The sequence below is a fragment of the Lithobates pipiens genome, unplaced genomic scaffold, assembly GCF_037356315.1.
Source record: "Lithobates pipiens isolate NorthernLeopardFrog02 unplaced genomic scaffold, aLitPip1_a1.2 Scaffold_8, whole genome shotgun sequence".
Classification (NCBI taxonomy): Eukaryota; Metazoa; Chordata; class Amphibia; order Anura; family Ranidae; genus Lithobates; species Lithobates pipiens.
The window spans coordinates 564,625,681-564,769,859 of NW_027507903.1; the positions used below are offsets into that span (position 1 = coordinate 564,625,681).

A 144,179-nucleotide genomic window follows, 5' to 3' on the forward strand; every position below is an offset into this window, starting at 1 on the left:
TGTGCCTAACCTTAGCTCTATTAGTCCAAGATTATTCTACATAGAGAGAAAAGATTTGACATAGAAAGAAAAGATTCGACATAGAGAGAAAAGATTCGACATTATAGAGACAATAGCAAAAAAGGTTGAATATGCCTAACCTTAGCTCTATTAGTCCAAGACTATTCTACATAGAGAGAAAAGATTCAACATAGAAAGAAAAGATTCGACATAGAGAGAAAAGATTCAACATTATAGAGACAATAGCAAAAAAGGTTGAAAGTGGATAACCTAACTCTATTAGTCCAAGATTGTTCGACATAGAGAGAAAAGATTTTACATGAAGATTTGACAAAGCAGTCACTGCGAGTGGACATTTATGGTCAAATGCTCCACTCATAGGTTATAGAAGAATTCTAATGTTGGTTGACTAGTAATAATAATTAATAAATATAATTATTACTAGTGTCATCCAACATTAGAATATCATAGGTTGTAGGTGGAACATTCAACCGGAAATGTACGATTACGGCGTCGTACCGTTTAGCTGCTCCGTCGAATCTTCTTAGAACATTCGACAGACACCATAAGCCTTCAATGACAGATTCGACCTTAATTATTTTGGATTTTCGGACGAATGCAACAAAATAGATAAAAACGAATTTCGGGAGTAACTAAATAAATGTATTTTTGGAAACTAAATTCGGAAACTAAATATTTCAGTGTCTACTTAACAGTGAGGTTGATTTACTAAAACCGGAGAGTGCAAAATCTGGTGCAGCTCTGCATAGAAACCAATCAGGTTTTATTGACAAAACTTCATGCAGGAATACTCTGCGGAACAAACGAGTCAGGCAACATGGAAGGTTGGAAACCATAATTCGCCATAAATGGAGACAATCGGGAGGCAGAATTCAAGGCACTGTTGTGAGCAAACTCTGCCCAAGGTAATAGGTCAGATTCCCAACTGTGCACAAAAGGCTCGCCAGAACCGGGAGACAAACTGACGGCCCCTATCCAAGACAATCACCTTGGGTGAGTCCAGGGCCTCTCTCCATTGGGTATGGGTTGTAGGAGGCCCACTGGAAGGTGTCGTGGAGTCTTACTCTGAGCACACACGGGACAGGCAGCTACGAAGGCAGTAACATCAGCCCGTAGACTAGGCCACCAGAATTGTTGGGAGATGGCCCAAATGAGTTGATTCTTCCCAGGATGACTAGCTGCCTTGGGAGAATGATAAGTCTAGAGCAAAGCAGTACGGAGACTCTCTGGGACAAAGCAGCGGTCACAAGGTTTATCAGGAGGAGCATGGACCTGAGCAGCAAGAATTTTGTCACCCAAAGGAGAAGTAAGACTGGTGCGAACCGTAGCCAAGATACGATCAAGAGGAATCATAGGAACCGGAACCGACTCCGACTTGGAAGTGGAGGAAAATGGTCATGACAAGGCATCAGCCCTTACATTCTTAGTACCGGGTAAGAATGAGACAATGTAATTAAAGCTCCCCAAGAAAAGAGCCCATCGCGCCCTTCTGGGAGAGAGTCACTTAGCCTCAGACAAGAATGTAAGATTCTTATGGTCAGTAAGAATAAGAACGCACACAGTGGTACCTTCAAGGAGATGTCTCCATTCTTTCAGGGCTAAAATGATCGCCAACAGCTCTCTGTCACCAATCTCATAATTGCACTCAGCAGGTGACAATTTCTTGGAAAAGTATCCACACGGATGCATAGCGCTCTCAAAGTTAGGACGTTGAGACAGAAGGGTGCCAACTCCAATCTCAGAAGCATCAACTTCTAGGATAAAAGGCAACATAGGATCAGGATGTGCCAACACAGGAGCAGAAACAAAGGCAGCCTTGAGAGTCTCAAAGGCCTTAATGGACTCCGGAGACCAACTCTGTCCTTTCTGGTCATATCAGTCAGAGGCTTGACCAGAGACGAGAAGTTACGAATAAACTTCCGATAGTAGTTGGCAAAGCCCAGGAAACGCTGCAGAGGACGTAAACCCACTGGTCGAGGCCACTGTAGGACTGCCAACAGTTTCTCTGGGTCCATCGAAAAACCAGCAGTGGAAATGACATAGCCCAGGAATGTAACCTGTTCACGATGGAACTCGCACTTCTCCAGTTTACAATAGAGATTGTTCTCTCTTAGTTTCTGAAGTACACGACAGACATCTGTGTGGTGGCTCTCCAGGGACTTGGAAAATATGAGGATATCATCGAGATAAACCACTACACACAATTGCAACAAATCTCGGAGGAAATCGTTAATAAATTCCTGGAAAACTGCCGGGGTGTTACAAAGGCCAAAAGGCATTACCAGGTATTCATAATGGCCTGTTCTGGTATTAAACGCAGGTTTTCCACTCGTCGCCCTCCTTAATGCACACAAGATTATATGCCCCTCTCAGGTCAAGCTTTGTGAAAACCTTTGCTCCCTTGAGGCGGTCAAATAACTCTGTAATCAATGGAATCGGGTAGGCATTCTTAATCGTGACACGATTGAGACCCCTATAATCTACACAAGGTCTCAGTTCACTGCACAAAGAAGAAACCAGCACCAGCAGGAGACAAGGACTTGCGGATGAAACCTCGAGAAAGTGCGTCAGCAACATACTCCTCCGTGGCCTTATCCTCCAAGACTGACAAAGGGTAAACCCGGCCACGAGGAGGTATGGCATCAGGTTGAAGGTCAATTGCACAATCATAAGGCCTGTGGGGAGACAAACTACTGGCTTGACCTTTATCATAGACATCGCTAAAATCACGGTACTCCTCCGGCAGGGAGGGGAGTGAAGCAGTGCACAGGACCTTGGATACCTTCAGGAAGCATGTCTCACTGCATTGTGGTGACCAGGAGAGAACCTCAGCACGGAGCCAATCAAAAGAGGGGTTGTGCCTCTGTAACCAAGGATAACCAATAACCAGCAGAAATCTGGGTGAGGAAATGACTTGGAATTGGATTATCTCATGGTGAAGAGCCCCTACGGCCATGGACAACGGAACCGTCTCATGAGTCACATGGGCAGGCTGTAAAGGTCTCCCGTCAAGAGCCTCAATGGCAAGTGGAGTGTTATGCAACTGCAGCGGAATCGAGTGCTGCGAAACAAATGCAGCATCAATGAACAGGCCTGTAGCCCCAGAGTCGATTAGAGCCTGTATTTCGTTGGACAACTCAGCCCAAGAAAGGGTGACCAAAACCAGGCGCTTATCCTTCTGGATAACTGGGGACCAAACAACGCCACCTAAGGTCTGTCCATGACAGGACCTCAAGGTTCGGGCGTTCCCTGGACGGGTAGGACAAGACTTCAAAAAGTGACCTGCCTGGCCACAATAAATGCACAATCTGTCCCTCCTCCTAAAGGCTCTCTCTTCTTCACTGACCAACTCAGTACCAGGAGGCAAACGTACAGGAGGCTTTCGCAAGCGCTCCTTAAGAGAAAGTCTTTTTCTGAGTCTGGAGTCAATGAGGATGGCAAACGAGATCAAGCTCTCCAGCTCAGTGGGTATATCTCGGGCTGCTATCTCATCCTTGATGGAATCCGAGAGACCATGAGAAAAAGCAGCCATGAGGGCCTCATTGTTCCAAGCAACCTCTGCTGCCAGAGTACGGAATTCAATGGCGTAGTCGGGAACAGTTCTCATACTCTGTTTGATGGACATGAGGCACTTGGCAGCAGAAGCGGAGCATGCGGGAACGTCAAAAACCCTTTTAAAGGAGGCCACAAACTGAGGGAAACTCAAGACAACAGGTTTTTGCGTCTCCCATAGAGGGTTAGCCCAGGCCAAGGCTCTCTCAGAAAGCAAAGATATCACAAAACCTACTTTGCTTCTGTCCGTGGAAAACGCCTGGGGCAGCATTTTGAAGTATATCTCAACCCGATTGAGAAACCCTCTGCATTGAACTGGATCGCCCCCAAATCGCTGGGGAAGCGGAGCAGAACCAGACATACCTCTTATAGAGGTAATACTCAAGGCGGGTGCCTGCACAGAGACTGGCGCAGCAGCAGGGACGGCCTGCGACTTAGATTGTACCAGAGCAGCCACCGTGGGGGATTCCAGGTGAGCTGTGCAATTCAGGAGCATTTGTAACGCCAAGGCAAACTGATCCATGCGGTGATCTTGCTCATCCAATCTGGAAAAAATATTACTAACAAGTGGATTGACTGTCTCTTCTGAATTCATGGCCTTCACGTACTGTCAGAAACCATGAAACAGACTGAGACAGAAGTACAATCAAATCACACTTGTTTATTAATAAAAAATAAAAGGTAAATAGAAAAAAAGCATAGTCAAGCATAGCCAGAGTCCAGTAGCCAGATCGGGTAGTCAGCCAGTCCAAAGTTCATTAACCAGATCGGGAAATCAGCCAGGCCAGAAGTCAGGGATCCAAGGAGAGCAACCGCAAGCAGGATAAGAAGCCAGGAGGGATGTCAGCAAGCCAGTCTTTGAAACAAACAGCAGGAGATGGTTCCTTGAGATGTGACCAACGCGAAGGCAAAGTGAAAAGGGAGCTGGAAGGCTTTAAATACGCAGGTCAGACGAGCATCAGCGGGAACAGCTGGTAACTGTGGAAAGAGAAGAGAGCTGTCAACTAGCCGACAGCTGAGTGGCCAGCCCAGAGGAGGAAGGGCTAAGCCAGCCCTGACAGTAGGTTTGCCCACTGACAAAGAAATGATCAGTCTATAATTTTAATGGCAGGTTTATTTTAACAGTTAGACAAAATAACAACAAAAAAATCCAGAAAAACGCATTTAAAAAAAGTTATAAATTGATTTGCATTTTTATGAGTGAAATAATTATTTGACCCCTTTGCAAAACATGACTTAGTACTTGGTGGCAAAACCCTTGTTGGCAATCACAGAGGTCAGACGTTTCCTGTAGTTGGCCCCCAGGTTTGCACAAATCTCAAGAGGGATTTTGTCCCACTCCTCTTTGCAGATCCTCTCCAAGTTATTAAGGATTTGAGGTTGATGTTTGGTAACTCCAATCTACAGTTCCATCTGCATATTTTCTATGGAATTAAGGTCTGGAGACTGGCTAGGCCCCACCAGGACATTAATGTGCTTGTTCTTGAGCCCTTTGTTGCCTTGGCTGTGTGTTTTGGGTCATTGTCATGCTGAAATACCCATCCACGACCCATTTTAAATGCCCTGGCTGAGGGAAGGAGGTTCTCACTCACAATTTGATGGTACTTGGCCCTGTCCATCGTCCCTTTGATGCGGTAAAGTTGTCCTGTCCCTTAGCAGAAAAACACCCCCAAAGCATAATGTTTCCACCTCTATGTTTGATGGTGGAGAGGGTGTTCTTGGGGTCATAGGCAACATTACTCATATTCCAAACACGGTAAATTGATGCCAATGAGCTTGATTTTGGTCTCTTCTGACCACAACACTTTCACCCAGTTCTCCTCTGAATCATTCAGATGTTCATTAGCAAACATCAGACAGGCCTCTATACATGCTTTCTTGAGCAGGGGGACCTTGCGAGCGCTGCAGGATTTTAGTCCTTCACAGCATAGTGTGTTACCAATTGTTTTCTTGGTGACCATGGACCCAGCTGCCATGATATAATTGACAAGATTTTCCCATGTAGTTCTGGGCTGATTCCTCAACGTTCTCAGGATCATTCCCAGACCGAGGGAAATTGACAGTTATTTTGTGTTTCTTCCATTTGCAAATAATCACACCAACAGTTGTCACCCTCTCATCAAGCTGCTTTGCAATGGTCTTGTAACCCATTCCAGCCTTGTGTAGACCTACAATCTTGTCCCTGACATCCTTGGACAGTGCTTTGGTCTTGGCCATGGTGGAGAGATTGGAATCTGATTGATTGCTTCTGTGGACAGGTGCCTATTATACAGGTAACAAGCTGAGATTAGGAGCACTCCCTTCTCAGCTCGTTACTTGTATAGAAGATACCTGGGAGCCAGAAATCTTGCTGATTGATAGGGGATCAAATACTTATGTCAATTATGAAAATGCAAATCAATTTGATAACTTTTTGAAATGTGTTTTTTCGGATATTTTTGTTGTTATTCTGTCTCTCACTGTTAAAATAAACCTACCATTAAAATGACAAACTCATAATTTCTTTGTCAGTGGGCAAATGTACAAAATCATTTTTTTTTAGTATTCTTAACTCAAAAATGTACCTTTGTTTTTATCTTGGTGCCTCCTACTAATACCCTTTTTATTTTTGTTTGTTCTCCATGGTCCCACTGAATGTAGGAACATAGCCACCCTTTCCTACTTGCTTTTGAGATATATGGGATTTGTAGCGTGCATAGAGCAGTATACATGACTGCAACTGTGGGCTGTGCTTGTTCCCAACAAACACAAGTGAAGGGGGGAAAGTAGAGGTTCTGGGGATCAAGAAAATGGAGGAAAAGAGGCAGAAAAATGAAGTCAGAAATACTTAATGAAAAATAGGTTGTAAAGCCATTATGTAGTGGATGTGGATGGATTATTTTTGAAAAATAAGAACATCACTGAGTGTCACTTTAACGTCTATGATCCCGGGGATCAAACATGCTGACCACAAACATTCACATACCACGTAACACATTCTTTCTTTTTTAGTTTTGCATATGTTCATTTCCTGAACAGTTTAGGATGTTTTTGATGGTTTTACGTGCATTTTAATGGATTAAAGGAATTCTATTATAGTCAATAAAGGAGGGAGAGATGAGGGCACTCTGGTGAGGCTGGGTATCTGGTCCTTCGTAGCAGAGAGATGACACTGAAGGCAGCACTTTGTAGAGAAGTAGCAATTCTGGAGTGTCATAAAGGAAAGAGAAAGGCATCTCTAAGTGCAGTGGTTAAAAGATTTATTACAGGCACAAAGGGATTAAAAACACTTACAAGATAGTAAGAGGTCATAGGCATATAATGATTTGTGCTCATGCAGATCGCTCTAATCTTTGTCTGTCTGGGGGAGAGAGAGAGCCGTCCTGAAGCTCTCAGAGTCCCTGGTGACATGGATTGGCTTGGAGGTGTTGATGCGATGAGGCGGCCCGGGTTCTGGAACCAAGCTGAAATGCACGTGGCTAATGTGGCATCAGGTGAAGGTGATGGGCGATGGGCGATAACGTGTTTCGAGGCATGCACAGCTCCTTCGTCAGAGCCCCTACTATCTTGTAAGTGGTTTTAATGGCAATGTGCCTGTAATAAAACTGCATTTAGAGGCGCATTTCTTTAATCCTTTTTCTAAGGCTTACCCACTGCGTTGATTTTGCTATACAGTAAAAATGCTGTAAATTAAGAATGCTTTCACAAATAGAAGTGTTAATAGTTTATTTTTAACAAACAACAAAATGGAAAGTAAATGAACATTTGGTGTGACCACCTTTTGCCTTCAAAACAGCCTCAATTCGTCAATTCTTCTTCTTGACATGACTACAGTACTAAAGAAAGGGAAACCAACCCAATGGTATACATGCATACAGCAAAGAAAAGGAAAAAATAATTAATTGTAATTTTTTTTTTTTTTTTTTAAGTGTTTTGGTTCAGATATACTTTTGTCCCTGTTCCCTGTCTACTCCAATCATTCACTAAAATTCTAGGACTGCTCCTCAACTCAGGTCTCGTGTTAGCTTATTCTTGACCAACTGGAATACATCTAAAGTTTCTTGGTTATTTTCTACAATACGTGAAAATGGTTAATTTGTCCACAATATTGTACCTCCCAAACACAGTAATAAAATCTCTATATCATTTTATACTTGATATGGTCCTACAAGAAGTAACACATCTCTAGACAAGCAATGCATTTGTCTAAAAGATTTGGGGGACTTTCCTATTAAAGTGTTTGTTACCCCAACACTTCAGTACCTGGTGTACCATGTACTTGTATAAAAAAGTATCCTGTTCTCTTTGCATTACTTCCTTTGTGTGAAATCCCAGATGTTCCTACTAGTCCCCTTGCTTTCCTATTAAAAGCTGGCTCCAAACATTCTTTACTACTATGGAGAAAATTCCAAATGAAGATCAAACTAATCTTCTTCACTGAAATATTTCCTATCTCTAACTTTAAAGAGATACTAAAGGTTAATTTTTTTTTTTTTTAAATAATAAAACATATCATTCTTACCTCCACTGTGCAGCTCATTTTGCAAAAATGTGGCACCAAACCTGCTCTTCTGGGGTCCCTTGGCGGCTCTCTCGGCTCCTCCCCACAACAGATAACCCCCTGGGAGAAGCGCTCTCCCAGGGGGTTACCTTGCAGGCACGCTCCCGAGTCCAGCATTCGGCGTCTATAGACGCCGAATGCAGGACTCAGCCCTGCCCCCCGGCAGCCGCATCATTGGATTTGATTAACAGCAGCATCAGCCAATGGCTGTGCTGCTATCAATCTATCCAATCAACACCAGAGAACCCCCTAACAGAAAGACGGTGCGTCCCTGTGGGACAAGTTCGAGGGTTCGGGTAAGTAGAAAGGGTGGGCTGGGGGGCGGTCACTGGCAGGTGTTTTTTCACCTTAATGCATTAAGGTGAAAAACACAAACCTTTACAACCCCTTTAATCCTGGAATGTAAACAAAAGTTGTGACTTTCTAAAAAATTAACTAATTTTCAATCCCAAATGTTAGGGGACAATGTCATCTCTCGGGACCAATATCAGTCCAAATATAACCTTCTATGCTGGGAAATGGTCAAATCTGCATATCCAATACACTTTTTTTAGGTTTCTAAGAAGTGGGAGATGGAGATCTATATCCAGATGTCCATTATTAGATTATATTATTGCTGTGAGAGGCTAAGGGAAGTTGCAAAACTATGATGACTAAAACTCTATTACTCCTGGATGTACTTTGTGCCATTGAGATGGAAACGAAATCTACCACATTCTTGCTTCAGAGGCTGTAAATAACCAGGATTTCTAGCAGATATATGGTGGACGTGTCCAATTGTGTCCGTTTTCCTGCAGCTAATTAATTTCCTTTCCCAGCCTGTAACCATTTGTACGTAGTAAACATTACCTAACCTAAAAGATATTGTAGTAGTATTCCAAATTGTCAGGTTGAAGTTAGATTGGGATCATAATTGCATTTAAATGAATTCATAGGAGTTGTTGATTTGATGGCTGGAACAGAACAGAATTCTTTAACTGCAAAAAAGGTAGTGTCAATCAGACATACTGTGAATTGAAAAAGTATTCATACCACTTGAAATTTTCCACATTTTGTCATGTTACAACCAAAAACGTAAATGTATTTTATTGGGATTTTATGTGCTAGACCAACACAAAGTGGCACATATTTGTGAAGTGGAGGGAAAATTATAAATGGTTTTCCAAACTTTGTACAAATAAATAAAATCTAGTGGAACCAATTGCCTTCAGAAGTCACCTAATTAGCAAATAGAGTCCACCTGTGTGTAATTTAATCTCAGTATAAATACAGCTATTCTGTCAAGCCCTCATAGGTTTGTTAGAGAACATTAGTGAACAAACAGCATCATAAAGTATAAGTAATGCACCAGACAGGTCAGGGATAACAGCGTGGAGAAGTTTAAAGCAGGGTTAGGTTATAAAGAAAAATACCAAGCTTTGAACAATTTATGGAGCACTGTTCAATCCATTTTCCGAAAATGGGAAAAGTATGACACAACTCCAAACCTACCAAGACATGGCTGTCCACCTAAACTGACAAGCCGGGGATGGAGAGCATTAATCAGACAAGCAGCCAAGAGGCCCGTGGTAACTCTGGAGTAGGGATGGGCCGAACATCCCCAGTTTGGTTTGCATCAGAACTTACCGAACAGGCAAAGAATTTATCAGAACACACGAACACTGTTAAAGTCTATAGGACACAAACATCAAAAATCAAAAGTGCTAATTTTAAAGGCTTATATGCAAGTTATTGTCATAAAAACCGTTTGAGGACTCGAGTCCTGTCCCAGGGGACATGTATCAATGCAAACATTTTTTTTAAAAGCGTCTGTTTTTTGGGAGCAATGATTTTTTTAATGATTAAAGTGAAACAATAAATATGAACTATTCCTTTAAATATTGTGCCTGGGGGTGTCTATACTATGCCTGTAAAGTGACGCATTTTTCCCATGTTTAGAACAGTAACACAGCAAAATTAATTTTCTGAAGGAAAAATTTTAAACTAATCGTGGCTGTAATGAATTGTCAGGTCCCCCTCAGTCCATTACCAGGCTCTTTGGGTCTGGTATGAATAGTAAGTGGAACCCCAAACCAAATGTTTTTTTTAAAAATTGTGTGGGGGTCCTCCTAAAATCCATACCAGGCCCTTTGGGGTCTAATATGGAAATTAAGGGGAACCCTGCATCAATTTTCTTAAAACTTTTCTTAAAAATGGAGTGCGATCCCCCCCAAAATCCATATCGGACCTTTCATGTCCGGTATGGATTTTAAGGGGAACCCTGCACAAATTTGTTAAAAAAATGGCATAGGGGTTCCCCCAAAATCCATACCAGACCCTTATTCGAGCATGCAACCTGGCAGGCCGCAGGAAAAGGGGGGGGGGCAAGAGAGCACCCCCTGAAACGTACCAGGCCACATGCCCTCAACATGGGGAGAGTGCTTGTCCCCATGTTGATGGGGTCAAGGGCCTCATCCCCACAACCCTTGCCCGGTGGTTGTGGGGGTCTGCAGGCGGGGGGGCTTATCGGAATCTGGAAGCCCCCTTTAACAAGGGGACCCCCAGATCCCGGCCTCCCCCCGTGTGAAATGGTAATGGGGTACAAGTACCCCTACCATTTCACAAAAAAGTGTCAAAATATTAAAAACGACAAAACACAGCTTGGGGACAAGTCCTTTATTAAAAAATAAAAAAATAAAAATGTCCCACAATGTCCATTCATCTTCTTCTTCACACCACGATGGACCGAAAAAGAAAAAAAAAACAATCCTCCTCTATGCAGGCTCCCACCGTGTGACGCTTCATCGGCTTTGACAGTTCTTATATAACTGAGGGCGGGCCACCCAGGGACGTACCCGGGTGACCCCGCCCCCTCTGACGAACAGCGATTTCCCCATAGCTTCCACATGGCATCAGAGGGGGTGGGGTCACCCGTTTACGTAACCGGAGTTACGTAAAAATCACTGCTCCCAAAAAAAAATCAGTTTAAAAAAAAAAAATTGCATTGATACATGTTCCCTGGTGCAGGACCCGGGTCCCCAAACACTTTTTATGACAATAACTTGCATATAAGCCTTTTGATTTTTCATGTTAGTGTCCCATAGACTTTAACGGTGTTCCGGCGGCTTTCGAATTTTCCCTGAACTGTTACTTGTTTGCAGAACATCTGAACAGCCATAGTTCGGCTCAAACCATTTGCCCATCCCTACTCTGGAGGAGTAGCTCCACAGCTCAGGTTAGAGAATCTGTCCATAGGCCTTTATGGAACAGTGGCAAAAAGAAAGCCATTGTTGAAAGAAAGCCATAAGAAGTCTTGTTTGCAGTTTGCGAGAAGCCATATGGGGGACACAGCAAACATGTGGAAGAAGGTGCTCTGGTCAAATGAGACCAAAATTTTACTTTTTGGCCTAAAAGAAAAACGCTATGTGTGGCAGAAAACTAACATCACCCTGTACACACCATCCCCACTGTGAAACATGGTGGTGGCAGCAAGGACAGGGAATCTGGTCAGAGTTGATGGGAAGATGGATGGAGCCAAATACAGACAAATCTTAGAAGAAAACCTGTTAGAGTCTGCAAAAGACTTGAGACTGGGGTGGAGGTTCACCTTCCAGAAGGACAAAGACCCTAAACATACAGCCAGAGCTACAATTGAATGGTTTTGATCAAAGCATATTCATGTATTAGAATGGCCCAGTCAAAGTTCAGACCTAAATCCAATTAAGAATCTGAGGCAAGACTTGAAAATCGCTGTTCACAGACGCTCTCCATCCAATCTGACAAAGCTTGAGCTATTTTGCAAAGAAGAATGGGCAAAAATTTTACTCTCTAGATGTGCAAAGCTGGTAGACACATACCTAAAAAGACGGTATCAAAGCTTTGATAAAGCGCATGCATGCAAAACATGTAAGTTACGCAACCTTTTCAGTTTGCGGTCCACCACTACACCCAAGGTTCCTGCTTCCGGAATAGCACTGACATCATCTCGCACTCCCGGCTCAAGTGGCTACACTCGGCTTCCCCGGCTCCATCCTCCAGCGGTGGCAAACACTACATCCTAAACAGCTTGGCACAACGCTGTTGGATTACAGAGGTCAGTTCCAGCCATCATCGTAGTCAGCCAGTGTCTCCCAGCTCACACGACAGTATTCCTCTGGATTCTGACAGTACCTGACCTCACATCAGAAACAAGTGGCAGTCCATCACCCCACTTTCTTCCATCAAGACAATACTGTTCCCTACATGCTTTGGAATGATCTCTCTCCACATGTGACCGGTGAGCCTCCTGAAAGCATTTAACCCCTTGTCATCCAGACATCATGGTGGTACCGTTTGTAATTTTAACCACTTAAGGACCGCCGCATGGCAATGTACGTAGGCAGAATGCCACCGACAGGAACAAGCACGTACATGTACGTGCTTGCCTTCCAGCGGGTGGGGGGATGGAGCGATCCCGGATGAGGGGATGGTTGTTGGTTTTTGGCCATCCCCTCTCGATCGCTCCTGGCGAATGAGAAGCTTCCCCCGCCTGTGTAGTGTAAACACAGTCAGGGAGGAAGTGATGTCATTCTCCTCTGGGCGGTCTTTTTGACCAGACTGCGAGGAGAACACAATAGTAAGTGCACCAACACTACACTGACATGTAGGTACACATAGGCACACAAACAAAAAACACTAAGCAATCGTTTTTCTGATCGCTGCATTAGTGTCACTGGTCCCGCTAGGTAGCCAGTTATTTTTTTAGGTTCACTGCCAGGTTTTTATAGCGCTAGGTACCCCCATATACTATCCAATAATGGTTTTAACCCCCTGATTGCCCCTAGTTAACCCTTTCACCAGCGATCACCGTATAAGTGCCACTGGTGATGCTGGTTAGCCAGTTAGTTATTTAGGTTCCCCGTCAGGTTTTTATATAGCGTCAGGGACCCCCATATACTACCTAATAAAGATTTTAACCCCCTGATTGCCCCTAGTTAACCCTTTCACCAGTGATCACCGTATAGGTGTTACGGGTGACTCTGGTTAGTTAGTTTGCTTTTTATAGCATCAGGGCACCCACCATTTATTACCCAATAAAGGTTTAACCCCCTGATCACCCGGCGGGTGATATCAATTAGGTTTTAGGGTCAGGGTCTGCGTCGCCCCAGGCAGTGCTAGGTTAGTGCCAGTACTGCTAAAACCCATGAGCAAAGCATACACCTCCCGTAGTGGTATAGTATCTGAACAGATCAATATCTGATCTAATCAGATCTATACTAGCGTCCCCAGCAGTTTAGGGTTCCAAAAAAACGCATTGTTAGCGGGATCAGCCCAGATACCTGCTAGCACCTGTGTTTTGCCCCTCCGCCCAGCCCACCCAAGTGCAGTATCGATCGATCACTGTCACTTACAAAACACTAAACACATAACTGCAGCGTTCGCAGAGTCAGGCCTGATCCCTGCGTTCGCTAACAGTTATTTTTTGGTAGAGTTTTATATTTAAATCCTGAAGGCAGTGCTTTGTTTTCGGGGTCCCGTACGTGGCTAGGCTCCCAAAAAGTCCCCCACATGTGGTATCCCCGTACTTGGGAGAAGCAGCAGAATTTATTTTGGGGTGTAATTTCACTTATGCCCATAGCATGTGTGAGCAATATATCATTTAGTGACAACTTTGTGCAAAAAAATAAATAAATTGTAATATTCCTGCAACTTGTGGCAAAATATAAAATATTTCATGGACTCACCATGCCTCTCAGTAAATAGCTTGGGGTGTCTACTTTCCAAAATGGGGTCATTTGGGGGAGGGGTTGTGCTATTTTGGCATTTTATGGCCTTCGAAACTGTGATAGGTAGTGAGGAGCGAAATCAAAAATTTGCACCCTTAGAAATCCTGAAGGCAGTGATTGGTTTTCAGGGTGCCGTACGCGGCTAGACTCCCAAAAAGTCCCACATATGTGGTATCCCTGTACTCAGGAGAAGCAGCAAAATATATTTTGGGGTGCAATTCCACATATAACTATGGCATGTGTGAGCAATATATCATTTAGTGACAACTTTTTGTAAACTTTTTTTTTTTTGTGTCATTATTCAATCACTTGGGACAAAAAAAATATTCAATGGGCTCAACATGCCCCTCAGCAATTTCCTTGGGGTGTCTACTTTCCAAAATGGGGTCATTGGGGGGGGGGGGTTGTACTACCCTGCCATTTTAGCACCACAAGAAATGAGATAGGCAGTCATAAATTAAAAGCTGTGTAAATTCCAGAAAATGTACTCTAGTTTGTAGACGCTATAACTTTGCGCAAACCAATAAATATACGCTTATTGACATTTTTTTTACTAAAGACATGTGGCTGAATACATTTTGGCCTAAATGTATGACTAAAATTTAGTTAATTCGATTTTTCTTATAAGAAAAAGTAGAAAATATATATTTTTAAAAAAAAATTCAGTCTTTTTCCTTTTATATCGTAAAAAATAAATATTGCAGAGGCAATCAAATACCATCAAAAGAAAGCTCTATTTGTGGGAAGAAAAGGACGCAAATTCCGTTTGGGTACAACATTGCATGACCGCGCAATTACCAGTTAAAGCAGTGCAGTGCGAAATTGTAAAAAGACTTCTGGTCCTTAGGCTGACAATTGGTCTGGGGCTGAAGTGGTTAATATAATACAGTTACATAGCTATATGCTTTTTATTATCTGTTGAAGTTTTGTACCAGTACCAACGGCCTTTGTAATTTGCTGGGTAACTGTCTACAGTGCAATAAACTAAGTTTGCATCCAGTCCATGGTTAATATACATATCTATCTATATATATATATACACCGTAGATCTATATAGATTAGATATATATAATTTTGGCTCCTACCCATAGAGCGCTGCATTTTTGTCTTTTGATTGTATTTATACTAGCTATATACTATACTATATTTAGTACTAGCTATATACTATACTATATTTAGTACTAGATATATACTATGCTATATTTAGACATTTATAGTATTCTTGACAAGCCTCACATAATAATTTTCCCACAAATGGACCAACTAAACTTACATCCAAAGTGGCCTGGATATATACAGAAAAAAAGAGAGGCTGTTTGTCGAGACTATTAAAATATAATTGATGCTGTCGGAAGTGGCAAGGTTGAGCTGTGTGAAAACAATTGGTTATCTTGAATTAAATATAGCTTCAATGTAGAGCTAAACTCTGCCGAATTAGCTTTATAGAATTCACCCTAGAATATTGATGTAATCCCCAGCACTATGTTGTAGTTTTGCAACAACTCAAAAATGTACATAATGGCTATTTTGGATGTAGGTTGGTATTATATAATCTTGTTCATTTGGTTACTTCCTGCTTGCTGTTCTAACTTTTGAACCTCCTATGTGGTTCTTACTCATGGCCTTTTACCAATATCATCTGAATACATTTTTTGAAGCTAAACAGAAGGCATTTACATGCCACTACCATCTTAAATACAAAGAAGTCAATTCTTTATTTTTAGGGTAGCAGGTGAACAATTCTAATCATAACTTAATGAACCTGTAGTTACCTGTGTACAGCACCATCAATTTATTTCAACCAGCATTCACCTATTTCAAACTTTGAAACAAACACCAGCAAGTTATAGAAAACATGGCTCTACAGTACGTGTTTTAAATACAAGGCCCATGGGTCGAGTTAAAATCCACCAGGCCATTTCATGTGGTCCTTGCACCTCTCCTGCAGCTGTGGCACCCCCTAGGCTCCGCCTCCCCACCTTATCTCAGCAGTCGGCAGCAGTGAGGACAGAATTCCTCCTACAGATCCTGTGCCTCTGTGCAGCCACATCATCCCTCATCTTCGCCTCCCCTGATTTCAGCATTCAGCAGACTCAAGCCCTCCTCTGGCGCTCCTCCAGACATTGCACTTTCTGCTTTCCAGCTGCTTTCTGACAGCAGCACAAGATAAGGGAGTGCACTGTGATGAGAGGGTGAGTGACTCTTGACTTCTGATGGTGGGGGGCTCTTGACATCTGATGTAAGGGGGAGTTGCTCTGGACATCTTGTCTTACAGATACAGCCGACCCTTTGAGGGCAAATATTAATGCTGATACGGTCTGTCAAGAAATTGAGTGCGACACCCCTGCTCTACGGAAAGGGTCTAACAAAGTACCAAAATAAAATACACAGCCAAGTTTGCAGACATCAGCCTAAGACACCTATACAAGATTGTTGGACAACCCATTCCAACCCCATTGTCATTATTATGGAGTTGTCCCCTCCCCTTCCCCCACCCTTAGTGGCTTTAACAGCCTGGGAATGGTTTACTAAAGATTTTGGAGTGTGTATGGGCAAACTTGGACCAAAGGAGCATTTGTGAGCTGAAGTAGAGATATTGGATGAGAAGACCAGGCTCATAATTTGAATCCAGTTCATCATAAAATGTTTAGTAAGACTGAGGCCAGTTACCAATTCCTCCACACCAACTATGTTATTATGGAGCTGGCTTTGTGCAGAAAAGAAAAGGGCCTGTAAGCCCTCAATTATTTAAAAAGGATTTGCAAGTTGTAGCACATTACTCTTCCGTGGAAATACCTGATCTCAAAAACTTGGAGGGGTGTCCTCATACTTTTTGGCCATGTAATGTAGCATAGCTGGTCTGTCTATGGAGCGGAAAGCCCAAGGGAGAGAAAAGCCTTCCACTGAAGCACTGTGAAATAAAATGCAATATATTGCCTTCTTAAAACAGGAGACGTTAGTCATCGAAAAATATGGTATGTTATGTAAGAGAGACTGGCTGCGCAGTAACAACAAAGCGGGGCGTGCGGACAAGGCAGTGGCAGATCACAGTGATAAATGCATGTTGATGGCTGTACACAGAGTAACAATAACAGCCTTTGATGATCCAAGGCCTCTCGCTTTATGACGCGCTGCGCCTCTGAGCACAGCACCGTGTCAATGACACAGTAGGTGACCCTGGTCTTACAGCTAAGTCCTTCTGATGGAGATTTGACAAAGTGCAGGCGCCACCAGCAAAGGAAGGGTTAATGGAGCAATGTTCTGTGGGTCTCTAGGGATTTGAGGGCTCTCACTGTTTAGGGAACTGCTAATCTTCTCACAGAGGCTGCGGATAAATTCCCACACATAACAACATGTCTCTAAATGCATACATATATAGAGGTATGCAGACACAAAACAGAATGTAGAATGAATTCACAGAAGAGCTCACATTAATCCTGTGTGGTGTCGCTTTTTTCAATGACGCATCCTGTAGGTTTGCTATATATATCCCATATATCCAGTCAGAAGATATCACTGGTTGGCCACAGTCATTGCAGTCACCAAATGGTTTCTATCTGTCTATACATATCGCTCACATGCTTGGCTCCTTCCTGTAACGATGGGTGGTAATAGCCTGCGAGTGATTACTGTTTACAGATGGCTCCTTCGGGATATGAATTAATAATGAAGGCAGATCTTAGCAAACTGTGTGCGAATACAACCAGCTCCCTATAGATGAGGGAAGTAGCTGCATCCAAAATAAAGAAGCACAGACCTGGGGACATCTGGGCAGGGGGAGGAACTCCACTCAAATGTGTTATAGGACCCTAATTATTACATTCAGGTCTGTAGAGTGAAGCCAGGAAGAGTGCAATATAAATTGTTGGCGATCTGCATTCAAAAAGACAGTCCAAAATCCGGGAGACGATTCTGTGTTTCTGCTGTGCTACATGACCACATTGCATAGAAAGACACATTTTCAGAAATCTGCCACATCTATGGTCAGTGCTCTGCCTCCTACCCACCCTAGTAGTAAGTAAATATTTCCATTCTGAGCACTCTGTATCCTATATGCAGGGGCATGTCGGACCTCTACAGAGAGAATACTGCTTCCCTACAGAGAGAGCAAGGACCCTTCTTAACAGCATGTTAGCAAGGGAAAAAAGTATTTGACCCTCTGCTGATTTTGTATGCATGCCCACTGACAAACTACTTAAGGACCGCCTCACACTGATATACGTCGGCAGAATGGCACGGCTGGGCACAATCACGTACCGGTATGTGATTCTTTAAGTGCCCATGCTTGGGTCAGGAGCGTGCCGCTGTCCTGTTCTCCGTGGCCGCGGGACCAGTGGACCTGATCGCTGCTGGTGTCCCATGATCGGGTCACAGAGCTGAAGAACGAGGAGAGGTTTGTGTAAACAAACCTCCTGCCACTCCTTTGTTGCCTTGGCCGTGTGTTTCAGGTCATTGTCATGCTGGAATAACTATCCACGACCCATTTTCAATGCTTTGGCTGGGGAAAGGAGGTTCTCGTCCAAGATTTGATGGTACATGGCCCCATCCATCGTCCCTTTGATGCAGTGAAGTTGTCCTGTCCCCTTAGCAGAAAAACACCCCCAAAGCATAATGTTTCCACCTCCATGTTTGACGGTGGAGATGGTGTTCTTGGGGTCATAGGCAGCATTCCTCCTCTCCCAAACACGGCAAGTTGAGTTGATGTCAAAGAGCTTGATTCTCATCTCACCACAACACTTTCACCCAGTTCTCTGAATCATTCAGATCTTCATTAGCAAGCTTTAAACAGGCCTAGTTTTGGGCTAATTCCTCACCATTCTCATGATCATTGAAACTCCACAAGGTGAGATCTTGCATTGAGCTCCAGACCAAAGGAGAATGACAGTTATTTTGTGTTTCTTCCATTTGTGAATAATTGCACCAACTGTTGTCATCCTCTCACCAAGCTGCTGTGAAAATGGATAGTGTCCTTGGTATGAGAGGGGAGTTCTTTAACCAATGGCCTTAACTTTTCCTTGAGTTCTTGTGCACTTTTGGTAAGGCATAGAAAGTAGCCTCTCTGGGCTGACTGATCCTTACATGTTCCCATGTGTTTTTATCCAGTAATCCACAATAATATGCACCATCAACCAATTCACATAACTCTTCTGTAAAACCGTCAATTAAAGATCAAGGTATTAGGCGGTACCATTCAGGATTATCCAGAATGTTTTTACACATTCGTATATATTATATGTTGTCTTGAATAATGATGTTTCCTCCCTTATCAGCAGGTTTAATTGTTATGTCTACATTTTGCATCAAGGATTTTAGTGCTTTTAATTAGTCTTTTGTGAAATTTCCTACGACATGGGATGGAACTTTGATTTCTTGAACATCATTAGAAACTGCTTTAAGAAAAGTGGCAGCATTCGGATTTGAACTAGGAGCTGGATAGAAACTTGATTCTTTTTCAAGCTCTTAAAGGAGGTAGTAGGGGAGAGGAGGGGTTGAGATGGTGACATCAACTTCAGCTAATATTGTCTCAAGATCAATCGCGTTGGCGGCGCAGTGACATGGGACGTGACCCCGCCCTCTACTGGTGGGCTTGTGGCAGGCGTCAACTCCCCCAGGGGTCTTATGGGTGGAGTCTGGCGGCAATTCTGATGTGCTTCTCCACCCATCCACTGTGGCCAGCTGACGGCCATCTCAATTAACAATGTAATTGGCTTGATGCTTTGATATAGGCCTTTATATACCAGCACTCCCAGCATTTATTTTATATGCTGAAGGATTTCATGTTTGAAAAGCAGCACAGCTCGATACATCTAGTATTTTCCAGGTATGCTTAACACTTTTATTACTATTAAATCCAGACCTTATCCTATGCAGCCTTTTTGATGCTGTCAGGCGTCTATGTTTAGTGGTTTGTTGAATGCACTTAATACCCTTGTTAGTGACCTTGTTATGCTTTATATTTTTAACACAGTGATACTGGCCCAGTTCAAGTGGAAGCTTTTGCTCCCCAGTCTTGAGGCCTTGCAGTGAAGCATTAGTTGTCTTCTGTTTTTCTGAACTTCTGGAGGGGATCTCAGTTGCTATCCATGAATAGAATGACCATCTTCTATTCCTCAGACTTATCCCATGTGGATTATTTTACTATGTAAGTAGTCCACACCCATGGCTGAACACACATGATTAGAAATATTCTGTATGTTGTTTTGCAATTGCTAGAACGTTGATACTAATTATTGTATACTAATATTGTACTATTTGCATATTTTCTCTGTTGTAGAAAATCTGTACCCATCTGAACCAACTTAACCTCTGAAGAAGGACATTTAGACCGTAACATGTAAGGTGTGTTACATCTGTTTTGATCATCACTAGTCCGTCTCGTACCAGGACAGGAATTTTTACTGACTGGAATGGTACCAGGTGATTGGAGAAAAATGTAGCACCAATATTTAAAAAGGGCCCAAAATATATCCCTGAGAATTACAGACCAGTTAGCCTAACATCAATAGTATGCAAGCTCTTGTAGGGGATGATAAGGGTCTATATACAAGATTTTAGTAATGAGAACGGTACCATTAGCAGTAATCATGAAGAATCGTCCATCTAGGATGGAAAAGGACCTGGCCCTAGTAGATGATAGCAGCAGGTTGGCATTGCATGCCATTGCTGAGCCTACCAAACCACACAGACCATTGGCATGCATTAAAAAGGGGATCAACTCCATAGATAAAAACTCTCCCACTACAAGACTCTGGTCTGGCCACACCTAGAGTATACTGTCCAGTTCTGAGCACCAGTTCTGAGGAAGGAGTACAAAGAAGGACAACTAAGCTAATAAATGGTCTGGAAGATATTAGTTATGAAGAAAGGTTGCGAGTACTGAACTTATTCTCTCTGGAGAAGAGATGCTTGAGAGGGGATATGATTTAAATTTATAAATACCGTACTGATGACCCCACAATAGGGATAAAACTTTTTTGCGGAAGAGAGTTTAACAAGACACGTGGCCACGCATTAAAATTAGAAGAAAAGAGGTTTAACCTTAAACTACGTAGAGGGTTCTTTACTGTAAGGGTGGCAAGGATGTGGAATTCCCATCCACAGGCGATGGTCTCAGCGGGGAGCATCGATAGTTAAAAAAAACCATTAGATAAGCACCTGAACGACTGCAACATACAGGGATATACAATGTAATACCGACATATAATCACACACATAGGTTGGACTTGATGGACTTGTGTCTTTTTACAATTTCACCTACTATGTACCTAAGCAAGGGCAGGGGTCAGCTCATACAATTATACAAATTGAGTATCACATACTGTTTTTATGTATTGATTTACATGTCTATTATTGTTATATGAAAATAAATGTATACCTTTTATACTAAATTTTTTGGTCCGTCTATAATAGACCCTTAGGGGTTCCAACCGTGCATTTGGGCACTATGTATTCTTTATTTGGTCTTGTATGAGAGAGCCGTCAGCTCTGACACTCCACTTGCTCAGGTGATAGTAACCAAATAAGCCACCTTCCGAGTCAAGGACTAACAATTGTTTCAAAAGGTGCAAAAAGGTGGTCTCTGCAAGGAAAGTCAAGAGCAAATTCAAGTCCCAAGGATACAAGAGTGGCCTGGCAGGCGGAACTGTCTGCGTTACACCCTGTATGAAGTATGAACCAAGGAGTGAGAAACAACGGCCTCTGGAAAAAAATGGATAGGGGCGAATCTGACCCCTAATGGTACTTAAGGCCAATCTCCTTTCCCCTACCGATTGGAGAAAGGAAAAAGACTCCTACTCACATATATCTGCGGAAGCCTCTACCTGGCTTTACCCCAGGCATAAAATATTTCTAAGTCCTGTAATTGAAGCTCCCTGAAGCCGGCTTCCAGGCGCTCAACAGTGCGGAGAAAACAGGAACAAAGACCATTAGGTCCAGCTAGACTGGAAGTTTCCAAGGCTATGTCAGTGGACCAAGCCCTCCTGGGCTTGTTTAGCTAACACTATTATCGGTGTTACCACCTCCCAGATTCAAATATGCTGCAGTAGTTGAAACAGAGGGAAGGCGTCAATAAGGGAATGAAAAGATAGGGGAGGGGTAAATGGAGCTGCCGGCAGTGAAAAAATGTGTATAGTGACTCAAATAAAAGTGACTCAAATGAACATTCTTAGTCTAATCCTTATAATAAATATTCACGCAAAATCATCAGTGTGATTCATAAAAAGTGCAATGTGCTTGAAAGTGCAAAGGAACAAAAAAGTGACCAATTAATTCATAAGGTAAAGATAAAAATAATTTCATAAACTAAATTGTGTGTAATATTACTATATATACACATACATATATATATATAAACATACACACACACACACACACACACACACACACACACACACACACACACACACACACCCTGTTGTGCTCATAAGTTTGCATACCCTGGCAGAATTTATGATATCTTGGCCATTTTTCAGAGAATATGAATGACAAAAACTTTTCTTTCACTCATGGTTAGTGTTTGGCTGAAGCCATTTATTAGCAATCAACTGTGTTTATTCTTTTTAAATCATAATGACAGCAGAAATTACCCAAATTACCCAGTTCTTAATACCATGTAGTGCTCCCTTTAACATCAATGACAGCTTGAAGTCTTTTGTGGTATTTGTGGATGAGGCTCTTTATCTTCTCAGATAGTAAAGCTGCCCATTCCACTTGGCAAAAAGCCTCCAGTTCCTGTAAATTATTGGGCTGTCTTGCATGAACTGCACATTGAGCCACTCTGGGGAGATCTCAAATGTGCAGTTTTATTCAATCAAACGTATCTTTAAAAACATGCACTATCTATAGTGCGGAGGAAACAGTAACAGTGTTACAACCGTAGATCTGGGACAGTGTGCGTTCCACAGACTGAGATTACAAAAAACGTAAGTGATGTGATTGCACGCCATGAGTCAGTTTATGTGCTTCGTCATCAGACATCATTAGAAGCACTGCCATTTTGATGCACCTTATGTCTTATATAGTGTGCAGGATTGCCATGAAAACAAATCCTGCTATACAGACATAATTTTTTGCCATTTTGGCTGTGTTTTTTCTTGGAATGTGAATGATTTGCGCCAGCACTATATATTATATATATATAATATATATATATATATCTATACACACACAAACTTTTAATTTATGAAATTATTTTTATCTTTACCTTATGAATTAAATGATAGTCACTTTTGTTCCTTTGCACGTTTTATAAATCACACTTTTTTCAGCGCTGGCAGAGTCATTTACTTCTCCCCTATCTTTTCATTACCTTACTTCACCTAGTGGAGCTTTTTTGGTAGGCAGCAATCACTTTTTATCTCTGTATACCACCTAAGTGTGGAATGAATGATTTTTTTATAATTTATAGATCACCTCAGTGTGTGATAATTTCTGCAGCTACGGACATCTTTAACCAAGACCAAGTTAATAATAGACAGGATATATATAGTCTATCCAAACAATTAAAGCATATCATAGAGAAACAACTTAGAGTTTGGTTAGATATAGCAAACCTAGAGATGTATATTAGCGAGAAAATAACACCTAGGAGATTAAGGTGGGATATACATCCAAATGACAGTATAAAGGACATATCTCTTATGGATGATTGGTACTCTTAACAAATGTGAGAATGATTTGGAAACAATTGTCACAGAAATAAAAAATCTCCTGATGCCCTTTGTGAATCATAAAGAGTACAAACAATAAAGAAAGGGAATTACAGGAGACTATAAAGAAATATATTGAGATTCAAGCCAAAAAACTGAAAAAATGTAAGAGATGTTTTGGATTTTTTAAAATAAGGTTTATAAATGGCAAGTAGAAATTTAGGAAATTACTGACGAAATGGATGACATATCAATGGACGAAGACTCTGGAGAAGTGTTAGAAGGAGGAGGAGGAGGACAGAGGCCCCCTGGGACATCTCATATGAGACCATATCATACTCCTGTACACAGACCACCTAGAATACTTAACTATCAAAACAAGAGATTTTGAGAGGACAAGAGAGAGGACCAATATGGACCCCCGTACGATCCCCAGCAACAGATTCGTCATCCCTACCAACAATAGATTTTCCCTTCTTAGATGTGGTGGACAGTATACCCCACACCAAAAACTTTGAGAATGGATGAAAATTTGTAGATAGAAGGGATTTTTTTTCCAGGGAGGACAACGAGGAAGATCCCCAGGAAGATGGAACGAATACAGCCCATCCAGGGCAGAAGGATGGAGGGGATATCGTGGAAACATAGGCAGACTGCAGGGATGGTGGGGCCCTCCCAGGAATATAGAAGGGATAAATCAAGGGTCCTATGGGAGCCAGAGACATTCACATCCCCAGAGAACAGGGGCTCATATACGGAATGGATGGGTCAACTATCAAGAGAATCGGGACAAATAAATATGGAAAGAGGAAACAGACAAGAGGTAAACGAGAACAAGTAGAGAATATTAGGGACGAGGATTTTTAATCTTAGTGATGTTAATTTTTTTGAAGATGAATTAAGGGTTTTAGATGTGGGCCTCAAGTTTGCTCCAGATAAGGATATGGGCAAATAGAATTACATTGATTTACAGAAATTTAGGAGAAAACTTAATTTGAAACAAACATTTTGCAATGAATGGTGGACATAGACAAACAGTTTATAGAATTCACACAAACTACATTAAGAAACAATTCTGTTTTAATGCCGAGGTACCTGGTAGTGCATGTCTGGGTGCCTTTAAGAAGATTGTGGAAAGTGAATTAAAGAAACTGGAAAGGAAAGAATTCAAGAATAAGAACATATGAAAACTATTAAAGATATAGGGAAGAAAAAGGAAAGTTGTGATACATACGGCAGATAAGGGCAGATGACTGGTTATATTGAATACGAAAGACTATGAAGAGGAAAATGGAAAATTTGTTGAAAGTGGAAAAAACCTATAAAAAATTAAAAAGTAATCGAAACAAACAATACGAGAAGAAATTGAAAGTCTTTGTGAAGGTTGAGAGAGATAAAAGGTATATTAAAATAAGAGAAGATACCTTTTATCAGACTCTACAAAAATTCCAGTGATACTGTATATTACCTACCAAAGATACACAAAAGGATTGAAAAATCTCCAGGAAGGCCTATTAGTAGAATAAACTTTTTTTTCCAAGGCTAGGGGAATACCTTGACCAATATCTGAAGCCACTGGTACCAGAAAAAAAGTCGTACCTCAGAGATAGTACACAATTACTGAATTACAAAATATTACAGAAGTTGAGAATTGTCTTCTGGCTACTATTGACGTTAACTCATTATATACCAGCAAAGTAAAAAAAGAGGGTCTGAAGGGTGTAGAAAAGGTGACAATACAGATTTAAAACAAGAACAGATTAAATTCATCCTTAAAGGTCTTGAGATGGCCATGGAAAGTAATTATTTCTGGTATCAAACAAATGGGGTGGTGATGGGAGCTCGAAATGCTCCTTGCGTCGCCAACCTATTTATGAACATGTTGGGGGGAAGGCTATATCTACAAAAATAATCAACTAAAATTCTACTGAAGATATATAGATGACATTATTATCCTATGGGAAGGGACAGTAGAGTCTTTGGAAGCCTTTTTTGGAGAAATCAACCATAACAAATACGGTATTTCTTTCACCGGAACCTGGGATTATCAACAGATAGATTATTTGGATCTTCAAAGATATAGAAGAGAGGATGGATTACACACTAGAACTTTCTTCAAACCAATGGATCGGAACAGATGCATACCAACCTCGAGTTGTCCTCATCCAAAATGGAAGGCCAACTAACGGTGTTGCAAAGAAATTGCTGTACTTTGGAAGACTTTGAAGCACAAGCTGACACGATGATAAAGAAATTTGAAGAAAAAGTATATCAAAAGAGGAACTTAGAAAAACTGAAGATTGAAATAAAGAATATGAACAGAAATACATCACTGGTGAAGGATGATAAGAACACAGAACTGTATACAGATGTGGCTTTCATTACTGGTTTTAACAAACCATATCAATCAGTTGAGCATATCATGAAAAAATATTGACCAGTTTTAAAAAAGGATAGGATTCTATCCAAGATCCTTCCTAAAAAAAAAAAACTAGAGTTGTGTACAAGAAAGACCCTACCCTCAGAAACCATCTAGTTCATAACATTATTGACCCTCCGAAAAATATAAAATTATTCTCAGATATGAAAGAGTTTTACAGATGTCAAAAGTGTTTACCGTATAGAGTAAGCAAGAAACAACCAAGAAAAAAGGAATCTTTTAGATCTGGAGTAACGGATGGATGGATGCTTTCCGATCCATATGTGAAAGCACCACATGATCCAACACCCCGTGGAAGAGGATATCCTATTCGAATCAAGATGCAACTCTGAATGCGATTCATCCCTGCAGGGGTACAGCATTATTTTGAGTGTGGAACGCATCCTTTTTTGCACAGAAGCTATGGTTGATATATGCACAGGTCACTTTCGAAGCTACACTATAGAGACATTATTTTTTGCCATTTTGGCTGTGGTTTTACTTGGACTGTGAATCATTTGCACTAGCAATATATATATATACACACACACATATACACAGTTGTTTCAAATTTCTCTTTATTTTATATTTTAAAAACTTACATTCAACAATTACCCCATTACAAATTTCATTACAGATAAGAAAAGAAAAGAAAAAAAAATCCCTACAACATACAACAAATCCACCTCATCCACCCCCCCACTCCCTCACTTACATAAATTCTTAGAAGTTCCCCGAGGTACCCAATTCCTCCCATTTTTTCCAATACTTTGAAATTTGTTTCTCTACATATCCCTCTTGTCTTATTTGTTTCTCCATAGAAAGCATTTCGCTCATCTCACATTTTCACTCCGTTATTGTTGGGGACTCTCCTTTTTTCCACTTAGGTGCTATTACAGCTTTAGCTACTGAAGTCATCTGATGCAGAAATTCTATCTCCTTCTGTTTTAATTTATTAAATGTATGGGAGAATAATACTGTCTTTATATCTGTTTTTATTCTTATACCTGCCACCTTCTGATATAATTCTATTATCTTACCCCAAAATACTCTTATATTCCAGCAACTATACCAGATATGCTCTAAAGTACCTTTTTCTATCTTACACCTCCAACAGGTTGGATGGATGCTTTCCCATCCATATGTGAAAGCACCACATGATCCAACACCCCGTGGTAGAGGATATCCTATTCCAGTGATGGCGAACCTTGGCACTCCAGATGTTTTGGAACTACATTTCCCATGATGCTCCTGTACTCTGCAGTGTAGTGGAGCATCATGGGAAATGTAGTTCCGAAACATCTGGGGTGCCAAGGTTCACCATCACTGTCCTATTCGAATCAAGAGGCAACTCTGAATGCGATTTATCCCTGCAGGGGTACAGCATTATTTTGAGTGTGGAACGCATGCTTTTTTGCACAGAAGCTATGGTTGATGTATGCACAGGTCACTTTCGAAGCTACACTATAGAGACATTATTTTTTGCCATTTTGGCCATGGTTTTACTTGGACTGTGAATTTGCATTAGCAATATATATATATATATATATATTATATACACACACACACATATACACAGTTGTATGCAAAAGTTTAGGAACCCCTGACAATTTGCATGATTGTTTTAAATATTTTGGTTTGGATCAGCAATTTAATTTTGATCTATCAAATAACTGAATGACACAGTAATATTTCAGTAGTGAAATGAGGTTTATTGGATTAACAGAAAATGAGAAATATGCATCAAAACAAAATTAGACAGGTGCATAAATTTGGGCACCCCAACAAAAAAATTACATCAAAATTTAGTAGAGCCTCCTTTAGCAGAAATAACAGCCTCTAGACGCTTCCTATAGCCCGTAATGAGTGTCTGGATTCTGGATGAATATATTTTGGACCATTCCTCCTTACAAAACATCTCTAGTTCAGTTAGGTTTGATGGTTGCCGAGCATGGACAGCCCACTTCAAATCACCCCACAGATGTTCAATGATATTTAGGTTTGGGGACTGGGATGGCCATTCCAGAATATTGTACTTGTTCCTCTGCATAAATGCCCGAGTAGATTTTGAGCAGTGTTTTGGGTCGTTGTCTTGTTGAAATCTCCAGCCTCGGCATAACTTCGACTTTGTGACTGATTCCTCAACATTATTCTCAAGACTCTGCTGATATTGAGTGGAATCCATGCGACCCTCAACTTTAACCAGATTTCCAGTACTGGCACTGGCCACGCAGCCCCACAGCATGATGAAACCTCCACCAAATTTTACTGTGGGTTCCAAATGTTTTTCTTGGAAGGCTGTGTTCTTTTGCCGCCATGCATAATGCCCCTTGTTATAACCAAATAACTCAAATCTTTGTTTCATCAGTCCACAGCACCTTATTCCAAAATGAAGCTGGCTTGTCCAAATGTGCGTTTGTATACCTCAAGCGACTGCGTTTGTGGCGGGCGTGCAGAAAAGGCTTCTTTCGCATCACTCTCCCATATGGCTTCTCCCTGTGCAAAGTGCGCTAAATTGTTGAAGGATGTACAGTGACACCATCTGCAGCAAGTTGATGTTGTAGGCCTTTGGAGGTGGTCTGTGGGCCATTTTTGACCATTATCACCATCCTTCGCCTTTGCCTCTCCAATATTTTATGTGGCCTGTCACTTCTGGCCTTAACAAGAACTGTGCCTGTGGTCTTCCATTTCCTTGTCAAAAAGATTTTATTGAACATACAATAGAGTATTTGACAATAGGTTAAGTACATAATATACAACCAAAGTAATGAAGCCCTGAGTTGTATATTCAATACAATGTAAATTATATATTCAACTATAATTACTACTATAACAATAACGCATATTAATGGTATGGTTTATTAGAGGAATTAGCTTCTTAGGTAGGAAGGAGCTTCAAAATTATAATAGGAATAGATAGAAAAGAAAGGAAAGATAGGAAGAGAAGAAACTAGGAAGGGAAGAAGAGAGGTCCGCAGGGTCGAGTCGCGGGCCGCCATATCACTCAGAATCCATATACTGTAATCACGTACCCATCGGGTCAGCTACCATGGTAATAGAACTTCTTTGTTAAAATTTGATGGTAAATAATGTTTTTATCCACGGATGCCATACTTTTTCAAATTTGATAAGCGTGTGAGCTTCAAGAGCTGCCATTTTGGCTTGCGTCATAGTGTTGTTCATCCTATTCACTACCGCATCCACAATCAATGAAGGGGCTTTCCAGGCTCTTGCAAGTGTTTGTTTTGCTGCGGTGAATAAATTAACAATTTAAATTGTGTGTTAGAAAGTCTGGCTTTCAATTGATGAGTGCCATTGAGGGATCTGGGGTAATGGATATTCCTAACATATTAGATGCTATAGTAAAGATCTCATTACAATAAATTTGAGCTTTGGGACATGACCCCCAAATGTGGAAATGTGTTCCTAACTCAGCGCATCCACGGTAACAATCTGATGAGTAGTTATGCACATATTTCGCTATTATAGCCGATACAAGGTACTATCTTATTAGTACTTTATAATTCGCCTCTACCGCTAATAAATTTGGAGAGGCTGTTTTGGTTGTTAACCAGACTTGATTCCATTCTGTGGTTTCCAGTGTTTGTTCTAAGTCTACCTCCCATTTCTGGACATAATGTCACGTACCTAGTAGTTGAGCCTGGAATGCAGGGAGCGGCCCCTCGTATCCCCTGGTTAAAGAACCCCTGGAGGTGGAGACAGGTATTCAATAGCTCAGGGGGCACAAGTGCCTGGCAGGTAGTACTGGTCCGGAGAATCAGCTGGGCACCGACAGCAAGTTGGCAGAGCAGGAGGTGCTTGACTGTAGCGGGCAGGCACAAGTGCGGAGACTGGCTGGTGAGCAGACGTCCGGTAACACAGGAACTCAGACAGGCAACAGGAACAGCGGAGTCGGGTACAGGCCGGGTCAGCAGGAATCGGTCAGCAAGGTACAGAGGATGAGGCAGAGACGTGGTCAGACAAGCAGAGGTCGTAGGCAGGCAGCAACGGATCAGGGTCAAGGAACAAGCCGGATATCAGGAACCAAGGTAACGGGTACAGATACTGGAAGCAAGATCACGGACACGCTGTAGACTGGACAGCACGGGTAGGAGGGAGCCAGTGACTAAAGAAGGCCTTAGGGCGCCAAACGGACGTACGACGGGTCAGCGCGCCCTTGCACGTACACGTGCACCCGTTCGTGACCTGCGTGCGTGTGTGTGCGCGTTCGCGTCGACGCGAAAGCGTTCGTTCGCTTTAGCGCGCGTCCAAGGGGAACGACGGACTCTCCACGACGGGTTCCGACGGGTAAGACTCCTGTGTTTGGCCGAAACGTCAGAGTGGTCGTGACATTGCCCCCCCCCCAAGGGGCAGCCCCCGGATGCCCAACCGAGCCCACTTGTCCGGGTGGGAATTCTCGAAGGCACGGATGAGTCTCTTGGCATGGATATTAGCCTCTGGCTCCCAGGAATTCTCTTCGGGTCCGTACCCCTTCCACTTGACTAAGAATTGGACCTGGTTTCTTCTCTTCCTACAGTCCAGGATGGCCTCAATTTCGAACTCCATCTCCCCATCGACCAACACAGGTTCCGGAGGACGGGAAATCCTGTCATAGAAGGGGTCCTTGACTGCAGGCTTGAGAAGCGATACGTGGAAGACCGGATGAATTCGGAAGGACTCAGGGAGTTCTAGCTCAAAAGCCACGTCATTTAGCTTCCTTTTGACCGGAAAGGGACCCAGGAATCTTGGGCCCAATTTCTTGGAGGGACAGGATAGTCTGAGGTTTACGGTGGACAACCAGACCCGATCCCCGGCCTTAAGGTCCAGCTCCCCTCTTCTCCTTCTGTCGAAGACTTCCTTGTTATGTTCTTGCGACCTAGCCAAGGTTTCCTGTAAGAGCTTATTATTCTCTTCAAAGAAATTAAGTCTCTTCTGAACCGCTGGTACCGAACATTCGGGAAGATTGCCAGACAAAAACAACGGGTGGTACCCGAAGTTCGCATAGAAAGGAGACTGCTTGGTAGCTGAATGGGCTGTGTTATTATAGGCGAACTCGGCCATGGGTAGCAGGGAGACCCAATCGTCTTGTGAGAAGGACGAGAAGCAGCAAAGATACTGTTCTAAGGTCTGATTCGTCCTCTCGGTCTGACCGTTGGTCTGCGGGTGGTAGGCCGAGGACATGCAGAGGTCGATCTTCAGAGTTCCACAGAGTGCCTTCCAGAATCTGGAGGTAAACTGCACCCCCCTATCAGATGTGATGTTGGCGGGGATGCCATGAAGTCTTACTATTTCCTTTATGAAAGCGTTAGCTGTCTCCGTGGCTGAGGGGGTGCCCTTCATGGGCAAGAAATGAGCCATTTTAGTGAGCCTATCGACTACGACAAAGATCGTTGTATGGTTCTCTGAAGGGGGAAGTTCAACAATAAAATCCATGGAGATCATTCTCCATGGTCTATCAGGAACAGGTAGTGGTCTTAGTAAGCCCCAGGCTCTTGACTTGTCGCCCTTACTCCGAATGCAGGTAGCGCAGGCCTGTATGTAACTCTTGCAGTCTTCCTTCATCCGCGGCCACCAGAAATTGCGCCTGAGCAATTCTAGTGTCTTGAATATTCCGAAGTGGCCAGCCATGGGATGGTCATGACAGGAGGCCAGAACCAGGGTCCGAACTGCCTGGGGGATAAAGATCCTGTTCCCATGCCACATAAGGTCATCGTTGGAAGACAGCGGGATGCCGGGTGGAGGTAAGGCGCCCATGGAGGCTTGCTTGACTTGAGAGATCACATCTCCTTGGAGTAAGAGAAAGTTTCCAGCAGGAAGAATGGTGTCGATGGGAGACGAATCTTCCGGCTGGCTAAACATGCGAGACAACGCGTCAGGCTTCGTATTCTTGGATCCGGGACGGTAAGTTATATGGAATACGAACCTCGAGAAAAAGAGTGCCCACCTGGCTTGACGAGGTTTCAACCTTTTAGCTGTCTTCAGGTATTCTAAGTTTTTGTGGTCCGTATAGACCAGAATTGGATGGATAGCCCCCTCTAGCAGATAGCGCCACTCCTCAAGTGCAGACTTAATTGCTAAAAGCTCGCGATCACCAACGTCGTAATTTCTTTCGGCTTCAGCTAATTTGCGGGAAAAAAAGGCGACTGGGTGAAGTAAGGACTTGGGTCCCTGCCTCTGGGAGAGTATAGCTCCGACTGCTACTTCCGAAGCGTCAACTTCAAGGGTATACGGTAGAGTGGGATCAGGGTGCTTCAGGATTGAAGCTGAGACGAACAATTTCTTCAGGGTCTTGAAGGCCTCTTGTGCCTCAGGGGTCCAGCGGAACTTTGAGCCCTGCTTGGTCAGCCCGGTAATGGGGGCGATGATAGAGGAGAATCCTTTTATGAACATGCGATAAAAGTTCGCGAAGCCCACGAATCGCTGAACTCCCTTCCTATCGGAGGGGGCAGGCCAGTCCTGGATTGCAGAGATCTTCTGGGGATCCATCTCTACCCCTCGAACTGAGATAATCAGGCCGAGGAACTGAATACTCTCTTTTTCAAAAACGCATTTTTCGGGCTTGGCGTACAGGCCGTGGAAACGGAGGCGGGTCAGAACCTTCTTGACATGTTCTCTGTGGATGGCTAAAGTGGAGGAAAAAATTAGTATGTCATCCAAGTAAATAATCACAAACAAATCAAGAAAGTCTCTAAAAATGTCGTTGACAAAATGCTGGAACGTAGCCGGGGCGTTACACAGCCCGAATGGCATCACTAAGTATTCGTAGTGTCCGAAGCGGGTACGAAAGGCTGTTTTCCACTCATCGCCCTTTCTGATACGGACGAGGTTGTAGGCACCCCGAAGATCCAGTTTTGTGAACAGCTTAGCGGAACCCAGTCTCTGGAAAAGTTCAGGTACTAATGGCAGAGGGTAGCGATTTTTAACGGTGATCTTGTTTAGCGCCCGATAATCCACGCATGGGCGCAGAGAATGGTCCTTCTTTTCCACGAAGAAGATCCCAACGCCGGCTGGGGAGGTAGAAGGTCGGATGAACCCCTTTTCGAGATTATCGTCCAAATAGGTCTTTAGGGTACTCAGCTCGGATTCGGATAGGGGGAAGATCCTTCCGAAGGGGATTTCCGCCCCCGGGAGCAGTTCAATAGGGCAATCATAGGGCCTATGAGGCGGGAGAGTTTCTGCCCCCTTCTTACTGAAGACGTCCAGAAAAGCGTGGTATTGCTCAGGCACGGCTTGTCGGGTTTCCTCATCAGAATCCAAACAGAGAAGGACAGAAGAGTCCCCGTTGGGGGTCGGGCAACAATGCCGGTGGCAGTAGTCCGAGGAAAATTCAATTACTCCGGTGGCCCAATCAATGCGTGGGTTGTGTGCCTTCAACCAGGGCATGCCTAGGATGATGGGGAACAGAGGAGACTGGATGACATCTAGGCAAAGGAGTTCTTGGTGAGTCCCGGCGATGACAACAGGTAGAGGACTGGTCTCCTGGGTTACTGGTCCTGATTCCAAGGTAGACCCGTCGGCCAGGTATACCGAGAGCCCCTTCTCCCTTGGTCTAAGAGGGATCCTGTTCTTTCGGGCGAAGGACGAATCTACAAAGCCACTGCATGCCCCGGAATCAATAACCGCGTGGGTTGAGACAGTCCTTCCTGGAAGCTGTAAGAGAACAGGAACAGCTAGATGGGAGATGTTATCAGGCAACACAGGTGAGGGAACAGGTGGGACAAGGAGGCACTTACGCGTCTTGGCTGGGCAGGAACGAACAAAGTGCCCTGGTTCTCCGCAGTATAGGCAGAGGTTGTTGACCCGACGACGCTGGCGTTCTTCTGGAGTCAAAGATGGGCGGAGTAGCCCCAGCTGCATGGGCTCCGGGGTGTCCAATGTGGATGCGACTGGAGCAGGCGGAGTTGGGTGACTAGGCACCCGTGGTAACATCCAAATCGGACGGGAAGTTGCGGAAGATCGTTCTTGGCGGCGCTCCCTCAAACGCCTGTCAATCTGGATAGAAGCGTCTATCAGGGCCTCCAGGGTCTCGGGAACACCCACACGTGCCAGCTCGTCCTTCAGAGCCTCGGAGAGACCCGTGCGGAACTGGTACCGCAAGGCCGCGTTGTTCCAATCTGTGTCTGCACTCCATTGTCGGAACTCTGAGACGTAGTCCTCCACAGGTCTGCGACCTTGTTTCAGGGCATGTAGGGCTGCTTCTGCAGTTGCGGCTAACTGGGGGTCCTCATAGAGCCTGGACATTGCCTGGAAGAAGATGTCCATGGAGTCTAAAGATGAGTCCTTCCGTTCCAACAGACGGTGTGCCCAGGCCTGGGGTTCGTTGCTTAGCAGGGAGATGACAAATCCCACTTTCGTCGCCTCAAGAGAGAATGTCCTGGGTTGTAGGGCGAAATAGAGTTCGCAAGAGTTGCGGAACGCCCTGAACTTGCTCCGGTCTCCTGCGAATCGTTCCAGAGTTGGGACCCTGGGTTCAGGTGGGAGCATCACGACTGACGGTGGGGCATGGACCCCAGGAGCCACTGGTGCAGAGGCGGATAGCGCCTGGATTTGTTCCTCCAGTCTACCGTAGCCCTCTTGAAGGTTCTTAACTGCCTGGGTAAGGCCGGCCAGATGGTGGCAGAGCTCGTCCATGGGGGAGGCTCCCTGCGCAGGCTCGGACATGGCTGTCCAGTACTGTCACGTACCTAGTAGTTAAGCCTGGAATGCAGGGAGCGGCCGCTCGTATCCCCTGGTTAAAGAACCCCTGGAGGTGGAGACAGGTATTCAATAGCTCAGGGGGCACAAGTGCCTGGCAGGTAGTACTGGTCCGGAGAATCAGCTGGGCACCGACAGCAAGTTGGCAGAGCAGGAGGTGCTTGACTGTAGCGGGCAGGCACAAGTGCGGAGACTGGCTGGTGAGCAGACGTCCGGTAACACAGGAACTCAGACAGGCAACAGGAACAGCGGAGTCGGGTACAGGCCGGGTCAGCAGGAATCGGTCAGCAAGGTACAGAGGATGAGGCAGAGACGTGGTCAGACAAGCAGAGGTCGTAGGCAGGCAGCAACGGATCAGGGTCAAGGAACAAGCCGGATATCAGGAACCAAGGTAACGGGTACAGATACTGGAAGCAAGATCACGGACACGCTGTAGACTGGACAGCACGGGTAGGAGGGAGCCAGTGACTAAAGAAGGCCTTAGGGCGCCAAACGGACGTACGACGGGTCAGCGCGCCCTTGCACGTACACGTGCACCCGTTCGTGACCTGCGTGCGTGTGTGTGCGCGTTCGCGTCGACGCGAAAGCGTTCGTTCGCTTTAGCGCGCGTCCAAGGGGAACGACGGACTCTCCACGACGGGTTCCGACGGGTAAGACTCCTGTGTTTGGCCGAAACGTCAGAGTGGTCGTGACACATAAGCTGGTTTTACTGTTTCAGGTTTAGCTAACAATTGAACAGATAAGGTCGAGATTATGCCCCTAGCATGAGGGTCGTTTTTACAATATATTTCAAAGTTAGTTAAATTAGTTAGTTAACTGTCTGTGGTTAAAAGAGGCATAAAGACATTTTTGATCTGGAGTTACCTAAATTGTTCTGATTGCGGTATTCCATAATTATCATAGGAGGGTTGGGAAAGGGATAAAGGACGAGGAATTCACAAAATTTGTGCATCTGCAGCATATCACTTCTAGCCCATGCTCTGAAAGATCTAGGAGATACCCATGCTGGGTAAAATGCAGGGTTTTTGTAAAAAGATAGTAGAGGATAATGTAGTGATTGCAACCGATTTTTGAATTTGTATCTGTCCCATAGGGAAACAAAATGTTTTGTAATTGGATTACGCAACCCTCTACGATCTCTCGGCGAGAGTCAAATCAGGTTTGCCATTGACAAGGAATCACATTCAGCAGCTTCAATCGATACCCATAGACGGAATTCTTGTAGTGCATGATATTTAGTTAATGATGCTATATGTGCTGCTCTATAATACGATGCAAAATTAGGACAACCTAGACCTCCATTTAATTTAGGGAGGTAAAGTGTGTGTTGCTGTGTACGTGGTCTAGAAGACCCCCATATAAATGCATTTGCCTTTTTCTGTATAATTCTCAGGTAATAGGCAGGAATTGGAATTGGTAAGACTCTGATAAGGTACAATAATTTGGGTAAGACTGTCACTTTTAATGTGTTGATTCTTCCGAACCATGATAAAGGAAGGTGGTTCCAAGATTTCAACATATTTGTTATATTTTTTAACATTGGAGGGTAATTAGCTGAAAAAAGATCCAAGAGTGATGCAGTAAGGTGTATTCCTAGATATGGAATTCATTTATCTGCCCAGGTAAAGGGGAGACCTACCTTAGCTGAACTTGATTCTAAATTTGAAAGAGATATATTTAGTACTACACATTTCTTGGGTTTAATGAAAAGGCCAGAGATGATAGCAAGTCATCAAGTATTGGCATTAGGTTAGGGCCTGATACTTGTGGCGATGAAAGAAATAGGAGGATATCATCCGCGAATAGACAAATTTTGTGTTGAAATCCCCCTACTTCAATACCCGTTATGGTGGGATCTGATCTGATCCATTGGGCAAGTGGTTCTATAAGAAGTGCAAATAACAGGGGTGAAAGCAGACACCCCTGCCTAGTGCCCCTTTCAATATTAAAGGTATCAGATTTATAACCTGCATATTTAACATATGCTTTAGGTTTATTATATAGTGCCCTGATCCAGTTAGTAAAATTTGGGCCAAAACCCCACTTCTGTGATGTGTAATGCAGGTAGGACTAGGATATAGAATCAAAAGCCTTTTGAATATCAAGTGAGAGAAAGCAGGAGAGAATGCAACGTGTTTTGGCAATTTGTGCTAAAAGAACTGCTCAGCGTACATTATCACCTGCTTGTCGTGTTGGCATAAAGCCAACTTGATCATGATTTATAAGTGTGCCAATGAATCCAGTACAAGAATTATCATCGGAATGGGGTTTGGGAAAATATACATATGATCGGCAATAAGGATTCATGTCTAAATGATTTATTTTCGAGTAAATCATTGCATGCCTCTGCCAATATAGGGGAAATAGAGTCTGAAAAGGTGCGGTAGTATAATGCAGCCTAACCATCTGGTCCTGGTCTTTTATTAATTTTCAACTCTTTGATGACCTTTTCTACTTCCTCTGCTGTGATAGGTATCTCAAGCTGTGTTTTTTGTGAAACAGTTAGTTCAGGTAGGTTAATTTGTGAGAAGAAGGAATCTGCTTTGTTTGAATTGAACGTATTTGATTCCGTGTATAGTTTTAATCTAATTGGTTTAAATGAGTTATTTGTTGATCTGAGTGCCCTCGCCAGATATGTGCCTGGTTTGTTAGATTTCATGAAGAAAGCATGTCTGGAACGACGCAGTAATTTATCAGATGATTCTGTAAGGAAAAGATCATATGCCTTCTCTAAATTATTTTTAGTAGTTGGATTAGGATTGCTTTTGAAATCTTAGAAAAAGGAGTTAAATTGTGTTTCTAATTTACGTGCAAGATTTCTGCGTTCTCTATTGAGTATTCCATACTGCTGCTGAAGTGTTCCCCTCAAGACCGGTTTATGTGCTTCCCACAATGTTATTGGGGAAATTTCTGGGCTTTTGTTGAATGGTAAATATTCTTTCAGAGCATTTTCAATTTTGTGATAATATAAAGGGTTTTTAAGTAATATCTCTGGTAAATACCATGTTTTATCTTGTGCTTTAGGTATGGTTGATGCAATAGTTGTCTCATCGAGACCCCCCATATTAAGGGAGTGGATCCGAGGAAGACTAGGTGAGGCACACGGAACTTCCGTGAATAGGAGAACCGCTTTGTTAAACAAGAAACAAAAAAATATATTAAAAAAAAAACTTTTTGCATCGCTAGGATGCATGTTTATAGCCCTTATGGCTTAATGAAAGTATTATTGATTTCCTATAATAGGTTTTCCAATAAAAATAAAAATAATTAAGAATATTGAATTCCTGCAATACTTGAAAGAGTGGTCTATCTAAAAAAGATAAATTGGATATTTCTTTTATCAAGAACTTAGACTTCTCTAAAACTTTGTGTCTAAAGCCTATATAAATACAAAAACCCTAGAAATAAATTATATCTTTTCAGTCATGAATGAGTCTCCTTATTTGTTTAATGATAATATTATGCAACTCTAGGTGGCAAGTAGTAAAGGAGGAGAGCTCTTAACCATTCTATTTAGGTAAAGAGAAAAATAAACTTTGTTTCATATATTGGAGATAGCTGATGAAAATGATGTTCCCATATGATTGTGCTCAGCATATTCAGGTTTAACCTTAGTAGGGGATTTCCCCTGACCCATAATGTATTCTATTCATAGGATACAGGCACAGGCTGCAATTTTGGGTCAAATAAGCATAGTTAAGGAGTTCAGTATGTTATTGTTCCTCTGGGAACATATCTCCCATATTAGCTTATAACTGTATTTCTTAAGGAATAGCCTGTCAGTCCTTTGGATCTTCTTGGCCCTGTGGGGGGGAAACATAGCGACCCTTTTTATGTGTGTGATGAACCCCATTTTTCCCGGTTGCATGGGATGAGTTGGGTAGGAAAGAGGTAGATGCTGTTCTTCTACGTGAGGTTGTAGCTGCAGATGTTCCATCAATCAATTTAAGGTCAAGTAAGGCTTATTGAAGTTCGTTCGGTGATCTACAGATGTGTTTGGTACCTTTGTAGCTGAAGCGTATGGAGAATGGAAAACCCCATTGGTATGTGATGTTATGACGTTGTAATTCCATCAAATGTGGTTTCATGGCACGTCTTTTAGAAATGGTTACTTGATAGAGATCAGCGAAAATCTGAAAATTGTGACCCTGGAAGGTAAGGTTGTCTTTCTATCTTGCTGCAATTAAGAGTTGTTCCTTTGTGCGATAAAAATGGAACTTTGCTATGATGTCACGTGGGGGTCCATCTGCTTTTTTTAGGCATGAGAGCTCTGTGCACCCTGTCCATTTCCAGCCTTTCAATCGGTATTCCTGGTTGCAATTCTTGGCATAATGCTGTTATTGTGACAGATAAGTCAGTGATCGATTCAGGTATGCCTCTGAATTGCAAATTGGACCTTCTTGCACGGTTCTTATAATCTTCCAGTTTATTTTGTAGTGTAATGTTTTCTTCTTTAAGAAGATCTATTTCATTCAAGTATTCAAGTGTTGTTTTCTACTTCTTCAATTTTAATTTCCAGCGCAGCTGTGCGATTTCCCAATTCTCTGATTTCTTTAGTCAGGTTACTGGTTATTTGTTCTGAGGTAATCTTTAATGCTTTGTTCAGCATCTTCTCAAACTGTTTCATAAGGCTTTGGGATGCAGTAAATTCATGTGAAGATTTCTGTGACAGAAATAATTCAGTGTCAGATTCTTCTGAGAAGACTTGCTGAGACCACTGTGTTTTTATCCTGTATGCTGAGGTGATTGTGCCTGTAGCTGAGGAGACTGGCGCCATTTTCACTGCAGTCTTTGCCTGAGCGCCTCCTCTGGGGGCATTTTTAAACTTATTCCGGGCTCCCCCCAATACCATTTTTAGTCCAAATGATTCTCTCACCTCACAGGAATGTTCAGACAGAGTTTCTGTAAGAAATAATTTGTCTGGCTGTCTTTGTTTAGAGGTTCTCCTTCACAGAGCAGAGCTCTAGTAGGACATGTCCATTGAGCTAGACTCCGCCTTCCATTTCCTCACTATGTTCCTCACAGTGGAAACTGACAGCTTATATCTCTGCCTTCCCCTAAACCATAATGTAGAACAATCTTTGTTTATTAGGTAATTTAAGAGTAGTTTTGAGGCCCCCATGTTGTCACTCTTCAGAGGAGAGTCAAAGAGAACAACTTGCAATTGGTCACCTTAAATACCCTTTTCTCATGATTGGATGCACCTGTCTATGAAGTTCAAAGCTTAATGAGCTCACCAAACCAATTGTGTGCTCCAATTAATCAGTGCCAAGTAGTTACAGGTATTCAAAATCAACAAAATGACAAGGGTGCCCACATTTAGACCCCTTTCACACCAGGGCGTTTTGCAGGCGCTATAGCGTTAGACATAGCGCCTGCAATCCGCCCTAAAAAAGCTGCACCATTGTTTGTAATGTGAAAGCCCGAGGGCATTCACACTACAGCGGTGCGCTGGCAGGACGTCAGGGAAAAGTCCTGCCAGCAGCTTCTTTGGAGCGGTGTGTTTACCGCTCTTCCACCGCTGCTCCTTATTGAAATCAATGGGGCAGCGCTGTAATACCGCCGGCAAAACGCTGATATTGCGGCGTATTGCCGGCGGTTTTAACCCTTTCTCGGTCGCTAGCGGGGGGAAAAAGCGCCCCGCTAGCAGCCGAAAATGCGCCACAAATCCACCAGTAAAACGCAGCTATGGGCGGGGTGGTGTGAAAGGGGTCTTATGCACCTGTCTAATTTTGTTTTGATGCATATTGTGCATTTTCTGTTAATCCAATAAACCTCATCATTTCACTAATGAAATATTACTGTGTCCTTCAGTTATTTGATAGATCAAAATGAAATTGTTGATTCAAACACCCAAATATTTATAAATGATCTGGAAATTGTATTATATGTGTGTGTGTGTGTGTGTGTGTATGTATATGTATATATATATATATATATATATATACACACACACACATACAGTGCCTTGCGAAAGTATTCGGCCCCCTTGAACTTTTCAACCTTTTGCCACATTTCAGGCTTCAAACATAGATATAAAAATTTTATTTTTTGTGAAGAATCACCAACAAGTGGGACACAATTGTGAAGTGGAACGAAATCTATTGGATTCTTGAAACTTTTTTAACTAATAAAAAAATGAAAAGTGGGGCGTGCGAAATTATTCGGCCCCCTTGCATTAATACTTTGTAGAGCCACCTTTTGCTGCGATTACAGCTGCAAGTCGCTTGGGGTATGTCTCTATCAGTTTTGCACATCGAGAGACTAAAAATTCTTGCCCATTCTTCCTTGCAAAACAGCTCGAGCTCAGTGAGGTTGGATGGAGAGCATTTGTGAACAGCAGTTTTCAGCTCTTTCTACAGATTCTCGATTGGATTCAGGTCTGGACTTTGACTTGGCCATTCTAACACCTGGATACGTTTATTTGTGAACCATTCCTTTGTAGATTTTGCTGTATGTTTGGGATCATTGTCTTGTCGGAAGATAAATCTCTGTCCCAGTTTCAGGCCTTTTGCAGACTCCAACAGGTTTTCATCCAGAATGGTCCTGTATTTGGCTGCATCCATCTTCCCCTCAATTTTAACCATCTTCCCTGTCCCTGCTGAAGAAAAGCAGGCCCAAACCATGATGCTGCCACCACCATGTTTGACAGTGGGGATGGTGTGTTGAGGGTGATGAGCTGTGTTGCTTTTACACCAAACATATCGTTTTGCATTGTGGGCAAAAAGTTTGATTTTGGTTTCATCTGACCAGAGCACCTTCTTCCACATGTTTGGTGTGTCTCCCAGGTGGCTTGTGGCAAACTTTAGACGAGACTTTCTATGGATATCTTTGAGAAATGGCTTTCTTCTTGCCACTCTTCCATAAAGGCCAGATTTGTGCAGTGTACGACTGATTGTTGTCCTATGGACAGACTCTCCCACCTCAACTGTAGTTCACTGCAGTTCATCCAGAGTGATCATGGGCCTCTTGGCTACATCTCTGATCAGTCATCTCCTTGTCTGAGCTGAAAGTTTAGAGGGACGGTCAGGTCTTGGTAGATTTGCAGTGGTCTGATACTCCTTCCATTTCAAAATGATCGCTTGCACAGTGCTCTTTGGGATGTTTAAAGCTTGGGAAATCTTTTTGTATCCAAATCCGACTTTAAACTTCTCCACAACAGTATTACGGACCTGCCTGGTGTGTTCCTTGGTCTTCATGATGCTCTCTGCGCTTTCAACAGAACCCTGAGACTATCACAGAGCAGGTGCATTTATACAGAGACTTGATTACACACAGGTGGATTCTATTGATCACCATCAGTCATTTAGGACAACATTGGATCATTCAGAGATCCTCGCTGAACTTCTGGAGTGAGTTTGCTGCACTGAAAGTAAAGGGGCCGAATAATTTTGCACGCACCACTTTTCAGTTTTTTATTTGCTAAAAAAGTTTAAAATATCCAATAGATTTCGTTCCACTTCCCAATTGTGTCCCACTTGTTGGTGATTCTTCACAAAAAATTAAAATTTTATATCTTTATGTTTGAAGCCTGAAATGTGGCAAGAGGTTGAAAAGTTCAAGGGGGCCGAATACTTTCGCAAGGCACTGTATGTACGTATTCCAATGCAAGTAAGCACTAATGTATACAGTTTAAGCACTTCAGCCCCCGGAAGGATTTGCCCCCTTAATGACCAGGCCATTTTTTGCGATACGTCACTGCATCACTTTAACTGACAATTGCATTTGATCAACTCTGTGTTTTTTTTTTTTTTGCTCTATCAAGAAAAAAAGAGCAACAATTTTGTAAAGAAAACCATATTTTTTTTACTTTTGGCTATAACATCCAAAAAATAATAATAATTCATTCATCAGTTTAGGCCAATGTGTATTCTTCTACATATTTTTGGTAAAAATCTCAATAAGATCCCCGTTCTGGCTCTCATGCCCGTGATCATGGGTGGCCGGTGGGCATCGTGATCGCTGGCCACGCCCTGCCGTGCAGCAGGTGCGCGCCTGCTGAGGCTCTTAAAGGAGCCAACCTACCTGTACTGTGGTTCCCGCAGGGCTGCCAACCTGCCACAATATATGTACGTGAGCCGGTCGGAAAGTGGTTTATGCAACTAAGCACATATGTATGCAGTTCAAACTAAGCATATACGTATGCAGTACAAATGAAAACATGCCAGCATGCATTTAAGCAGTATGCATTTATGAAAGTATGCATTTATGGAAGCATGTGCATATGCAAATATGCGTTTAGGAAAAACACAAAAGCGCGTCTATGCAAAGACGCGCTTATGCAACACGTGCCCATGGAAACATGCATTTACGCAAAAAGCAAGCATGCGTTTATAAAAACGTGTTTATGCAACGCTTATCTGTGCAAACGTGTCTATGCAATGTGTTTATGCAAACATGTGCTTACACAAAACCTGCATCTATGCACCACGCAAACATACGCCATTTCGGCCAGCCTGTTGGCCGCAGGGCCTTCAGCAAACATGTACCTATGCAAGCTTGTGTTTATTAAAGCAAGCACATGTCTATGCAATTATGTGCCTATGCAAGCAAGCATTATGAAACATGTATACTATATTGCACCTGGGCCCATACTAGTTTTGCAGGATTAGCAAAGTGCATAGGCATCCAATGCAGCCTCTATGCCGCTTCAGCAGCCTGAAACTAAGCTCCTGCAGACCAAATACAAGCTATTCTGGAAACACAACCCCTTAAAGTGCACCAATGCCCATGTTCTTTCAAACATGTGCTTATAGGGAAGGACCACATGAGTAGACATTCTCGGGGGTTCCGGTCCAGAAGTATGTTCTGACTCCATGGTCCTGGTCCTGCTGACCAGCCCCCAGGAAGGCTATGGCCTGGGGTGCGGATCCACCCGACTATGTCTCGGGGCTGGCTAGCCCGAGGCAAGGAAACTAAAGAAAGGAGTCAGAGATCCTATACCAAGAGACTGTTCGTTAATGTTTTTTTTAAAATAAAAATCCCTTTAAGCAGATCTGTCGTCAGTCTCTAAAGTTTCTGGGCCACCTACCACGTTAACCCATAGACGCAAATCGAGGTGAAGAAGGTAACGTTAAGCCCAATTAAACCAGCAGCTCCGTTGGGGGTTAGTGCTACATATACTATGCTGCACCTGCCCAACTGCACTTGGCCCCATACTAGTTTTGCAGGAATAGCCAAGCACATATGCATCTCATGCAGCCTTTTTTTCTGCTTCAGAGCAGCCTAAAAGTAGGCTCCTGCAGACCAAATGAACATGATTCTGGAGACACACCACCGATACCCGTATAGGGGTTTATCGACTTACAGCAGCAAGTATGCAGTATATAATCATGACTTGTCTGGCCACACATTTTTCCTATAGTAAGAACTCACACGTCAGAATCCATGGGCTACCGTTATGTCTCAAGAGGCCCTGCTGAACCTGCTGTCCACCTGGTAAACATGGCTGCCCCTCCATTTCCTGCCTATATAGAAATAGGCCAGACTGAGCGAGCCTGCGCCCTCAAATGGCCGGAGGAGAGACAGCAGCCCACTCTCCCAAGAAGTACACAGAGCATGATTAAATTGCACACTGCCCCCACACTGCAGGACTCTGAACATAACAGGAGTCCAACCTTCATCCATCACGGCGAGCTTTGTCATAGAAGACCTTCAGGGACTGGGTCCTCCTTAATGTGGGGTCCACTCCCCTGGGCCTGTATAGCACCTTGGTCAGAACAAACACTGCACAGGGTTCCAGGGTCTACCGCCATAAGGCTGAATTACAGGCAAACCTCGAGGAATCTTCTCGACTATCCAATGAGGCTCGGGTACCATCCATTTTAGCTGACAGCTTTTTCAAATGGATCAGATTGAAGTCCATGATTCTTAATAGAAAACGGCCAGACCTGCCCAATCACTACAACTATGGTCCCTATACAAGAAATCATATGCCCTGGGCCCACTTTGCCCCGGCCTGGCCTCATTCCTGGGAGACCCCAGGTTCCCAGCGGCTTTCAACACTCCCAATAGATTTGAATATTGGATACACAAAAACTTAACCACCTTAGAGGCACTGTCTCAAGAGCCCCCCTTTAGCTCTTTTACCTTCCTGCAGGAGCAGCATGGTTGACCCAGGGAGGAATTCTATAAATACCGGCAGGTCCGGCATTTTTATGCTTCCCATTATCAGAGAGGGGCCATTTACACCAAGCTCATTTGAACTTTTAGGTCGATCCTCCTCTAGGGACAAATGTACTATTTCTACAGTGTATCGACTTCTCAGTGAGTTAGATCTCCCTGTGAAGTCACAAGCTATGCTTGGTTGGGAGACAGAAACAGGCCTGGATATAGCTCCTGATGTGTGGTTGGATATATCAAATATGAGAAAATGCACAAAATCCCTGGCAGTTAGGGAAACTGTTATACTCCACACTAGGTGGTATTATACCCCCCTCAAGATTGAACAAATCAAATCCTTTGATCCCGAGGTTCTGGTTCTGAGGATGTCCAGACAGGGATACCGTCGTCCTCACTTTTTGGAGTTGCAGGGTCCTCCTGCCCATATGGCAAAAAGTAGCTGATAAATTGGCCCAAATCACAGGAATACAAGAAACAATTACCCACCAGATGGGCCTTCTGTTTGTGGACCTCCCGGGGGCCGCCCCCCCGGCTCAGAAGCTGGCCCATATGCTCTTCAGTGCGGTGCACTGGACAATTGCCCTGCACTGGAGATCGTCAACGGTTCTTTGGGACAAGATAATAAGATGCATGGAGGCGATCAGGCTTATGGAGAGAATACACCACACTTTAAAGTGGGGTACCCCCTAAAAAAAAAAAATTAAAAGTCAGCAGCTACAAATACTGCAGCTGCTGGCTTTTAATAATCGGACACTTACCAGCCCCAGGGTCCAGCAATGCGGGGGAACGAAGCCCCCCCTCGTTTCCGCTCCACTCACGGCGCCGTCATGCATACTGTGGGCACCCGGCCGTGACTTCACAGCCGGGCACCCACTGCGCGAGTGGCGCGGGGCGCCGTGATACGCCGTACAGTCACCTGGGACACGTGACAGGTCCCAGGTGAATGTGCGGCACGAGGGGAAGTGATGTCACCAGCCCGGGAAAGGAACAAGGCAGACTACGAGGGACCCCCTAACAACAGGTATTTAGAGCTGAGTAAAAAAAATTTTTTTTGCCAATTATTTTTTTTTTTTTTTTTTTTTACAAATTTTAAGCAGCTTTTAATTTTTTGGTGGCAACACCACTTTAATGGATATTGTGCCAATATTTGAAAGAAAATGGCCCTCCTGCTCATCCTTTGATCAGTAAGATTCAAGGTCAATGGTTGTTGTTATGAATAGCGCACATCCGTCGGTGCGCCAGAGCACGACCTTATTCACCCCTCTTCTCCCCTCTCCCCCCCCCCTTCTCCCTTTCTTTTTTGTGTTGTTTTTCCCTTCTTAGGTATGTAGCATCAAGCTAGAGACGCCCCTAAGATATTCTCATTTCAAGAATAACGGAAGTTTTGATTCCAAAATTTGGGCAGTCAAAATTAATACTGATAATGTTATTTTTACTGTGGAGGAGGGGTTAAATAGGGGAGGACTTCCTGTTTGATTGATCTGCCAGTTCCATTCACCTATAGGTGGTGTATAACCCACAATTGTTATGGTTGCTTTGTGTCCCGTGATGTATAATAAAGAAATACTGTTTTTTTTTTTGTTTTTTTTTAAATGTTCAGTCTTTTTTAATTGAGATCGCAAAAAATAAATAAAAAAAAACCCAGGAGGTGATCAAATACCACCAAAAGAAAAAACTCTATAAAATGGCCAGTTTATAATACATAAAGGGGGCAAAATCTTCTGGAGGTAAAGTGGTTAATAATAATTGAATAAAACAATCCTATCCAGAAAATAAATGCAGACAGTAAAAATTGTAGTACTTCCTCACATTCAGTGAAAAGTGACCCAAAGATGGGTAGTGGAGAGGTCTTATCCTGCAGTGGGAAGAATGCTCCTTACACTGGAGGTCCGGGGTAAATGCAAATTCCTAGCAATCTCTGGAGAAACCCTAGGGTTCCACACAACCCTGGCTGAGAAAGACTTATTAACGTGTGTGCAAAGCAGGCAGCCACCAGGTACCTTTACATAGGATCATGAGCACCCTGGGCGTGCCACAGCTTAAATGCGAACTTCAGCTCTGGATGCTCAGCTCTAGTCAACCCCTCTCTCCCAAGCTTCACAAGCCAATCACTGTGATAATCAGTCTTTCTGACCAATAGAAGGAACTACGGAACTTCGTTATCCTGGAGTGTGCAAGTCATTGACAAGCATCCACATTTGGCGATCTAACTCTGCTCTTCCTTATTTGCTTACTGGTCAGTATCTCAATGTAGAGAGCACCCAGGCAAATAGCATTTTTAGCCGGTGGTGTGTTTGCATTACTTTCAGGGCCTGTTTCTTTTTACGTTAGCATTTGCCTACTTAACCTATAAGGTTTCCAGGGTGTTCAGGAAGTGGTACCTGCAACCATTTCCAAATCCTAAGGCCTGGTTCACACTTGCGGTGCGGTTCCAGCTGCGGGTCTACACACATTCCCACAGCCACTTGCACAGGAAAAGCAGGAGATGTGTGTGGGTACCTCTAATCCTAATGGCTCCAGCATACACTGGAAATCACAACAGCCGCTTCCTGCACTGCACTTATGGTTTCCCTGCGGGCTGCGATTTAAAAATCTGAGCAGGGACGTTTCCCTGTGTTTTCCGGAGGCATAGCAGCCACTCTCAAATGAATAGGCTTGCCCTGGCCACACAAAACAAGGCTTGCAGAGCAGCATCAGTGTGAACAAGGCATAACATAAGTTTACTTTCAGTCAACTAAGCCTTAAAAAAACAACCAAATGATACACATGGTCTACAAAAAAACCCCCAAAAAAACACTTCTCTAAACCACGGTAATTCCCTTAAAGTGGACATAAACCCACTCTCATCCTTTCTAAACGAAAGGAACATTGGTTATCTAGAAGGATATACATGCCTCCTGCATGTATACTTATCTGTCAAATGTCTCCCCTCTGTCTGCTATGAGATCCGCAAAACTGCAGATTTTGTGGGTGGGTCTGTTTTCCAGGGCTCAGTGGGTGGAGTCGTGATGTCAGTAGACTCCCCGCCCACCTCTACACTCCCCTTATCAACATGCATTTTCTCCTGTGTATTTCTTACACTGAACTTCTGCTATGATCTCTAACATCCAGTCAAAACCCAGTCCCCACATGACTTCAGCATGCCAAATCCTGGCAGAGCAGCAGAAGAAAGGAGTGGGGGAGGGAATTAAAAAATAATGCATGTCTCTTAGGCTAGTGCATGAGATATGTAAATCACCTGTCACTCACAGCAAGGGGGAGGATTTGACAACGTTTTTCTTGGTTTGTCAAGATTTATCTCTTTGAATAATAAAAGAGGATTGCTCAGAGCTGGATTAACGCTTGATAGGAAATATTATACTCTACATTATAACAGCAAAAAAATAAATAAATAATAATTTTCAGGTTTACATCAACTTTAAAGGAAGCAGAAAATAATTCACTGAAAACAGCATTGTGTATAAAATCTTTTAATAACCTTAGTTACTGTTCTCTATTACAGTCAGGATGGGGTACACAGAAAAACAAACAGATCGAGTTAACAAAACAGCTAGGTCACTGACCTTTTTCAGTCCTCTGAGTAAACCAGAGACGTGAACTATTATTGCAACATCATGTCCCACCACAGGGTGGAGCTAAAGACCAAAATCTCATCAAAGAAAGGGCCTGTAACATATTTTATTAAGTGTTAAACATCCTCTTGTAAGAACGAAATATTGGTTTATATTATACTATACATTTTCACCGAGCTGAATCCTATAAGATGTCCTCTTAAGGAAGGGAATTCCTTCTTACTCTCATTAGCTTAGTTAAAACCCATTTCACTAGATAATCTCTGAATCCATTGACCTCAATGGCATTCATTCATCCATGGTGAGAGGAATCCAAGGAATGTAGTGGAGAATTACTTGAAGTTGTGCAGTTATGTGCATGGGATTGCATTGTCAACACAAGGAGCTGACCCCAGTGTACAGCAGAAGAAATCATGAGCCCTGCAATGTGGAGATGCTGGCCGATGTGATCTGAAAACGAAGGTTTACTACCACATCACCAATAACAGCCAGGATTTAGGAAAGTCACCCATTGGCAATTCAGTGCCAGGCTCCTCCTCTTCCTTCAGACATCCTTAGTATAAGGACTTCGCCACTTCAGAAGTGTGAGGAGCAGTTCTGGTGGAAGACCTAAAGGCAGAGTGAGCAGAACGAAATTCAAGCAGGGCAGGATCTCCAGGAAAGTCTACAGTGGTTTTAGCCCTTGTGACGTCGTCCCACCCCAGCGCTGCAATTACAGGAGCATCTCCTGATACTGGGTAGCTGGAAGTGGATGGGGCAGCAGCAGATTAATCCCCTTTGGGGGAGATTAAGGAGTTAAAGTAGTTTAGTATCGTCCAGCCTTGGCATCACCTATGGCTCCCCAAACATCAAATACAAACTCGTCTGGAAAGGCAAAGTCCCCTAGTGTGCGGTCCAGTGCCTTTGAGAAGTCATCTGGGTTTTGTTTGTCGATGCCCAACTCCACCATGGTGCCAGCTGTGTAAAACAAAAAAGAGACAATGTCATCATCCAACCAATACATATTTTCTACCCTGCCTGCATTCATAGGAATACTTGGAATAGGAGAAGGAGATAAGGGTGTGATGTTTGTGCAATATGAAACATGATCTGAAAGCTGAACTAAGCCTTTAACTGACCAGTCAAATTGTGCGATAATCTGGTATGCAAAATATATATATATATATATATATATATATATATATATATATAGCTCAACAAATCCTAGGTGCCAGGTCTCTATGGCTACCAGAAACTGCGTCCTGGCGCCTGGGCTTCCGCCAGCCTACTCACCACCAGCACTCCCATTGCTATCGCGTATGCTGTTAAAGTTTGCCATCTGCCCCATATGCCTTGCAGACTGACAGTGGAGTGCCAAGTGATGGATGCTCTCTACGATCATGCACCTAGCACAAGAAGTCTGAAAGTGACACTACTTGTCAGGCCGAGTTATCTCCACCAGACGGTTGAAAATCAGTACTGGCCCGTCCCTCTAGGATGATTTAATTCCCGGGCCAGGGAGAGATAGCGGTGTGGCATGCTGACTGTGCACTCTGTGCGATCCGGCACAAGAAGAAGCCTGAAAGCCATACTAATTGTCAGGCAGAGTTATCTCCACCCAACAGGTGAAAGTCCTTTCTGGCCCACCCCTGTAAGATGGCCAGGGAGAAAGAGCAGCGTGGTGTGGGAGTGGATTGTATTGGATGTAAGGTAGTTAAAAGTAAAGTAGTTGCTATGTTTACTGTTTCATGCAAAAATGCTCAGCTGGTATAATGGGTGGACACTTGCTGCAAAATCTTCAAGTCATAAAACCTAGAGTTCTGTTTTGTTCCCAATGAAGCCCTGGTCAGGCTGAGCAAGATGCTAAAACTGCAGAATGTAGGATTTTTTTGGGGATGCCTTTGAAACATAAACCCAAATGGTCTGGATTTTAGGAATATTTTGGCATTTTTGCCCTGGGCACCAAATTACTACTACTCTTCCTCTCCACACACCGACACCCCTGGCCTCTCCTCCAGCAGACTGGCAGAAAAACTTCCACAAACTCCTCTCCCTTAGCACCAGCCAATCCATGTGCACTGTGGGCCACCCCTCCTCCTCTCCGTCAGTCCACGCGCGTGGTGCTGGAGAAGAGCAGGGAGGTGAGCAGAGTCCAGTCCACATAGCGTGCCACACACCACAACACACTCACATCAAAAATCTCAGCGAACAACCTCAAGTGTCAAATTCCCACACCTAGAGGGCCCCAAAGGGACACACATTCCCTGAAACCACCCAGGGAGAAAGCCGCCACACCCAGCAGCATGCCTGGCCCCTGTCCCCTCCATGTGCAAATTCAAAATCTGCACCTCCGTAATCAAAAAAAAAACGGCCAGTCAAAAAAAAAAAAAAAAACTGGCCCCTAGATTCAAAGCAAAATTTTCTAGAATATTATATTAGATATAGATAGTGATGAGATTTAAGTAATTTTTAAATTACATTTTATGCAAGATTTATGTAAATTGAATTCTTAAGGGGACACCGCACATATATTTGGTCTAAATAAAATGCCCCTACCTTCCTGCTCAGTCTTCTCTGACAGTGAAAACTGAGATGTGCAGCTTAGCTTAGAGCAACCCTGTGTGCCAGGACAACTGGCTCCTTCACATGTGCAGGAGTAGCGTCATCCTGCGCCAGCCAATGAAAATGTCAAAAGACTGGTACACAGGGGAAGATGTCTGGGACAGCAAGGGACTGCTGGAAAATTATTAACCCGTTTAGTTATGATTTAAGGGCCCATTCACACTAATACACAGTATGTTGTAGTGCAGGCATTTTTGTGCATTGAAAAGTGTTGTGTTACACGCTTCTTTCATTTTGATTGGGCTGTCAGCAAACCCAGGGACATGAAAAAATACTCTGCAATGCAGTGGGGAATTGCATATGCAATTGTGTTGCAATTTCCTATAACGAAGGTGTGCTGCAGTGCATTATAAGGAAGCATTGCTGAGCAACTAGCTTTGAATGGGATTGCACATCTACAGTGCTTTACTGTGTATTGTGCTGAAGTGCACATTAGCATGATGCTCATTATGGAAGTCTTTAATCCTATAGACTGTTTCAGTTATTAGCCTTGATTGTTAGACAAAAATATTTTTTAAAATCCATGGTTTAAAGCGGAACCCCACTTAAAAGGGGAGGTTCCACCCATTTAAAAGTCAGCAGCTACAAAAAAGTGTAGATGCTGACATAATAATCAGACACTTACCTGTCCCATGGTCCAGTGATGCGGGCACATGAAGCCCCGCTCCTCTCCCCCCTCCTCTCCATGGCGCCGGCATACTAACTGTGAGTGCCCGGCTGTGACTTCAAAGCCAGGTGTGCACTGCGCATGCACGAGCCTCGCTGTGAATGGCCGGGCAATCTTCTGGGACCTGTGAAATCCCAGAAGATTGTAGGGAGGGAGAGGGGGGAGAGGTGATCTTCTTTCCGGCGCCGCTGCACCAAGGGAGAAAGTGGGAGCTGGGTGCCTCTAAAAACAGGGTACCTGCTCCCCCCCCCCCCCCAAAAAATGGCATGCCAAATGTGGCATGTCAGGAGGTCACCAACACTTAAAGCGGAAGTTCCTCTTTTGGATGGAACTCCGCTTTAAGGTCTCCTCCCCCCGCTCCTCTGACATTTGTCATTTTTAATTTCTATGAGGGAGCAGGTACCCAATTTCTCCCTCCCTCCTCTCAGCTGAGAGCCAATCGCTCTCACACAGCATACCATGTGATCAAAAAACAGGAAAATTTGCTACAGTAGCCTTAGTATCTTCCATTCTCACCAAGTTCACGGTCTCTGATTCCCATATAACTTTCCAGCAGGTCGTCCACTTTCTGGATTGCTTTCTCCTCAATGACAGACACCTGGACAGCAAGAATGGACAAGATGTCAACAGAAAACATCCAGTTCTTTCACTCAGTATACTAACATTAGGACTTTACCGCAAATGTTACTCCACTGCTCCTGATATACACACCCCAACTGTTACTATTCCCATCTTACCCTGTACACACAATGGCGACTCCACCCCCAAATATTACTATATTCACCTTTAGCTACCACGACGACTCCACCCCAAATGTTTCTCTACCCCCCCACTTACATACTTTAGCAACTCTTCTCCAAATTATATACTGGGGAAAATTTTATCCCCTGCAGATTTTGTAAGTTTGCTCACATTTGTCTTTCTCCAAACACGGCGAGTCAAGTTAATGCCAAAGAGCTCAATTTTGGTCTCATCTGACCACAGCACTTTCTCTCAATCCTTCACTGAAGCATTTAGATGCTCATTGGCAAACTTAAGATGGCCTGTACATGTGCCTTCTTGAGGAGGGGGGCCTTGTGGTGCAGGATTTCAATCCATGGCAGCGTATTGTGTTACCAATGGTTTGTTTGGCGACTGTGGTCCCAACTGCCTTGAGATCATTCACAAGCTCCTCCTGTGTAGTTCTGGGCTAATCCCTCACTTTTCTCATGGTCATCCATACCCCATGAGCCAAAATCTTGCACGGTGCTCCAGACAGAGGGCATCTGATGGTTATTTTGTATTTCTTCCATTTGCGAAAAATCGCTCCAACAGTTACCTCCTTCTCACCAATGTTCTTGCTGATGGTCCTGTAACCCATTCCTGCTTTGTGCGGGTCTACAATCTTGTCCCCGACCTCCTTTGGCAGCCGCTTGGTCTTGACCATGATGGTGGGTTTGAATGGAAGAAAGATTCTGTGGACAGGTGTTTTTTATACACATAACGAGTTGCCGTTAGGAGCACCTTCTTAAATTGACAGGACTAATCTGTGTACCACATACTGTAGCCAGTCTGTAGGAGCCAGAAAAATTGTTGGTTGGTAGGAAATCAAATACTTATTTCAGGGAAGGCCTTGTATATTTCAGCAGGACAATGCTAAACTGCATATTGCATCTATGACAACAGCATGGTTTCATAGTAGGAGTCCGGGTGCTTAACTGGCCTACCTGCAGTCCAGACCTTTCACTAATGGAAAAAATATTTGGCACATCTTGAAATAAAAAATATGAAAAATAAAAAAAAGACCCAGGTCTTGAGCAGTTAGAATCCTATATCAGGCAAGAATGGGACAACATCCCTCTTCCCAAACTCTAGCAACTGGTCTCCTCAGTTCCCAGACTTTCCAGAGTGTTGTTAAAGTGGAACTTTAGGTAATAATTGAAAACAGACAAACAGGCAGGATTTTTAATGCAGGAGAGATATGCTGTGTCTCTTCTGCATTAAAATTACCTGCCTGCTTGTCTGCCCCTCTACAATGAGCTGCGCACACACAGTTTATTGTAGAAATCTGGAAACATTGAAGCCAACGGAACTCCTGTGCATGTGTGGGAGTGGCGTTATCCTTGCCCAGCCAGTGAACGAGTTGTTGCCAGCAACTGCAAAATTACCTTTTTTCTTGAAATAGCAAATTTTCTCAGTTTAAAACATTTGATGTTTTTTTTTCTATTGTGAATAAAATATGGGTTTATGAGATTGGCATTTGGTTTTATGTTGATTTTACACTGCGTCCCAACTTTTTTGGAATTGGGGTTGTAGTACTTTCACAATAATAATTTCACTATTTGCACCTAGATTCTTCATCATACGCCCTCCAATCTACGCTACCATCCATACCATTACCAGTTCCTCCACAGTGGGTGGCCCTTTGGCTCTGAGACGCAAGGTTCCCTTTCCTGATGATATTCCGGAACTGTTAGCAGAAGAGCTGGAGCGCTGGCCAATCATATCTGGAAGACAATAAATCACAAAACACGTTGGATCTGTGTACACCAAAGCCTAGTGATAATCCTTCAACTGGCAATGTAATTATACTCAATCAATTTATGGCTCTCTTGCGTAATTTATACCCAGGTTTATCAACTCAGATTGACTACTGTCCTACACACATGGCTCCATAAGAACAGACTACACTGTCTGCTTTATGTGACAGATAGAAGGGATTGGCCATTGCTTGTCTGACAAACTGTGTTTATTCCAGCCAGTCTACTGCAGTATGGAAGTACAGGGATATTTAACTAGAGGTCGTCCGATATGGGTTTTTCTCTGGCCGATGCCGATATTTAGAAATCATGGCGGCTTGAAGTCTTTTGAGGAGCTGAGGAGGGAGTATGGTGTTCCTAACCACTTGTTTTTCCGATACCTTCAGATAAGACATGCCCTACAAACACATTTTAGAAATCAAATGGTAGTATGGTGTAAAACCCCTCTTATTCAAAAAGTGGTGAATAGGGAGTCATCTAAGGGATTGATATCTGAGATATGTGCACAGCTCTGCAGTAAATGTATTACTAGGGACGGATTGGTTAGAAATAGAAAGAGGTGGGAAGAGGATCTTGGAGTAAAGATAACAGAAGCACAGTGGAGAAAGATATCAGAAGGTAGTGCCCTGGTCTCAGCGTCCCCTGCACAAAAAACGTCCCAGCTATTTTTTTTACATAGGGCTTATTATACCCCGAAAAAACTTTTTGGATTTGGTTATAGAGTGGACGCTAAATGTCCAAGGTGTCAAGAAACTGGGGATTTGATACATATGATGTGGAAGTGCCCAAAATTATTTAGGTACTGGACAGGAATAGTGGAAGTTATTAACAATACTTTTGGGACCATGCTTAAACCGGGGGAGGAGATATGCTTATTGGGAAAAATAGAAGACAAGAAGATATCGGAAAAAGTTAAAATAGCAGTGATAAGGGGCCTATTTCAGGCACGAAAGTTAATAGCCCAGAACTGGCAATCGGTAAGATCTTCCACGTGTGCAGAATGGATAAAGGCGATGAATGATACTGTATGGAGGGAAAAAGTGGTATACAAGGAACTTTGGTGGTTTTTTAAAGTTGTGGACACCATGGTTGGATAAAATGGGTTGTCCACCATAAAGTGTATCAATGGGCACATGGTAAGAGAGAATTAAACACTGAGGGGATGATATAAGGAAGGGAGAATAGATTAGAAGAGTGACAAAGTAATCTATGTGAGGGAAAGTAGGATAATGGTAATATATTTATTGTTTACTAATTTCACAAAAAAATAAGGCACAGTAAAAAGGTGGTTGAAAGATAAGGCACTAGGAGGGAATGGGGGGGGGGGGGGGGAATGGGAGGGGTTTAAAGGGTTATAGAAAGAATAATGTATGTAGGGAGCTACTTACCGTGACACTGATGGAATTGTGTAAGATTATCTCTTGGTAGTTTCTTTATTCTTAACAGTATGTACATTTTATATGTTTATAAAATAAAAAGATTTAATAATAAAAAAAAAATCATGGCGGTCGACGGCCAATATATGATGCCAATTTTTTTTGGGCCGATATGTTAGGCTGATTTTTTTTTTATTTAATTTTTTTATTTTTTATCCCCCTTAATCTCATAAAACCTAACAGACACCTTTCCCACTGGGGTGTTTTTCAGGCGCTTTTGGGCTAAAAATAGCGCCTGTAAAGTGGCTCCCCTGCAGTCTGTGTGAAAGACAGAGTGCTTTCACACTGAGGCGAGGCGCTGGCAGGATGTTAAATAAAAGTCCTGCAAGCAGCAGGTTTGGAGTGGTGTATACCGCTCCTCCACCACTCCTGCCCATTGATATTAATGGGCACCACTGCCGAAGCGCATGCAATGCGATTTGGCAGCGGTGCTTCACGGGTGCATTTAACCTCTTCTTCGGCCGCTAGCTGGGTTATATGGGCCCCACTAGCAGCCGAATAGCACCTCTAAAATTAAGGTAAAGCGCTGCTTAAACTAGCAACATTTTACCATCAACGCCTGCCCGCTCCAGTGTGAAAGCAGCCTATAAAATAAATACAGGTAGTCAAAACTTTTGGACGAAAAAAAAAAAAAAATGGGCTAACTATACTGTTTTAGTTTTTTTTTTAATCATTTAGTGTATTTTTTTTCCCCAAAAAAATTGCATTTGAAAGACCTCTGTGCAAATGCCGTGTAACATAAAATATTGTAACAACCGCTATTTTATTCCCTAGGATCTCTGCTAAAATATATATATATATATATATAATTTTTTGGGGGTCTAAGTGATTTTCTGGCAGAAAATACAGGACTTTTACTTGTAAGCAACAAGTGTCAGAAAAGATTTAGTCTTTAAATGGTTAAACTGAGAACTCTACACACTGAGATGAGTTCATTCATTGAAGTGTAAACATTGTATCTTTTTGCTCTTTTCTTGGCAGACTGCCCAGAGAGGAAACAAGTCCCTTCTATGAAGACTCAGGCAACTTACACTGACTTCTATTACAGAAGTCATTTCCAAGTTGTGCTGTAGTTCTAAATCGGCCTTTTTATCAGCTCAATCGGCCGATGCCGATTAATTAAAAAGCTGCAAATATCGGCCAATATATCGGTCGACCTCTATATTTAACCATATGGCATATAAGGCTAGTATCCCAGGACAGAGGATCCACTTCAGGGGCAGTATGTAGTATGGCAAATATAAAAGCATTGCAAATGAATGTCACATTTACAGTTTCTAGACAGTCGGGCTTGGGAAAGAAAGAAAGGGAAGAAAAAAAAAAAAAGAACGAAAAAGGAAAAGGGAGAGAACAACAAAAAAGGTAAAGGGAGAGAACAACAAAAAAGTAAAAGGGAGAGAACGAAAAGGATAAGAGAAGGAAAAGGAAAAAAAGAAAAAAGAGGAAGGAAAGAAAGAAAAGTGCAAAACATTGGTTTAAAAATGTAGCCAATAACAAAAGTGGTCTTAGGCTGGATCCACACCTATGCATTTTTAGTGCGTTTTGCAGATTTGCACTGCAGCAGGCTTAACATAGTTTCCTTTTTTTTCCATGAGTTTCCTATGTAACACGTTCTATAGAGCAAATCTGCAAAATGCAAAAAGCACTAAAAATGCAAAGGTGTGAATCCGGCCTTGCACCCCTTAAGCATGAAGGAACTAAAAGGAAGAGAATGGTGACATTGAATCCTCCTCAAAGGATTTAAAAAAAAAAAATTTGCACTGTGTCTGTGGAAATTATATACCCATTCAGTCAAAAGAGCATTTGGGAGGTCAGGTACAGTCACTGGGTGACAAGACCTGGCTCACAATTGGCATTTCAACTCATCATAGCTCAGCCGGGTTGAGATCAGAGCTCTGTGCAGACCATTTGAGTCCATCCACACCAAACTCATCAACCCGTGTCTTTATGAAGCTGGCATTGTGTAGGTAGGGAAATTTGCTAAAACAGAAAATGCCCTTACCCAAACTATTGCCACAAGCTTGGAAGTGCACATTTGTCCTAAATGTCTTTGTATGCTGTAGCATTATCAGTACACTTCACTATAAATACCTCAACTCAATCATTTGGAAGTGGGTCCTCATACTTGGGGCCATATAGGTATGTATGGCAGTGTTTGCCCAAATATTTGGCTTTTAGTGTATGTAGCCCATCTAAGAAAGCAGGACTGCAGTGAATCTTTAATCCAGTGCATACTTTATAGCAAAAACATTCCCAAATCCATAGTTCCTCTTATACACAGACAATCTGGGTGCTGGCTCCTATAGGACGTCTCCATTCTCCATCAAAAGATATGAAAAGATAACAGCTGCACGCCAAACTTAGCTCTTTTTTCTGTATTTATTGATTGTCAGCAAAGTGATTGCAAACATGTCTTCACTGCTTTCCACCACTCCTGGCTTGCTCACAAAGAGAAATCAAGTCTCTTGCCCTACGTTTGTGAGCATGCCAGGGGTGGTGAAATGCATCAAGGAAGAGTGGTTTTTGGATGGAGATATGTTGTATGGAGTAGCTTTGCTGAAAATAAATACAGCAAGGAGAGCTAAGATCTGAGTACAGCTGTTTTCATATCAAGTGGATACCTTGGTAGATTAAGTAGATCAATACCACTGATATTCATAAAGGTAACATTGATTAACAAAGATCAAAAGTGTTTTATAATTAAAGTATAACTGACGGCAAATCTTTTTTTTGGGGGTGGGGGGGGATAGAGTGTAGATGGATTATAGCACCTGTCAGTTTTTATTGCCATCTGTGCCCCATTACGGAGATTCACCCTCTCTATTTGTCCTGTTTACCAATATCATCGAAAGTAAAAGAAAATCCTACATTTTGAGTTGTCCCTAGAAAAGTAATAGAGGGGAAATCTTCCAATGGGGACACTAGTTCTGGTTACCTTGGGGTTCCCAAGGAATTCCCTTGGGGTTCCCAAGGAATTCCCTTAGTGTTCAGGGATTTCCTGTTTTGCCTATTGGACAGGAAGTGAAGGGAAATCTCCCCAATGGGACACAGATGGCAAAAAAACTGAAGGGGTTTATAGCCTTTCCTCTATCGCAAAATGGGAAAAAAATTCAATAATTATATATATACATACATACATACATATACACACACACACACACACACAACGTCTCAATGTATTTGCTTAAAAAAAAGAAAAAAAACATACAACAAATAAATAGAAACAACAACTAGTGAACCAGTTAGCTGCCTAAATGTAGTAAGGTACACTTCTGCCTAGTAGACACGATCAGAAAATCGTACGAAAAATACCATACACAGCTTTTCGAGAGACTATCACAATGTTCATCTGAAATTATCTGAAGGGACAAATATAAAAAATGTTCTCGTACGATACTAGAATGTGCAATTTTCATTTAATCAGTACAGTATTTGTCTGGAAAAAATTATAAGAGCAAGAATACGCATGCTCAAAAACGAAAGAATACAATACAATGCATTAAATCACTTCTGAAGTTGTATTCTGTCATACGAGAACTTCCATGTTTCGTAACCTCTTCATTTTAAATACGAAAATAGCATAAAAAAAAAAAAAGGCGATCATTCGTCTGATATTCTCATCGTGTGTACAAGGCTTAAAGCACTACAGTTCAACCCATGTGCTGCTTTGGTAGCTTTATCTGGGTGTTTTGTTCTCCAAGTTTGATAGGTGTAGTCGATCACCAATAATATAACTATTATAGTTACCAAAGGCCTTCCTGGGTTCACAAAGCTTTAGCATGAAGGTCTTCCCTCGAGTCAACTCTTTCAGGGTTCGGGCTACTTCAAAATGACGGCTACCAATTAAATTCTTCCCATTGATAGATTCAATCATGTCCCCCACATTAATAAGCTGCATGCGGTGTATAATACTCCCTTCTTTAATACGCTGTGGATGACAAGATAAACACTCATTAGACAAAGATCAAGAAACTAGAAATGTGGAGATCAACATACTAAGAAGAGCACCTTGATGAAGGCGTAACCGGCACCGTTGTCAGTTATTGTGAGACCCAGCGAGTCTTCAGATTTATACACCTCAAGCTCCTTCTTTTGTCCTCGTATGTGAGCAAAGATGAAGTCCTCAAGTCCTATCTGACCACCTAGAAGTTTATCCATGTCCAGACGATGAGTGTTCAGGGTACAAAACATCACCTGTTGAAGATGGAACATTGGTTTAGTTAAATCATTTAGAAACTCAGTACCAGTGTTGATGGGCTGCCGATGGAATAAGTTTGGGATGCTTGCAAGATTCACAATTCACGGTCAGGTGCCTATGACCTTCAGTTGACTTCATTCTGACCTGCATTTGAAATGATTCAAGCAGGTTTTGCAATCCCATACAAGTCTGAAGAAAACAAAAACCTGTCAACATAGGCCCTTATGAAATTGTGTTTAGAATTCATGTTATTTTGCACAGAGCAGCTTGGATCCTTCTCTTTTCGGGTCCCCGGGTGGCGCTCCTCCCCATAGAAGCTTGCTATGGGGGCTCCCAGGCCACTGCTCTGCGTGTCCATTCATACACAGAACCGCAGCTCAGCCCCACCCCCTTTCTCCTCATTGGCTCACTGGCTGCGATTGGCTCTTGCTATTGTCTGAGCCAATGGAGCAGGGAGAGTCCATGGATAGCCGCTGCTTTTGTGCACATTGCTTGATTGCGATGGGGCTCAGGTAAGTATTAGGGGGGATTGCTGCACCCAGAAGGTTTATTTTACCTTCAGGAATAGAAGGCATGAAGGTAAAAAAAAAAACCTTGACCCTTTACAACCACTTTAACCACTTCAGCCCCAAAAGGTTTTACCCCCTAATGACCAGGCTATTTTTTGCAATACGCAACGGAGTTACTTTAACTGACAATTGTGCGGTCATGCAACACTGTACCCAAATAAAATGTATGTTCTTTATTGCCCACAAATAGAGCTTTCGTTTGGTGGTATTTGATGACCTCTGCGGTTAAATTTTTTTGCGCTATAAACAACCCCATTTTGAAAAAATAAAAAACACTATATTATTTACTTTCTGCTATAAAAAAAAAAAATCTAATTTCTTCATCAATTTAAGCTAATATGTATTCTGCTACAATTTTTTTTGCTAAAAAGAAATCCCAATAAGAGCATATTGATTGGTTCGGGCAAAACTTATCGCATCTGCAAACTATGGAATATTTTTATGACATTACTCCATTAAATTTTTTTTACTAGTAATGGCAGCGATCAGCGAACTGCGACACTGTGGCGGACAAAATCGGACACCTGACACTTTTTTTTGGGAACTAGTGACATTATTACAGCGATCAGTGCTAAAAATATTCACTGAGACTAGCAGGGAAGGGGTTAACATCAGGGGCGATCAAAGGGTTAACCGTGTTCCCTGGGTGTGCTTACTAACTGTGCGGGGGTTGGCTCTGACTGAACACAGAGATTGGTGTTCCTGCTTAGCAGAAACACAAGATCTCTATCTTCATCCCTGTCAGACCAACGATCTGCCTCTCTGAGGAACAATCACGGGTGGCTGGCGGACATCGGATAAACTGGGCCTGCTGATCGGCATTCCCTGTGTTCAATCAGTGCATGAACGCACCTCTGGCGGGATGTGAGCCTTCCAGTGGCTATTTCACTAAACAACGTACAGGTATGTTTCTTACAATAGAGCCGACCTGCCACAGTACATCTGTGGTAGGCAGTTGGCATGTAGTTAAGCAACTTATTGCTTTCATGAGTTTCAATGGTAACCGCACCTATAGCATTTATGGCTTGGCAATGAAGCTTTTATAAAGTGTTATCTGGGTGCTGGAGAAGAGGCAGCGGGGGTTCCTGCACCCCAGAATGCACAGGGAAATAGAGAACTAGGACAGAGCAGCTCCAGCCACTTCCTGTTGGTACAGAGCAGCTGCGTGGTATCACATTTGCTTCTGTGTGCGGGCAAACACATCCAAGCCAGCAATACTGACAGTGCCAGACAGAAGCAGGAGCACCGAGTATTATTACCAGCGGCAAGCAGAGTTGAGCTGAACCAAGGCAAGTGTCAAAGAGATCAGAGTTTACAAGTCCATCTGGCAGGGAATTCACAAAAATGTCTGCTATCATTTTATTTATCTGTAATAACGTAATCACTTGTTTTTAACAGCTGTATTGTACTGTTAAAAGAGGAAGTAAAAAAATAAATAAACACCCTGCAAAACAAAGGCATAATGAGCTAGTATGCATAGCATACTAGCTCATTATAAATTACTTACCTGAGCTCAAAGCCCCACATGCGTGCAGGAGCCGCCACTAACGGCATGATTGCCATTAGAAACGGCACGTTCAGTGCGCCTGCACGCTGTTGTTTACGGGGCATGTGCTGTAGACATCGTGCCTGTCTTTTGCAAATATCTCCTAAACCGTGTAGGTTTAGAAGATATTTCATGGACCTACAGGTAAGCCTTAATCTAGGCTTACCTGTAGTTAAAGGTCCTCTGTAAGGGTTTACAACCACTTTAAACTTTTAATAAACAGATCTTTTTTTTTTTAAATGTCCGCTATCACACCTCAACCTAACCACGCCTCAGGGCAGATCCTTTTCACTTCCTGTTTCAGCATTTCCCTAGAGAAAAACAAAACTTTCATGGGTGTTTAACAAGCATTTTCCAATGCTTCACAAACACCACAAATACGTCATAAATGCTGCAGGCGCAATAATGAGCATTACTTCAGTCTTCATAATCAACACAAGTCTAAAGGAGCCCTAACACAGCCATGATGTCTAAGGACTAGTGGGCTGCATTATTTTACATTTTGTGTTCTTGTGTTTGGAGACATCATTATTACTCATAGATTAATGTGGCCATACACACAGTGACTGTCACACATTCAGATTTTTGATCACGGTTTCACATAACATGCACAGCGAATATTTCGTGTATATTGGACAATCATGTATTCTGGAGTACACAGTAATGTTTAGGCAGCAAAGCATGACACAAATGTATAGCTGTGCTGAATCAACATGGACTGACAAAAAACATCCCCCCTCTGTATTAAACAGAAATAGTTCATCCTGCACACATGCTGTGAAAAAGGATTTCTGACGAAACGCGTAGGCTACAGTCTATACTCATTAAGATAGCTATACAAAAAAAATAAAATTGTTTGAGGTTCACTGAGTTGCCAGCTATCTATTCTGCTGACATACTGTGACTTTTCAGACTGAATGACCTCTTTATGCGTCTGGTGATTTTTTTATTTTTTTTTTAACAGAAAATTTTATTAGACAAATCAGCATTACATTGCAAAGTACAGTAGATCCGATATTACACAGTTGTAGAAAGGAAAAAAAAAACACCTTCATCCAGTAACCATTCTTAAATCAATAATCCAGCAGTCTGGTGATTTTTTTTAATGTAATTCTCTTATAAAAGCAAGATTATAGGCCAATGGTCTCAAAACTGCGGCCCTCTGCTTGCCTTTACCTGGCCATTGGGGCAGTTTTCCTCTCACAGATACAAGACACTATTCCAATCACTGACACCAAAGATGAGGCATAATTCCTCCCATTGATACCAATAACGGAGCACTATTTCTCCCACTGACACCAACAATGGGGTATTCAAAAGAGATAACTAGCTAAGGGGGTACCACATCCAATATAAACTGTTAGAAAATAGTTTTGGACATTTGAGCGGACTTTACCAGTACCATAAAACAACAATATATAATTTTACAAAAAATTGATTTATTAAATGTTACAAAATGGATAAAAAAAGTGTACGGAAATAAAAACAAGAGCTACATTACATGGTAGGAATCAATAGGAGGGCGGCCCTAGATACTGTGGAAAAGGAAATGGTCACCTTGATGTAGTGTTACTGCTCTGTTCTGCCGGTCCTGTGAGTACCTTGTGAAGATGCAGCCACTATTAATATATTTTACCCCGTACTTATTTATATATTTTTCATTACACGTTTGTCTTTTTCAGATTGGGGCACTAGGAGGCATTTTGTGATCGGTTTTGATCTAGTGATCTGGTCACGCCTAGGTAGCTATGCAAGTTGTACCCCATATACTTTGTCCCCATACTATCTATGGGGTTTATATTATTATTATTATATATGACTTGTCTGCATCTGTCATCCTTTTGATGAAGTTTTTGATAATATTCTTTTTCCCATGCCAAATCCCTTTGCTTGCGGTCAATGTAAATAGGTCCTGAAGAAGCGTCAGCGAAACGCTGACCTTGTTGGACTTGGCAGTATAGGGAATATATATTTTTATATCTTTATAATTCTCGGTTTTCATTTACATACACTTTTACCCACTTTGTAATAATTAATAAACCAACAATGGGGTACTATTCCTCCCGCTGACACCAACAATGGGGTACTATCCCTCTCACTGACATAGATTAGGCATTATTCCTCCCACTGACACCAGCTTCCGCCCCCCATAAAGTCTGAACTGGCCCTTTGGTTAGAAAGTTTGGAGACCCCCTGATATAGACTGTCACTTCTAACCCCTTTCTGAACCTGCTAGTTTCCTGGTTGTCATGCTGATCCTCTATTGTCGATGCGTTCTAGGTTACGGACCCATTGCAAGCATGCAGAGCAGGAGTTCTGGTTTCATGAGCTGCAAATCTGTAGCAGGTCATTGATAAAGCTGCACGATTCTGGCTAAAATGAGAATCACAATTTTTTTGCTTAGAAGATAGATCACGATTCTCTCACAATTCTCATGGTGTAATATCTTTCACATTAAAACAAAAATATATTTTTTTTTAAATGGTTTCCTTTTTTTTTTTTTATTCATTGAAGTGTACTTTTTCCCCAAAAAATTACATTTGAAAGACCACTGGGCAAATACAGTGTGAATATTGTAGCAATTGACATTTTATTCCCTAGGGTTTCTGATAAAAAAAAAAAAAAAAAGATAGATTATATATATATATATATATATATATATATATATATATATATATATATATCTATATATATATATATATATCTCTCTATCTATATATATATATATATGTCTCTATCTATATATATATATATATATATATATCTCTCTATCTATATATATATATATATATATATATATATATATCTTTTTTTTTTTTTTTTATGTTTGGGGGTTCAACGTATTTTTCTAGCAAAAAGTATTGATTTTAACTTAAGACGTTAAAAACTTGACTGCCTAGATTTTTTTCTTTATACACAGATGTTTATCCCTTTGATCTAAGAAGGAAGAGTTAGTTACAATGTTTCATGTTAAAAACTTAGCAGACTGCCCGATGTTTTCTTTTGACAGCTGAGTGAGAAGAGAAGTCTCTCCACTTGTTATTTGAAAGAATCTGCAATAGAGATCGTCAGGGAGGTTGAATCGAGATCACAATTTTTTAACGTGTGCAGCTCTAGTCAGTGATTTCGACTTTACTGAGGCCAGAGACAGCCAGGCAGCTAGCATTTTTAAAGAGATGGTTTGCAATGGTAGACTATGGGGGTTATTTACTAAAGGCAAATCCTTTAAGTTTAATCAGTCTTTTCAGTTTAAGGTTGAACTGGATGGACTTGTGTCTTTTTTCAGCCTGACTAATTATGTAACTATGTAAATCCACTTTGCAATGCAAGTCCACTTGCAAGTAAAGTCGCTGTAGATCCAAAGGGGAAATGCAAGGAAAATAAAAAACAGCATTTTAGCTTGCACATGATTGGATGATAAAATCAGCAGAGCTTCCATCCATTTCAGATCTACCCCTTAGATATAGAACGACTGCACTTCCAAGTGCACTTGCAGTGTAAAGTGGATTTGCCTTTCGGAAATAACCCCCTATGTATTTCCCCATCATTGGCTTCCTTTAAAAGCAGAGATACCAAAAGCTTTAATCGCCCAAAGCATATACAGTTGGACCATTAGTATCAGTGTCACCCTTGAGGCGGCAGCTAGGGAATCCAGAATGATGAATCTACAGCTGGAGACACGGTGCCGGGAGTCTGCTGTCAGCTATGGAACAATTAAAGTTATTGCGACCAATGTGAACTGCTTACTGCATGAGAACAGGTATTATACACAACATGACCGACGTTCCAACCCATAAACACAGGTGATTGAACTATTATAATCACTACACTCACACAGACAGTATCTTATACTCTGTTGGAGGAACTGGCACCATTCACTATATACCATCATCAATCAGTTCTCATTCTGGAAGCTTGCCACATTATTAGAATGCACAGAATATGCTCTGTCAGATATTTAAAACCCCCCTAAGGTTCACTTATCTATTCCTTAAAAAGTCAAAAACCATTTTCACAATTTAGATCCATGCCACACTAGTGATCCTGTCTATGTCCATAACTTGCCAACAGCATCACTACATAGGGCTCATTCACACAATGCATGGTGACCTGCGTTAGCAGAACTAAACTGCATCTGAGCACCACAAACGAAAACGTATTTTCATTTTTTTTTTTTATATTCAAAGCAAACTCCCCCATCCATCCATGTCTCCAAGCCTTATTTTGTTGAGAAATGAGTTTGAAAAACACCCCCTAGCATATCTAACCACAAAGAGGAGATGAGGGCGCTCTGGTGGAGGTGGACAGCTGGTCAGAGGGATGATAGTGATGAAGGCGGCACTTCTGGCAGCACTTTGGTTAGAGGAGAAGCAACTCTGAAGATATAAAAAAGGAAAAGAAAAGGCGCCTCTATGTGCAGTATGCAAAATTTTACAAAGTGCACAAAGGGTTAAAAGTACTTACAAGATTGTTGAGTGTTAAAAGACATGATAAAATCAGGAATCCTCATCTGTGGCATGTGTCCATCCTCAGCATGGTGGTAGAGAGGAGTGTAGAGCCACCCAGCAGCTGTAAAGCGTTCTCATACGTGTTGGAAAGAGGAGGCAGTAGGGAAGCCTGTATTCACTGCAGGACACACAAGGCTGATGGTGTCAGTGGAGAGAAGGGGGCGGTAACTCGTTTCGGAGCATGTGCGGCTCCTTCAGCAGACCTCCACACATGCTCCGAAATGCGTTACCGCCCCTTCTCTCCACTGAAACCATCAGCCTTGTGTGTCCCGCAGTGAATACAGGCATCTCTACTGCTAAAGCTGCACACATTAAAAAATCGTGATCTCAATTCAACCCCTCTGATGATCTCTATGCTCCGAAACAAGTTACTGCCCCCTTCTCTCCACTGACACCATCAGCCTTGTGTGTCCCGCAGTGAATACAGGCATACAGGCATACAGGCATACAGGAATACAGACAGTACAGGGAACTTTCTCAGGGCTGCTTGTCAGCTGTGGATTCTAATCCCTCCTGACCTCCCAGCAGCAGTGTGTGTGTGTGAATGCCTGTACTCTGTAGTACACCGGATTAATGCACTTTTTAAGGGAGTGAGGTTATTTTTAATTCAAAGCGGAGTTCCAGTCAATTTTTTGTTTATTAAAAGTCAGCAGCTACAAAAAAAGTGTATCTTCTGACTTTTAATAAAAAAGCACTCACCTGTCCCACAATAATCCAGCGACGTGGCCGCCCAAACCCTCCATTCTCTCCCCCGCCTGTTCACGGCGCTGGCAATACTACTGTGGGCATCCGGCTGCGATAGCTTGCAGCTTCACAGCCGGGTGCGCATGTCTCACTGCACTGTCCTGCATAGCCGGGCAATCTTTTGGGACCTGTGATGTGTCCCAGAAGATTGCAGGGTGGAAGGGCCGCCTAGGTGGCCCAAGCGGAAGTGGAAGCTCGTCAGTAATCGTGATGCATCGCGGAGTCGAATCTTGAGACCAGTGAAGATGATCACCCCTAATGGCTGTGCGGGGGAGTGATTTTAAATGTGGGGGACAGGAACCCCTCCATCAGGGGACGTGGATCTGGGGGTAGGAGGCGGGTGTTTAGGAACATGTTAAACACCAAATACAGGTATAGAATGTAACATGTTCCTAAAGGTGAACTTATCCTTTAATGTTATTATGATCTCTTTATAGAAAATGGTTTCTTTGTAAGTCTCACTTAAAAGTAGGAATATGGGCTCAGAAAACAGATTACCAAGGCAGCTTTTTTTTTTTTTTTTTTTTTTTTTTTTTTTTTTTTTTACTAAGGGCCCCAGTTTTATGTGTCATCATACCATTAGATCTTTTGGCTTCCCACATCTTGTATGGTTGACTTTACAGATATACAGGTCAGGACTCAAATCTTTTGTGACCAGTTGGTTAGTGTCCTTACCAGGCAAGTAGCATCTTCAGAAGGAAATTAACAATGGCACCCCCTAATATACATTATTAGAAAAAGTGACTGTGATGGACCACTTGGCACCCCATTTGGGTGCTTCCGTCAAACAGTGCCTCCTGCTCTCCAAACCCTTCCAGAAAACAGAGAGCTAATACAAACCCTTCCCCCACCCCCCCACCAAGCATCGTACACAGACAAGATGCTGAGGTAAGAACCAAAGGAATGACTCTTTATTAAAAACGCAGACACATACTTTATACCCCCAGGAGGACATTCCCCTCTTGGGGAGCAAACTTCAAAACAGAAACAGCCAACAACCAGCAGTGATCTTAATTAAATAATAAGCTAATTAACAACTAGTCACCCAGACAGGCCTAGGTGACTCAGGTCAGAGCCCACCCAGACAGTTCGGCACCAGTTCCCCAGAAAGAAAACCTAGGGCTGTCCAAATCTCATTAACCAGCTTTCATTTGTGTAATCTGTCCACTAGACAAGTCATCATAAGACAAAACTTGTACAATGTTCCAGCAGTCTGAAAAAGTGGAAGTAATGCATATTCATGGATTTCTTGAGGGAACCTGTTGATAAATATTTCTGTCCCAAGTGGAGGAGCTTCTCCAACACATTCTGCTGGAGGGCCACCATACAGGTTAATGGTCAGCATATGGTCAGCATACTCCCTCTGACCATTAACCTGTACAAGCTTAATATTACACCTTTCCATCCACTCCAGAAGGGATGCTTTATTGTCTTTATTCAGAGAATCCAAGCTTTGCTCTCAGGGTTCCTCACATTGTTGTCCATCATTAGAGAATGATCTGCTTTCTCCATGGGGTCAGAGGGCTCTTTTCCATGCTCTGACTGGGAGAAACAGACAAAATCCCCGTCTCCTCCATGGGCCATAATCAGTGGGTAGGAGGCTTGCCCCTAGTCCCCTCCAAAAGCCCCTGTTCCGATTAGGTTCGTCACAGTGACAAACAAATCAAAGCCCAATCCCAGCTAACAAATCTTAAGCAGTTAATGCCACAGGCTGATTTTCTAGGGAAAAGGGGGATCAGAAAGACCCTGTCAAACATAAAAACATTGCAGATAAAAGCACAGAGAAAAATCAAGTATACTAAATGCCTACTTGTAGTGTTAATCCTTTCCATAAACTATTTTTTATTGTTTTTTAACCACTTGCCGACCGCCGCACGACGATGTACGTCGACAGAATGGCACGGGCAGGCATATGGGCGTACCCGTACGTCCCTGCCTTCCCGCGGGTGGGGGGCCCGGTCGGTATTCGTTCGGGAGTGATCCGGGATGAGGGGGCGGCCATTCATTCATGGCCACCCCCTCGCGATCGCTCCCGACGAATGGAAATCCTTCGTGACATCACTTCCTCTCCTGTAATGTAAACACAGGAGAGGAAGTGATGTAATCTCTCCTCCGTGTCGGTATTTTTCGTTCCGGCACCGAGGAGAGAGGATCGGTGAGTTGCACCAACACGACACTTCACAGGAGAACATGCCAGGCACACTCACACCCCCCCCTTTACCCCCCGATCACCCCCCCAATTACCCCTGCCCCCCCAGTCACAGTGACACCAATGCATTTATTTTATTTTTTTTGCATTGGTGTCATTTGTGACTGTAATAACTGTTAGGGCAGTTAGGGTTAGCCCCCTTTAGTTCTAATGTACCCCCCTAACCCCCCCCAATAAAGGTTTAACCCCGTGATCACCCCCCGTCGCCAGTGTCACTAAGGCTGGGTTCACATTGCAGCGGTTTATGAGAACGGATGTGATTCGCACCGCACTGCCGCAAATTCGCACCGCACTGCCGCAAATTCGCACGGGACCCTTTTTTTGGTCCGCAGCAGAATCGGATCGCATGGGTGTTCACACCATGCGATCCGAGTTTGCAGATCGCACTGCGATATGCGAACTGATCTGGGGGTGTCATTAACATTTCACTGACACTCCCAGCAGTTCGCATAGGGCAGTGTGAACTGCCGCCGGGAGGCATGCGATGCGGGAACCCGCCGCGGATTCGTGGCGTTCCCGCATCGCTCCAGTGTGAACCCAGCCTAATAAGCGATCGTTTTTCTGATCGCTGTATTAGTGTCACAGGTGACGCTAGTTAGGCAGGTAGGTATTTAGGTTCGCCGCAGCTTTTTATAGCGCCAGGGACCCCCATATACTACCGCATAAAGCCCCCTGATTGCCCCCTAGTTAACCCTTTCACCAGTGATCACCATATAACTGTTACAGGTGACGCTGGTTGGTTAGTTATTTTTTTATAGTTTCAGGGCACCCGCCATTTATTACCTAGTCTCACTAGTGTACCCCTAAATTTAGGGGTGTCTACTTTCCAAAATGGGGGTCATTGGGGGGGGGTTTGTGCCATCTTGGCATTTTATGGCCTTCAAAACTAACGCCCTTAGAAAGCCTAAAGGCGGTGCTTGGTTTTCAGGGCCCCGTACGTGGCTAGGCTCCCAAAAAGTCCCACATATCCCAGTACTCAGGAGAAGCAGCAGAATTTATTTTGGGGTGTCATTTCACATATGCCCATGGCATGCGTGAGCAATATATCATTTAGTGACAACTTTGTGAAAAAAAAAATAAAAAAAAATTAAAGTTTGTAATTTTCCCGCAACTTGTGGCAAAATATAAAATATTCCATGGACTCAACATGCCTCTCAGCAAATAGCTTGGGGTGTCTACTTTCTAAAATGGGGTCATTTGTGGGGGTTTTGTGCCATCTTGGCATTTTATGGCCTTCAAAACTGTAATAGGTAGTGAGAAGTGAAATCAAAAATTTACGCCCTTAGAAAGCCTGAAGGCGGTGCTTGGTTTTCGGGGCCCCGTACGCGGCTAGGCTCCCAAAAAGTCCCACATATGTGGTATCCCCGTACTCAGGAGAAGCAGCAGAATTTATTTTGGGGTGTCATTTCACATATGCCCATAGCATGTGTGAGCAATATATCATTTAGTGACAACTTTGTGTAAAAAAAAAAAAAAATTTTTTTTTGTCATTATTCAATCGTATGAGGCAAAAAAATAAAATATTCAATGGGCTCAACATGCCACTTATCAATTTCCTTAGGGGGTCTACTTTCCAAAATGGGGTCATTTGGGGGGGTTTTGTACTGCCCTGCCATTTTAGCACCTCAAGAAATGAGATACCAATAAATATACAATTATTGACTTTTTTTTTACCAAAGACATGTGGCTCAATACATTTTGGCCTAAATGTATGACTAAAATTGAGTTTATTGGATTTTTCTAATAACAAAAAGTAGAAAATGTCATTTTTTTCTTCAAAATTTGCGGTCTTTTTACGTTTATATCGCAAAAAATAAAAATCGCAGAGTCAGTCAAATACCTTTAAAAGAAAGCTCTATTTGTGGGAAGAAAAGGACGCAAATTTTGTTTGGGTACAACATTGCATGACCGCGCAATTACCAGTTAAAGCAGCGCAGTGCCAAAGTGTAAAAAGACCTCTGGTCATTTACCAGCAAAATGGTCCGGTCTGAAAGTGGTTAATGTACCCATGTACCCTCCTGAGTCCACTTGCTTTTCAGAGTTGAATACTCATGGTCTTTAATGATCCAGCATGCAAACTTTAGGTAAACTGGCAGCAAACCTCAACAGTGGAAATGCAAAGTGTCATTACAAAGAAACTGTAGAGCACATACTGCGCATAGCCTTTCCCACGCAATGCTATTAATGCAGGGTTCCACTGTCTCCAACGTTTGTTTGTTTTTTTGGCATAATGACAACGATTTATTTAAATATGTAACTCACATGTTCCTTTTCAAGTGAAATCTGCTGCCCTTTTTCCCAACACAAAAGAAGTTATATTTTTTTGGTATGACGGTTGTCATCTTGCCTGTGGGCATGTGAAGCCCACAGGCATCCTCTTCGGGGACACTGTGCTGCTGATGGACCAGCATGCACCGCCCGTTTGATCACCGATCTCGCGCATGCGCAGTAATGGCAATTTCAAGCACCGTCAACAGCTCAGGTGCCATCACAACGGGCGGCGTCGTAGGAAGTCCCGTCCCATTTTGATGGCAACGGAGCTGTGCTGTGTTTCTAAATCTCGCGCCAGACTGTCGCACTGACTCCTGGGAACTATAAGACAAGCTCCCAGCAGACAGTGCGGATAGAGGATATTACGAAATATACGCACTATCCCCGCCCATATCTGCAAACACCACATACAGGAAGTACACAACATGACAAAAAAAAATAAGGTACTGTAGAAAAAAAAAAAAAAAAAGAAAAAAGGTTTTTGAATGATGACATGTATTTAATCAGTTTGAGTTATTATATTAAAATCGGGTGGAGCTCCGCTTTAATGTGCAGTTAAGGAAACAGTCAAAATACAAAAGACAAGAATTTAGGTGCCCGCTCAGGTAAAGAGGTAAAGCCCACCCCATGATTAAGCCCCAGAGGGAGAAGTGAAATGCGTTGCCATTCATCTCACTTCATGCACATGGATCTGCTTCATGATGTGCGGCTTATGGATCTTTTCCTTTGACATTAGTCCATAGACAAAGCTATGGGGGGATACTTTATGAGAGCATCTGAAGTGGACAAAAATACAACGAATCAAGTAGAGTGGCGTTGGGCTTTAAACCTGTACAGGAAGACAGTTTAATACAGAACAAATACGTAAATGTGAACCAACTTGACAAACGATTGGTAATTCTATATACCCAGTCATGTGATCCTGCCAGACCACACAGCCAGGTATCTCTGTTCAGACTACACAGCAGTTGAGCAGCATAGCCTGGTAGAGGTTCCTCCCTATCCTGTGACTGGACAATAAAGGGGCAGCCCACTAATGAGCAGTACAGCGCTGATTGGCTCAGAGTGTGGCCCCTCCATCTCCCAGTCTGTGTGCGGTCATGCATAGGCTTAGTAGACAGATTTATTGCTAGCTCTTTGTTATAGTTAATGATTTTTCATTTTTATATCTGCCTGGAGTTCAGCCTCAAACTTTTTAATGATAATGATATATATTTGGTGTTTTGCCCAGGCACAGTCATGTACTCACATCTCCAACAGGTATATTGAACGCCTCCGCAATCTTAGCGTAGAGTTCTTTCACATTGCTGAATCCCTCAATCCTCCCTGTGGGGCTCCCATGTGCAAGCTGAGCGTGGAATACCAGTCGAGGCCGCAGGGCAGGAGCAGGGGGAGGGAGACCAGGCGCTTGAGGGGAGAGAGAGCCACCTGGCACACCACCAGACTGAGACACTCCTAATGCTGTGCGTTCCCCCACATCGTCTTCCTCCATGAGCGGAGATGCCTTCTTCCTACGTCCAAGGCCCAGAGGCATTGGGACTCCCAAATATCTGGTCTAAGGGTGTGCAAACTGAGAGGAAGCTGTAAGGGGAGAGAAAAAAAAAAAAAAGGAGCATATTAAAAAGTGCAAGATCACGTAATACACAACACTGCTTTCCTAGTGATCCGAGTCATTGAGCAGCCCAGTGAGAATGAAGGCTGCTAAGCTGAAAATCGCCCTACAGCCAGCTGAGCCACACATGAGATCCCTAAGGTAAGTACTATATGACGTGCGCGTGAGCTGCGTTTATTGGTGTTGCGAGTATTGGCGCAAAGTATTTTTTACAGTACAGGATTCAGTGTTTCCAGGCATGCTGCAGTGTGGAACTGCTAGTTTAACCTTAAAGGTAAGTTGATAAGGTCACAAAGGGGTTCTCCTCTCTTTGAGTGCCACCGAAAGTGTTCTCTGCAAGTCCCTGGTCCAAAACGGAAGCTGGTATTGCCAGGATAAGAAGCTCCAGGAGCTCCACACGGGGCACAGTTATAAAGAACAGACTAGAAACGTATCCTAAAAGTGGGCACCTCAAGGAAGCCAGCAGATGCACTATGCTCGCTTCAAGTGACTGAAGAGTTGCAAGTGACGTTTGTAGATCAATTTAATGGGAAACGGTCATTTGAGACTTTACCTAATGCTGCAAGCTTCAGGTCTGTCATATAATAATGACATATAATCATATCCTGTATCATATAGTGAGTAACTGACTTGAGCCAAGTATGCAGCCAGTAAAGCTAGGACTCACAGCCTGCATAATTATTTCAATCATTAATCTCGAGGAAGTAATAGGCGTAATAAAGGTTAGACATTAGAGCTGCAACTAACGATTATTTTGTCTGTCGACTAATCTAGCGATTATTTTTTTAGATTATTCATCGACTATAACGATTATTTTTATTTTATTTTTTTACTTAATCTAGTGTTCTTTTTTTTTTGATTAGCTAATTAAAGAGGAAGTAAACCCTGATGAGTTTACTTCCTCTTTCATTCCCTGCAAAGGCAAAGCATAATGGACTACTATGCATCGCATAGTAGTCCATTATGTGTCACTTACCTGACACAGGAGCCAGCGATGTCACCACTGTCCCCTGTAGTCCGGCGCATCCATCTTCTCGGTGGGGTCTCGCAGCTCCGCCGCTGTCATTCGGCGAAGCCGCAATGACGTCACTCCCGCACATGCACACGGGAGTCGACACGCGCGGCATCTCCATCGTTGAAGATGCCACGCTCAGTGCATGCGCCGTAGACAGCGGTGCCTGTCTTCGGGCAAATATCTCCTAAACCGTGTAGGTTAGGGAGATATTTCTTGGACCTACAGGTAAGCCTTAATCTAGGCTTACCTGTAGGTCAAAGTGTGTTGTAAGGGTTTACAACCACTTTAATCCTTTCGATAACTTTATAAAAAATAAGTACATAAAAAAAGTAAGATAAAAGAATATAACTAGTACATACATATATATTATATATAAGTATGTAGTTATATTCTTTTATCTTACCTTTTTTTTTTTTTATGTACCGTACTTATTTGTTGTAAATTTAAGATAAAAGAATATATATATATATATATATATATATATATATATATATATATATATATATATATATATATATATATATATATATATATATATATATATATTTTTTTTTTTTTTTTTTTCTGTTTAGAAGTTCATAAATGTTTATATATTTTACAATGCTTTCTTTTTTTTTAAGGGGGAGGGTGTGTGGGGACAGTGTCAGTGTGTTTTTTTTTTTTTTTTTTAAATATTTTATTATTTATTGCAATTTTTTATCAGCCCTGTTGGGGGGGGGGGGCTATGGTGAGATATCAGGGGTCTTAACAGACCTCTGACATCTCCCATTTGAGACAGGGAAAGGGACTGGGGACACAGATTCCCCAGTCCCTTTTTCTGTAACCTCTGCTGCACTGATAATGAATGGTGAGAAGACAGCAGCTTCTGTCCATTCATTAACTGAGACATCGTAATCACAGGAGGTTACAATGTTTCAGTTATGTGAATGGACAGTCTGTGGTCACGGATTCTGTCCATTCTGAAAATGAAGGAGCCACGTTTACCGGCTCCTACCTCCACTCTCCATCCGAGATACGGAGGGGGAGAAGAGAGGGGGACAGATGCACGGAGGGGGACACAGAAGAGAGAGGAGGACAGATGCACGGAGGGGGACACAGAAGAGAGAGGAGGACAGATGCACGGAGGGGGACACAGAAGAGAGAGGAGGACAGATGCACGGAGGGGGACACAGAAGAGAGAGGAGGACAGATGCACGGAGGGGGACACAGAAGAGAGAGGAGGACAGATACACGGAGAGGGAGATGGACGTGGCAGCATGGAGGGGGAGAAGAGAGGGGGGCGGCAGCACGGAGGGGGACAGATGCACGGAGGGGGAGAAGAGAGGGGGACAGCAGCACGGAGGAGAGCGGGAGACACGGAGCAGAATGAGAGAAGCACCGCGCTGAGGGTGTGGACCTGCAACTCTCATTGTGTAACGCATCGACGCCTTGCACGCACATTGATGTATTTTTGTAGTCGACATAATTGATTACATCAACTCGTCGTGGCAGCTCTGACAGACATCATGGACCCTGCACCTGTAATATTATATCTGAAAAGGTAGCTTTAATATTTCTATCCTGCTCTCTGATGCCAATATACTCGGCTCTGGTTCTCTTACTTACCACGTTAAGGGCTGAACAATGCCGATTTCCAGCACTTCATCTCTCTGCTCTTAGGAGAAGTCCAATATCCTATCGAGGTTGATAGGAAATTCATGGGATGACTGCTCCAATCCAGCAGAGGTGAGGCAGAGGAAGTCAGCACTGCAGGCGGATGGGCAGAACACAGTTGCAGGGAAGAGGATCATTCACAAAGGTTAGCTAACCCTTTCTTCACACTCTGAATCTAAACATGCAGTTGTAGTGTCTCTAGAATCTAGAGTCTAGATCAATCTGCGCTATATTCCTAAAGAGGGGACTCTAAGTTTAAGGCAAACCTGCCTTGAAAGGAAGGCTGAAGATCCAATTGCCCCTCTTCTGACAAGCCTAGCTGCTGAGCATTTATACTGGCTTCAAATACTCACTAGACCAGCCTTTCTCAAGCTTTTCAACGCAGAGGAACCCTTGAAATAGTTCTCCGGTCTTGGAGAACCCCTGCTAAAAATTAGAAATCTACAACTCATGATACATTGGTGTGATGGTCAGTGGGAAGAATGGTCCTTACACTTGTGGTCATTGGGAAGAATTACCTCCTTACAGATAGATAAAAAGATCAATGGTGTCGGTCGGAACTTATCTGAGAGGCAGAAATTGCCCAATCCTGAAGGAACCCCTAGCAACCTTTGGAGGAACCCTAGTTGAGAATCACTGCACTAGACAGAGCAAAAAGATCAGAGAGAAGTCCAAAACTCAAGAATTGTTGGAGGCCCACACATGCCACAAAGGGTGTGCAGACCACAGGTAGAGATCTTACATAACATGAAACTCAAACATGTTTGAGCTTCTGATCAGAAGTCCTGATCCTTGGTCAGAGGCTTTAAGTCAAAGTAGTGAAACATGAGGATGAGGACTACAGCCTGGTATCTAGCATTTTCAAATGAAGATGTTAGGCGAGAAGCTGAAAAACTCCCTCTCACCAACTTACACAAATTGCAAGTAAAAACAAAAAAAAACAAGTACAAGTATTTTAACCTCTTACCCAATGGGCACTTAAACCCCCTTCCTAACCAGACCAATTTTCAGTGCTCTCACATTTTGAATGACAATTACTCAGTCATGCAATACTGTACCTATATAAAATTTTTGTCCTTTTTTCCACACAAATAGAGCTTTCTATTGTGGGATTTAATCACCGCTGGGTTTTTTGTTTTGCGCTATAAAAGAAAAAAAAAGACCAAAAATTCTGTAAAAAAAATATTTGTTTCCATTATAAAATTTTGCAAATTAGTCATTTTTCATCAAAATGTTGGCCAAAACTTATACTGCTACATATCTTTGGTAAAAATAATCCAAATCAGTGTATATTATTTGGTCTTTATGAAAGTTAGAGTCCACAAGCTATGGTGCCAATATCTGAAAATTCATCACACCTGAAGTACTGATGGCCTATCTCATTTCTTGAGACCCTAACAAGCCAGGAAAGTACAAATAACCCCCAAATTACCACTTTTTGGAAAGTAGACATTCCAAAGTATTTAGTAAGAGGCATGGTGAGTTTTTTAAGTTGTCATTTTTTCCCACAATCCTTTGCAAAATCAAGATGTTTTTCTTTCTCAAAAATTGTTATATTAGCAGGTTATTTCTCACACACAGCATATGCATAGCACAAATTACACCCCCAAAACACATTCTACTTCTCCTCCTGAGCATGACGATACCACATGTGTGAGACTTTTACACAGCCTGACCACGTACAGAGGCCCAACATACAGGGAGCACTGTCAGGCGTTCTTGGAGCATAAATTACACGTCTAATTTCTTGACTACCTCTTACACTTTTGAAGGCCCTGGAGCACCAGGACAATGGAAACGCCCCAAAAATGACCCCATTTTGGAAAGAAAACAACCCAATGTATAATCTATGAGACATAATGAGTCTTTTGAACATGTCCTTTTTTTCTACAAGTTTTTGGAATATGTGTAAAGAAAATGAAAACGTTTTTTTTTTTTTTTTTTTTTTACACACAGTTGTCAATTTATTCAATATTTCTAACACATAGCATGTACATACCAAAAATTACACTCCAAAATAGATTCTCCTACTCCTCCTGAGTATGGCGATACCACATGTGTGAAACTTTAAAACATAGCCTGGCCACATAGAGAGGCCCAACATGCAGGGGCATAAATGTCAAATCTAATTTGACTACCAATTACACTTTTGTGAGGCACGCTAGTGGCATGGATATGGCATAGATGAGAACTGATGTGGCATGAATAGGGATGGCTGAGCATGAATGAGTATGCCATATGGGCAGGTATGCTGGGTACGGCTGAGTATGGAAGGGATGGCTAAGTATTGCTGAGGATGGATGGATGGATGAGTATTGCTGAGTGAGTATGAAGGAGTATTGCTGAGTGAGTATGGATGGATGGATGAGTATTGCTGAGTATGGACGGATGGATGAGCATGGATGGCTGAGTTTTGATGAGGATGGATGGCCGAGTATTGATGATGGATGGCTAAGCATGGATGGATGAGTGCTGGAGTTGTCACATATCAGCCCTGTTGGCAATACACATCCAGCACACAGCGCTGCTGCATCTGATCTCTCATCTCTCTGTACCGATCGGTCGTTCCATCAACGGGGATCAGCAGCTCTAGCCGCTGTCTCGGGTCCTCATAGGATAGATTGATAGGCTCCTGCTGCTATCAAATCCAGCGACACTGGAGCCTGATGGGGGGGGGGGGGGGTGCGTTGGCAGAGCCAGGTCCTGCTGTCTGTGTCAATGGGTGCCGCTGCAGGGCTTGGAAACACTCCCGCATGGGTGTCCCTTTGGAATGAGGGTATTGGAGGGGGCACTCTATGTAGGGAGAGGCCAGGAGCGCCACTGGGGGACCCCAGAAGAGGACGATAAGGGCCACTCTGTGCAAAACCCTTGTACAGAGGTGGTCAGTATAACATGTTTGTTATTTAAATTTTTTTAAAACCGAACATTTACAACCCATTTAAATGCTTGCACGGTTTTCCTTTCCATAAATTATTTTTGACGTTTTTAAAGGATGGGAGCGCCACACCCGCTTGTATAGACGTTTTAAAAGATTTTACAGCCAATGCATTTTGGGGCCTCAGCGCTCCACCTTCAACAGGCTAAAAAAAATGATAATGTAGGTGCCTGAATTGGAAGACTCCTTTGGGTTAGCGGTTAAAAAAAAAAAAAACCCTCTTAAAAAGGTCTATATAAGCTGGTGTGGTCCTCCCATCCTTTCAAAACTTCAATAAACTCCGGGGGGTTGAGCGCTCCTACATTACAAAGATTGTATAAAATTATTTTTGACTTGCAATGTGCCTTTGAAAAAAAATAAAAAATAAATGAGTGAGGGGTGGGTGGCACTGACCGTCACCTGAATTACTTATATGTTACAATACAAAATCCAATATTAAAAAAATGCATCAAAAAAACTATATTATATATTTAATGTATGGAAAAAAAATGGCACCTCAAACCTTGGGGTATCTAGATTCTTAGGCCTTTACGAGGGTAAAGCACGTGCAATGGTTGCAATATTTAAGTCACCTCCTCAGTGGCAAACCGAAGGATATCCTCATATATAGAAGAGACGGGCACTCAGTGTAAATCTGATTAGGTTAAATTTATTGTAAAAGTGTATTTAAAAAAAAATAAATAAAAAATGGACATAGTCAAGTACATAAAAACTAGCACAAAATGATTTGCAATCAAAGAGACCTGGATCGGCGTGCGCTCCACAGACCGGAACTCCACACACCGGAAGTGACGTGAATGCATCCCAAGCTCTTATGCGTTTCGTCATAGGACGTTGGACAAGTAAATTCCTTAGCGCCGTTACACCCCCCCCCCCTGCACATCAAAGCCTTGTTCTCTCATCAGACTGTCTAATGTCTGTGCTGGTCCAGCTCCTACCTTCATTCCCCCCTCCCCCCATACGATCTTTTATGCAGCTACCAGGGGAAGATTAAAAAGGGGAATACTATAGAATGTGTCACTTTGAGTCTGCTGACATCACATCCAAGATGGCGGTGTCCAGCAGAAGTCTCAAGGGTTTTGGCTGTCTACACAAGGGAGGCTTTTAATGGCAATAAAAAAAATAAAAAAAACAAGCACAAAAAAAAATAAAAAATATCACATGGCTAAGAATATACTAAATGCACATATAATCTAAAGGAAAGATTTTTTTATGAAATTAAAGGGCCAACGACTGGATCTATTGAAGGTAAGTATTTTGCTAGATGGCTACCACTCAAGAACAGTTGGAGGGGGTGGTGACATTTAAAGGACACTAAAAAGACTAAATACTAAAAGACAGTCATTTCTGACACATGCATTTCTACAATATAAAATCTGTATACTCATTTTGCTAAGTTTTGGGCCTATTCTAATGCGTTTTTAATACCCTTTAAGCATTTAGAATCCTATAAAGCCCCTTTCACACGAGAGTTCCGATCTCATCTGGAAAGCAGACAGGCGGACCGGATCGAACCCTTCATTTTCCTCTATGGAGTGGTGATGTAAACAGACTTTACACATTTACGCCAGGCTATCTCCAATCCTATCCTGCAGAAACAAACGAAAGAGGATCTGTTCCACTCCATCTGGCTGGATTGGGGGGGCAGTCAGGTGTAAAGGGACAGCTGATCAATTTACCTCTGACTGCCCATAGAGCAGAGTGTGCTGTATCCATATCCGCTCTGCATAAGTGGAGCGAATGCAAATTGGTTATCTGCCTGCTCCACTCAGCAGGGGATCCCTTGCAAAGCAAACCAGATCTAGTTTGTCTATAGACTCCTGGAGGAAGGTGCATGAAGAGGTGTCACATTAACCTGTTCTATGCTCCAGCACCACCTTTTCCTCGCTGTGTGCATCCCCCAGCTTCCTACAGCAAGCATGTGGCTTTCTCAGTGTTTGAGTACGTGCCCACCTAATAACAGCTGGACCTTTGTGTTCCCTAGAGCCTTCTTGCATTGCATCTGTGACCCCAGTGTTCTCCATTGTCATCAGTTATTCCAGCCTTGCAATCCCTTTGTATTCCATCCACTCCCATCAGCTACCTGCACCAAGGTGATTCCCTGCGGGTTTCAGCTGGCTTCTTGTTGCCAGCACCTGTGCACTCCTAGTCTGTCTCTTCTATGTGTTCCCGTGCATTCCTATCAGACACCTATCAGTTGAGACTGTTACCTGCAGACTTGTGAATCTAGCATCCCAGTGCTACAAGGGACTCTCACTTGCTCTCAGTAGCTGCCTGCTCACGTGAGTTGCTAAACAGAGAAAGCATGTCAAACTCTAGATGTCTTCTACATGGCTTCACCACTGTCTGCCCCACCTGCTACAACCAAGTCCTGATCAGCCAGTCTGCCCCTAGTGGGAGCGGATTCCCAATCCACGACCATGCCTTTGCACAATTTCCCAGGATGATCTAAACCAGGGATATGCAATTAGCGGAACTCCAGCTAATGGAAAACGACAAGTCCCATCATGCCTCTGCCTCTGGGTGTCATGCTTGTGGCTGTCAGAGTCTTGCTATGCCTCATGGGACTTTTAGTTCTGCAACAGCTGGAGGTCCGCTAATTGCATATCCCTGAGCTAAACCCCAAGACCCCTTTCAAACTGAGGCTCGTTACAGGCACTATAGTGTCACTTCAATGTGAAGGCCCGAGGGCTTTCACACTGCAGCGCTGCGCTGGCAGGGCATCAAAAAAAGTCCTGCAAGCAGCATCTTTGGAGGTGCTTTAGGAGCGGTGTATGCCCAATTGAAATCAATGGGCAGTAGTGCTTTGCGGTCACTTTTTATCCTTTTTTTGGCTGCTAGCGAGGGTTAAAAGCGACGGCAAAGCGCCACTAAAAATAGCGTCACTTTACCGCCGACGCCCCAGTGTGAAAGGGCTCTAACTGAATGACAAATCATTTGCTAAAATTCCCCGCACCAAAACAAGTATTATTCCTTTCATCAAATACTGTTTTTGTTCCCATCCTCCTTGTATCTGTGTGCTGCCGATTTCCTCTGAACACTTCCTGTCTCTCTGCACCCACTCCAGTGCCGGCTGCTCATCATTGTTCTGACTACTAATAGCAACAACATTGTACCATGAGTGAGCCATGTGTGCCAACATGGCCTCTTACGGTGCCAATCCGGGGCACAAGTGCCAAAGTACAAGAGCAACTAGGAGACAGTTGTCGCCTCACAACAGACGCTGCCTGAACAAGCACCTTCATGGTAGCGCATATGATTTAACTCGAAAAGAATTACAAGTAATGTTTGGAATTACAGTAACAGGTTAATGCTCATATGAGATTATAGAGGTTTGCAGCTACTCGAACACTGAAATGACAATGCAAACTGTTTGCGCAACAGGTTGCACGTCTGACCGGCTTTATAAATCTTTATTAAATGCTAAAGTTAGTGCCTGCCCTCAGAAACTATTTGGTATCAGTTGGATCTCTGCCACTGGACATAGTTCTCAAGCACTTCCGCTTCTTGCTGACAGTGCCAAATACGTTACAAACTGATTTTGCAAAAGAATAAAAAAGAAAAAAAAGAAAAAAAGTGTGCCTCAGCTAATAAGGAGGGAGAAGTCCCCGGACTTCATGGCTCTCCTGCAACATCACTTGATCGAGATGGAGCTCAGGTGAGTATTAGGGGGGCTGCTGCACACAGAAGGTTTTTCATCCTAATTAAGATTTTTAAAAAAAACTTTGGCCTTTATAATCACTTTAAGTATGTGTAAAAGTGATTGTAAGGGATCGTTTTTTTTTGTTTTGTTTTTTTAAATAAACAATCATACTTACCTCCGGCGGCTCTCACGGATCCTCGCCACATCAGATAACCCTCTAGGAGAAGCGATCTCCTGGGGGGGGGGGGGGGGGAGATTACCTTGTGGGCGCGCTCCCGAGTCCAGCATGTATGACTTGGCCCCGACCCCGTGTCAATGGATTTAATTAACAGCATCGGTAGCCAATAGCTGCACTGCTATCAACCTATCCAATCAAGAACCAAGAACCCCCTGCTGAGAGAGACAGCGCGTCCCTGACGGTTAAATTTCGAACTTTCAGGCAAGTAAAATGAAGGGGGGGGGGATGGGGGGGGTTGTCACTGCCAGGTGTTTTTTCACCTTAATGCATAGTATGCATTAAGGTGAAAAAACATGAAGGTTTACAACCCCTTTAAGTCTAGGGGTAGCGGTTGTGATGCTTACCTTATTCCCCACTATGGCAGGCTTCCACCACATTGTGCAACTGGTACCCTGAAACCTGTTCCACACTGACTGCTACCACACTGTGATGTCACCAAGTACAATGCAGGGCCAAAAGTTCTGCATTGTATGAGAGTATGACGAGGGTCTGCCCACAACACGAAGTGTCTCAGAAATAAAAAAAAAGGACAGCACCAGAAGCCAGCGGGAGTGAGGAATAAGGCAAAATAGAAGAAATGGCCACACACATACACACACCACTATAGCGATCCAAGATCCTTTATTGGAAATCCAAAAAGACACTACAAGAACGAATGTCTGGTAGACGCGTTTCACACACTTCAAGTGCGCTTAATCATTAACCACTTAAAGAGGAAGTAAACCCTTCCAAACAACTTGGACCTATAGGTAAGCCTAGATTAAGGCTTACCTGTAGGTCCAAGCAATATCTCCTAAACCTATATGGTTTAGGAGATATTTGCCCGAAAATGGGCACCGCTGTCTACGACGCATGCGCCGTAGACAGCGGCGCGCAGGCGCACTAAATGCGGCAAATCCAAGAATGGATTTGCCAAATTTGTCGACTCCCGTGCGCATGCGCGGGAGTGACGTCATCGCGGCTTCGCCGTATGACAGCGGCGGAGCTGCGAGGCGCGACTCCCGTGCGCATGCGCGGGAGTGACGTCATCGCGGTTGCGCCGCTGTGATTCGTCGGAGCTGCGAGACGCCACAAGCAACATGGATGCGGCGGACTACAGGGGACAGCGGCGACTTCGCTGGCTCCTGTGTCAGGTAAGTGACACATAATGAGCTACTATGCAATGCATAGTAGTCCATTATGCTTTACCTTTGCAGGGAAAAAAAGAGGAAGTAAACCCATCAGGGTTTACTTCCTCTTTAAGGACCGAGCCTCTTTGGCCCCTTTCACACATGCGGACGATATGTCCGTATTTCATCCATCCGTTTGCGGATGAAATACGGACATACATGCATCCCTATGGGATAGCGGGTGTCTGCGGATGAGCATCCGCAGACACCCGATTTCGTCCGCCTCCGCAACAGTCCGATTCTGCAGATGGAGGAAAATCCTATTTTTCTATCCGTCTGCAGAGCAGATCGGACGAACACGGACAGACGGTCCGTGCTCATCCGATCCCCATAGAGGAGAGCGGAGAGCTGACAGGGCGGTCCCTGCACAGTGTGCGGAGACTGCCCTGTCCGCAGCCGGCTCAGCGGGGACAACGGAGCGATCCCCGCTGAGCGAGCGGATCATCACGGGGCGGATCAGTAATGAATGACAAGTGTGAAAGAGGCCTTTCTGAGATTTGTTGTTTACAAGTTAAAGACAGTTTTTTTTGCTAGAAAATTACTTAGAACCCCAAACATTATACATTTTTTTTCTAAACACCCTAGAGAATAAAATGACGGTTGTTGCAATACTCTGTCACACCGTATTTGCGCAGCGATCTTACCAATGCACTTTTTTGGGAAAAAATAAGACAACAGTATAGTTAGCGCAATGTTTTTTTATATTATTAAAGATAATGTTACGCCGAGTAAATTGATACCCAACATGTCACGCTTCAAAATCACACCCACTCGTGGAATTGCGACAAACTTTTACCCTTAAAAATCTCCATAGGCGATGTTTAAAAAAATTCTACAGGTTGTATCTTTTGAGTTACAGAGGAGTTCTAGAGCTAGAATTATCGTTCTCACTATACCGATCGCAGCGATACCTCACATAGGTGGTTTGAACATTGTTTTCGTATTCGGGCGCTACTCATGTATGCTTTCGCTTCTACATGCATGCTCGACGAGACGGGGCGCATTTAAAAATTTTTGTTTGTTTTTTCTTATTTAGATTTCCTTATATTTTTACACGGTTCTTTAACCACTTCCGGGCCACCTGCCACAGTTTTACTGCAGCAGGCTGGCTCCGCTGCACGAAATCATGTTACTGTACGTGATCTTGTGAGGGCCGGATAGCAGGCGCGCACGCCCGCTGCACAACAGGGGTGCCGACGCTCGTGGCTGGCAGTCTCGATGACCACCGGCCACGAGCGATCATGAAGAGGAGAGACAGAACAGGGATCAGTGTATGTAAACACACACTTCCCTGTTCTGTTCTGACAGGAGTGACAGATCGAGTGTTCCTATTAGCTAGGAACCACGATCCATCACTTCCTGTAGTTAGTCCCTCCCTCCTCAGTTAGAATCACCTCCCAGGGAACATAGTTAACCCCTTCACTGCCAGTGACATTTTTACAGTAACCAATGCATTTTTAATCGCACTGATTGCTGTATTAATGGCAATGGTTCCAAAAATGTGTCTAAATTATCCAATGTGTCCACCATAATGTCGTAGTCATAATAAAAATCAGATTGCCGCCATTACTAGTGTAGCACTGACCCCCGAAGGAGCGGCTGGTGTTGCTGGGCGTACCGTTTACCTTCTCCACCTCGTTCTTGTCTAGGGGTTCTCGAGGTTGATGGCCCAATAAACTGCAGAGACCGACACTTGAATCCCTTTGGGAATTTTTATTTGCATAAAACGTTGAACAAATCACAGTCTCTCAGTAGGGAATAGAGGGTATGGGTAAGAAAGCTCAGTACTCTTGGAACTGCTGACACTTGAAATTTCTCTCTCTAGATGATCCGGGGAATAGCCATTCACAATTGGATATTTCAACTACCGGATAAATCCCTGTTTGTGGATTTAGCCGCCGGCAGGTGATTTAAGCTTAGCAAAGTCTCTACCACAGACTTGGTCGTATAACTTTAAATTAGCACAGAAACTTAGGTGTAACTGAAGGATGAAATTAGGAACTTTCTTACAGTACCAGTATCTTGCAGCCGGTCCGGCGATACCGTAAGAGTGTGGATTTACTTGGTGTCCTTTCAGCTTAGCTTCCAGGCTCTTACCGAGCAGCCAGCCTCGTGCGTGGCCCTCTTCTGAAGAGTCCTCCCCTGGTTGCGTTTTGATTTGCTGGGCCTCTCCGAACCCAAGACAGCACCGGACCACCTCGGAACCCTCCTTCCAGTTACTGTGCCTCGGACTAGCCAGTCCCGAGACTCGGAAACGGATGGATCCGCACCCCAGGCCATGAGGGCCTCTGGGGCTGGTCAGGAGGACCAGGACCACGGAGTCAGAAAATACTTGTGGATCGGAACCCAGAACCACGTGACCTCAGCACCTTAAGTACCCTCTCCCGGAATACACAGTGAGACAACGCACCCACTGATTGGGTACCAATCTCTCTCTGAGCCAATGCGTCCAACCAGACTGCGTTCCAATGCCTGTCAAAGGTGATACCCACACCTATGACCAGGCAGAACATAGTACAGCCCAGCCAAACTGATGCCAAGACCACAATTTACTGAAATTAACCCCAAGACCCAACTATGGTCTTAGAAAAAAAACTAAATTTACAAAACATATCGCATGCTCTTCAGGAGCCCGGCGCTAGACTAGTAAAAAAAAAAAAATAATAATAAAAATGCTATAAATCTATCCCCTATTTTGTAGACGCTATAACTTTTGCGCAAACCAATCAATAAACACTTATTGCAATTTTTTTTAACCAAAAATATGTAGAATACGTATCAGCCTAAACTGAGGAAAACATTTTTTTTATATATTTTTGGGGGCTATTTATTATAGCAAAAAGTAAAAAAATAATGCATTTTTTTTCCAAAATTGTCACTCTTTTTTTGTTTATAACGCAAAAAATAAAAACTGCAGAGGTGATGAAATACCACCAAAAGAAAGCTCTATTTCTGGGGGAAAAAAAGAACGTAATTTTGTTTAGGTACAACTTCACACAACCACGCAATTGTCAGTTAAAGCAACCCAGTGCCGAATCGCAAAAAGTGCCCTGGTCAGGAAGGGGGGAAATTCTTTTATTCCTATTACAAGGAATGTAAACATTATTATTATTATACAGGATTTATATAGCGCTGACAGTTTATGCAGCGCTTTACAACATTGGGGCAGACATTACAATTACAATACAATTCAATACAGGGGGGAATCAGAGGGCCCTGCTCGTTAGAGGTTACATCACTTGTAATGGAAAAAAAAAGCATGACAGGACCTCTTAAATATGAGATCTATATTTACGCTAAAATGCAATAATAAAAAAAAAAAAAATACAAAAAAATAAAATAAAAATAAAAATGGCCCTTTAAGAGCTATGGGCGGAAGTGACGTTTTGGCATCGCTTCCGCCCTGCATTGATATGGAGACGGGTGGGGGCCATCTTACTCTCCGATCCGATCGCCTCCGGTGCTGCAGACGGCTCCAGTAGGTGGGCGGAGGGCACTGGAGCAAGGCGGGAAGGGGGAACCCCTCTCCTGCCGCTGATAAAAGTGATCTTGCGGCGAATCCACCACAGAGACCACTTTTATCTTGAAGCGGACCACCCACTGAAGAATAGGATACCGAGGCTATGGCAGCTAGCTACTGCCATAACAACGATAATCCTCTTCAAAGTACCGACATAAAACTGCGGCGGGCAGTCCGTAAGTGGTTAAGTGCACCTGAAGTGTGTGAAACGCGTCTACCAGGCATTCTTTCCTGTCTTTTGGGATGTCCAATAAAGGATCTTTGATGACTATAGTGGTGTGAGGCCATTTCTTCTATTTTGCTGTAAATGGAGGCGAGCCGGGGCGGGCACACACTGGATCCATCAGGCTTCTCCCTCTCACCTGGAGCAGCGAGGTCCTCTTGTCCAGAAGAAGGCGGAAAGTTGTACTGCTTATTCCTCTACCCCTAGACTTAATGAGCGGTTAACCCTTGTAGTGGAGGGACGCCACTAATTATATACACACAATATACAGAAGTGTGTGTGTGTGTGTGTGTTTTTCCACAAAGCATAATATCTGTTTTCCTTGATCCAGCAGATTAGCTTTCTACCAAACACAACCCCTCTACATCGATTCTGGGATCCTCCTTCCACAACGCGCCGTCTCTGTTTATACCACACACACACACTATGCGCTGGTTCAGATGACAGATTATTAAGTGACAAGTGGTTGAACCTGCAAAATAAACACTACCATACGGCACTATAGATTATTTCTTTAAAACCAAACACAGCCTGAAACATCTACTGTTCCAGCTTAAAAAAAAATCTATTCCATTCCACATAGATCTATTGACAGGGAGACTATGGCACCTGTCACCTGTCACCAACACGCTCTACTGCAAGGGTCTCCAAACATTCTAAACAAAGGGCCGGTTTATTGTCCTTCAGACTCTAGGAGGGCCAGACTATGGCCAACGGGAGTGGAAATTTTCCTGGCATCTGTGGGAGTAAGCATTTTCACAATTGGTATTGGGGTGGGGGGGGGGGGGGGGGGGGGGAATAGTGCCCAGTCTTTGATATCATAGGGAGGAATAGTACCCTCATTTTTGGTGTCAGTGGGAGAAATGGTGCCCCATTGTTGGTGTCAGGTGGCAGAATAGTATCTTGTATCAGTGGAAGGAATAGTGCCCCAAGGGCCAGAAAAAGGCAAGCAGGGGGCCACATCCGGCCCCTGGGCCGCAGTTTGGAGACCACTGCTCTACTGTATAGCAGCAGGTAATACATAACAAAAAAACCTGCAAGTCAAGGGCATAATGTGCTAGTATACATCACATACTAGCACATTATGAAATACCTTAGAACAAAGCTCTCTCAGAGCATTTTTAAAAAGATGTAATACTCACCTTTAATCTAGAGCAGTATTCTTTTTAATCACTAGATGTCGCTGTCAGTCAACCTACTTCCTCTGAGCCCAGGCCATCATGGACACGCCCCCTTGATGTGTGAGATTTTCAGCCAGCAGGGGGCGCAAGCTATTGGCCGGTAACTGTAATAGTGTAGATTTCTCATTACTTTCTTGGGAGATAACGGTCACCAAAAAATAACCCACAGGATGAATGTCCCCAGTAAGGACGCCAATAGCAATAAAAGCCTGATGGGGTTTTATACACTATCCAAAACTAAAAATAAAAAAATCTATTTTGGCCATACATACACTTAGGGCCGGTTCACACTGCGGGCGATGCGAGGTGACACGACTCGCCTCGCCTCGATCTGACAAGTCGCCCCCGTTCTGTACAATGGAACCGTTCTGAGAGGAGCGACTCGAGTCGCTCCGACTCAGAAAAAAGGTTCCTGTACTACTTTCGGGCGACCTCGGGGCGACTTGCATTGACTTCTATACAGAAGTCATCTGCAAGTTGCCGCTGAGGTCGCGGCAGGTCGCGGCGAGGCAAGTCGGTGTCGCCTCGCATCGCCTGCAGTGTGAACCGGCCCTTATACATTTCTGCTAGGTTTTTATCTCTGCCTGTGACCTCAATGGGAAGATTTTTATTTAATTTCTGTCCCTATGACACCCAAAAACATGCAAGTTTCTCTTGCTGCAATTTTACTGGCTGTGTTAGTAAAAGCCATGTTTAGCAAGGACATACACTATATTGTCAAAAGTATTGGGACACCTGCCTTTACACGCACATGAACTTTAATGGCATCCCAGTCTTAGGCTGGATTCACACCTATGCATTTTTAGTGCTTTTTGCATTTTGCAGATTTGCACTACAGTCCATGTAACATGGTTTCCTATGGAACACGTTCTGTAGTGCAAATCTGCAAAAAGCACTCAAAATGCATAGGTGTGAATCCAGCCTAAGTCCGTAGGGTTCCATGGCCAGTGCTTTGTGTACTGGTCCATATCATTTGGTGGAGGGGCAATTATGGTGTGGGGTTAGTTTTTCAGGGATTGGGCTTGGCCCCTTAGTTCCAGTGAAGGGAACTCTTAAGGTGTCAGCATACCAAGACATTTTGGACAATTTCATGCTCCCAACTTTGTGGGAACAGTTTGGGGGTGGCTCCTTCCTGTTCCAACATGACTGCACACAAGTGCACAAAGCAAGTTCCATAAAGACATGAATGAGCGAGTTTGGGGTGGAGGAACTTGACTGGCCTGCACAGAGTCCTGACCTCAACCCGATAGAACACCTTTGGGATGAATTACGGTGAAGACTGCAAGCCAGGCCTTCTCGTCCAACATCAGTGGCTGACCTCACAAATGCACTTCTGGAAGAATGGTCAAACATTCCCATAGAAACACTCCTAAACCTTTTGGACAGCCTTCCCAGAAGAGTTGAAGCTGTTATAGCTGCAGAGGGTGAGCCAACTCAATATTGAACCCTACGGACTAAGACTGGGATACCATTAAAGCTAATTTGTGTGTAAAAGCAGGCGTTCCAATACTTTTGGTAATATACTGTATTATATCTATAATAAGGCTTACCTGTAGGTAAAATAAATATGCAGGTTTAGGAGATATTCACCCTGTATGCAGCTGCCAACGTCAGCGGCGCATGCGCTTTGAAGGTCCGTCTTACCATGCCGGAACTTCAGAGCTTCTTGCCGGAACGGTGGGCTCCCGCATGCATGTGCGAGAGTGAAGTCATCACAGCTCCAACCACTCACAGCGCCGGAGTCCACGATCCCGGGAAGAAAGAACGGGAAAAGATGTCAGCCCCCTCAGCAGTGACTGGGCAGAACTGAGAGGGCTTCGTTCTAAGGTATTTCATAATGTGCTAGTATGCAATGTATACTAGCACATTATGCCTTTATCTTGCAGGTTTTTTGCCCCCCTAGGCTTACAACTGCTTTAACAATTCATTTTAGGCCTGAAGATTACACAAAACCCCCAAACATTATATATTTTCTGAAAGCAGACACTCAAGAGAATATATAATAGTGGTAGTTCAAATTTTTTATGTCACACGTTATTACCACACGGGTAAATTAAACAAAAAAAAAAAAACACACTAAAAAAACTACCCAAATTTTTGGTAACATAAAACACAAGTTTGCGCTAAGTACATAGATACCAAATACGCCAAACAGTAAGTTTGTGTGCGTTTGTGAAATGGTGCCAAACTTCAGTACCCTATATTTTCTACAGGCAAAATTTCAAAAGCCCCCTATAGGTCATCAGTTTAGTGTTACGGAGAAGGTCTTGTGCTAGAATTATTGCTCTCATTCCAACATGCACAGAGATATGCAACATGTGTAACACAATTGACACTTTTACACGTAGGCGCCCCCGACGCAAGCGTTTGTATGTGCGTATGTGTGGGGAAGGGGGCCCTCAACATTTTTTGGTGTGTGTGGGGGGGTGGGGGGGGGGGATTTTATGTGCTTGGGTGTAACTTTTTTTCAATTCACTTTTTTTCTCTTGACAGAGGACAAAAAATGTGATGATTTTTAGGTTCTCTTTAATAAGACCCTGTACCTCTCTCCTTTAGGCTCCACTAAATATTTTGGAATGCATATTGAATTTCGATCGGGCGCCAGGCGCCGGTACCGGGGGTGTGTGTGAGCAATCGGCAGCCTGAATGCTCTCATCTGACAGGCAGGTGTCAGTTTCGCACACAATCACAGGGGCTGCAGCCACCGGATTGGGTGTGAAATCCCCGCTGTCAGGTCCATACAACGTACAGACCTGGCAGGGCAGGGGTTAAGCCATCTATTGGTCACATTCAATTGGACTTGTTCTGTAATGATGAAGAGGTTTTGTTGCTTTTCCAAGCCACGTCCTTAGTTCTAAATGTGTCAGGAAAATCACCCAGCATTTATATTCAACACATGTAACACCGACACCTTCATCCAATTACCAAGGAAAGGCAGATATTATTGTCCTAGAACAGGATGGGAGGTGTGAAAAGTGTGGCACCACCCTGTTCTACTTACATAATGACATTTGGTGTCAGAATGGCTTCAAGAAGTTCTGAAGCCTGCTAGCAGCTTACTGAAAGTGGCAATCAACACTTCTTTTAAGTTCTGTGCTCAACAATTACAACCTGGAGTTGAATGGTACTTTTAGGCTACTTTCACACTGGGCCACTGAGTGTTAGAGCTACAGTGCTGCTCGTTTTAGCGGTGCTTTTCAGCTGCTAGCGGGGCACTCAATCATTAGCAGCTGAATGGATTAAAAGCGCCCGTGTTGCGGAGCTTCCGAATCGCTTTTCAGCTGCCCATTCATGTATACAGCGCCCCCAAATCGCCCCAAGGATGCTGCTTGCAGGACTTTTTATAACGTCCCGCAAACGCACCGCCTCAGTGTGAAAAGCACTCTGGCTTTCCCATTCGGGCAGCATGGAAGGCAGTTTTCAGGTGCACTAAAACACCTGAAAACTGCCTCAGTGTGAAAGGGGTCTTGAAGTGGATGTAAACCCCCAAAAATTTAATTAAATTAAGGCTTGCACCTTGTACAGTATAGGATTTCCTGTCATCTGTGCCCAATCTTGTCACAAAGAGATAATCCAGCTCTGAGCAGTCCTCTTATCTTTTCTTGGTGAGCTAAAAATGGGACAGAGAAATAAGAGTCCATTTCCCCCCCTTGCTGTGACTGACAGGTGATTTACATATCTCATGTACAAGTCTGAGAGAGACCCATTCTGTGTATGTCAGAACCCCTCCTCCTTTCTTCTGCTGCTCTCCCAGGATTGGCTGCTCCACACCTCAGCATGATTGGGCATGCTGAAATCATGTGGTGATTATAGTAGAGGTTCAGTGTAAGAAATACACAGGAGAAAGTGCATATTGACTAGGGGAGTGTAGAGGTGGGCGGGGACTCTACTGACATCACGACTCCACCCACCGAGCTCCAGACAACAGACCCACCCACAGAATCTGCAGTTTTTCGGGTCTCATAACAGACAGAGGGGAGACATTTGACAAGTAAGGATACATGCAGGAGGCATGTATATCCTTCTAGATAACCCCTATGGCAGTAGTTTAGAAAGGATGAGAGTGGGTTAACATCCACTTTAAGGCGTCAACAAAGTTTGCTAAAAAGTTCTGCAAATGCTTTGTCAAAGCTTGCTGTTCACACTGCTCTTATACAAACTGAAGCCTGTGTAAAAACAATCCTGATGGAAACAGAGAAAGTACCATATTTATCAGTGTATAACACACACTTTTTCCCCCTGAAAAAAAAAGGAGCAAATCACGAGTGCGTGTTTATACACCGACAGCGTACCTCGGAGGGAAAAGAATGCCGCTGGAATTCATGAGCCATTATCTCCTGTTTACTTGGCTCTAACTCTGCTCTCACATGACACACAGTCCCGCCTCCGCCACTGGCATTGGACCAGTGTTCTGTCTATCACAGGAGCTGGTCCAATGCCATGGCGGAGGCGGGACTGTGTGTGCGTGTCCCAACTGAGACCCGAGTAAACAGGAGATGACGGCTCAGCGATTTCCTGCATGGTTCAAGGGGTTGTAAAGCTTCGTTTTTTATTTTCTAAATAGGTTCATTTAAGCTAGTGCATTGTTGGTTCACTTACCTTTTCCTTCGATTTCTCTTCTAAATGTTTTTTTCTTGGTCTGAATTTCTCACTTCCTGTTTCTCCTCAGTAAACTTCACACCATCATCCGAGCCGTGTTTAGTCAGCCAGAACAGCTTACTGAGGAGGAACAGGAAGTGAGAAATTCAGACAAAGAAAACAAAGAAAAATCATTTAGATGGGAAATTGAAGGAAAAGGTAAGTGAACCAACAATGCACTAGCTTAAAGGAACCCATTTAGAAAATAAAAAACAAACCTTTACAACCCCTTTCAGGCTGCAGAAGGGGCTAAAAAGGGGCATGGATCAGGCTGCATTGATGGGAGATGAGGAGACTGCCGATGGGCACTAATTTATTATTATTTAAATTTTTTTTAAATAACTTTTATTCCTGAAACTTCCCTGTTAAAATTAGGGTGCGTGTCATACGCCAATAAATACGGTAATAAAAACCTGGGGTAATAACACCTCACCACTCCAAGGCACATGGACGTTTGCAGGTATAAAAACCACCTAGTGTAAAATTCCTGCCATTTTCCTGCATATAAGTGACTTCCAATCACGAACGTTTTACACAAGGTATATTTTTATTCCTGCAAAACATCCATGTGCACGAGGCCCAAAAATAAAAAATCTTGGCTTATATATAGTTTAATGGAACATTGTCACAAAAAATGTTAGCCTGGCAAATGTATACGGTAGCCCTTAGCATTAGGTCTCACATCAATGCAAATCCTGATTCACGACAACGCATTTCTTACATGAACATAGGGCTGGGGAAAAAAATTTATTTAAAATCTTGAATCGAGTTTAGAGGTCAAATTGATTAAAAATTTCAGCAAATCGATTTTTTTTTAAAAAAAATTTTTTAAACCAGGACTGGCGCTGACACCGCGTCGGTCCTGAGGAGCTGCGGGCAGGAGTTTTTAGGCGAGGACGCGGTTTTGGCCTAGTATTGAAAAATACAAATGATGCGCTCCAATTAACTTCTCCACTAGTGCATCAGTAGCTACTAGTATATAGTATAGTATATATTAGTATTTATAGTGTCAGATCACTTTGATATGATTGCAGCTTAATTATTTCGTTATTTCTCAGCCTTTTTTTTTTGATCCATTTTTGCGCTTTAGTATTTTTTTATTAGTACTCGCCTAAAAACTCCTGCCCGCAGCTCCTCGGGACTGGTGCGGTGTCCAGCAAAAAAAAAAAAAAAACTCGATTTGAATTGCGACTCGAGTTTTTTGTTTTTTTTAAATCGCAGATTTTTAATTTTTTTGAAAATCGTCCAGCTCTACATGAAGACACGTGTGTATATCAATCAGCACACAAGACAATCTGACAACAAATGTCATCCCTTAACTAAAGAAGTGTCCCGATCGCCGCACAGCATGCAAGCCCGTCCCGTCCGTCACACCAGTGATAACAGCCTCAGCCTGGCTCAGTCTAAGCCATACCCCTCCGACACATTTCATCTTACCCACAGGGCTTAGTCATGGACCCCAAACCACGCAGACAGGATGAAACACATCAGTGGGGTGGCTTAAACAGAGCTGGGTTGCGGCCGTTATCACTGGTGTGATGGATGGGCTTGCATGGTGTGTGGCGATTAGGACAATCTTTGTGTCAGGACAGACTCCTCACCAGCCTGCACCCATAGCGAAATCCTTCGGACGTGGCTATAGAAGCCTGATTGGAGACCCAAATCTTTATTCAGGTTCAACAGTACAAACAAATGGCCACTGCCCTCACCTATAACTGGCATTTGCAGCAAGGACCATATGGAAGGGCAACGCATGCAAAACAAAACCAAAGAAATTCCCAGCTCAACTTACTGACCAGCCTGCAACCAACCAAGTTACCTTGTCTAACAGTCTGCACACATTTGCAAATAAATTCATAACCTGCAGAGCCCCGTCAAGGCACCTCAGTATCTGTAGTCCTAACTCTAAATTAGGAGATCCTCCACAAAGGAAGCACATGCATTATAATGGACAGGCAGAGGACAGGTGAGCCTGGAGGGAGTTCACCCCTCCTTAAAGGCACAGGGGCACACTGGGCACCCAGCCCATAGCACAATGGCAGCAAAGGTTTACTCAGGTTCACCCTCAACAATGTCAACCACAGCAGTCAAACAAATGACATTTGACTGTAGGAGTGAGACACCAAGGTGGGCAGGACCAGATAAGGAATCACAAAAGGATTCTTCCACCTCTACCTAGAGCCCAGGCCCATTCACACTGGCCGAATAGTAAAACTCAGAATTTTTACTGTGTGGGCAGCTGTCAGTTGAAGGTTTGGTGGGATGTGCGCTTAAAGAGGAGGTCCAGCCCCCCCCCCCCCCCATGGAAAAATTAAAAGTCAGCAGCTACAAAATACTTATCATATGGACACTTACCTGTCCAGGGAGCCTGCAACGATGACACCCCAGCTGATATTTGGATCAACAGTCGGGTGCAGCTCCCGCCATTCCTGGTAAGGGAACCCAGCAATGAGGCCTTTTTAGCTTCACAGCCAGTTCCCTACTGCGCATACGTGAAGTGCGCTGCATTAATTGGTCCGGCGGCGGAGGAAGGAAGAGGGGGCTGAACTTCCAGGATACCAGGCCATGGCCCCGTCTCCTGGAAGTGGGGAACGGTACCTGTCAAAAGCAGGTGCCGTTTTCCCCCTGAAAAGGTGCCAAATGTGGAACTGGAGGAGGGGGATAAGCGGAAGTTCCACTTTTCAGAACTGCGCATTAAGAGCAATGCACCGTCTACTTTTTTCCCCTCCTTTTTATTCCAACTTTATTGAAATATCAAATTTATATTTCATTAATTTCTATGCAACACATCTTGGCTGCAGTGCATAAAAAGACAGTACACAACGCCTTTAGGTGCGTTTACACAATGCACTGCAATTACACAATGTGCTCTTGTGGTGATGGACATTGATCTAATACAGGAAAATGCCAGTCACAGTATCTAATGTAAACGAGCGCTAAAACATTTCTACTGGGAAATCTGACCCCTTATGTCAGTAACTGGGATATCACACAGTGCGAGCTTCACCTTCCTCTCACACCAGGCTGGTAGGTAAATAGCTTTCATTGAAACTAACCCTAGTGTGTGTGTTTGTATAAGTGGGTGTGTGTCATGTAGATATGTGTACAGTATGTAGGTATGTATGACTGTATTGGGCTGATCGAGGAATTAATCTTTAATTTTCCCAGCTATATATATATATATATATATATATATATATATATATACACACACACACACACATACACAAACACTAGAGCTGCATTATTCTGACCAAAATGAGAACCATGATTTTTTTTTTGCTTAGAATAAAAAGATCACGATTCTCTCACAATTCTCGCGCTGTAAAATCTTTCACATTATACAAAATAAAAAAATGGGCTAACTAAGGCCCCTTTCACACCGAGGCGGTTTTCAGGCACTACAGCACTATAAATAGCGCCTGAAAAAAACAGCCCCTTTCACTCCAGTGTGAAAGCCGGAGGGGTTTCACACTGGAGCGGTGCGCTAGCAGGGCAGTGAAAAAGGTCCTGCTAGCCGCATCTTTGGAGCGGTGAATACCCATTGAAATCAATGAGGCAGCGCGACTATACTGACAGCAAAGCGCCGCTGCAGTGGGCGGTTTTAACCCTCTTTTGGCCGCTAGCAGGGGTTAAAACTGCCCCACTGGCGGCCGCATACCGCCGCTTTACCGCCAATGCCCACACCGCCCCAGTGTGAAAGGGGGCCTTAACTGGTTGTTTTTTTTTTGCATTCATTAAAGTAGTTTTAAAAAAAAAATATGCATTTGGAAGACCGCTGCGCAAACACAGTGCGATATAAAATATTGCAACAACCACCATTTTATTCTCCAGGGTGTAAGAGAATATATATGTATAATATATAAAATGTTTGGGGGTTCTAAGTAATTTGAAACCAACAAATATCAGAAAAAGGTTTAAGTGGTTAAACTTTTTTTACTTTGGCCCCTTTCACACGGACGATCCATTCAGATCCGCCTGTCAGTTTTTCAGACGGACCTGAATGGGTGCTCCATAGAGCTCTAGTAGGACATCCGACCCGAAAAAGTGTGACGGAGGAAAAAACTATTTTTCCATGCGACATCGGATCAGATCGGGTGATGACGGACACTGCGGTCCGTCGTCACCAGATCTCCCATAGGAGAGAGCGGCGCTGTGACAGGTCCGTCCCTGTGCAGTGTGCAGAGACTGACCTGTCATGCTCCGGCGATCTCCGCTGTGCAAGCGGATATCCACGGGCGAATCAGCACTGATCCGCCCCGTGTGAAAGGACCCTTAGGGCCGGTTCACACTGCAGGCGAGGCGAGGCGACTCCGACTTGCCTCGCCGCGACCTGCCGCGACCTCAGCGGCAACTTGCAGATGACTTCTGTATAGAAGTCAATGCAAGTCGCCCCGAGGTCGCCCAAAAGTAGTACAGGAACCTTTTTTCTGAGTCGGAGCGACTCGAGTCGCTCCTCTCAGAACGGTTCCATTGTACAGAACGGGGGCGACTTGCGAGAGCGAGGCGAGGCGAGTCGTGTCGCCTCGCATCGCCCGCTGTGTGAACCGGCTCTTACACACAGTCTATTCAATTGACAAATTGTTACAATGTTTATACTTAAGTTCAACTGATAAAGAATGTTTTGATTCCTAACAGACTGCTCAGTTTTTCTCTTCCTTTCTTTTGAGGGCTGTGGCTTCAGAAAAGCAGAGAGAATACTTTGCATAGAAAGAATTGTGAAACACTTTAGTCAAGATTGCGATAACGATTCTTGACGATTAATTGTGCAGCTCACACACACACACACACACACACAACACCAATTCCACAAAAGTTGGGGTGCGGTGTAAAATCTACATAATTAACAGAATGCAATGACGTGCAAATCTCATAAACCCACATTTTATTCACAATAGAAAACATATGAAATGTTTAGGCTGAGAAAATGTACCACTGTAAGAAAAAAAAAAAAAGAAAGCTCTATTTTGTAGGGGAAATAAAAAAAAAAAAAGGAGTATATATATTATATTTTGGTTACATCGTCGCACAACCGTGGAATTGTCAGTTAAAGCAAAGCAGTGCCATGTCGCAAAAAATGGCCTGGTCATGAGGGGAGTAAACCTTCCAGAGCTGAAATGTTAAAAAAAAAAAATAATAATTTTTTTAACGCACCCCCAAAGGCAGGTGCACACATCGGTCCCGCGTACTAACATAAAAAGCGATGACACCACAGGTGAGGTATTGCCATGAACATAAGATCAACAGAAATAATTCTAGCAGCAGACCTCTGGTGTAAATATAAAGTGGTAACCTGTAAAGGCTTTAAAGACTGCCCCCGCTGCCTCGCCCGGGCTCTCCCGTCCCACCAGGAGGCCCAAGCGACCAGCCGGGACATCCAACAGCTGGCTGGAGACCCGAACAAAGCTAGAATCTATTTGATTGGGTCTCGGATCTAGCAACCTGGAAGCGATGTTATGACATCACTGAAGACTTAAAGGCGCCAAATTTAAAAAAAAATTACAGCATTTAAAACTGCCAAACTTGGTGTTTCGAATGATTTTAAGTGCAAAGGAGGGATCTGGGGTCTTATAGACCCCAGATTCCTCCATAAAGAGTAGCTGTCACTGACTATTACTGTCACAAGGGATGTTCAAAAAAATATATATTATATATACATATATACATATATATACACACATATATATATATATATATATATATATATATATATATATATATATATATATATATATATTTTTTTTTTTTTTTTAAGCAGAGGCCTAGAGAATAAAATGGCGATAATTGCAATTTTTATGTCACACGGTATATGCACAGCATTTTTTCAAATGCAACGTTTATGAGAAAAAAAATAAGCTTTAATTATTTCCTTCCTGCCTAAGCTTTTTTCTAACATTTTATTGCTTTCAAGTTAAAATCAATATTTTTTCGCTAGAAAATTACTTAGAACATATATATATATATATATATATATATATATATATATATATATATGTGTTCTATATATGTGAAAACATGCTGTGCATATACCCTGTGACATAAAAAATTGCAACGATCGCCATTTTATTCTCTAGGGCCTCTGCTTAAAAAAAAATCATCTTACATTGGGGGGGGTGGGGGGGTTTAAGTAATTTTATAGCAAAAAAATAAAATGTAGATTTTTACATGTATGAGAAGTGTCAGAATAGGCTGGGTCTTCAAGTGGTTAACTTCTTCAGATCCACGCTATAGCCGAATGATGGCTACAGCGCGGACCTACTTTGCTCCCCTGCAGGGCGCGCTCTGTGATCAGTAAATCTATAAGATCACAGATCGGAGTATGGGGTCGATCCCTGCCCCTTACCACATGATCAGCTGTCAGCCAATGACAGCTAATCATGTGATGTAAACAGAGCTGGGAATTGGTTGTTTCTTTCTCTTTGCGCTGATAGCGTGAGGAGAAAAAAGAAATAGCTGATCACCGGCAGCTCTCAGAGGGACATCGGTCCCGAAACAAGGAGACCTCCCGCCAGCTCATCTGTGCCCACCTTTGCCACCTGCTAGTGCACAACAGTGCTGATCATCAGTGTCACCCACCACTGCCCATCTGTGTCACCCACCAGTGCCCATCTGTGTCATCTTATCAGTGGTGCCTTATCTGTGCCCATCAATGCCGCCTCATCAGCGAATATCAATGAAGGAGAAAAAATTACCTATTTGCCAAATTTTATAACAAATTATGAAACATTTTTTTTTTTTTTTTAATTTTCCATCATTTTTTGTTTGTTCAGAAAAAAAAAAAACCCAGCTGTGATAAAATACCACCAAAATAAAGCTCTATTTGTGTGAAAGAAATGATAACATTTTCATTTGTCTATAGTGTTGTATGACCGAGCAATTGTCATTCAAAGTGTGAGTGTGCCCTCTATTATTGTCTCATACACTGTGTATCGGATGAGGCTGTATGATACATGAGCTCTCCTCCATCACACAGAATACAGGGATTCGGTGTACAGTGACCATAGAAGAACACACACTCCCGTCACACACACCCCCCACTTCCTCACCCTCCGCAGGGAACACCGGAGAGATCCCACCGCTTCCGCCCGTCTCTGCTGCTTCCCGGTACCGCTTCCGGTTTCGGTGAGTCTTCTCACATTAGTCAGTGTGGGCGTGCCCCCCTAGAGGAAGCCTCTGCTGGCGACCCGGCCAATCAGTAGAGCGGTCCGTGTTGAAGGAAGGCGTGGCTGGCACCGCCTAGGGGACGTGATGGGCAGAACGGGGCGGTGCCTTTCAGCTATGGCTGGGGATGAGCGAAGGAGACGTGCTGAAGCTGTTGCCATGGTGATTATGGAAGAGATGGAGGCGGAGTTGGTGTCGCCATCTTAGTGCCGATTAAAGAAAGGCTCCTAAGAGGGAGGCGGGGCTCTTGTTTGTCACCATTTTGATGTTTATCATCTGTGACATCATGTCATGTCCAGGTGTGCAGGGACAGTCCCAGACTGAGGAGATGGATGGCAGGGGATGTCCCCAGCAGTGGTCAGTAGCTTCAGCCATGAGCTGCTACATGAAGATTGTATTATATGGCCAGTCTATGTCTGTGTACACACCCATCAGCCATCACTGGATGACCACCTACCTAATACTGAGTAGGCCGCCCTGACCTGGTGAGGTATGGACTCCACGAGTCCTGTGAAGGTCCGCTGTGGTATCCGGCACCAAGCCGCCTCACCAGCAGATGCTTTAAGTCCTGTGAGTTGTGAGGTGCGACCTCCATCGATTGTTTTGACAAAACATCCCACAGATGTTTCATTTGAGATCTGGAGAATTTGAAGGCCAAGTCAATACTTCATACTCGTTATTGTGTTCCTCAAGCCATTCTTGGATCATTTTCGCAGTGTGGCAGGTCGTATCATACTGCCGAAAGAGGCCACTGCCTAGGGTTGCCGCCTGCCCGGGTTTTGTGTCATGTGTCCGGGTTCAGTCCGCCGGACACATTATTCAGACAGGACTGTCCCTACACCCAGTTCCCCTGTGTATTCCGCACCTACCTCCATCCAGCCTGGCTCTGTCTCAGGACCCAGGGATATCTCCACCGGCCAGGCTGTAGAGCGGGGTTTCTCAACCATGCTTCCATGGAACCCTGGGGTTCTTCCAGAGGTTGCTAGGGGTTCCTTGAGCAATTTCTGCCTCTCAGATAAGTTTCCACTGACACCATTGATCTTTTAAGCTATCTGTTAGAGGTAATTCTTCCCAATGACCACAAGTGTAAGGTGCATTCTTCCCAATGACCATGGTACCAAATGTATCAGGAGTTGTAGATATAGTAATTTTTGGCCGAGGTTCCCTGAGACTGGAAAGTTATTTGGAGGGTTCCTTCGTGGGTAAAAGGTTGAGAAACCCTGCTGTAGAGGTTGCTAATCTGCCACAAGCCCACCTCCTGGAGACATCACATCCCAAAACAAGGAGAACAGTGCCCAAGCTGGCACAGCTCCACTGCCGCGGAGGTGCCTTGGACAGGCAGAGCCCCTCCGCTCCTCCTACAGCTGCTGCTGCAGATCCCATTGGAGGAGGACGACTACCCCAACTGTTACATGCGCCGCATTACTACTTTCTTTGGGCCACCTAAAGGTGTTGCAGGCCTTTTACAGTTCTATAGTGTATACTACAACAAAAATAAATTCCCATGCACCAATAAAAAGTGTGGGTTTGGCTTAAAGCAAAGGTGGCAACCCAACACTGCCATCAGGGAATACCATTTCCATGAAGGGGTTTATTTGGTCACCAGCAATGTTGAGGTAGGTGGTACCTCACACCCTCTGGTATGGGCTACTAGTGTGAGTGTAGGAAAAACATATTCTGGCCTGGAATAACCTGAGTCATTGAATAGGGTCAGGGATACTAGAGGCCAGGGCTGGATGACTCATCCTGGCAAGTGCCTCGACTAGTGTCTGTAATATTGAAGAACCTTCTAGCATTAGAGGGCAGGGGTTAGGAGGAGCTACAATGAATATTTATGGAGCCTCGGCCAATCCCCAGATGTGGGCTGGCAGAGACAACCCCATAAATAGACATGGGCTATGTCAGCAGGGGGAGTCGGGTGGAAGGTGGAGTGTTGAGGAGAGTCTGTCAGTGGCCTTTGAGGAAACCCCTGCCAGGGAGGGGTGGTACCTTGGGCCAGGTGCTTAGGAAAGCTGGTTTGAAAGGATCCTGACACAGGAGGCAGTGAAAGGATCCATGCCGGAGAGGCAGCGGGAAGGAGCAAGGCGAGCCTGTGAGTAGATCAGCATGGTGATGGTGGGACAGACAAGGGGAGAGGCTGCCATCTGCAGGAGGCTTCTCTTGAAGACCGCACAGTGCCAAGTCTTCATCTATCCTTGCTCTGGGAGGTCTCCATGTGTGTATGCCAGTCGGGCAGGACTGAGGCAGAAAGTCCGTTGGGAGGACTGAGAGGAAGATCAGCCAGGCATGGCTGGAGGCAGCCAAGGCTGGGCTAGTATTTTCCTGCAAGCAAGTGGAGCTGGGATCATTGGCCACAGGGAAGCAGGAGGACTGTCATTCTTTTTGCTAACTGCACTGCTTTGTCTAGGGGTTGGGAATCCCTGCCTGTAATGGGCCTTTGCTGAACTAGCTATAGAGACTGTTATGCCACATACACAGGACCGGACTTTCCGGCAGACTAGGTCTGACGGTCTGCCCGACAGACTTTCGGGGGAGTTCCTATGGACTTTCCAAACTAACGGACTTGGCCACACACGAACGGACTAAGTCCGTTCGAAAGTCAGTTCGTTTTGAACGTGGTGACGTAAACGGGACTAAACAAGGAAGTTCAATAGCCAGTAGCCAATAGCTTCCCTTGTGTCGTATATGGTCCGTCGGACCAGCACACAGACGAACGGTTTTCCCGATTTTAGTTAATCGGAATTGAGTCCGTTGGATAGATTTGAAGCATGTTCTATTTCTAGGTCCGTCTGATTTTTTTTTTTCCGAAAAACGATCGGACTAGCCCACACACAATTGGATTGTCCAACGGACTAATCCCTTCGGACATAGTCCGGTCATGTGTATGCGGCATACGTTTCCTCAAGCCTGAGCAGCAGGTGCTGTACTGGAAAACCAAGTTTGTGCAGGAGGAAGGAAAATTTGACTATTTGTAAATAGGGAGGAAGTGTCCCTTTGTGAATAGCTTTGGGCATTTTTAAAGTTGGGCATCCCATAATTCCCTACCTCATCTTAGTTATCAACCCCTACTAAAAATTCAAAAACAAGTCAAGGACTGTGTTCTGCCTTGGAGTGTGTGAAGGAAATGCTATGTGACTGGCTGTGCAGCAGTGGGGACACTAGTGACTCCTATGGGGGGTAGTGCTACACATGTCAAAGTAACATCCACATGAATGGAAGGACCCAAGGTTTCCCAGCAGAACATTGCCCAAAGCATCACACTGCCTCCACCGCCTTTACTTCTTCCCATATTGCATCCTGGTGCCATCTCTTCCCCAGATAAGTGACACACACACATGGCCATCCACATGATGTTAAAGAAAATGTGATCCATCAGACTAGGCCACTTTCATTCATTGCTTGGTGGTCCAGTTCTGATGCTCATATGCCCATTGTAGGAGCTTTTAGCAGTGGACACAGGTCAACATGGGGTACCCTGACCGGTCTGCAGGTTACGCAGCCCCATACACAACAAACTTGCGATAAAGTTGTGGCTGATCGTGTATATAACACAAAGCCATATGATAAGATGGATGGTCATCGTATAGTAGCTGTTGTATCATACTTTCCTATGAGTCAGCTCCTGTTGCTATTCCTAGCTATGGTGTTCCCTCTCAGGTTCAGCCTCTCCTGGAATGGAAGTCTCCAATGTTCAAGGTCAATTTTCCATATTCAGATGCTTCCTAAGTGGCGCAACCTCTTTTTTGGAATCTGTTGCCTTCTGGTATGAAGCCTTTTATGGGTACTGGTTTAAGTGAATGCTACTGTAGGTAAGTTTTGGCTTATTCCTCCACTCAGTCCCACCCTGGATGATGGCAGAGTCTCCTGCTTGTAAGCATGGCCCCAGATTTGCAACAGCAATGGTCATGCTGGCCAAGGGCATCTCCCACCATCTTCCTCTACAGAGTGGAGATAGAGTACCACTCCCTGAGTTAGGGAGGAATTCTGCCATCTTAGTTACTTACATGCATCTGGCCACAGGCTCACCTCTAAGATGCTTAGTGACTCTTAAATTAACGAGATGCTTTGCTTTAACACACGTAAAAGTATTATAACGGTACAGCATATTGCTAACATCTCCTGCTTCTCTCTACCAACCTTAGCAGAACCTACAAGAATCAGGGGATACGGCTCAGCCTTTGCAATATGCATTCCGCACTAACAGTCATTAATTTAGGTCTTCTTCTCCAAGAGTACCTAAGGACCTACCCTGAAGGGACATATCTCTAATTCTTTTATACCTCACATAATGACTGCAGTAAAACATTTCTTCCCATATATCTATTTTCTTTAACCTGATGGGGTGTTAAATATATTAGAGTGACAAACCCCCCATGCCACTCACTGGGGAGGGGTTTTAACCATGCAGAGAATTAACTCCTGCCTACACGCTCACTTCATGACATCTGAGTGCACACATGGCACATTTGTACTGAACAGTTGGGGGGGATTGTTTGATAAACAATTCAGGCATCGTAAGAGATGATAAATCTATAGAACCCAGAAATTCCAAAAGCTTTCCCCCTCCAGATCTGATAAATCTGCTATGTACGATTTTCCATAAGAAGTGGATTCTTTCAATACTCCTGCTATTTAATTTGAAGAACTGATGGACAGCAGGGTAGATCAGAGCTTAAATAAGGTATATTTTAACCTACAGAGTGGCGGTGGCACTTACTTCTGTGGCAAAAGCATTGCAGGCTTGGACTAGAATGTCAAAAGAATGTAGACAGATGCAGTCCACTTTCTCCCTTGCACGTGACCCTATTTCACAGCGGCACTGCAGTCGGAAAGGAAGTCACGAGGAACAAGGTTCCTCTCTGGTTTCCTGGGGGGGATTTATCCTACTGGATGCTGCTGCCCCCTTTTGACTCAAGCAGCCATCTTGTGTCAGGCAGAGCCTATATAAAGCCCTGGCTCCCAGGTTTAGCACGTTTTGGCGAGCAGGCAAAGTAGGAACAGATACCTTGCCTCTGAGGGACAGGAACATCGATAGGGAGGAGTTTCTGGCGAGGAGGGTAAGCGTAGAGTCGCATCTCTTCTGGAAATTCTCCCAATTGGAACCTGATGGCCAGGGCGCATTTGGTCCGCTCTCGACAGATGCTGTGATTCTGGCTGGAATCCATTTCTGTCCTGCTGCTGAATTGTGAGCTGGGTGACTTTCCCCCCCAGGTTTGTTCTGAAGTGTTACTGCATTTCTTCAAAACAAGTTATATTGCGCCTGCCTGTGTGAATTATTGTCTCGGGACCACGCTGCACCCCACCTACAAGAGTCTTAGCCCTTGTACACACGGTCGGAGAATCCGTCGGAATGTGTCCTATCGGACCGTGTTGTCGGATAATCCGACTGTGTGTGGTATGCATCGGACTGTTTCCGTCGGAATATCCGACGGACCAAATTTTACAACATGTTGGAAATATTTTCTGACCAACTGGTCCGATAGGACATACTCCGATCATGTGTAGAGAATTTCGATCGGACAAAGTGCCACGCATGCTCAGATCAAATTCCTACATCAAAGCTATTGGCTACTAGCCTGAACGTAGTCCCATTGTAACAAAATTACGTCATCACGTTCTGAAAGATCTGATTTTTCGACAACTTTGTCTGACCGTGTGTATGCAACAGTTTCGGACAAGATCCGACGGACAAAATCCGACGGATTTGGTTGTCGAAATGTCCGACCGTGTGTACAAGGGCTTAGAGCTGAAAATCAGGAGGACCTCTTTTATAGTTGCCTTACAAGAGTTAACCATGGCACCCGATTTTGATGTGTTGACATCTTTCATGGATGATTCAGTAACCATGAAGAGGGCCTTATGGCTCAGGCATTGGGCATTGGACTTAGTTTGCAGCAGAACTTTTTTTTAATGGATTTTTTTTGGGGGGAAAAGGCTGGCTGAAGCAATACAAAGCATAACCAGAGGTAAATCAGGAATAAGAACTCAAGAAAGGAAAGGGTGACAACAGTCTTTCGTTCTCAAAACTCAAGAAGTTAATTTAGAGAGGCTAGAAGTTTCAAGCCTGGAAAGAAGTTACTCAGACAGCATCGGAGAGGAGGTCAAAGCTCTCTGCTACAAGGAGCCAAGAAATCCAGACACGTGTCGAAGGAACCTAAAATCATAACTGAAGTTTTACTCACAAACATAAATAAAAACACTCCAAACTCACATCTCAAATACTAAATAAAATAAGGTAGAAACCAGAGGACCCAGGGGAATAAGATAAATTAATAAATTGCAGCAATGATTTTATGAAGTATCGAAGTGTAGTGGGTCAATCAAAAAAAGGCTAAATCAAAGGTACAATAATACATAAATAATGTTTAAGTCATGGGCTCCCAGGCACTAAACACAGCTAAGCTACACTGAAAAAATGCAATGATACTAGGTAGCCAGAGGGGGAGCTCCCAAGCAATGAACAGATGAACCGTGAAGAGAAACCAACGTGAAGACATACTATATAGTGTAGTATGTTTAGAAACAAAATGTTTATTGTTAAAAAGCTAATGTATTGTACTGACAAAACTATCAGAAGGTAAGGTTTGTTGGGGGAGATGTCTTCAACTAACCTATTGTGCCTTTGGCAAGGTGGCATCTCAGAGGACATTGTATCAATGGAACAGAAGGTCTATAGGCTAGGAAATTCCATATTGGCCACACACAATCACACCAAAGTCCGACGGATTTGAATGTGATGGCGTACGAATGGACTAGAAATAGGAAGTTCATAGCTAGTAGCCAATAGCTGCCCTAGCGTTGGTTTTCGTCCATCGGACTAGCATACAGACAAACTGATTTTTCAACCGGACTCGAGTCCGTTGGAAAGATTTGAAACATGTTCTAAATCTAAAGTCCGTTTGATTTTTCAACAGCAAAGGTCCGATGAAGCCCACACACTGTCGAATTGTCCGATGGATTCGTTCCGTCGGATCTCTGCTGTCGAAAAAAGTCTGGCCATGTGTACACAGCATTACATTCTAGAACTTCTCCATCCTGGTGTGTGAATTAAACAACAAACATGACTCTGTTGGGATGGAGAGCACAATGCCTGGGTCATCCGGTCGTGAAGAGATGGACTCGTTCTCCTCCCAGTTCTTTGAATTGGCTTGAGCTGAAGGCAGCCTTAGCCCTTGTACACACGGTCGGAGAATCTGTCGGAATGAGTCTTATCGCACCGTGTAGTCAGATAATCCGACTGTGTGTGGTATGCATCGGACTGATTCCATCCGAATCTCCATCCGACCCAATTTTCCAACATGTTGGAAATATTTCCCGACCAACTGGGCCGGACGGACCTAATCCGATCATGTGTAGAGCATTTTCATCGGACTAAGTGCCACGCATGCTCAGATCAAATTCCTACATCAAAGCTATTGGCTACTAGCCTGAATGTAGTCCTATCGTAACAAAATGACGTCATCACGTTCTGAAAGATCGGATTTTTCGCCAACTTGGCCCGACCGTGTGTATGCAACAGTTTCGGACACAATCCGTCGGACTAAATCCGACGGACAAAATCCGACGGATTTGGTTGGCAAAATCTCCGACCGTGTGTACGTGGGCTTAGAAGCTCTGAAACACTTCTCTTGTTAGAAGGCAGACTGGTAAAGCTACGGTTAAACAACAAATGACAGTAAGAACTTTGCCAAACAAGGAGGTGCCAAGAGTTTCCCTCTTATCCGTTTGGCAGCAAAAATCTTCCTTCTGGGTTCGTCGAATAGGTAAGTAAAGCTGGTGCTTTAAGTCAATACTTTGTAAATCAGAGCAAGTACAAGCTGAATTCTGATCTCTACAGAGAGTTTTAAGGAAGCAGGAGACACCTACAACACATCTCATGGCCTCAAAGCATAGCTCCCAACTGTCCCTGATTTCAAGGGACTGTCCCTGATTTGGAACAATGTCCTTCTGTCCCTCTTTCCCCCTCATTTGTCTCTCATTTTGGTCTGATCTATATAGTTGTATTTAAAATGAACTTTTTATCTTTCAAAGAGTGTTTCCCATTGCTAAACCTTTCATCCAATTTCTAAATTGCTGCATTTGTATATTATAAAGACCAATATAAAGGAAAAGTAGTGGTAAAAAAAAAAAGTCCTTTCAGATTTAATTAACCTTTTTTTGGGCTAATTCTCCTTTAAGGGGGTGTGGCAGGGGGCGTGTTCTATACCTACATACGTTTGTTAGTAGGTATCCCTCATTCCCATCTCAAAATGTTGGGAGGTATGTCAAAGTTCAACATTACAAGCACAGCCAGTGAGGAGGGTGCAGGGGGGAAGGCAGAGCCACACTCTGTATGTCAATGGGCACACAGATCTGGATTGGGAGTGAGCACGTATGAGTGCCCCCATAGCAAGCAGCTTGCTTTGGGGGCACTCGACAGAGGGGGACCCGAGAAAAGGAAAGTCAGGGCTGCTCTGTGGAAAACCATTGCACAGAGCAGGTAGTTATACCATATTTGATATTTAAAAAAAATAAGGTTTACAATCCATTAAACTCCAACTCACACTTTCTAATCAGTAACAGCAATAGTTTTTTCCTTTTGGGATAAAGGTTTACATGAATAAATAAAAGTTGTGGATAGAAAGTAGCTATGATTAAACACTATTAGTAGTGTGAAACGTTTTCGGTTCTGCTGTGGCATGTATTTTTGATCTTGCATTTTGAATAAAAGGCAAATATTTTTTTGCTATGTTGTTACCTAAGATAACTCGTAGTGCTCTGTGAATCAACTGTCATGTATTACAGTGCCTTGCGAAAGTATTCGGCCCCCTTGAACTTTTCAACCTTTTGCCACATTTCAGGCTTCAAACATAAAGATATAAAATTGTTTTTGTGAAGAATCACCAACAAGTGGGACACGAAGTGGAACGAAATCTATTGGATATTTTAAACTTTTTTAGCAAATAAAAAACTGAAAAGTGGTGCGTGCAAAATTATTCGGCCCCTTTACTTTCAGTGCAGCAAACTCACTCCAGAAGTTCAGCGAGGATCTCTGAATGATCCAATGTTGTCCTAAATGACCGATGGTGATAAATAGAATCCACCTGTGTGTAATCAAGTCTCTGTATAAATGCACCTGCTCTGTGATAGTCTCAGGGTTCTGTTGAAAGCGCAGAGAGCATCATGAAGACCAAGGAACACACCAGGCAGGTCCGTAATACTGTTGTGGAGAAGTTTAAAGCCGGATTTGGATACAAAAAGATTTCCCAAGCTTTAAACATCCCTAGGAGCACTGTGCAAGCGATCATTTTGAAATGGAAGGAGTATCAGACCACTGCAAATCTACCAAGACCTGGCCGTCCCTCTAAACTTTCAGCTCAGACAAGGAGAAGACTGATCAGAGATGCAGCCAAGAGGCCCATGATCACTCTGGATGAACTGCAGAGAACTACAGCTGAGGTGGGAGAGTCTGTCCATAGGACAGCAATCAGTCGTACACTGCACAAATCTGGCCTTTATGGAAGAGTGGCAAGAAGAAAGCCATTTCTCAGAGATATCCATAAAAATTCTCATCTAAAGTTTGCCACAAGCCACCTGGGAGACACACCAAACATGTGGAAGAAGGTGCTCTGGTCAGATGAAACCAAAATCAAACTTTTTGCCCACAATGCAAAACGATATGTTTGGCGTAAAAGCAGCACAGATCATCATCCTCAACACACCATCCCCACTGTCAAACATGGTGGTGGCAGCATCATGGTTTAGGCCTGCTTTTCTTCAGCAGGGACAGGGAAGATGGTTAAGATTGAGGGGAAGATGGATGCAGCCAAATACAGGACCATTCTGGATGAAAACCTGTTGGGAGTCTGCAAAAGACCTGAAACTGGGATGGAGATTTATCTTCCAACAAGACAATTATCCCAAACATACAGCAAAATCTACAAAGGAATGGTTCACAAATAAACGTATCCAGGTGTTAGAATGGCCAAGTCAAAGTCCAGACCTGAATCCAATCGAGAATCTGTGGAAAGAGCTGAAAACTGCTGTTCACAAACGCTCTCCATCCAACCTCACTGAGCTCGAGCTGTTTTGCAAGGAAGAATGGGAAAGAATTTCAGTCTCTCGATGTGCAAAACTGATAGAGACATACCCCAAGCGACTTGCAGCTGTAATCACAGCAAAAGGTGGCTCTACAAAGTATTAACGCAAGGGGACCGAATAATTTTGCACGCCCCACTTTTCACAAAAAATGTCTAAAAAACCCAATAGATTTCGTTCCACTTCACAATTATGTCCCACTTGTTGGTGATTCTTCACAAAAAATAAAAATTTTATATCTTTATGTTTGAAGCCTGAAATGTGGCAAAAGGCTGAAAAGTTCAAGGGGGGCGAATACTTTCGCAAGGCACTGTAATACATGACAGTTGATTCACAGAGCACTACGAGTTATCTTAGGTAACAACATAGCAAACAAAACTTTCTTTTTATCTGCCTTTGTCTGATAGATCAACCCATTTGCAGCACACTGAAATCAACATGTTGCAAATATGATGATTACAGCAATTGGTCAAATCTTGTACTAGCAAGAGATTAAAATTTCCTGTGTAGTTTACAGGCAAGATAAGGTCTCATATGACCCCCACTCTAAAAATCTGGGGTATATTTTCAGCATATTTCGATACTCCAAGGAGGATGTACAGTTATGCAGAGCACACAGAAAAGGAGAGCTGAAATTAGCAGAACACTACGAGTATTTTTTCTAAATGATGGGAAACAAGTAAAGTTATTTCCCCTTAGTTTTCAGAGTAAAGACTATTTATGGTTATTGAATAAAGTACTTATTCAGCAAACAGCAAATGACTGCTGCATCCTAAGAGCCGGTTCACAAAGGGGCAACACGACTTCCAACGCGACTTTTGGAGGCAACTTGGACACGACTTGTTAACACGACTTGGGGCAACTTACAACATGACTTTAAGTTGCCCCAGGCCAGACGACTTTTGCCGTGGCCAATCAGAGAATGAGCTCTCAAGGGGGAACTCCACGCCAAAAAAAAAAAAAAAAACGGCGTGGGTACCCCCCCACGGGAGCATGCCAGGCCCTTAGGTCTGGTATGGATTTTAAGGGGAACCCCTACGCCAAAAAAACGGCATGGGGGTCCCCCCAGATCCATACCAGACCCCTATCCGAGCACGAAGCCTGGCCGGTCAGGAAGGGGGGGGACGAGCAAGCGTCCCCCCTCCTGGACCGTACCAGGCTGCGTGCCCTCAACATGGGGAGGTTTGTGCTTTGGGGAAGGGGGGCCCCCAACCCAAAGCACCTTGTCCCCATGTTGATGAGGACAAGGGCCTCTTCCCAACAACCCTGGCCGTTGGTTGTCGGGGTCTGCGGGCAGGGGCTTATCGGAATCCGGGAGCCCTCTTTAATAAGGGGGCCCCCAGATCCCAGCCCCCCACCGTATGTGAATGAGTAAGGGGTACATCGTACCCCTACTCATTCACCTGGGGAAAAAATGTCAATAAAAAACACAACACAAGTTTTAAAAGTCCTTTATTAAGCAGCTCCGGGGGTCTTCTTCCGACGTCGGGGGGTCTTCTGACGACTTCTCCGCTCTGTTCGGCCTCTTCTCCCGGTGTCTGGCGTCTTCTCCCAGGCTCCTCCGCTGTCTTCTTGCAGCTCTTTTACTATCGGAGGAGCCCGGTCTCCTCTGCCCTCTGTCCTTCTTCTCTCTTCTTTCTTCTTCCGATGTTGACCCGGCGCTGTCTTCCGCTGTACTGGCTTGTGCAACGTGCACGGTGACTTATATAGGTATGGGGCGGGGTCACCGGATGATGTCATGCGGTGACCCCGCCCCTTTATGACGTCACAGTCCCAGGCATGCTCCTTACATCAGGGTCCCCAGAGAGCCTCCCCTTACATCAGGGTCCCCAGAGAGCCTCCTCTTACATCAGGGTCACCAGAGAGCCTTCCTACTTACATCAGGGTCCCCAGAGAGCCCCTCCTTACATCAGGGTCCCCAGAGAGCCTCCCCTTACACCAGGGTTCCCAGAGAGCTTCCCTACTTACATTAGGGTCCCCAGAGCCCCCCCATTACATCAGGGTCTCCAGAGAGCCTCCCTTTACATCAGGGTCCCCAGAGAGCCTCCCCTTACATCAGGATCCTCAGAGAGCCTCCCCTTACATCAGGATCCCCAGAGAGCCTCCCCGTACATCAGGGTCCCCAGAGAGCCTTCCCTTACACCAGGGTCCCCAGAGAGCATCCCTATTTACATTAGGGTCTCCTGAGCCCCCCTCATTACATCAGGGTCCCCAGAGAAAGCGCCACCTTACATCAGGGTCCCCAGAGAGCGCCACCTTACATCAGGGTCCCCAGAGAGCCCCTCCTTACATCAGGGTCCCCAGAGAGCCTCCCCTTACATCAGGGTCCCCAGAGAGCCTTCCTACTTACATTAGGGTCTCCAAAGCCCCCCTCATTACATCAGGGTCCCCAGAGAGCCCATCCTTACATTAGGGTCCCCAGAGGGCCCCTCCTTACATCAAGGTCCCCAGAGAGCCCCTTTCTTACAGCAGGGTCCCAAGAAAGCCCCCCCTTTCATTAGTGTCCCCAGAGAGCCCCCCTTACATTGATGTCCCCAGAGAGGCCCCCCTTACATTGATGTCCCCAGAGAGGCCCCCCTTACATTAGTGTTCCCAGAGAGCCCCCCCTTACATTATTGTCCCCAGAGAGGCCACTCCTTACATTAGTGTCCACAGAGAGCCCCCCCTTACATCAGGGTCCCCAGAGAGCCTCCCCCTTACATTAGTGTCCCCAGAGAGGCCCCCTTACATTAATGTTCCAAGAGAGGCCCCCTTACATTATTGTCCCCAGAGAGGCCCCCTTACATTAGTGTCCTCAGAGAGCCCCCCCTTACATTAGTGTCTCCAGAGAGCCCCCCCTTACGTCAGGGTCCCCAGAGAGCCCCCCCTTACATTAATGTCCCCAGAGAGCCCCCCTTACAGTAATGTCCCAAGAGAGCCCCCCCTTCCAGGGGTTCCCCGTGTACCTGGCTGGGGAGGTGGGAGGCGACGATCGGCAGCTCTATAGTGTCCATGGGCAGTGGGATCTACGTGGGGCTTGTAGTTCTCTTCCCCAGTGTATACAGTGGAGAGGGGAGGAGCCTCTGACCCAGGCATGTATCAGTAACAGTGTACAGAGCCGACTCACTTGTACACTGAAGAGTAAAACTGCTAGATGCTCGGGTCAGAGGCCCCTCCCCTCTCCATTGTATAGACTCAGGAAGAGAACTACAAGCCCCAGGGAGATCCCGACGCCCACGGGCAACATAGAGCTGCCGATCGTCACCTCCCACCCCCCCCCCCCCACTGCATTCTACATGGACAGCTAGAGGTGCAGGGGGGGGCAGATGCCAGGTCTTGGGCCCCCCCCCACAGCGGCGGAACAGCAGAACCCAGTCGCAAGTGTGACTGCAGCGACCCCTATAGTTCTGTCACTGGTGCACGCATTACCTCAATGGGCTGCCCAATGTGCGAGAAACTTGGAAAAAAGTTCCTGACACTTTTCCAAAAACACCTCCCACCTAATCACATGGTGTCATTAACAACATGCAGCAGTGGAAACCCAACCTAACATTATATACAATATATTTTCATGCATCTTAATTAATGTTTGTGTGTTGTAGGGTAATGCACCGGTGTAATCCCCCATTTGAACACAAGATATTGTCAATGTAGGAATCCTGCCCCTTTCAGTTAGAGCACACCTTTGGAAAGCATATACTGTATAAGAGGGTGGAGGCTGTTAGGCAGGCCAGTTTATGGAGGACCATGTAGTCAGAAAGCCAATAACAATCCAGTGCCCCCTGGACTGTTAATGGGAAACCAATAGGGAAACCTTGGGTCTTCCAACTGGGAACTATGTGCATTCCTTCCTTGGAGGAATACCAGGACTTTGGGTAACTCCCTGGCTAGATTAATAGGTCTAACTCTCTAAGCTGCTCCTATGCAACTTGTTTAAGCTAAGTACTGCCGCCATTCTGAATGCTGAGATGTTATGTGGTGCTCTTTGAATTAGCAAAAGTGCCAAAGAGAATCTTGGTGTGGATGATCTCTGATCTTAACCAATGGTGGACAACTACTGGGCATGGATCTATGCAGGGAATATTAGCAGGGCAAACACTAAAGGAGAGGCAGTAAGAGCTTGAAAGTGTAAACTGTACTCTGGCTATGCCAAGCTGGACTATTCCCAGGGTCATTTATAGAGTGTTGTCTTGGTGTTCCACTCTGTGTACAGTGATAACCCTTGGGTGCCCCGTGCTAAAATGATTACTAATTGCCACATGGGTGCCAGAGAGAATGGTGACAAGGGGGGGAATGAGTCCCTCCCACTAGGCCAGTCTTCAGGAAAGAAAGTGAGAGAGAAGGAACCTGTAAACCTCAACACAGTGATATCTCAAGGAAGCACCCCCTGCATTGCCGCAGAAAGTGTGCTGGATATAGGGCTGATGTTCTGTGCCTCTGGAAGATTGGTGTACTGCCTGAGGAATATGAAGTGGCGGTGTGGCTGCTTTGCCCAGCATGTGCCCATGTTTTAGTGGAGGCAACCCCTTGGGCCCACTGTAGCGCAAGCTAAACAAAAATGTAATATATTGGAGCTTACCAGTCCTTAGTTGGGATGGAGGCATTCTTTTTCTTTTCTGACATTTCTTTCTTTTATTTTCACCTGGCAATATTCCCAGTAACACTCCAGGGCAACAATACTTTCTCACTTTACCCTAGCTATGGAGAAGCAGTGTTGTTACCCTAGGAAACAGAGTGTGTTAGAACCCTTATCATACAGGTGGTAGGTGTACTGTAGTCCACTGGGCACGGTTGAAAATAACACTGCAAAGCGACTTAAACAGGATTTCTGTCAGGAACAGGGTCTTTGCCTCCTCATCAGTGCCCATCAGTGAAGGAGAAAAATGACCTGTTTGCAAAGTTATATAACAAAATATGGAAAACTTTTTGGGGTTTTTTTTCAAAGTTTTCTGTCTTTTTTTGTTTGTTTAGCAAAAAATAAAAATCCCAGGGGTCAATAAATACCACCAAAAGAAAGCTCTATTTGTGTGGAAAAAATAATAAAAATTTCATTCAGGTACAGTGTTGCATGACTGTGCAACTGTCATTCAAAATTGTTAGAGAGCTGAAATTGGCCTGAGCAGGAAGAGGGCTATACAGTAAGTGCCCGGTCAGCAAACGGTTAACCGGTTCCCGACCGGCGCACACCGATGTACGTCAGCAGAATGGCACAGATAGGCAAATGGGCGTACAGGTACCTTTAAATTTGCCGCCATGCCATCGCGTGCACGCCGGCCAGGACATCAGTCAGTTGGGTCGCGGGTTCCGCAGACTCGATCTCCACGGTGATAACCGCGATCGTCTCAGGGGGAGGAAGAAGGTGGAGATGTTAATGTAAACAAACATCTCCCCGTTCTGTCTAGTGACAGTGTCACTGATCACTGCTCCCTGTGATTGGGAGCAGAGATCAGTGATGTGTCACATGTAGCCACGCCCCCCACAGTTAGAAACACGCCCCAGGACACACTTAACCCTTACCCTGCCCCCTAGTGTTTAACCCCTTCACTGCCAGTGTCATTTACACAGGAATCAGTGCATTTGTATAGCACTGATTGCTGTATAAATGACAATGGTCCCAAAAATGTGTCAAAAATGTCCGACGTGTCCGCCATAATGTCGCAGTCACAATAAAAATCGCACATTGCTGCCATTACTAGTAAAAAAAAAAAATTATTAATAAAAAATGCCATAAAACGATCCCCTATTTTGTAAAGGCTATAACTTTTGCGCAAACCAATCAATATATGCTTATTGTGATTTTTTTTTATTTTTACCAAAAATAATAAGAAGAATATGTCGGCCTAAACTAAGGAAAAAACGTTTTTTTTATCTTTTTTGTGTGATATTTATTATAGCAAAATGTAAAAAATAATGTGTTTTTTTCAAAATTGTCGCTCTTTTTTTGTTTTTTGCACAAAAAATTAAAACCGCAGAGGTGCTCAAATACCACCAAAAGAAAGCTCTATTTGTGGGGAAAAGGGACGTAAATTTTATTTGGGAGCCACGTCGCACGCCCACGTAATTGTCAGTTCTAGCGACGCAGTGCCGAATCGCAAAAAGTGCTCTGGTCAGGAAGCTGGTAAAATCTTCCGGGGCTGACGTGGTTAAGATAGTTATCCCAGCACATTCTCATCTCGGGGTGTGATGTGCTAAAGAAGATCAGTCACTTTATGTAGTCGCCCCCCCGGACTTGCAATGAACGTTTTGTGTACTTTGTCAGAGTGCCAAGGATTTGTATGCTCCCTTCTTCTCACAACAAGGACATTGAAAAGCATTGTGTACAAAGGGGGATTCCATACAGTCAACAATTCTCTTTAAAGGGGAACTTTAGTGATTGCATTTTTTTTTTTCTATGTAAAGGATATCAACAATTTCATTGATATGTCCCATTTATCTTTTCTTGTTTCTCCCATTCTTCTCAATTGCCGCCCTGTAGCTGCTCACACCAAGCAGTTGGTAGTGGGTCTACTCTGTATTACAGATCTTTGAGGGGCATACTTCATAGGAGAGGGGTGGGGTAACCCATACAGGGTTAAATAGAAATGAAAATAGAATTTAATCACATGTTCATTCGTGAGTATGATTTTATTTATTATGGTGATTTTTTGGTGTCATTTATTGTCACATACTATTATATTATTTTAGCTTAATTTTATGCGCAGCTATATTTTATGTTTTTGTTTAATAGAAATGAATATCTGTACTTTAACCACTTTCAGACCGGACCATTTTGCTGGTAAATGACCAGAGGTCTTTTTACACTTTGGCACTGCGCTGCTTTAACTGGTAATTGCGCGGTCATGCAATGTTGTACCCAAACAAAATTTGCGTCCTTTTCTTCCCACAAATAGAGCTTTCTTTTGATGGTATTTGATTGCCTCTGCGATTTTTATTTTTTGCGATATAAACGTAAAAAGACCGCAAATTTTGAAAAAAAATGATATTTTCTACTTTTTGTTATTAGAAAAATCCAATAAACTCAATTTTAGTCATACATTTAGGCCAAAATGTATTCAGCCACATGTCTTTGGTAAAAAAAAAGTCAATAATTGTATATTTATTGGTTTGCGCAAAAGTTGTCACATCTACAAACTAAGGTACGTTTTCTGGAATTTACGCAGCTTTTAGTTTACGACTGCCTATCTCATTTCTTGAGGTGCTAAAATGACAGGGCAGTACAAAACCCCCCCAAATGACCCCATTTTGGAAAGTAGACCCCCTAAGGAAATTGATAAGAGGCATGTTGAGCCCATTGAATATTTTATTTTTTTGCCTCAAGCGATTGAATAATGACAAAAAAAAAATTTTTTTTTTTTTTTTACACAAAGTTGTCACTAAATGATATATTGCTCACACATGCTATGGGCGTATGTGAAATGACACCCCAAAATAAATTCTGCTGCTTCTCCTGAGTACGGGGATACCACATATGTGGGACTTTTTGGGAGCCTAGCCGTGTACAGGGCCCCGAAAACCAAGCACCGCCTTCAGGCTTTCTAAGGGCGTCAATTTTTGATTTCACGCCTCACTACCTATTACAGTTTTGAAGGCCATAAAATGCCAAGATGGCACAAAACCCCCACAAATGACCCCATTTTAGAAAGTAGACACCCCAAGCTATTTGCTGAGAGGCATGTTGAGTCCATGGAATATTTTATATTTTGCCACAAGTTGCGGGAAAATTACAAACTTTTTTTTTTTTTTTTTTTTTTTCACAAAGTTGTCACTAAATGATATATTGCTCATGCATGCCATGGGCATATGTGAAATGACACCCCAAAATAAATTCTGCTGCTTCTCCTGAGTACGGGGATACCACATATGTGGGACTTTTTGGGAGCCTAGCCGCGTACGGGGCCCCGAAAACCAAGCACCGCCTTCAGGCTTTCTAAGGGCGTAATTTTTTGAGTTCACTTCTCACTACCTATTACAGTTTTGAAGGCCATAAAATGCCAAGATGGCACAAAACCCCCACAAATGACCCCATTTTAGAAAGTAGACACCCCAAGCTATTTGCTGAGAGGCATGTTGAGTCCATGGAATATTTTATATTTTGCCACAAGTTGCGGGAAAATTACAAACTTTTTTTTTTTTTCACAAAGTTGTCACTAAATGATATATTGCTCACGCATGCCATGGGCATATGTGAAATGACACCCCAAAATAAATTCTGCTGCTTCTCCTGAGTACGGGGATACCACATATGTGGGACTTTTTGGGAGCCTAGCCGCGTACGGGGCCCCAAAAACCAAGCACCGCCTTCAGGCTTTCTAAGGGCGTTACAGTTTTGAAGGCCATAAAATGCCAAGATGGCACAAACCCCCCCCCCCCCAAATGACCCCATTTTAGAAAGTAGACACCCCTAAATTTAGGGGTACACTAGTGAGACTAGGTAATAAATGGCGGGTGCCCTGAAACTATAAAAAAATAACTAACCAACCAGCGTCACCTGTAACAGTTATATGGTGATCACTGGTGAAAGGGTTAACTAGGGGGCAATCAGGGGGCTTTATGCGGTAGTATATGGGGGTCCCTGGCGCTATAAAAAGCTGCGGCGAACCTAAATACCTACCTGCCTAACTAGCGTCACCTGTGACACTAATACAGCGATCAGAAAAACGATCGCTTATTAGGCTGGGTTCACACTGGAGCGATGCGGGAACGCCACGAATGCGCGGCGGGTTCCCGCATCGCATGCCTCCCGGCGGCAGTTCACACTGCCCTATGCGAACTGCTGGGAGTGTCAGTGAAATGTTAATGACACCCCCAGATCAGTTCGCATATCGCAGTGCGATCTGCAAACTTGGATCGCATGGTGTGAACACCCATGCGATCCGATTCTGCTGCGGACCAAAAAAAGGGTCCCGTGCGAGTTTGCGGCGGGTGCGGCGGGTGCGACACGAATTCAGCCATACTATCTGTATAGCTGAACTCGAATCGCACAGAGATCGGATGTGATTTGCACTGCAGTGCGGTGCGAATCACATCCGTTCTCATAAACCGCTGCAATGTGAACCCAGCCTTAGTGACACTGGCGACGGGGGGTGATCACGGGGTTAAACCTTTATTGGGGGGGTTAGGGGGGTACCTTAGAACTAAAGGGGGCTAACCCTAACTGCCCTAACAGTTATTAGTCACAAATGACACCTGCCGGGTGATCAGGGGGTTAAACCTTTATTAGGTAATAAATGGCGGGTGCCCTGAAACTATAAAAAAATAACTAACCAACCAGCGTCACCTGTAACAGTTATATGGTGATCACTGGTGAAAGGGTTAACTAGGGGGCAATCAGGGGGCTTTATGCGGTAGTATATGGGGGTCCCTAGCGCTATAAAAAGCTGCGGCGAACCTAAATACCTACCTGCCTAACTAGCGTCACCTGTGACACTAATACGGCGATCAGAAAAATGATCGCTTATTAGGCTGGGTTCACACTGGAGCGATGCGGAAACGCCGCGAATCCGCGGCGGGTTCCCGCATCGCATGCCTCCCGGCGGCAGTTCACACTGCCCTATGCGAACTGCTGGGAGTGTCAGTGAAATGTTACTGACACCCCCAGATCAGTTCGCATATCGCAGTGCGATCTGCAAACTCGGATCGCATGGTGTGAACACCCATGCGATCCGATTCTGCTGCGGGCCAAAAAAAGGGTCCCGTGCGAATTTGCGGCGGGTGCGGCGGGTGTGGCGGGTGCGGCGGGTGCGGCGAATGGCTGAACTCGAATCGCACAGAGATCGGATGTGATTTGCACTGCAGTGCGGTGCGAATCACATTCGTTCTCATAAACCGCTGCAATGTGAACCCAGCCTTAGTGACACTGGCGACGGGGGGTGATCACGGGGTTAAACCTTTATTGGGGGGGTTAGGGGGGTACATTAGAACTAAAGGGGGCTAACCCTAACTGCCCTAACAGTTATTACAGTCACAAATGACACCAATGCAAAAAAAAAAAAAAATAAAATAAAAATGACATTGGTGTCACTGTGACTGGGGGGCAGGGGTAATTGGGGGGGTGATCGGGGGGTAAAGGGGGGGTGTGAGTGTGCCTGGCATGTTCTACTGTGTGTGGGATGTGTTGGTGCAACTCACTGATCCGCTCTCCTCCGTGTCGGAACGAAAAATACCGACACGGAGGAGAGAATACATCACTTCCTCTCCTGTGTTTACATTACAGGAGAGGAAGTGATGTCACCGGGGATTTCCATTCGTCGGGAGCGATCGCGAGGGGGTGGCCATGAATGAATGGCCGTCCCCTCGTCCGGGATCGCTCCCGAACGAAAACCGACCGGCGCAGGCACCGGGCGGGGGCCCGATCGGGCCCCCGACCCGCGGGAGGCAAAGGACGTACATGTATGTGCTTATGCCTGCCCGTGCCATTCTGATGACGTACATCGGCGTGCGGCGGTCGGCAAGTGGTTAATGTATATCTACATTCAAATCTTGCATTTAAATACAGTAAGGAAAAGTCCTTTTTGTTTTCTTTGCTGTGCCCCATTGGGGAGATTTCTCTTTACTTCCTGGCCTGTGCACATAACAGGGAGTGAGAGGAAATCTCTTCAAAGTGAGGGACACCTCTAGACAGTTCTCAACATAACACATGTCCCTATTAAAATATTTCCATCTCTTTTTTGTTCTGGTGACAATACACATTTTTTATTAATAATAAAAAAAGCTACACTGTAGTAAATGAGAATGGCACTGCAGTTTAAAGCGGAACTTCAGTGATTTTTTTTCAACTTTCCATCTATTAAATCTTCTGCCCTTGTTGTTTTAACTTTGGATAGTAAAACATTTTTTTTTCTGCCAGTAAATACCTTATACAGCCCACTTCCTGTTTCTTGTCTGGTAAAAAGCCTAGGCTTATGACATCATGTACAGCTCTCTCTCACTATTGTGAGAGTTTGCCAGGAAGGGAGGGGGGATGAGTCATAAGAGGGCCAATGAAGGCTGCAGAGCTGGAGGTGTGCCTCTGTGTAAAGCCAGGAAGTGAACAGGCAGCTGCTTCAGCTGCCCACAGTTAAAATGGCTGCAGCCAGACTCAGTGTAGGGAGATTTCTGCAGCATAATTGGCAAATACAGAATCACAGTATATATAAAATAATATGTAAAAGTGGTTGGAGGGAAGCTTCCGAATGGCAAAGATGTTTTTATTACAAATTATGTGAGCAGACTGCAGTTCCTCTTTAACCACTATAGCCCCGGAAGGATTTGCTCCCTTCCTGACCAGGCCATTTTTTGCGATATGGCACTGCTTTCGCATTAACTGACAATTGTGGGGTTGTACGACACTGTACCCAAACAAAATTGATGTCCTTTTTTCCCCACAAATAGAGCTTTCTTTTGGTAGTAATTGATCACCTCTGCAGTTTTATTTTTTGCGCTATAAACAAAAAAAAAGCAACAATTTTGAAAAAAACACAATATTTTGTACCTTTTGCTATAATAAATATCCCAAATAAAAAAAAACAAAAAAACTAATTTGGCCTAAACTTCCTCAGTTTAGGCCAATATGTATTCTTCTACATATTTTTGGTAAAAAAAATATTAATAAGCAGACGTTGATTGGTTTGCGCAAAAGTTATAGTGGCTACAAAATAGGGGATAGATTTATGGCATTTTTATTATTATTATTTTTTTTTTACTAGTAATGGTGGTTATTAGCGATTTTTATCGTGACTCCAACATTGCGGTGAGCAGATTTGACACTTTTGGCACTTTTTTAGGGCCAGTGATATTTATACAATGATCAGAGCTAAAAATAGCCACTGATTACTGTATAAATGTCATTGGTAGGGAAGGGGTTAACACTAGGGAGCGATCAAGGGGTTAACTGTGTTCCCTAGGTGTGTTCTAACTGTAGGGGGAGGGGTGAGACTGACTAGGGGAGGAGAGCGATCTGTGTTCCTACTTAATAGGAGCACAGGATCTGTCTCCCCTCCCTTGAGAGGAACGGGATTGCGTGTTTACACACACAGATCCCAGTTTTTGCTCTGTCACAAGCGATCGCGGGTGCCCGGCGGTCATCGCGCTGCTGGGCACGTGCATCGACTCTGGGCACACGCTGCAGGCGCGCACCTGCTATAGCATCTTAAAGAGCTGACGTACAGCAAGGACGGCTCATACAGGGGAGCCAACCTGCCACAGTATAGCTGCGACGGCTGGTCTGGGAGTGGTTATAAAATGCCTCTAAACGTCCTAATGTGCATTGGGACACATAGGATAACACTGAGCTGCTTATACAGGATAAAACACAAAACTCCTGAAGAAACAACATTTTTTTAAGCCCAGTGTGCATGGACCCTTAATCAAAAACGTGTGCAGATCTAACAGTATCTCACAAAAGTGAGTACACCCCTCACATTTTTAAAAATATTTTATTATATCTTTTCATGTGACAACGCTGAAGAAATGACACTTTGCAACAATGTAAAGTAGTGAGTGTACAGCTTGTATAACAGTGTAAATTTGCTGTCTCCTCAAAAAAACTCAACACACATCCATTATTGTCTAAATCGCTGGTAATAAAAGTGAGTACACCCCTAAGTGAAAATGTCCAAATTGGGCCCAAAGTGTCAATATTTTGTGTAACCACCATTATTTTCCAGCACTGCCTTAACCCTCTTGGGCACGGAGTTCACTAGAGTTCCACAGTTTGCCACTGAATTCCTCTTCCACTCCTCCATGATGACATCACAGAGCTGGTGGTTGTTAGAGACCTTGCTCTCCTCCACCTTCTATTTGAGGATGTCCCACAGATGCTCAATAGGGTTTAGGTCTGGAGAAATGCTTGGCCAGTCCATCACCTTTACTCTCAGCTTTTTTAGCAAGGCAGTGGTCATCTTGGAGGTGTGTTTTGAGGTTGTTATCATGTTGGAATACTGCCCTGCAGCCCAGTCTCTGAAGGTAGGAGATCATGTTCTGCTTTAGTATGTCACAGTACATGTTGGCATTCATGATTCCCTCAATGAACTGTAGCTTTCCAGTACAGGCAGCACCCATGTAGCCCCAGACCATGATACTCCCACCATCATGCTTGACTGTAGGCAAGACACACTTCTCTTTGTACTCCTCACCTGGTTACCGCCACACACGCTTGACACCATCTGAACCAAATAAGTTTATCTTGGTCTCATCAGACCACAGGACATGGTTCCAGTTTTGTCCTTAGTCTGCTTGTCTTCATCAAACTGTTTTCAGACTTTCTTGTGCATAATCTTTAGAAGAGGCTTCCTTCTGGGATGACAGCCATGAGTACTGACAGGCTGACCCCCCACCACTTCAACCTTTGCAGTAATGCTGGCAGCACTCATATGTCTATTTCCCAAAGACAACCTCTGGCTATGATGCTGAGCACGTGCACTCCACTTCTTTGGTCGACCATGGTGAGGCCTGTTCTGAGTGGAACCTGTCCTGTTAAACCTCTGTATGGTCTTGACCACCATGCTACAGCTCATTTTCAGGGTCTTGGCAATCTTCTTATAGCTTAGGCAATCTTTTTGTAGAGCAACAATTCTTTTTTTCCAGATCCTCAGAGAGTTCTTTGCCATGAGATGTCATGTTGAACTTCCAGTGACCAGTATGAAAGAGTGACATTCACACCTGAGCCTTTGTAACACTAATGAGTCACATGACACCGGGGGAGGGAAAATGGCTTAATGGGCCCAATTTGTACAGTTTCTCTTTGGGGTGTACTCACTTTTGTTACCAGCGGTTTAGACATTAATTGCTGTGCGTTGAGTTATTTTGAGGGGACAGCAAATTTACACTGTTATACAAGCTGTACACTCACTACTTTACATTGTCTCCTGATGAAGACATGTGGGGTGTTGCAATGCATAGAGAGTTACCGACATAGCAAGACCGGAAGTAATGTAAGAGGCGCCTGCAACGCCACACTATTTTATATATCTGACACTCTATTAATTTTTACATTGCAAGTGTCCATTTGGCCGCTCTTATAGAGGAAGTAAACCCTGATGAGTTTACTTCCTCTTTCATTCCCTGCAAAGGCAAAGCATAATGGATTACTATGCATCGCATAGTAGCCCATTATGTGTCACTTACTTGACACAGGAGCCAGCGAAGTCACCACTGTCCCCTGTAGTCCGGCACATCCATATTCTCGGTGGGTCTCGCTGAAGCCGCGATGACGTCACTACCGTGCATGTGCACGGGAGCCGCCACTTGCGGCATATCGCCGTTGACGGCGGCGCGCTCACTGCGCTTGCACGCCGCTGTCTACGGCGCATCCGCCATAGACAGCGGTGCCTGTTTTTCGGCAAATATCTCCTAAACCGTGTAGGTTTAGGAGATATTTCTTGGACCTACAGGTAAGCCTTAATCTAGGCTTACCTGTAGGTCAAAGTTGGTTGTAAGGGTTTACAACCACTTTAATAAAGATTGTATTAGTGTTTTAACATATTGCTATAATTATATATTATTATAATTATATATTATTATTATAACTTTTCCTTTATTCCTCATACATGATCGCTACATGTGAACACCGCGATTGCACTGGTTTATTTGAGCCATAAGACATAAAGGAACATCCACTATTATCAGGGATCGGTGGTGATTACCTTACTCCTTGACTGAGATAAGCTGATTTTCTGCTGCATAGAGGAAAGAGAATGGGGACGATTGGGTGACACGCCTGAAGAACATTCATTGGAGAATGTCATTGAGGATTCTGGTTTAAGTGTTGCTGCATTTTCCTCTGTCTATACCAGACACAGCGCATGGACTGTTGTTTTATTTCCCTGTGTTTGTGGTGGATACACACACATTAGAACTGACAGTATACTCACAGAGAATTGCTATAGTTTATTGTTATACATATCATTTATGCAGCATTGTTTTAACATAGGCACACAGGTTTATTGTTTTTTGGTTTTTTTCCTCGTTCAATGTTTTTATTAAGGTTTTTCATGAGAAGTGCATATCAATTAGTAGGCTTATACATGGGAAACAGTCAAAAATATGAATAATAAAAATGAATATAGATGTCACTGTATGATTAACATGACTCATATCTGAAAACAAGGCTTGTGATAAAGTAGATCCACTTAAAGTGGTTGTAAACCCTTACAAACCACTTTGACCTACAGGTAAGCCTAGATTAAGGCTTACCTGTAGGTCCAAGCAATATCTCCTAAACCTATATGGTTTAGGAGATATTTGCCCGAAAACAGGCACCGCTGTCTACGGTGCATGCGCCATAGACAGCGGCGCGCAGGCGCACTGAGCGCGGCATTCTCAGCGACGGAGCTGCCGCGCGTGTCGGCTCCCGTGCGCATGCGCGGGAGTGACGTCATTGCGGCTTGATGGACAAGATGGATGCGGCGGACTACAGGGGACAGCGGCGACTTCGCTGGCTCCTGTGTCAGGTAAGTGACACATAATGGGCTACTATGCGATGCATAGTAGTCCATTATGCTTTGCCTTTGCAGGGAATGAAAGAGGAAGTAAACTCATCAGGGTTTACTTCCTCTTTAAAGAGCCAGAATTGGAACTCTTAAAGTGTTGGCATATTTAATGAAACATGCCTCCAGACCACTCATCCACCCCTAATGGGCGCAAACTGTGGATGATTGGGGGCACAACTGTATAAACCAGGAATATTAATGCCAAAATTATATTCTATATTGTAAAAAACATAAAGGGGTCTAGGTATTCAACTCATAAATTACAAATGCCAATTATATTAGATCACAAAGATTAGAGTAAGAAAAATATCAGAGAAAAAATAAAAAGATAGTGCTTGTCAATCTCAAAGTACGAAACTGTATGAGTAAAGCCTGATACACACGATAGGACTTTGTACAATCTTTCCCATGGATTTTTGTACAAAGGGCGTCGGCCGAGAACTTGTATTGCATACACACAGCAGGACTTTTTCAGCCAACTTTCACCAAATCACGTGGTTTTTCTGCTCTTTACCGCCACCTTTGGTCAACTTCTGTATTGTTGTCTGATCTTTTGCATTGGTTCTGAGCATGCCTGTTTGTACTTTGTACAAAAGTCCTATGGTTTTCTGTACACATGATCAGACTTTGCTCCATTGGACTTTTGTTGCCAGAAAGTTTGTCCGTTCGCACAGCCAACAAAAGTCCGATGAAAACCAAAAAAGTTTGTCCGATGGAGCGTACACACGGTCGGATGTTGCTCCAAAACAGCTAATTTGCATGTTTGTTGTCAAAAAGTCTGATCGTGTGTATGGGCCTTAAGTATAAAGATTCCCTTATCCATATAGATAAAAATAGGAAGAAGAAGAGGGAAAGGAGAAAGAAAAAGGAGGGTTTCCCATGGCGGTAGCGCGGCCCATGCCCAGGAAAAGCTTATAGGTAATAATAAACAAAATGGAGGAATTATTGCGGCAACAACAATGAATAATCAAAGTTGTGGGGTAAATGATGTTTAACCCAAGGTTTCCAGATTTTGTTGCATTTACCGATATTATCATCTTCTATTGGCGTCATTTTGGCAAATAGGAGGGCCTTCAAGAGCAAGTAAAGGCAAAAATATAAAAAACACACCCTGTAAGGCAAAGGCATAATGAGCTAATATGCATAGCGTTCTAGCTTATTATGAATAACTTACCTGAGAACAAAGCCCCCGAAGCGGTCCTCTGTCGTCCTCTTTGCCGCTGCCATGTATCCCGGAGCGACTTCCGGGTCTCGCTGCTCCGGCGCTGTGATTCGCCGGAACCGCGACGATGTCACTCCTGCGCATGCGCACGGGAGCCGACACTCATGGCATATTGCCACGATCTGCGGCCTGCACGCCGCTGTCTACGGCGCATGCGCCATAGACAGCGGTGGCTGTCTTCGGGTAAATATCTCCTAAACCGTATAGGTTTAGGAGATACTTCTTGGACCTACAGGTAAGCCTTAATCTAGGCTTACCTGTAGGTCAAAGTGGTTTGTAAGGGTTTACAACCACTTTCAACATCCTATGTTTGGCTTCAGCCACAATTAAGGTGGGAGATTTCAGGTTTATTGTTTAATACACAGCATTATAGATTATACTTCATTGCAAAGAAAAACAGCACATTTATACTGTTCATGATTATTGCGATTTTGGCATAGCATTTATGCCAGTATTCACTGCATTTATTGTCATAGGATTTTTGTACAATCTGTGGTCTTCCCCTTTGTTTGCACACCGTCTTTGCACATTATTTACTGCAAGCATATTCTTTGCACATTTTTTGCTCTTTTGCACAGTATTTGCAACTGCCATATACCTTATAGGAATATATCAGTGGTTTGTTGTGCAAGACCATCACGTTTGGCACAACACTGTTATTCCTCACACAATTTTGCACACATTTGTGGTTTTTGCACAATATTTGTTTGCACATATTTGTTTTTTGCACTGTTAGATCCATTTGACCAGTTTATTTTTAGTTGCGCTTATCTACTCCATTTTACTATTTATACAGCAAATTGACACTGTCATACAAGCTGTACACTCACTACTTTACATTGTAGCAAAAGTGTAATTTCTTCAGGGTTGTCACATGAAAAGATATAATAACATATTTACAAAAATGTGAGGGGTGTACTTACTTTTGTGAGATACTGTATGTCTGTCTCCAGCAAATGCATGTGATCAGAGCAGAAACTTAAGACACACTGAAGAGAGGTTGGGACTACCTATACAGAGCATCTCCTAGCTAGAGTGAGGAAGGGACCAAATTATTTAAAGGCAAACAGACTATGCATGTGTAACATAATAGGGTGAATTTCTCTTTGTCCAATCACAAGCTGGGGAGGTGACCGACTTTATTGCTTACCCGAGTCTGATTCTTCTGTTTAGGAAGGATGTGTATATCAACTTACTCATGCAGTTACCTTTAAGTGATTGGGTAAGAGGGGGGGAAAGCAGGGCCATCTTTAAGGCAGGGCAAAAGGGCAGCTGCCCTGGGCCCTGTCATTGTTGTGGGGCCCAAAGCTCCCTCATACTTGCCAACTATCCCAGTTTAAATTCCCTTGTCCTTTGAAGTTTTCGTCCTGTGCTGTGTCCCGATATCTCAGTGTGAAGTGCTGCTACTAATGCTGCTCAGCTTTGCCCTATTGTTATGTACAGATGGCTCACCTGCAGACCCTGTGTTTACATGTAAATAACTGGCATTCATATGTAAACAACGGTGGCATTACTAAGTAAATAGCTGCGGCCGGCAGCATTGATATGTACATAACGGTGGCATTCATATGTGTATCATGCTCCCCTGCAATGAGGAGATGATGTGCTGTAACCTCTAGCAATCAATCAGTGAGCAGTATTACTGTACAGTAATCTCTAGCAACCAATTAACAAGCAGCAATCATTTGCTGTAATCTCTAGCAACTAATCAATGAGCCGTAATGTGTGCTGTAACCTCTAGCAACCAGTCATTAAGCAGTAATGCTATGCTGTAACCACTGGCAACCAATCACAATTGCTGCCTGATCTGATACAGTAAAATTATTTTAAGTCTAGCTGCTTTTTATTGTATGTCTCAGAGCATGTGGAGAGTGAAATTGCATTGGGGGGCCCCAAGAAAATTTTTGCCCAGGGTCCAAACAATATCAAAGACGGCCTTGGGGGAAAGAAGAGGAAAAAAAAAAAAAAAAAAAGACCACACCGACATTGCCCCTATATAACCTCTCCCACTTCTAGCTAGGCTCAGTTTTGTAGCAAGAAATAGAGAGATCAATAGAGGAATGTTCCGCACCATACAGTACAGGACCCAGGGATATCCAAAAGCATTCCAGCTGAGGAGCGGGCAACACAGAAATTCGTGCCAACAACGGGCCCACACAACAAACAGTCAAAAGGGGCTCAACACACCGTTTCTCCCAACATCAGAGGCATGAACATCCACTAGGTAGAACTTAACAAATGTGTGCCCCGAAGCCCAGGTGGCTGCCATGAAGATCTGAGAAACAGATGCCCGATGCTGAAAAATCCCATGTAATTAACAGATTTGGTAGAGTACGCTCTAATAGGGAAGGGAGGAGCCCTATATTTCAGACTATAGGCTCTAATGACAACTTATCTGATCCACCTAACAATGGTGGAGCAAGTGGCAGGAAGACCCTTGTAGGAACCTCCAAGAACATAAAGAAGACACTCCTGGGAATCGAAGATTCATCAGCACGTCACTCCGGCCCCCGGATGTACGGGCTGCTTGTATATCGCCAGCTGGGGAGATTGCTAAAAAGGCATTTTTAAAATACCTTGATGAAGTGCAATCTTATTTAATTTTAATAAATGACCATAAGATTTTACACTATGTGGAGCTTTTCTTTTCTGGGTATGGTTGTATGGAAGCATCGTCTGGATGGTCTTCACCTATGGCTTTGAGGAAAACTTTAAATTAAGGTGACCAGATTTTTAAAATGAAATCCGGGGACATATTTATTTTTTAATTTTTTTAATTAGCAAATGGTAAACTATTTTATACGCATATTTTCCTCAAATTATATATGCAGTCAGAAGTGTAACATGGGTTGTCAGCGCCCGGGACAAGGCAAGAAATGTACACCCGCCAGACTTTTAGCACTCCCTGAGTCCCTTCCACTAGTACAGTAGTACTGACCAACTTGATTCCTACACTGACCTACCTGCCCACTGAACTAAACTACCTGGTTTCCTACCCTGACCACTACACAGACCTACCTGACCACTACACTGACCTACCTTATCCCTACATTGACCTACCTGATTCCTACACTGACCCCTACACTAACCTACCTGATTCCTACACTATCCTGCTCTACACTAACCTATCTGATTCCTACACTGACCTACCCGATTCCTATACTGACTACTACACTGACCTACCTGAGTTCTATACTGACCACTACACTGACCTACCTGATTCCTGCACTACTCACCCCCCCCCCCCCCCCCTCCACATGAACAGCGTAGATTGGTTGATTTTGCTCACTTCTCCATGGCCTCCATGATAATCTATCAGAGCAGGGCTCTCCCAAGCACCAGGTACTGTTCCCAACACCCAGCTGCTCCTCAGCATCCCCTGCCAAGAGCTTCTCCAATAGCCACCGTATGCTCTGCACTGCCCCTCCCCTCCGCTGTTCTCACACACACACGGGCTGCCCTCACCAGAGGGATCATGGGGGACAGGCTAGACTACAGGAGTCCCTGGGCAGGGGGGGGCAACACAACACACTTGGAGGGGCACAGTAATGATTGTGCACCCCTCCAAGTGTTTCACTCAGGGCAAGAATAACAGATGCCTCCTGGGGATAGTGTCCTCAAACCGGAGACTGTCCCCGGAAACCAAGGATGTCTGGTCACCCTACTTTAATTGGCATTGAAAGGCTCCTGGTTGGGTGTGTAGCCACAAGCGTTGTTGACCTTCTGTGATAGGAGGTCCCTTTGAGCTGGTAAGCGGGCTTTTGTCTGGATACAGGTGTTGGTGCTCCAGACAAGATCTCACTCTGGGCTATATTGCAGATGTACTGACAAGAATTCCACATTCACAATCTCACCTTTTTGGACTTTTAGTTTTCACTTTTCTGGACTCTATTTCATTTGGACGGCACTTATTGTTTGTATTGTATGAGTGCAACTACTCATTTAGCGTGACCCTGTAGATTATTTTGAATATAATGGTACTGTGCTTATATCTCACAGGAGAGTTGCTGCTTGAATAATTGGTGTATTTTTGGATTCATTTTATTCAGATAAAAGCAGTTTTTTTTTTCTTCCCTTTATATGTTGAAGCCCAGTGGAACATACTTATCCCATTTAGGCCCTATTCACACTAATACATTTTTTGATGCATTTTGCAGAAATGCAGGGAAATTTTTTAACATGGGTTCCTATGGAACAAGTTCACATCAATGCATTTTTGGAAAGGGTTGGTGACCTTTTTTTTCCCACAAAATGAAGCGTTTTGCACATAATAGACTTCAATGGAACCACATCCTAAACGCAAGTACCACGTTTTTACCACAATTTTGACGCAATTTGTGTTTTTTAGCTGTTCATTCACTGTATATAACTAGTTGCTTCGTCCTTAACAACCAATAAGTCATCAGCTGTCAGCGTGCTTCCCCACTGACAGCTGAATGTATAAAAAATGTGAAATACAAACAATGATTGCGCCTTTCCTATAGAATAAAACTGAATCAAGGAAAAAGCAGCTACACAGATTGTGACAAAAATTTAAATCAGTAATAGCGGTGAATATGTAGCGCTAAACCAAACATATAAAAAGTGCAAACTTGTGAGTGAGATTAATCAGACAAAAAATAAGTGAGAAAAAGTCCACATAGAGGTAAATGAAACACCAAATGTTCATCTAGGCAAGTAGGTGAATTACACAGGATGTCACACAGCCCAGAGAGTCATCAAATTGTAGGCGTCTTCAAAATAAATATCAAGGTTCATATACGCTTACCAGAGATGTTGGACTCGACTATCATACGACAACGAGTCAATCAAGCATGAATGCACCCATGGGACAGGTACACGATGACTGTATATCCAATGTCAGGAAATTCCCGGATTGGCCTTACTCCAACTTCACACGGTATCGACCATGGATATAATGGATAGTGCAGGCGTTACCAGGACAGGAACTCCAGTGATGGCAAATGAATGACCAAAACCAAACCAAATAAGGGTGCTGGAACCAAATGGTGAAGCTCAGCAGCACTTGCATCGGTACAAAAGGTCAAAACCAATGTACAAAAAACGTATAAAAACAATCACATGTGATAAAAGCAATATGGGGAATAAAGTACCTCGCCTGACATGTTTCGTCCAATACGGACTTCTACTGGGGCATCTATGAATGCATAAAAAAGTTACTGGCAAAAAAAATTGTGAAAAAAAAACTGTGTACCAGACCCTTATCCAAGCATGCAGCCCGGCAAGTCAGGAAAGGGAAGGGACAAGCAACACCATAACCGTACCATGCCACATGCCCTCAACATGTGCCCCCCCCCACCCCAAAGCACCTTGATGGGGACAAGAGCCTCTTCCCAACAGCCCCAGCCGGTGGTATTAGGAGTCTGCGGGCTTATCGCCGCCCCCCCCCCATGTGAATGAGTATGTACCCCTATCCATTTACCAAAAAGAAGTAGTGTAGTGTGAAAAAAAAAAATACAGTAGACAGTTTTTGACAAGTCTTTTATAAAAAAATATCTTCCTCTGGGCTTCTCCTTCTTTCTCCTGTCTTCTTTGTTTGGTGTTCTTCCTCTACCGCCAATCCCGCTGACAACCCTCCCCTGATGCTCTGTCCTACTGATCTACCCACGCCAATGTCAACCATTTCTTAGAAAACGATGGGGGCATGGCCATCAGATGATGTCATCCAGAGGCCCCACCCCCTTGCAACGCCACAGACCCATCATACCCTGGGCAGTGGTGTCACAAGGGAGTGGGGCCCCTGGATGATGTCATCCGATGGCCATGCCCCATCGTCATCTAAGACATGCTTGATACTGGCGCGGACAGATCAGCAGAACACAGCATCGGAGTAGGGTCATCGGTAGAAGCGGCGGCAGAGGAAGCACACCGGACAAAGAAAACAGGAGAAAGAAGAAGAGCGGGAGAAGTGGGAGAAGAAGCCCAGAGGAGTAAGATTATTATTATTATACAGGATTTATATAGCGACAACAGTTTACGCAGCACTTTACAATATAAAAGGGAGACAATACAGTTAAAATACAAAAGGATTAAGAGGGCCCTGCTCAGAAGAGCTTACAATCTAATAGAGTGGGGCAGGTGGTACAAAAGGTTGTAACTGTGGGGAATGAGCTGTTGGAAGTGGTAGAAGATTAGTTGGAGATGTGATAAGCTTTCCTGAAGACATGAGTTTTCAGGGATCGCCTGAAGGTAGCAAGGAGTAGGGGATAGCCGGACAGGTTAAGGTAGCGAGTTCCAGAGGATGGGAGAGGCTCTGGAGAAATCCTGTAGACGAGCATGGGAGGAGGAGACGAGAGACCTTGGGAGTAGGAGATCGAGAAGAGCGGAGAAGTTGTGGGAGAAAATGCAGGAACACTGGAGGAAGAAGATATTTTTAATAAAAGACTTGTCAAAAACTGTTTACTGTATTTTTTAACACTACACTACTTTTTCTGGTGAATGGGTAGGCGTACCCCATACTCGTTCACATGGGGGGGGCAGGATCTGGGGGCCACCTAGTTAATGGCCAGGGTTGTCGGGAAGAGGCCCTTGTCCCCATCAACATGGGGACAAGATGCTTTGGGGTGGGGGGCGTTCCCTCGTCCCCTCCCTTTCCTGAACTGCCAGGCTGCATGCTAGGATAAGGGTCTGGTATGGATTTTTTTGGGGGGCCTACACCATTTTCTTTTAAATTTGGTGTGGGACCCCACGCTGTTTTTTTTCAGATTTTTTTTATAGCAGGCAAATTTTTTTTTTTTTTTACGTAGCCCGCTGACAGCTGATGACTCATTGGTTGTTAATGACGCGGCGGCCAGCTTCCCAGCCCCCTCTTTAGCAACCAGCTATATGTAGTGCATAGAAAAAAAATACAAATCGCAGTAAAAACACAGCAAGCACCGGAAAAACGCCTTAGAGAAACCCGGAAGGGGTCCATTTATTTCTCATGTGTGTTTGAACTCTGTAATTGGGGATCACAACCCTCTGGTAAGAGGCTTGATTAGGGATTAGTGGAGGGCACATGTGTGTGTGTGTGTAGAGTGAAATTCCTTAATTCACATGGATTGCCAACCAGTGAGATATATCATTATCTTGAGGAGAATTTGCTACACCTTTATTCCACTATGCCTTCGTTGTTATTTGCACATGGACTAATTTCCATATTGAACTTTATAGACTATTCAATTTACTGTTTGATTGTACACTGATATATTTTTAATGTTTTCTTTCTTGCATAGTAACCAGAAGCACACTATTATTTATGTATATACATCCTAAACTGAAGCCTCAGAAGGGGAGGAGTTTTCATCAGCCAAGTCCTCCTCACACTGTGCCTGGTTTAAGAGCAAAGACTAATGCAAGAGGGGGAAGATAAAGGGGAATGGCCCTGACTCATGTTGTCCAAGGCCTCAACAACGCCAGAAATTCATCCCATGAACGCTGAAACGTTAGCAGAAAAATTCCCCAGACGGAAAGATGGCTGAAGCTGCTGTTATCGAGAACATTGGCTAAATGGCCAGACAAAAGGAGGTAGGAAGGATGGGGGCAGCCTCCAGAGGAAAGGGTACTAGGGCCATGCACAGTTGCACTACAACTACCAAGAGAGCTAAGGGCTGGACCTGAGCTATTAAAAGGTGTGAGATTTTCTTATCTCTGTGCTTATGGTTTGCCATGCCCATGAACAAACTCATGGCACAGGGCACAGTGCCATATCAGCTGCCCTCCAGTAAGACAACTAAATTGCGCCAAACCACCATTAAGTTGACCATCCTAGAACCTTCCACTGTACTCACAGAAGGGGGGATAGTGGTTTTACCTCAACGCAAAAGAACAGGGCACCCTTGGATGAATATTTAAAAGGCTTCCATCCTGTACTCACCTCAACAGCAGAAGGATCAATGTGGAATTAACCCCTTCCTGGCATTACATGCCATGATGAGCATGCGGGGGGGGGGGGGGGGGGGGGGTTGGTCCTTCCAGCCTTCTTTTTCTTTGCCTGTATCCAATCACCTGAAGGTAGCTGCATATGACTAGATATCTTTTTACCAGCAAGCGTTTTCCCTGCAATATAAAAGCAATCATAGTGGTTGTTTGGCCGCTTGAGTGCTTTCACATGCAACAGGAGGGGGCGTTCCGCCCCTATGGACCTAACACCCCGTCATCCCTCCCCCGCCGCTTCTTCTGACTCGACCGTGCGATCAGGGAGCCGGAGAATGAATCCGCTGGTGGTTTACCATAGAACTTGTGGACTGGATGGTGGTCCCGGCCATCTCTATGACCCTTGGAGGCCATAATCGACATCATGGCGTAATTTTAAGCGGCAGCAGATTTAAACACTTCCAGGTTTTTTTTTTTTCTCCGCTGGGAAGCCTGGGATCAATTTTGTTTTTTTTTTTAGCTCAGGCTTACCAGCAGAGAGGAGATATTTGGGGACTTCTAGACCCCTGATATGGCTCTCTGTAAAGAGGACTTGTCACGCCCTATTCCTTTTACAAGGGATGTTTACATTCCTTATAAAAGGAAGGGGGGGGGGGGGGAATAAAAAAAAAAAAAAAAAGATAAGAATTTTAAAGCACCCCTACCCCCACATACATAGCTCACGTCCGCATATGTAAACGCCATTCAATCCAGGTATCGCTACGATCGGCAGACCAAGAATTCTAGCGCTAGACCTCCTCTAATTCTCAACTGGTTACCTGTAATATTTTTAAAAGCATAGCCTATGGTGATTTTTAAGTACTGAAGTTTGGTGCCATTCCACGAGTGTTCACAATTTTAAAGCATGACATGTTGTTAGGTATCCATTTACTCAGTGCAACATCAGCTTTCACATTATACAAAAACATTTTGGTAAAATATTGGGTTTTGTTTTTTAAAATTCATGAAAAGACTGCCACTTTATTCCCAAGGGTCTCTGCAAAAATTATATATTTTTATTAATATTTTTTATGCTCAGGGGTTTTGAGTAGTTTTCGAGCAAAAAAAAATTAAAAAAGATTTTTACATGTAGGGGAGGAAAGTGTCAGAGTTGGCTTGGGTGGCAAGTGGTTTAAGGAGGAAGTGTCTTATACTATAAGTAAATACAAATCAAATTAATTACTGTATTTTCTGGCGTATAAGACTACCTTTTACACTTAAAAAGAATGCCCAAAAATCGGGGGTCTTATACGCCGGGTATACAATGCTGCCCGATGGATGTCAGCCCCCAAATGTCTGCTAATACTGTATGTGGCTTCAGCTACAAACAGTATACGCTGTTGAGCCAATACCAGCGAGCGAGATAAGAGATAAGAGAGACACAAGGGCTGATGATGCTACAGCCTCTGCCAATCCAAGCAGGCGTATTCATTAAAATAATACACCGCTCACCATACTTCCCTGGGTAAATCCATTCACTGATCTCCTACTACTATACATCCTGCTGTTTGCCTTTGAGGTCCCAGGCACCCAAGAGGGACCGGTAAATCTGGGACATATGACAGGGGGGGGTTATTAAATGCATTTTGGTGGACAATTCCCATAGAATGTAACCCAAAAGTGGTATAGGTTTGGTTAGTGAAAAATTCGACTTTCCAGAGTTGTGGCATTCCACAGATCTGTTTGTGTTATTATTGTTTGATTTACTTTGACATATCACAGCATGGCGGATGAGTAGTTGGCATTCTTGCTTTGTGTTTTTTAATGGTTCTAATGTTTTTTTTTTTTTAAATGGTGTTGCCTCAGAAGGGGGGTAGTCTTATACCGCGAGTATTGCCCAAAACCTATGTTTTCACTTGAAAAATAGGGGGTCGTCTTATACGCCCAGTCGCCTTATACGCCGGCAAATACGGTATGTATTTGAACTAAGTATTTAGCAGATTGCCTGAACTTTAGCTTTAGAATTTTTTTTTTTTTTTTAACACTATAAAAAGTAAATTTACACAACAAAAAGCAAGGAAAGAGACAAAGACGAAGCCATTTACTGAAAATAGTTTATTTTGGGGAGACACTTCCCCATCCTGGAGATGTTTACATGTGGCCCAGAATCTCTGTAACACTGCCATATATCTCTAGGCCTGCACTGTATCAGTACTAAGAAATAGCTTTCTCTGGTACAAACATCAAAAGACCCCTGCATCCAGACTCCACACATAGCAGATTATTCAGCACCCCTTCCCTATCACACCTCTTTTATTAGTCCACACATCAATTATTTACAGCATGAAAAACTTAAGCACAGAAATAAGTGATTAAAATAAAATATATATAATATTTACACCACAAATACAAATGTATTTATTCAGGGGACACTGGACTGAGCCAGTAATTTCCATTTTTCTAGCAAGGAACTTCCTTCCTACTATAAAATGCATTTACATTGATAAAACTTCCACAGTGGAGACATATCAAAACTCTAGTGCCCACTAGTGGCCATATCCAGTCACAACAACAATTGTTGATCACAGGAAAAAAAAAAAAAAAAAAAAAAAGACTCTGGGTGTGTCTCCCATTTAGTGTGAGATTGTATTCAAAAAGGCAGAACATGACGAATACTCCAGTTAAAATGAGTTATGTTTTCTTAACGTGAGATGAGAATTAAAAGCGAGATGAGAATTACCAGCAGTAGATCTATACAGTATTTAGGGACAGAATCCCAGAATATAAACACACCGCACATGTATAAAACACACATATCCTATTGGAAAACACAGGGGTTATATGCTGGATAATATTTGTAATATATGTGCTCAGACGGTAAAGTAAACGTGACAGATTGCCACCAACCACTGTTGGTAAACCCTTGGCCCTCCAGCGTTTTAAAGCTAACCTGTGCTTTGCCTACTCAGGGGGAATAAACAGGTTCACATTAAAGGGGTTGTAAAGTCTCAAGGTTCTCTTTTTTACCTTGATAAATTCTATGCATTAAGGTGAAAAACCTTCTGTGCTGCAGCTGACACCCACCCCCACTGAGCCCCCCCCCCCCTTTTTCTTACCCGAGCCCATCCATTCGGCTCCAGCTGCTGTCTCGGTCTTCATTGGATAGATTGAGAGCAGAAGGACCAAATGGCTCCCGCTGCTCTGAATCAAAATCCAATGACGTGCGAGCCGAAGCCGAGTCCCACTGTCTGTGTCTATGGACACCCACACACGCGCCCCCATGGAAAGCAGCTCTATGTGGGGGCACCCAATAAATGGGAGAAGCCAGGGGCACCCCTGAAGAGGTTCAGGGCTGCTCTGTGCAAAACCCTTGCACAGAGCAGGCAAGTATAACATGTTTGTTAATATATATTATTTAAAAAAAATGTATCATTGTATATCTGAAGCTTTACAACCCCTTTAATGCTGAACTCTGGGAATTAGCCAAAGCCTTCGTTTGCAAAAGGGGGCACACTGCAAGGATATATTTGGACTAACTCCTGGAGATCAGCTGTAATGAAGCCCTCCCTAGCAACATAGATTTGTGCCACTCCATTCAAAGTAGGGAGCTGAACAATGACGGAAAGAAGAACTATAAAGTAAACCGTTCGCTGTAGCCTAACAATACTTTCAATTGTGCCATCACGTTTTGAGCGGTAGTGGGCACTGTGGTAACAAAAGCTTCTAAACTCTGGTTGTAAATGGCCAATTTGTATTAGTAGTGCATACAATAACACCAGTTCAGGGGCCACCCTAGCATGTCTTAAAAGTGCCCCCTTCACCAATATCAAATTAAAATAAAATGGTTACCTCAGCAGATGACATGTAAATAAAATTACCAAACGCTGCCCCTAGTGTGGCAGAATGTTAAAAGTGGTTGTAAACCCTTACATATACCCAGTGAGGTAACTGGCCTAAAGTGATGCAGAGATGAAACAAATACTACATCTGTTTATCTGCTGCTATTTCTTCTCCACAGCCTTTCAAAACACATTTTACACAGCATCTCTCAGCTCTGAAAAGCAGGGGGGGTGGGGATCTGAAGTCTCACAAAGCAGAGCTCTCTGACTGGAGGGAAGGGACACACCCCCTATACAGTACAGTGGAACCTTGGATTACGAGCATAATCCATTCCAGCAGAATGCTTGTAATCCAAAGCACTCGCATATCAAAGCAAGCTTCCCCATAGAAGCCAATGGAAACAGACAATTAGTTCCACACTGACTTCTATCGCATGCAATACTGCATGTGGCCAGGAGGTGGGAGGGGGCACCAGAGAATCGGAAATACTCAGAGACACTCGGAAACTGAGTATTTCTGAAAGGCTCCGAGTTACCTGCGTCCCCGCACCTCTGGCCAAATGCGGTACTGCACACCGCAGAGGCTTGAATCCTGCTTGTTTTGAGAGACACCTGCAAACAGAGTAAGGATTTTCTAAAAACTGCTAAAAAATATTGTGAAACGCTTGTTAACCGCATTATTTGCAATTCGAGGTTCCACTGTACATGGGAACATGCAAATCTCAGGCTGTCAATCACAAGCTGTGTGCTGGAGGCCTCCTCCACCTGTCAATCACAAGCTGTCAGAAGAAACTTGTGCAGATAACAGAAGAACAATGCAGCAGAAAGAAATCAAATTCAGTGCTTTGGATAGAGACAATACACAGTATAAAAGGATGTGCTTTGCTCATATTTCATGTCTGAGGTTTACAACCACTTTAAGGGCCGGTTCACGCCACAAAAATGCACTCCAGATCCGTTCCGGATGCATTTCTGCATGCACCTTTTAGACATGTTCTGCTGCATTTTTGATGTTTTTTTTTTCCACTGGACTGGGGTCTGGTGCATTTTTGATGGACTTTCTATTCACTTTACCACGCTCCAGCACAGGAAAAATGCAGTATGTTTTTTTTCTGCAACTGGAACTGACCAAACTGGTGTGAACTATGCCAATGGAAATGATATAACCCACTTTCCATGCACTTTTGATGCAGAAAAAAAATTCAAAATAAAAACTGCATGGACTGGATGTGGTGTGAACTGGCCCCAAATATTTACAATCTTCTTTTCAGAATACAAGGTTACTTTGAATCCAACAAAGGCAACAGGGTTACTTTAAGCCCTTCTATGTGCACCTTTCTGCAAAGGGCAGTTATAGGTTGGGGTGGTTGTCATTTGTTTACTTTAAAGTGACTGTTATTTTTATAGAAAAAAAAAAAAGACTTTACAAACATGTTATACTTGCCTGCTCTGTTGCAGTTGGTTTTGCACAGAGCAGCCCAGAAAACCTCCTCTTCTGTGCTCCTGGCCCCTCCTTCCTGCCGAGTAAGCAGCTTGCTATGGGGGCACCCAAGTCGAGCTGTAGCTCTGTGTGTCTATTCAGACTTGGAGCCGTGGGCCCCTCTCTCCTAATTGGTTAAATTGACTAACAGCAAATGGCGCAGCTGCTGTGTCTCAACAAATCTGGAGGGAAAGTCTTTTGGGCATCGCTGGACAGAGGAGGCTCAGGTAAGTATTGGGGGGCTGCTGCACACAGAAAGCTTTTTATCTTAATGCATAGAAAAAAAAAAAAATCAGGGCCATTGCCATCACAGGCAGACAGGCCACACTGATACTTGTATTTCCAATTCTAACCTACCATAAAAACTGGGCTGGATCAATACTAGGCGCCAGGTTGCCAGCAAAAAATAAAATAAAAATAAAATAAATCTGGTGCCCAACGTGGCATCTTATTTTTTTTCCCAATGGAAACAAAGACTTCCTGGCTCTGACTCCCAAAATTTACTGGCTGATTTCTGAATTCAAAATGAACCCCTCCAGCCACAAACAAAGATGGTCCGCTGCAGAAATGTCATTCACTGCAACATATCCCGGACTAACAGAGAGGAACGACTAAAGCAAAGTAAGACTAAAACGCAATCACCATTGTGTGACATTGTGACTGCTATACTGTAGGTATCTCTCCTGTTCCTGTATAGAACATTTCTTTTTGGAAAGACGTACACAAAAGTTCTCTCAGGTCCAAAGAAAAATAAACATTAAAAAGTTGAGCTCTGTGATAAGCAACTATTATCTGAATACATTCTGTGTGTATTTCTTCCAGATCTGTGCAGTTTATCCAGGGGGCAAACATTGTCTCTGTGCAGAAGCTTCATATATTAAGAGTGATCACTTCTGCTCTCTGCTGGTTTAGGGTGACTGGTCTGTATACCCCCCCTCCCCCCCCCTCCATTGGCTATATACACCACCATGATAATGTCAGCAATACAAGGTAACATCTGGGGTGGCACAATGGTATTAGTTGCACACAAGGGCAATTATACTGTTTGGGGCTAGAAAGGAATATATTTAAGACAGTTTCTCAGCCCAGAGTTCAGCTTTAGGTTCTGAACAGGCTTCTTAAAAAAAAAAAAAAAAAAAAAAGAAGGACAAAATCAGAACCAAAGTACATTTTTAAATCCATACATTGCCTATTCTGGCCATACATTATACAATTTTCCTTTAAATTTACCATATAATATGAGGTCAAACCTAAACGCTATTAATGTGCATGCAATCAGGCCGGCCTTTGCACTATATAGTTGAAGGTAAATCTAAAAGGGAAATTGAATAAAAAAAAAAAAAAAAACTTGTATAATGTGTTACCAGCCTAAGGTTGTTGGTGAACAGAAGAGGGGACCTGAAAAAAAAAACAAAAAATAAAAATAAAAAAACTCTTCAGACTTTAAGTGCAGATTCTTTCCTCCATTACATTAGTGTGGGGAAGGGACAGCGAGATATTAGGAGGAAAAAATAATAATATAATTGTACATCATGGTGTATAATACGCTCGCTGCAAGTCCTTGAAATGAGAGCTGCCCCCCTTTTTCCAGCTAAATTGGTAATGAAGGCGTGAAGTTGCACCCTTCAGTAGCGCTTTGGTCTATGGTGTGTTGGAGAGTTGGAGAGTTGTGTGGACATTATGCGGGTAGAACCCTCTCCAGTGTCTCCCGAGCAGCAGTGGAAAGGCGATCAGGAAAGCGGATGTCAAACTCTACGATCAGATCTCCTCGCTGATCTGGCGATTTTGGCAGTGGAAGTCCTTCTCCATGAATTTTACGTTTTGTCCCCGGGTTGATAATGTCCCTAATGACCAGAGGAATAGTGCGTCCGTCCAACGTAGGAGCGTTCACTGAGCAGCCGCAGAGAGCCTGAGGAGAACACAGACAATAACGGACAATAATAAATAAATAGAGAGGATTAAGTACAAAAAACAAAATGTTAAATGACAAAGTATACCAATCCATTTGTATACCACATAGTAGAAAGGCACCGAAATTTTGGCTGAAAATTGTGTTATCAGCATTCGGCCGATAAGGGCACCGAAAACGCACGCAATTTTGCACCGTTTGTCTGTGCTTATGGGGAGGTCACGTGACTCCAAAACGCAACAATGGTGCGTTAATGATGCATCCTTGCTGCATTTTCAATGCATTGGAACTGGGAGGCGTGTTTGTGTGTTTTTTTTAACTGACCAAAAATGCAGCAAGCAGGATTTTTTTTTAACACAACAATGGAAGCGCCAATGTGTATGCTTGCGCCACAGACCAGTGTGCAGACATACATAGAATTTAAAAGGGATACATTTTTCTTGCGCTAAAAAAGGTGCCAATAATGGACAACAATAAATTCATACTAATTTAAACTGATATTAAAAAGTCAAAATATAATATTACACTATATATATATATATATATATATATATATATATATATATATATATATATATATATATATATATATATATATACACATACACACATACACACACACATACACACACACACACATACACACATACACACATACACACATACACACATACACACATACACACATACACACATACACACATACACACATACACACATACACACATACTTTTTTTTTTTCAAAACGATCATTTTCAGTTTTTACCCAAGTGCATCCTGCATTTTCGGTACCAAAATTTCTATTCGGTGCACCTCTACCAAATTCTGATTCCATCGATTGGAATCAATTATTTTACAAAAATGTAATAGTTTGTACCCCCATTAGTCCTTAGGCCTGGTTCACACCCATGCATTTTTACTGCATTTTGCAGGTTTCCACTACAGTCCATGTAACATGGTTTCCTATGGAACACGTTCTGTAATGCAAATCTGCAAAACGCACTATAAATGCCTAGGTGTGAATCCAGCCTTAGTTTGGTTGGTCGCATTTACTTTTTTGCCTTTGGATTCAAGTGCAATAAGCCTTTGCTCATTACACATGGACTGCTTATGCCATTATTCAGTAACAGGAATACAAGACTGAATTCATCAGTTATTGCTCACTTGCTCCTATGATCTTTCTCTCCTCCACAGCTCTTTACAAATTAAAATTGTCTTATGCAAAGAAACACTCCTGCCAGAAATCCAGTGTACATTTGGCTTCCTGTACACTGAGCCTAAATCTAAAACATGGCCAACCTTCCCAATTCTCTTCTGAGGACTACAGAACACCTCTCACCTATGTTATGAAGCAGCAGGGTATGGGTGTGTTCTGTATTAGAAAAAAAGCTTAGGGAGAAATGCTGCTCCTCTATATCTACAGAAGGACAGCAAGTGTGTTACTGGCAGGATCACGAGCTGACAAAGTAAAAAATGGGATAACACAGAAAACGAAATGCAGTCAACTCCTATTAAGACTAATAAGCTGCAACAGGGGTAGGCAACCTTAAAGAGGTGGAGATCTAACTGAACAATGCGAGAGAAGTCAAAGATCACCGGGCACAGTGTCACCTCCTCCCACCTGATTTAACTGGCAGTCACTTCCTGGAACAAACAAAGGCTCTACAGCATGGCAGAGGCACCAAACTTGTGCTGGCCCGTTTTTCCTGTGTAATGATGCGCATTGCGTTAACATGCATTACTGTGCATCATGCTGAATAAAGTGGGGCTTGCTTTACTCTTTTC

The 144,179-nt window shown here is 43.6% G+C and overlaps 2 protein-coding genes across 4 annotated transcripts in view; both read right to left on the bottom strand.

Moving 5' to 3' along the window:
- Positions 1 to 48,193: 48,193 nt before the first annotated feature.
- GIPC1 (GIPC PDZ domain containing family member 1) lies at positions 48,194 to 100,605 on the bottom strand. Of its 3 annotated transcripts, none has more exons than XM_077470100.1 (7): positions 100,453 to 100,605; positions 72,829 to 73,160; positions 59,543 to 59,728; positions 59,282 to 59,462; positions 53,959 to 54,065; positions 52,096 to 52,177; positions 48,194 to 49,268 (listed from the first exon to the last, which is right to left on the bottom strand). In XM_077470100.1, exons 2-7 carry the CDS (start codon positions 73,111 to 73,113, stop codon positions 49,117 to 49,119), a joined length of 993 nt encoding a protein of 330 aa, XP_077326226.1. In that variant the 5' UTR covers positions 73,114 to 73,160; positions 100,453 to 100,605; the 3' UTR covers positions 48,194 to 49,116. The 3 variants fall into 3 exon arrangements, with proteins under 3 accessions (XP_077326226.1, XP_077326224.1, XP_077326225.1); XM_077470098.1 differs by having other exon boundaries at positions 53,953 to 54,065; XM_077470099.1 differs by lacking the exon at positions 100,453 to 100,605 and adding an exon at positions 88,730 to 88,846 and having other exon boundaries at positions 53,953 to 54,065.
- Positions 100,606 to 140,772: 40,167 nt separating this feature from the next.
- DNAJB1 (DnaJ heat shock protein family (Hsp40) member B1) overlaps positions 140,773 to 144,179 on the bottom strand; it is a 16,261-nt gene continuing 12,854 nt past the window's right edge. Inside the window, exon 4 of the mRNA XM_077470101.1 lies at positions 140,773 to 142,394. Within this exon, the coding sequence (XP_077326227.1) occupies positions 142,164 to 142,394 (231 nt within the window). The 3' untranslated portion in view covers positions 140,773 to 142,163. The remainder of the gene's footprint in view (positions 142,395 to 144,179) is intronic.

What these genes read in the sequence shown, in the direction of transcription:
- GIPC1 (XM_077470098.1), bottom strand. Translation starts at nt 73,113, where the DNA reads ATGCCTCTGGGCCTTGGACGTAGGAAGAAGGCATCTCCGCTCATGGAG. An exon ending in TCAATATACCTGTTGGAGAT is followed by an intron (nt 59,729 to 72,828) that starts GTGAGTACATGA and finishes CATCTTCAACAG; the next exon opens with GTGATGTTTTGTACCCTGAA. An exon ending in TGAACCCAGGAAGGCCTTTG is followed by an intron (nt 54,066 to 59,281) that starts GTAACTATAATA and finishes ATTGTCTTCCAG; the next exon opens with ATATGATTGGCCAGCGCTCC.